This window comes from Brachycentrus maculatus, unplaced genomic scaffold (assembly GCF_059751285.1).
Source record: "Brachycentrus maculatus isolate JH-2025_06_01 unplaced genomic scaffold, ASM5975128v1 h1tg000175l, whole genome shotgun sequence".
NCBI lineage: Eukaryota > Metazoa > Arthropoda > Insecta > Trichoptera > Brachycentridae > Brachycentrus > Brachycentrus maculatus.
In genome coordinates, this window is record NW_028280927.1 from 1,220,801 (window position 1) to 1,335,614 (window position 114,814).

General features: G+C 30.8%; 4 protein-coding genes across 5 annotated transcripts in view; 2 read left to right on the forward strand and 2 right to left on the reverse strand.

Annotated features, from left to right (window-relative positions):
* Positions 1-6,062, forward strand: part of LOC148308153 (acyl-CoA:lysophosphatidylglycerol acyltransferase 1-like) — a 491,071-nt gene extending 485,009 nt beyond the window's left edge. The window contains exons 5-7 of the mRNA XM_088262206.1: positions 1,629-1,780; positions 3,061-3,236; positions 4,794-6,062. Of these exons, the coding sequence (XP_088118332.1) occupies positions 1,629-1,780; positions 3,061-3,236; positions 4,794-5,069 (604 nt within the window). The 3' untranslated portion in view covers positions 5,070-6,062. The remainder of the gene's footprint in view (positions 1-1,628; positions 1,781-3,060; positions 3,237-4,793) is intronic.
* Positions 6,063-31,594: 25,532 nt separating this feature from the next.
* Positions 31,595-69,854, forward strand: LOC148308155 (uncharacterized). 2 transcript variants are annotated; one of them, XM_088262199.1, is made up of 3 exons: positions 31,595-31,722; positions 60,123-60,292; positions 66,554-69,854. In XM_088262199.1, the coding sequence occupies exons 2-3, from the start codon at positions 60,135-60,137 to the stop codon at positions 69,723-69,725; spliced, it is 3,330 nt and encodes a 1,109-aa protein (XP_088118325.1). In that variant the 5' UTR covers positions 31,595-31,722; positions 60,123-60,134; the 3' UTR covers positions 69,726-69,854. The 2 variants fall into 2 exon arrangements, with proteins under 2 accessions (XP_088118325.1, XP_088118326.1); XM_088262200.1 differs by lacking the exon at positions 31,595-31,722 and adding an exon at positions 47,661-47,808.
* Positions 69,855-73,146: 3,292 nt separating this feature from the next.
* On the reverse strand, positions 73,147-83,827 carry LOC148308156 (uncharacterized). Its single transcript, XM_088262223.1, has 2 exons — positions 83,803-83,827; positions 73,147-75,078 (listed from the first exon to the last, which is right to left on the reverse strand). Exons 1-2 carry the CDS (start codon positions 83,825-83,827, stop codon positions 73,418-73,420), a joined length of 1,686 nt encoding a protein of 561 aa, XP_088118349.1. The 3' UTR covers positions 73,147-73,417.
* A 19,316-nt stretch (positions 83,828-103,143) lies between these two features.
* On the reverse strand, positions 103,144-105,227 carry LOC148308157 (uncharacterized). The gene is made up of 2 exons (XM_088262210.1): positions 105,173-105,227; positions 103,144-104,266 (listed from the first exon to the last, which is right to left on the reverse strand). Exons 1-2 carry the CDS (start codon positions 105,182-105,184, stop codon positions 103,700-103,702), a joined length of 579 nt encoding a protein of 192 aa, XP_088118336.1. The 5' UTR covers positions 105,185-105,227; the 3' UTR covers positions 103,144-103,699.
* Positions 105,228-114,814: the final 9,587 nt, after the last annotated feature.

Sequence of the window (114,814 nt, forward strand, 5' to 3'; positions counted from 1 at the left end):
TTTCTGGGCATTCCGAAAACATCTGAAAATTGACGATTTTTGATTTATGGCGTTCTTGAAAGGAGTGAGCGATCCGTCACAATAAAATGATAAAATAAAAATGGATGGATTTTACCACAAAGTGACTGCCGAATCAATTAATAAAGTCCCAAATTATAATAAAGGTGTACTAGAATTGCAAACAAGTTTGGCCCTTAAGATTTTTTTAAATCGTTGTAGTGTCTATATTTGGCTTTTTGGCTAATATGTTTGCCGACAACTTTTCTGAGTAATAACGTAAAAATGTTGTGAAAAACCCTTTAAATCTAAAAAAAAGTGAAAAAGGTTAGCATCACTAGGCAGGCTGTTCAACGGGACTATCACCCTTCCCAGAGGCATCGTCGCAAGTAACTCGCCACGCGGGAAGCATGAATACTCTACGTGGCCTTGCTTTAAAAGTGTCTCGGGGAAAAACATGTACAAAGCTACAGGATTTTAAGCAATCTCAGGATCGAAAGTAAACCAATTTTCCTAATGGACGGGACCTTCATCTAGTCCCATAATTAACTGGCGGTTATTAGTGAGCCGCACATTAACAAAGTATTCAACCACGCCGTACGAATAATATATATTTTTAAAAAAATCATATTGCGCTATATAATAAAACTAAAACCCTTATCCGCACCCCAATGGTGCATAGGGTACTGTGTCATATAAACGCAGTGTTATCTTGATCGTTTACACATGAAGGAAAGGTGATCAGCCCTCCGCTTCAGGTACCAGTCCATGGTAATATTGAATAAATATTACAGTGAAAAAATCACTTATATTTATTTTACCCCCCTTGGGAATCGAACTCGGGACCTCCAGAACGGTAGCCGAGCGTGCTGACCATTACACTACGGAGGCGGGCAAAAAAAATAATAATAAAATAAAAAAATAAAAATAAAATTAAAATTTAAAAAAAAAAAAAATATATATATATATATATATATATATATATATATATATATATATATATATATATATATATATATATATATATTTATATATATATAAATATATATATATATATAAATATATATATATATATATATATATATATATATATATATATATATATATATATATATATATATATATATATATATATATATATATATATATATATATATATATATATATATATTATATATATATATATATATATATATATATATATATATATATATATATATATATACATATATATATATATATATATATATATATATATATATATATACATATATATATATATATATATATATATATATATATATATATATATATATATATATATATATATATATATATATATATATATATATATATATATATATATATATATATATATATATATATATATATATATATATATATATATATATATATATATATATATATATATATATATATATATATATATATATATATATATATATATATATATATATATATATAATATATATATATATATATATATATATATATATATATATATATATAAATATATATAAATATATATATTTACATTTCCTTACAGTAAACAAATTTACGTTTTCCACCAATAATATGTGGTATTTCACATTCCCGATTAAATATTTCAGATATGCATCCAAGAATGACCTACCACATCTCACCCATGTGTCACTTCCTCGTGTTGGAGCCCTGAAAGTGATCGTGGATGAGATGGGACCTTACTCCAAGGCTGTTGCGCTAAACGGTGACAACCATCTCGCAGTCTCAGACAATAATGCAGGTAAGAAGATATCGCAGTCAGACGTTCATCCATTCAGACAAATCAAAGTCAGTCTGCAGTTTTTCATACTTAAAAAAATACTTTTTATTACTTAAAAGTTAGTTGGTTAGTTTGTTAAAAGTTTAGTTTTTTAAAAGTTTAGTTAGTTAAAAGTTTAGTTTTGCGTTTTTATTATTTACAAAAATACTAACCTAACCTAACCGCAAATCTCCCATTCTGATTGTATTTCTCCTCAACGCTTGGCGCCTCTCTGAAATGTTTTATTGATAAGGAAAGGAGACAAATACTTGATTTAATGCTTGCTTGTGGTATTTTTACCAGAGGCCGACAAACTTATTAGCCAACGAGCCATGTACGCACATTGTTATTAATATTTTTTAATGAGAAATATTTGTGTTTTTATTATTTACACAAATATTTCTTCAATTTTATACTATTTCTGTAAGCCGAAGTGGCTCATTATTAGAAATAGGTATCAAATTGTGCCAGAGTGGGTTCGAACCGAGAAACTCTGACACAAGACTCTGCGACACTAACCACGGGATCACAACCCGACACAAATTGTTCCTGGTTGTCTTTATTCTACATATATAATCAACTATGAAAATAACACTGTGTCAATACGATGCAGTGCCATATGCACCATTGGGTGCGGATAAGGGTTAAAAAAAATAAGAATAATCAAAGGGATAATAAAAATTTACAAAATTGTTAAAAAAGTTTTTCACTTCGAATTGGATCTTTTGCAAACCAAATTACAATTTGATGTTTTACAAAACTAATTGGTCATTATATTCTTCTTCTTCTTCTTGGTGTTGGCCTAGTGACCGGTTTTTAAGAGGGGATAGCCTCATGCGATGTCGATTCCCAGCTGTCGATCCATCTCTTTGGTGGTCTGCCTGGGAGTCGTCTACCTTGTGCAATGCGGTAGAGTCTGGATGGTTCCATTCTCCACACATGCGCTTACCATTGTCTCCTTCGTTGCCTTCCCCACCCAACGACATCTTCGATCTCGCATATTTCCTTTATCTTGGCGTTTCTTATTCAGTCTCGTAGACTCTTGCCAGATTGCTTCTTAGAGTCTTCTTTTCTGACACTCTAGGCGCGTTTTTTTTGCCAACGGTGTCCACTCTACATTATATTGTATTTAATAAAACAGAAGGAATTTTAAAAAATACAGTGTATTCAACGTAGCATTAAGAAGATAAACTTGAACCGCTTTTGATAAATTGATGGACAATATCCAAACATTTTCATAATACATTTTCATGCATTTCCAGAAAAACTTCAGCGGTTTACGGGTTCACAGCGAATCCCCCCTGACAAGCTTCAGTGGGTTTTGGATATAACCATAGGTTACGAGAAGGCGAACCCACTCGACCTCACTAGTATAGTAACTGGTACGCGGCCTCCTTGCACCACACAACTCCACTATCGCCTATACCCAAGTACTGATGTGAGTAAACAACGTGTAAACTTTTACATTTATTACTACATTGTTTACAGGAAACGCTTAAAAGCATCTTTAACATACCGTTAGTAGGGAGCGGTAGACGCTTATATGCCTTCTATTTGCTTACTTTAGGTACAGCATGATTAGGGTTTGTGGTTACTTGTGATAAGTATACAACCCTAATAAATATACTAATGAAGGTCCGGATTGATGAAAAAACTACCCGCTGACAATGTGTTATTGTATATTTCCACACAAAATCATCTTGAGGCATTCAAAATGAAGGATGGACTATAATAACCGATTCTGAAGGACTCAAAAGGCTAGGCTGCAACTATTACCATTGTGCCATTTCCCTCATAGGGTAGGCAGAGAAAATGGAACACCACACTCTTCTTTCCTAATATACACTCCTAGCTTCCTTCATAGTCATACATCTAGTTGTACATACCCTCCAATTATGTGGACTTTTAACCCCACTAGGTTCTGATTGGTCTAGCCTGGCCAAGTCTTTTTTGACCGTCTACATTCTGTTCTCCCATTTACATTTACCAAATAGCCAAGGAACTAAAGCAAAAAACAAATGTGACATCTTTTTGGCACTATGTGGTGGTAAGTATGTACTTAGTGTCTCAACTGATCCTTGGGAGCAAGATAGAAGGAATATGTAGCATTTGGGAGAAGGTAATAGTCTTATAGTATAGTCTCAAAATCTACACAAATGGACTGGAATCGGAAGAGTCCAGAAGTTGTTCCGGATAGCTCGGGACAAGGAAGACCTCACTAAGTTATCTTTGACATAATGATAAGCAGACAGGGTACTTAAAGAGGAATAGTAGAACACTACAATTAATACAAAATTCATTCCAGTTCAATTTTTGAAGTATTAGCAGGTATTTCATAATGACAAGTGAAATTTTTAATAATTGAGAAGAAAACTGTTGGAGATTTGAGATTTTATTGCTTGAAAGATGCTTTGGATTCTTTACTTGACCTCAAAATCCATTTTGTATTAAGTGTTTTATGGATTTCTCAACAGAGGCAAAGGAGTTTTTTTGTGATGTTTTTCTGGGCCTACAATCTGTTATTGGGTGGTTTTAAATAATCATTCTTACAATATCTAAAATTTAACATTACATACCAAGATTTTTTTTCTGCACCCAATAGTGCATTAAGCTCAGGGTAAAAGATATCACTCCTACACGAGAAAAGGAATAAAGGATGAATGGAAGATGAGAAAAGAAGTATAGCTATGATGGCTAAGGCACTCGGCATAGCATACTCGTATCTGTAAAAGCAAATCAGCCCCTGCATATTAAGCTCCATCCATAATTTTAACAACTGTTTTACTTTGTTAAATCTTCATAGTTTCATTTTGTGGTGTTGAATGGAAGGTAACCCTCAAAATATTGCTGAAAATCTGTTGTTCATTTTTAATTCTACAATTTTCTCTTTAAACTATTAAACAACATTATCATTGCAAAAATAATAACGCACTCAATCTCTATTATCTGTCATATGATTAAAGACCATTAATATATAAATTTGTTATCATTTCAGATTCCAAAGGACCACGAAGGAATGACAAATTGGCTTTTCAAGCGCTTCGAGGAGAAAGAAAAGCTGTTAGAACATTTCTATAAAACGGGACAATTTCCCTCGGCTTGTCCCGATAGCGTAACTCGTAGAAATAAACCTGTATTAGTCAAACAAGATTGTGTACGCTTTGTATATCTGAGCTTATTCTTCATAATATCAACCTTTTTACAAATACGTTTTTTCTACGTCATCTATCAGATGGTGAACAACTGCCTATACGGACATTCAGTCAAGTAATTATAAGATTATGGTTTGAAGAGCGGTTTTCACGAAACATATTTTGCAAAGTTTGTTTGCTGCTGCTTTTCGTGCTAACAAACTCACCCATACTTTGTAATATAAACCACCCTCAGTGTGTCACAATGGATATACAATGAGTGAAATTGAAAAAGCCAGTCTCACAATCACCTTTTTTTATAAGGTACCCACTTTTTTGCATTGTATATATGTATAGCTATATTTTGCACTATTTGATTTACTAATTACAAATATTACATTTCTAAAAAGCATACATAGCTATCCACTTTTCACCGTGAATTTAGAATTCTGGCAAGCATTTAGAATGCAAAATTTCGGACTCTTTAAGTAATTATATTATAGAGATGTGACTCAATATGAATTAACCATCTAAATAAAATGGTTTTAAGCTCAAGAGGGTAGTAAACATAGGCGATCGAATAAAAAAAACCTTAATTAATACCGACTGCATTAAAATAATTCATTATTTTATTATATATTACGTTATTTGTCATTATAGAATCTTGCTAGATGACGTTTCAAACTTAAACAGGTATAGGGGTTTAGATATTGTATTTCAACATCCAAAAAAACAAATGGTGCGAATGTAGACATGGGGGATAGTTTTTTTTAAACTGTTCAATTCGACATTTTTTAAAAGGAATCGATCATTTAAGCTAATCTCGCCAAACCATGCACAAGTTTGGTTGGTTATTTGATGTTTCTAGCTCCTAATATTTTTCACAATTGGACATCAATTATCAAGCTAGAAATAAATCGAATAAACCGAGACAAAGTTACGAATTTAATCCCAATCGGTTAATGAAAAAAGTAACAGTTACTTATAAGTTCAATTCTACAATAAGTCTGGAAGCCATGAGCGCTAAAAAATAGACATCTGTGAATGACCAGTGTCACATCTAAGTATAATATATCATTGAGTACCCGAATTTTTATTGTTGTAAATAATTGAAATGAAAATAAAGAGAAAAATAATCATTTAATTGTATCAAATAACCGCTGACTGCATTTATTAAATGAATTTCATTTTGTTTGCATTTCTTTGTGTTTTTTTTTTCAAACACAAAACTTGATTTTTCTAATGCTATGTAATATCTATTACTTTAATCTGGATCTTCGAATATATAAAAATACTTAAACCAAAGGCCGCATTTGATAACTAATATTTTCTTTTACGTCTTACAATTACATTAGGCCAGTCGCTAGGTAATTTGAAATTGCATAATTGCATATGGCAGTTTTTACTCCTGATTTTTCTCTATGATCAATATTTTTCGACTTAGCCTTAACGAATAGCAGTGAAATTTACAGTGCTACAATGAGTGAATTTATCTGACGTCTAAGTCGAAAATTTAAAGTTGTAGGGAATTTAATTGCTTACAAGTATAGTTATCACTATTTTCAGTGTAATTATAAAAACAGACATAATTTTGTATGGGGGCTAATGCACCAGTCCTAAAAATATGAATTTACACTACTAATTATCCCTCAAATCGCTGCAGTAGTTAAATCTTGTGTTTATTTTGCAATTTTACCAATTTTCATTTGGTTATAGCGACTGGAGTAAATCTAAACAATTATAATTTTAATTTACCTTTTATTTTGTAATGTTGATTAATTTCTACGGTTTTATAACTAGTTAAATGTGGAGTCTTGCACATTTGATGTGATTGATTTATTAACTATTTTTGTTACCATTTTTGTGTTGTGTGTGAATTTATAAATTTAAGGTCTTATTTTATTAAACAATTTTGTGCTATTTACTTATGATACGAGTGACAACTATCACTGTATATTATTTTATAGGATTCTTGGGTACAGAGACAAAAATGTTGTAAATAAGGTTGGATATAGGTGGATGGTTAAATTATAAAGGGATAAGATGTTTTTAACATTGAATTTACCGAGTTTTGGTTTTTGGTATAATCATCAATGGGTGATGAGATCAATATTGACATATAATTCCTTTTTTTCTGTTTTTTTTGGCCAAGCACCCACAATTAAATAATGCATCATTACTAACTATTATTAATTACCATATCTTTATTTAAATAAGATCATTTACAGTTGATTGAGCAAATAAACTGCCAGGAAAATCTTTTATTCAACTTTTTTTAAATAGTTAAATACTACGAGTATAATATTATTTTTAAAAAATCATTAATAATAATCTTATAATAATATCAGGAAAACACAAAGTAAGAAATAAATATGAGGGTATAGAAAGCAAAATTCATTATTTTCATTTAAAAACTTATTTTCATGGTTACACAGACATTTTTTTTTCAAACCCTTATCCGCACCTGAATGGTGCATAGGGCACTGTGTCATATAAACGCAGTGTTATCTTGATCGTTTTTACACATGAAGGAAAGGTGATCAGCCCTCCGCTTCAGGTACCAGTCCATGGTAATATTGAATAAATATTACAGTGAGAAAATCACTTATATTTATTTTACCCCCCTTGGGAATCGAACCCGGGACCTCCAGAACGGTAGCCGAGCGTGCTGACCATTACACTACGGAGGCGGACAAAACATTACACAGACATACTAAATTTTAACTTTTGTAGAGAGTTATTTGAATAATTAATACTTTAAAGAAAAAAAAACAATATAAAGTCATATTGTTTATCTTTCGATTATTAAATAAGTTTCTTAATTAATAATGTTAAAATAATTAATATGTTACCAACAAAAAACAGATGATACCTTATGATTAATGAAAAAAACAGGACAGAAAATTTACACAAAGAATGAGACATGATTTGAAATGTTGAGGTTTATATGTATATACATATTGCTCACTCCTTTCAAGAACGTCATAAATCAAAAATCGAAAATTTTACGTTGTGCATGTTTTCGGAATGTCCAGAAAATGAACTATATCCCAGCAAAAGAGGCATATTTTTAACTTAATATTTACCCGTTACAGGGCAGAAAGTGTTGTTTTTGCATTTTGAAGAAAAGGTTTTGTTAATTTTAAAAAATATATATATTTAATATTTTTCAAATGGAGAATAAACCTTCAGGTTTTACCTTAAAAGATCTGTTGCACAGTAAAAAGTTCAATAAGTGGATTGATATTTATTTTCAATACATTGTGTTATATTTTTAAACTTTAAAAACGTTCTCCTGAAAAATCAATTTTTTTGATTTATGACGTTCTTGAAAAGAGTGAGCGATATATGAAAAATATTTTACAAAGGCTTGCTTTTCTTTTCAGTTAAAATTAATATGACTTCCTAGTACATACTATGAATTTCTGTATCATATGCCTTATCATTTTCTCTACATATATTCGTGTTTGTAATGAAAATTATTCATTGGAATTTTTAAGATAAGAAATTGTACATAACTGCAGACTTGTAATCTTAATTTGCTAAGTTTCCAGTTTTCAAGTGATACGATGTTATAATTAAAGTAATGTAACACACATCACTATCGTAAAATCAATCATTATGCTTTTACCATTGTGTCTTTTACAATATGGAAAAATGATCTAACATAACTCATAACATATTGTTTCCATAACACTTACAATATAAAAAATAATAATTCAGAAGAAAATTGATCAAAAACCATATAAAACTTTAAAATAAACCTGCAATATAAGTCACAGTGAGATTAGTTTAAGTGACAAAAAATTAGAAAATTATCTTGCATCTCATGTTCAAGAGTTACAGAATTTATCAGTGTCCTTTTATATAAAATGATGTTTCCAGAATAAGTCTAAACAAAAAAACTTTAGTATATTAATATGCAAAACAGAGCGGACAACTGTTTTATAGCTTTTGACTGACATCTATGGATTAAGAAATTAACTAATGTTCTCGGCTAGCTTCGTTTTTAAATTTGAAATTAACCACCAAATAATTAACCACGCAATATAATAAACCAGAAATGTTCAGAGTTATAGAATAATTTTACTATGGAGATTACACCTTATATAAAATCATTTAAAATAGTCAATTCAAAATGATTTACAGAAACGGGTAGTTTTAGAGGGAGCAGGTTGTGTCCTTTTTAAATCAGTCTCAGTAATAGTTCCGGAGTCAGGGAGTCCCAGGTCATGTTTTTTTTAACGGAACAACCCGCAAGTATTTGCAAATACTTACCAATGCCTACACTGGTTGACATTTAGTGGGAAGACTATCCGCTTGATGGTGGTCTACATCACTATGCACTTTCATTCAAAAATGGATATGTTTATTGTATTAACATATCAAAGGATTTGTTAAAACTATTGTAGTTTTCCAGGTATTTAATTTGAAATAAAATACACACAAAAGTCACTTTTTATTTCTAAGAATCTTTCTATATTAGACATTTTGTGAGTACTTTACCAAACAATTTGAGATAATCCTAGATATAAACAAGTGGTAGAGAATATGAATTTGAAAGTGAAAACACATTATGATTGCAAACTAGTCATTTCACAATAATTAGTTGACGAAATTATTGATAGATATTATATTCTTACACTGTATATCATCATTTAGCTTTGTAATACTTTTATACAATTGTGAATGAACTGTAATTTACAACATGGAATCGATTGAGTTAATCTCTAACTGATATTTATATGTAGTACCTTTATTAATGGAAGTCCTGTATTGATGATTTTGGAAGACCACTTTTTCAGAACAATTTATATATTCTCAGATGTTTATTCTTTAATAATTGAAAACGACAGTTAGTTGACTTACTCCGGAAGGTTATTCAAGCAAATGGGAATCTACGAATCAAAGTCAATTTAAACTATTCACTTCCTGTTTATTTCGGCCAGAGATTAACAAGAAAAAGAGTAGAGAACTTATATAGATTCTCAGTGTAGGTACTTTCTTGTTTATTCTAAATTAACCAGTCATCAATGTTAAGGAACTTCCCCGCAGTGAATAATTCTAACTATAAAACAGGTCAACCAGATGCGAATATTACCATATGACCAAGACATTAAATTTAAGTAGCTAGAACCTTTTTCAAGTCAAAATAAGCCATGAAGAGAGGATACATCAGGATTTGAAATCGTTTTAGCTTAGCTTAGAAAAGGTTAGGTTTTGATATGAATCCCTGGTTTGAACATCACCAGGCAAATTTCATCCAGGCTTTCTCAGAAAATCTCTTGCCGGGTAATAATTAAACAAAGACTCGATGACACCTGATCATTGGTCAACTGTTTACTGAAGCTACCCAGTGTCAAACAAAGACAGCTCGGTTTAATTCCATACTTACACTGTTTCATCAGTTTTGATGCTGTCCTGATTTGAAACAGGGCAGAGTAGGGTGCACATTTATAGAAATGACATTCATACTCCTTGTTTTGCGATACTATGCACCATACTTTTTTAATAAGTTAAATTTGAATCAATTCAAGCCTCACTTACCGCGTATGATAACGCTTCCGTTTAAAGCCCGCAGTCAGTTGATTCCATGTTGTTCTTCACCTTTATTATGTAAATATTGTGATGGGATCAACCAAACTAAAACAATATCTAGAATAACTGCTCTTCATTAAATATGGTGGTTATAAAAGTGTGATAACTAAGATATATCAACGGTGTAAAGGTAAAACGCTTATAAAAGTGGGTTTTTATATCAATTTATCTATCTTCTATCAAATGAGTGCTGTGTTTGGCTGATTTGTTCCCAAACTATTGTATAATACTTACATAATATGAAAATAAGCTAATGTTAATCATAAGTATCATAGTAAAATAGATATTTTAAACAAGTATAGTGTAATTTTGATGGTCATCTGCCACTCACAAATGAATATCTTCATTTTAAGTAAATAAATCAAATAACATTCAGATATTAATGTAAATTTTAGTTGTAAACTGTGCAGCTCCGTTATTCAATGATTAAGAAGAAAAGAATTTTGATTGTATAAATACAAAATAACGTTGAACACTTTTTATTTTGATATTTTATAATTCATTGGATTGTTTGGATGTGTATGATTTATTTTTTTCTATTTAAATTTACTTTCATTAACCTAGGTAAACTATGAACTTTTCAATATTTTATTACGATTTCACAATTGAAGCTTATAATGACAATAAAATTATCAATGAGCTTACTCTTTTGCTAAATTATGTGCGTATGATATTCAAATTAAACCTACAAAGTATAAACATTTAAAAAAAAATACTTTTTCTAACTTTTTAACTAAATCTGCTATATAATGGTTTGAATCTTTGCTAAACTACATTTTTAAACGCAAAATAAGAAATGTAGTTAATTTTTTATGGTTTTAATATTATTTCTTATAAGCCACTGTTTTTAATGGATACCTTAATTGAAATTCAATCGTATATTCTCAGTTCAGATCATGTGTATTGAGCAACTTATGCATATATAGCTCACTCCTTTCAAGAACGTCATAAATAAAAAAAAACTAGAATTTTCAGGAGAACGATTTTAAAGTTTAAAAATATAATGCAAAGTTTTAAAAATAAATATCAAGCCACTTATTAAACTTTTTACTGTGCAACAGATCTTTTGAGATGAAACCTGAAGGTTTTTTCTCCATTTGAAAAATATTTATTTTATTTAAAAAAAAAAATTAAACAATACCTTTTCTTCAAAATGCAAAAACAACACTTTCTGCCCTGTAGCGGGTAAAAATTATGTTTAAAATATGCCGCTTTTGCTGGGATATAGTACATTTTCTGGGCATTCCGAAAACATGCACAACTGAAAATTTACAAATTTTGATTTATGACGTTCTTGAAAGGAGTGAGCGATATGAAATATAGTAAGTCTCCGCTTAATGTGGCGATATATTCAAATAAGTTCCACATTTAAACGAGGACATGTATTAACATGTGAACACTTATATGTTGCTGTAGCATACGTAATGATATCAAATGCCCTAAAATTTTAGTATCAAAGGAACCAAAATTGTGTGCGATTTTGAAGAAAACCAATATCGCATGTGATCGGAATTTCAATACCACGGCATAATACTAAAACAGTATTAAGTGGGGTCCTAATATATCATGGGTATACTGGCAAAAAACGTCAACTCTAAAATCACTGTTCTTTAAAGCTTTTAGCCTGCATAAAATACCCCCTATTAAACTTACTTTTAAAACCATATAAATATGACATTTCAAACTACTTAGTGTATTTTGCCAATTTATAGAACGATGAAACTTTATGATATGCATCATTAAGTCAAAATTTCATATTTTTGAGTTAACGTTTTTTGCCAATATACCCATGATATTAAAGTGTTTGCAAGCATTGTATTAAACTTGAGATTAAATCAATTCTAAATTAATATGAGATTTATGTAACAAATTCGTCCATTTTTATTTCTTAGGTAATTTACAATAATATGCATACTATATCAAGTCTTTATTAATTAAAATCAGGAAATTACTAAATATTTTTGAAAAAAAAAAATAATAATAATAAAACCCTTACCGCACGCCAATGGTGCATAGGGCACTACTTCATATAACTCAGTGTTATCTCGATCGTTTACACATGAAGGAAAGGTCATCAGCCCTCCACTTCAGGTACCAGTCCAGTGTAATGTTGAATAAATATTAGAGTGAAAAAATCACTTATATTTATTAAACCCCCCTGGGAATCGAACCCGGGACCTCCAGAACGGTAGCCGAGCATGCTGACCATTACACTACGGAGGCGGACAATTTTTGAAATACTACTATTAATTATTTATCAATATTAGTTTATATTCCTTTTGATTTTTTTTCTAAAATAGTATCTCCAATGTACATATTTTACATTTTTTCAATTTACTTTTTTATTTCGCTTTCTGCCTTGTGAACGGTGACTATGAGCTATTATAAGTTGTAAGGATGTCGAACATATAAAACGAAATGTTTTAATTCATTATGTTTCTTATTATAATGACATGTGGAGAATTTGTGACGCCTTACTTACCTTACTGCTAAAAAAATATCTAAAATCTGTTTTAAATGAAAAGGGTCTAATGGAGTACTTTTTTACATTTTTTTATAAGCATGGAAAATTCAGATAATTACAGAATGCAATAAATTTAGCACTAAAATATTCATATCTACTTACAAACTTTATATTGGTAATAAAATAATATATATCATAACCCACCACACATATAGAACATTTTTTTATTGCAAATTCAAGCAAAAATAGAATATAGTGTTTCACTCTCTCTAGCACCTGTATTTCTTCTAAATCTTATATGCACTCAATAGTACATAGGGTAACACACCGTATTGACACAGTGCTATTGTGATTGTTAATTACATGAAGTCAAGGTGATCAGTTTTAAGCTTCAGGCACCAGTCCAGGATGTTATTCAACAAATGTATTTATTTTACACTTGTATTTATTTTCACCCCTTGGAAATCAAACCCAGGACCTTCACCGCGGTAGTCAAACGCGCTATCCACTATACTATGTAGTCGGACTGTATCTATGCTTAGTTTAAACTATGTGGGTTTTTTCTTTCCAAAGCCCATTGAGAAGGTGAATTTTTCACATATTCTGCAGTGATATTTCTTATATTTATGAAGTTATTTATAACAACCTACTTCTCACGTGATTTAGATAAATATTTATGAATTATCTCCGCAATTTGAATAATTGATGCTTACAAAGCAAAACTATGATATCTGTAATGGCGTTTAGGCCACTGGTTAAGGGTAATGTTATTGTGACACAAGATGGTGACTATCTATTGACCTTGTATGTGAATTTTAGCAAACATTGGAATACAATGAGCATAATTAAGTTCAACTTTCCCAACAACAGCGATGAAGAGCAGCAAACACTCTCATTGATGAATTCATCACACGATTTTCAGTGAATTAGCGTAACTCATTGCACTCACTTTATTGTATCGCAAAACTGACTCGACAGTCAAACATTTGGAAGTGTTTGCCTATATTGCTCACAGAGTAATATAGTTAATATCTTTGAATATATTTGTTGAAGCGATTTTTTTTTATTGAATTTGGTCAACGAGAGTGTTGCCATTTACCATTGGCACTGTTAGGAAATTGAACCTTTGTCGTGGAAATACTAAATAAGATGGGCTGTAAATATTATATTGTAGATATAAGTTAATCTATGCAAACTGCTGTAATGCAAACATACATGGAATGTTGACTTTTGAAAAAATTTGTTTGAGGGGTGAGTTTATCGAATAAGGCCTTAGAAAGGTGCATGGTTTAAATCCTTACAATGCACTATTCACTACATATGAAATTTTAAAAAAATATTTGAAGATTAATGTTTTTCTTTCATTATCAATGGTTTTGTATGAAAAATCTTTGAAATTACCGGATTTGCGATTTTGGCAAAATTCGAAATATGTTTCTAGAATTTTCAGCTTTTTACAGTAAAAACATTAGTTAATGAGGTGCATAAAAGGGTTAATGTTCCATAAATTGCAAAAGTGAATTAAATATATAACCATAATTTATAAGTTTCTGGGTGTGATTCATTCAATATACTATGTTAAGCGCCCATCACACGGATGATGGATCTCAGCAATCTTTAGCAAAATCTGACGATAGCGTAAGATATACCATATATCGTAGTCATACAGGAGAAAGTGACCAAGTGCATTGTTTTACAAAAACATGATCATTGACTATTTGATATCTTAATAGCTTAAAATTGCCCTGAAAAAATTCCAAAGGATTTTAAACTTGGAAGTATAATATATTGACTTGTTAAAAATGACTAACTGCATTGATGTTTATTGTCTTGCCAAGCAAAAGTGACTTAAATGGCCCTCCTGAACATTTTACGTTTTGTTAGTTGGTCACTTTCTCCTGTACGACTACGATATGTAAATGAAAATCTTTAATCGCAATGTATCGACGTATCGTGACAAGTTTATGGTCGCTCAAAATAATTTACTGATATGATTAATTTCAATCGAGCAGCCGAGCGGTGCACACATGTTTTGTGTTTCTTCTCAGCAATATGACTTATAGAATATAAACGAAACAATTGTATATATTAAGTATGACATGTAAAAAAACTAAAATTAATACAATTAAATTAGACAGATACAGTTTCTCATTAAATTTCATTAATTGATTTGTCTGTCATTTTGTGGTAATATTTATTAATTTTTATTTTTATTTTTCTTGGAAAATACCACTTTTTATTTTTCATTTGTTGAATCCATCAAAAATCAATGGATTTTAAGCTGTAGTAGTATTTATAAAGTAAAACATAAAAACATATTCTTTTAAGTAGATATATCCACTGAATGAAAAACTCTTCATTATTTTATATTTATACAGTATATATTTTTTTTATAAATGAAGACCATTAGCGAAACACAAAATATGTAAATCTCAATTCCCAGTTTTGAACATAACAGATTGAATAATGAATTGAATTGATAAATTGCAGTTATCTGTTGTCTGTGTGAAGGGCGCTCATATCTACATGTATTTTCTAACACAGCATATATTGATAATGTATAATTATAAGTTTTTTTTAATAATAATTGTGCTTATTTTACCAATGCGTTATGTAATAAATACCTCAAGCTTTGAATTTGCATAAACTTGTTCCTAGACATGTCTGAGTTATTATTATAGTCTGTTCGATTTAGGAAAGTAATATTAGAGAGTGTCAAAGAACTTGAAATTTTAGTTGCATAACACATTGTGACTATATCAATGTTAGCCGATGCATTCACATAATAACTTACATTTGTTTGAATAGGTAATCCTTAATCATTTGTTAATTAACTAATAAATATTACACTTTCTAAATATTTTGACTGTCTTAATTTTTGTTGACAAATTTATTATGAATTTTGAATAAAAACCGGTCTTAATAAAATTCATTCAAACCCTTATCCGCACCCCAATGGTGCATAGGGCACTGCATCATATAAACGCAGTGTTATCTTGATCATTAAAATGAAGGAAAGGTGATCAGCCCTCCGCTTCAGATACCAGTCCAGGGTAATATTGAATAAATATTAGAGTGAAAAAATCACTTATATTTATTTGACCCTCCCTGGGAATCGAACCCGGGACCTCCAGCACGGTAGCCGAGCGTGCTGACCATTACACTACGGAGGCGGACAAAAAATAGCGTAATAAAATTGCAAAATATGTTTTCAAGCATCTCTTAGCATGCAAAATAATTTGGGAAAGAATCTTTCACAAAGGTACAAACTTTCTAGCAGAAGCTAAGAATAAAAAATAAAACTTACTTATTTTAACTTTACATAGATGTCGTAGACAACGTTTTACTCGAAAAATGCAGTTGATCTTTCAACCATATATGTATACAACTTTCCGAAATTTTAGTTATGTGGTTTGTTGTTAAGCATGCACTGTATATGAACTAATCGCTTAAACTAGCCAATTAAAGGTGTAAATACACTAACTTCCATATTTCCATCTCAGTAGATTTCATCATCTACTTATATTGAATGCAAAAAATGTTACTGAATACAAAAATCCTTTAAAGGCAAAATTAAATAAAAAAATAATGGGAGTTCTGTACAACTACTTAGTATACTTAATTTTACAACATTTTGAGTGTGTCCAAATACTTGTCCACAAAATCTGGATTATCTCCAGTTATATGAGTTATTTTCATATTATTTTTTGACATCTCATCAAAGATGAAGAAGACAATAAAAGAGTTTCTGCTCCATAAAAAAGCTTATTTTCATCTCACCAATAGATGTCTCTAGTGAAGTTCTAATGATTCAAGAACAAGGTTTCGAAATTGGTTCATATATAAAGAACTTCCAAGAATTTGAGTAGTGGTTGTCAATAATGGGTAGAATTGGTGAACGTTACACGTGTGTAAAGTGATGTCTTAAACCAGCCTATGACGGTCGTCAGCCCCGTAAATGCCCAGACTTCCATGTTCTTCTTCATCTTTGATGAGATGTCAAAAAATAATACTTAATTTTACACTATTGTGATGGTGTTGCTATGTGTCTTGATTATAATTAGTGTGACTGACCATCATAGTCATTTTTACCATACTCCTATTCCTAAATCGAACAGATTGTACATCTTAAGATAAATATTAAAAATCAAATACTTTCATTATAATCCATACCATATTTGATTTAAAGTATTTTCTACAGAGTTGGCATGGCCATGAACGAACGCTTGTAACTTTGTAAGGTTTTTACGATAATGATGTGAATTTTCAAAGTCATAATTATTAATTTTTAGTCTTTAGAGTTCGCTATTTTATTATTTCAAGTGATTTGATTTGTTCCATTTTATAGATATAATTTGTAGAATTATTCGATCAGTCATATCTTAGGATTTTTCTAGATTCACCATATTTTTTCTCAGTAGGTACGTTTTTATGATCTCTGTGCCTAAGAAAATCATAGGAATACATTGTATTTTTGTGTAAAAATAGGTGTATATTAGTTTTAATTTTGTTTGTGTTTTTAATATTTTTTGTTTGGAAACAAATGAATTATCAATGGTTAATTTAATTATTCAGAATGAGGTATTTGGGAAATAATTTTGAATTTACTAAATATGTTTGAGGTTTACCATAATGTAAATAAAATAAACTGAGATTTGCAGCCAATAATAACTGCTATAGCGTTTTTGAATATGTAGTTTTTTTAACCCTTTGTTGGGCGCAGTATAATAAATTCATATTTTTTGTTGCTTATTTGTTATTTATGTAACATTATATATTACTAATGGGATTTTTTGGGTTAATAATTTATAATTTATAAATCTCGAGGATATCTTGATCATTTTCTAAGCAAATTAAATTTTCAAACTATTTTTCTTTTATTCCCAGATTTTTCGCCAAATCATTAAAAAAAAATACCATTTATTGTAATTTACCAAGAATAAAATGCAGCAATTCTGGATAATTGACTTATCTCCTTATTTAAGTATAGTTTGAGTAAGCCAATAATTATATAGTAATATTGTATTATATATTCAACGCGTTCGTGAAGATGAAATAAATCATGTATTCATTACAAAAGAGGTGTTTTAAAACACGTGTTTCTTGGGTTAACTCGAATATTATCTCTTGACCTTTTGACTACCATTGCAGCAGCCATCTTTAAGCTTCATGGCGTGTTGGGCTAAATTAAACTAATTTTTGTAATAAAGCAATGATTTAGACATCTCCAACACGGTATAATTTCGGAATAGATCATCAGACTTCACTTTTTTACGTACACTGACGCAGTTTCAATACAATAACACCCTGGACAAGCTTCCCGAATGTACATCCTTGATATATTTCGTTTTCACTCAAAGCGATGAATGTAATATGATATGTAACATGGTTCTTTTCACAATGTAAATGATAGAAAAGCTTTGTGTCAATGTTTGTGACACACACGAAGCAAATTTGTAAATTTAAATATTACCTTATTGAATTCAGTAATAAATAAATAGTTATCAATCTCACAATCAGCACAATGATAATCAAAATTTTGTCATTTTGATTCACTTCACTTCACCTAAATTTAATGTTAGACCCTTTCCCGCCAAAGTACCGTTAATACTAGTTAAATATCCGATAACACCAAAGTCAACAAATTGGATAAATATCGTTTTAGTTTAGTATATCGGGTTAAAATAAAAATGACGTGGATGAAATAATAAATTAAAACTTTTAGAGCGATTTAAGGTCACTCTTATGATCGCTCTAAAGCAGTGGTCTTCAAAAAGGGTACGACGAAAATTATAATCGGTACCTAATTTTTTTTTTTTAATCGGTTTAATTAATTTTTCCGACTACTTCCTATAAAAATTGATACGACACAATTTATATATGTATATACATAGTATAAAATTAGGGGGTTTAATATACGAATATTTTCATCACAAGGGTATGCGATAAAAAAAGTTTAAAATGTTGGGAGATCACTGCCTTAAAATGTACCCTCATTTTTTTTTACTTATTCTGAAGACCGTGTACATATTTTGTATCGTGTTAATTTACGATCTTAAAACGATCTTTTACCAACGGGTTAGCGATGCTTGGTGGGAAAGAGAGTCAATGTGTATCGTTATTTTTTATTATTAATAATGATAGTATCTTTATTTTATTGATTTAAGTACTTACCACTAGCAAAGATTTAATTTAATGATGTAAATTTTGCATATTATTTTAAAATCTTATTTGACATCACTTTTCACATTTTTTATGTGTGCGTGATTGTTTTTTTTCTGAAAAATACATTTATATCTAGCTAATTTATATCTCTGATAATTGGGTATATGGAGATCTATGATTCTTTCCTGTTTTCTGCCCTCATTTTATTTAAATATTATTCTTAATATTTAAATATTCTTGTGTAAAATATCTTATTTCTTATACAGGATGGCGCAAAATTAGTCACCCTATCGGAAGATGTTATAATTTTTGCAAATGGCGTGGTACGTAAATGTTATTTGACACTTGTAAACTTGACAGCTACAGTATACAAACAGATTGATAAAACTCCTAACCTGACCACTTTCAACTATTTGGCATACCTGATTGTACCAAGTCATTCTCGGTCTTCCTCTGCTCCTTTTTCCAACTACATTCGCCCCTTATTTTTTTTATTAAAAAGTTATTTTAAAAAATATTATTAATTTTGCACCATATTGAATCTGCTTGTATGCTGCATCTGTCTAGTGCACAAATGCCAAATATTATTGATGTGCCACGCCATTTACAAGAATTAAAACATTTTCCGATACGATGATTAATTTTGCGCCATTCTGTATCTTTATCTTGTCGCTGATGAATATATGATATTATTTTCTTACAATCAAGGAATAAGTGTTAGGTTTTATTTGTTTATAACCCACAAGAGGTAGTTCTTATCGCATCTTTATGTTTTGACTTTCATTGCTTTCTTAGGTTAAAACACTCTTTCTTTTCATTTGTACCAACATTTAATTGAAAATAAAGTGATTGTTAATTAAGTCATAATGGTTTTCTTATTTACTTTCCCACCCTTAAACTACCGACTCTTATCCGCACCCGATGGTGCATAGGGCACTTCATCAAATTGATGCAATGTTAAGTTGGCAAGGTTATAAGTCCTACGCTACAGATACTAGTCCAGGGCAGTATTTAATGAATATAAGAGTGAAAAAACATTTTTATTTATTTTAACCCCCCCTGGGAATCGAATGCGGGATCTTCAGGACGGTAGCCAAACGCACTTACCACTACATGGATACAGGAGAATAATACATATTTAATGAGATGCAATTGGCGTGAGTGAAGGAGCTCAGGGTGCCAGATATTATAGTACTACTTTATTGGAAAGGAAAGGTAGCTACTGTAAAAGAAGAAATAGAGAATTGAAAATCTTTAAATCTATATATTTCATGAAGTTTTCTACTAATAAATACTTACTAAATTCAGCTATAGATGTCGCCGAAAAAAAGCACATAAAAGACCCTTTCAATTGATCGCCGTTAATCATGGGCTTAATAGCGAATGTTAGAATAAAGTGATCACATAAACCAGCCCTTGACAGTGCGTAAGCCGTGAGAATCGCCAGATATCAATAAAATTTCTTAAAAGCAAAACTGGCTAGGACACTCGAGGTTACATACCCGTTCTCATTTCTAGCTTACGTGAGTTGTATACTGTTATATTTCATAAAATAATAATTTCTCGAAGACGCAAAGTCTATGAATTTTATGTGAAATGTCACCGTTACAATAATATGCCAATAAACTGAAAAATTACAGAGAAGAAATCACATTTCTAAAAATTTATTCACTAAAGCTTTTTATAAACATTAAATATCCACTTTTACATTTTACACAGGGATTAAAGTCTGTAATTTATAAAATTTATGTTTCAGATTCGAATAATATTTTTACAGTTCTGACTTTCTTAAAATCCGTTAATTTTATATTATATATGAAAAAAGTATTTTTCATTTACTGTGATTTTTTAAATGTGAAGTAAATCCATAAATACTTTAAAATGTCCTCAAGTAAGATTGCATTATTGATACAATATAACAAGTCACTTTTTTTCAAAAATATAAATCTACATAAATATTTTACATGTCCACAAATTTTGTCGGACATTAATTATAGTAAACAGATTGTTTGGTGACTAAATATGTGAACATTGTACCAATTCCATGGACCGATATGGTCAGCAAAGTGATTGTGTTCTAAAGAGCAATAGTAGGAAGGCAGATGCTGACTGATATCAAAGTCCGGAAGGTGTTCTATCTGGGGCACATGCCCTATGTGCTTCGAGCTATTGCACCCATTCATAAAATGCAAAATAGAAGGTTAACGTGTTGTGGGCAGAAGGCAGTTCTCCTGTCTCCAGAATATACGAGATTCAGGGATCAGAACCGCTGAGGCGCTGTTTAGAGCTGCCCAAGGCAAGGATAATTACTCTCAAGTGGTAATCGACGTCGGAGGGACCTGACATGACACAAAGAAGAAGAAAGAAAGAGAAGGTGAGCATCTCAAATGCTGTTCATATTAAAAACAACCTCAATTGGATAAATAATGCCATAGGTCTTCTAGCTGAAGAAGTAGGTGAACAATTAAGGTATGAAACCTGAAAAATTAAAAGGTTTTTACGATGAAGATTTTAAGTTAAAACCTTTACCATAACTTACATGTAATTATTATTATAATACAATACTAAACTCATTGAATTTAAATTCATTTTATCAGAAAAAAATATATAAATCATGGTTTTCAATCCCTGACTTGTTGTGTATAATATATAACGTATAATTTTGTTTGGCCTCACATCAGTCTTATGATGTCGGTTACGATGAAACTCGGTCACTGGTCAAATAAAATTAGTGTGGAAAAAACTACATAGTTCTTATTTTATTATATAAAATGCAGTTCTACCAAAAAATGTCCGTACAAAACTTAAATTTAACAAATTATAACATAGAAGGCGATAAAATCTTTTCCGTTTCGATTCTTAGAAAGCGACAATGTCATGAACATGGTCAAAGTGGGTTCACTATTTGATACAGCATGATTCGGCAATTTATTTACTGTCTAAATGATGGTGGCATCAGTTTTTATACGGTAGTTAAATATACCAAGTCCTCTTTTTTATTCGATTTCTTCAGTCGTTGTACCGATCCAAAGCTCGCTCGCATTTTTTGTTTATGTTTTAAATAAGACGGAAACTTTCAATTAACTTACAAATTTAAATTATCCCATAAAATGTAATTATTGGTTTAGTATTCCCATTAATTAAAGTATTTATTTAGTTTTAATATTTTTATTGCATTCGAAATCTGAATTGCCTGAGGTTCACTTAAGCAAAGAGCCGTTAAATAAGTACTTTTGCGAAGTCAATGACAAAAAAATAAGTTTCAGAAAATTTTTCATGACTGATATTTTTTTTAGAGGGAGAAGGGGAAGATTTTTATCGCGAGGCCTTGTACAGCCATATACTATATATTGTGCACCCCTATGGAAAGCCCTGTATTGAAATATAGGTACCATCACATAAAGGATTTTACTTTTCTTGATTTGGAAACTATGACTTTTTGGAAATTATGATTTGGAATCTAAGGGTGAAGACTGATTGGAGCATTTCGTCGTAACGTAACGTCGTAACATTGCTCGCGGCGAGCATGTTACGTTATGACGTTACGTCATTGCTGACTGACCGCGATCAGTGCTCGTTTCTGGCCTTGTGCTCAGTGCTGCCATATGTCACACCAAAAAATCTGAATTACAGTCTAGAAATCTGTATTAAATTTGTAAAGAATCAATAACCCAAAATCTGTATGAATCTTTCCAACTTTGCATTCGTAGTTAAAATGTCGGACGACGAAGACGTGATTCTTGGTTCTGTGATTTTAATAAATTACAGCTTACTCCAGATGAAGAAAAAAAAGATTCCCCGCAGTTTGGGGAATTTCCCACAGATTGGCAACCCTGGTTCTGACTAAAAATTGCATACAACTTCGGATGGAGCATTCGGAACGAGCGGCGAACAGCTCGGCTCGCTGTACTGACTATATTGAATGCTCGCATCGTAACATGTTACGTTACGACGAAATGCTCCGATCACTCTTTACCCTAAGAGAAGCAGTTTGATCGTTACTCACATGAAGGCAAGGTGATCAATTCTGCATCTTAGGTACCAACCTAAATAAACATTCGAATATAAATCATTAGTTTTTTTTGACCCACTTAGAAAACGAACCCGGAACCTCCAGCTTAGTAGCTAAATGCACCCGCCATTATTATACCACGAAGGTGGACAAATTTTTTAAATTAATATCTAAATTTAAATTTGAATTTAATTAAGATCAAATGATAAATAAATATCAATGATATTCAGGCCCAACATACGTTAAATCGCAGCTTAATTTTTACTTTCCTTTTTAAAATATCTTGATTTAAATAAATCCAAAAAAAGTGTAGCATATCCAAAATTTGTGAACAAACGAAATTTAAACATTTTTTTATGTTTTTCGCACATTTTATAAACTTTATAAAATTAAACAACTTTGTTTTAACTACTTTTTTTATTATTAGTACACTTTAACCTACCGGTTTCGACAAGAACGTTGTCATCATCAGGGTTTATTTAATTTCTAAAACATTGAAAACATTAAAATACTCATAATTAATTATATTCCCTTACCAAAAACTTCCACACACTCCGTAAAAAATCTAAATGCTATTTTTATTGTGCATTACTTAGCAACTCCAAATAACTACAAAACATTTGGAAAACTTCAAAAAATTATGAATATTTCATGTTTTTAAATATTTGGATACAAATATTGATAAGGGTTCGTGATAATCGTACATTAATCGATAAAAGTCTTGATAACTAATAAAGTGTACATTTATAACTCTGTGTACATAAATTACCCGGATAAATTATGGTGGTACTTTTCTTCATGGAGCGGTCTAGAAAAAGTCCGTTGCATTAGTTCTCGCAAACATTCAACGTTTAGCCTTCGAGCAGTCGACACTATCATTCCGTTCAAGTAAAAGTTCACGAGTGCTTTTAGAAAAATAAACATTACTTCAATTAAGAAGAAAAACGTTTCTGTTATTATTAACAAAAGGTTAATCGAAGCCTTATATGTTTTATATTTTTCTCGGTAAGTTTATTAAATTTTCTGTTAAAAAAGTGTTAAATGTTACGTTTGGAGGGAAATTAAACGCATGTGTTTATCTTCGTAATTAATTAACAATTGTTTATATATTCGACTGAAAAACTGACGTTATTTTATAATGTATAGTTTTAATAAGAGTAAATATGTATGTATGTATGTGTGTAGGTATGTTTATATGTATATATATTTATATATATATATATATATATATATATATATATATATATATATATATATATATATATATATATATATATATATATATATATATATAAATATATATTTGGTAAATATATGGGTAGCTTAAAATTAAATTAAATTAAAGGTCTTAATCAAGTACTTGAAAGTAGTCAGGTCAAGAGTCGGAATAATCAGAGGGTATGTATAAAGAGATGCATAAATAAGGAAGAGGCGAAGATTGTTTACAGTCATATAGGTGTGGCATTCTATTCTCAGTGCCTACCCCTGAGGGGACATATAGGGGGGAGAGATTGACCATTTTTAATTTGTTTTATTGTTCTCTATTCACTTTTTCGATTAACATGATCAAAAACCATCACAATACACCTTTCTTAACTGTTATCGATAGTACTTATTTCAGCCTTTCATTATTTTCTTATATCACTAATCGAACTATCATACATCGTTTTGCAGCAGGTTCGTCTGAGAGATCGCATTTCCACTGCATCAGTCCACAATTTCACACTCGTGTTTAATAACTTTTTTATCGAAGCGTTCATAATACATACATACATATGTTGTGTATATTTTGCGAATAATTAACGAAAGGCTCTTGCTTAAATTTACGGTCTGCGATTTTATATCGTGGTATGAAGTCTAGGTACAGCTAGGCGATTACATTGCTTTTAATTTGTGTGGAAGAATTCTACATTTCCACTAGAGCTTGCCCATTTTTGTATTTATTGTTAAAGTAACACCACAAAATACCGCTAAATATTTCTAATTTATGATTTTGCGAATTTGAATAAAACAGTTATACCAATGTGTTATCTGTGGAATTTTTTGAATATTTTAAGCTTTTACTCTTTATTACATACAATAGTTGTTTACAACATTTTGAGTGTGTCCAAATACTTGTTCACAAAATCTGGATTATCTCCAATTACAGGAGTTATTTTCATATTATTTTTTTTTATTAAAAAAATAATATGAAAATAAGTAATTGGAGATAATCCAGATTTTGTGAACAAGTATTTGGACACACTCGAAATGTTGTAAATAAATTATCTGGTCAAATTATAAGCTTAATAATAAAAATGAAAATGGTATTTTCTGGCGTTTCTCATGTGTGTGATTATAATCCAGGATTCGGATCTCACATACTAATATAAGAGTTTCTGCTTAATAAAAAGCTTCTTTACATCTCACCAATAGATGTCTCTAGTGAAGTTCTAGTGATTAATGAACAAGGTTTCTAAATTGGTTCATATATATAGAACTTCCAAGAATTTGAGTAGTGTGGTTGTCAATAATGGGTAGAATTGGTGAATGTTACACGTGTGTAAAGTGATCACTTAAACCAGCCTATGACGGTCGTAAGCCCCGTAAATGCCCAGACTTCCATATTCTTCTTCATCTTTGATGAGATGTCAAAAAATAATACAATAGTTGTTCATTATCTACTTACATATAAATTAAAATTAAAATATTGTTCGAAATCTAAAAACTTCTAATGTAATTGTCAAATTTCTTTGAGTTTTTGACACAACGTTGCATTTGAATATGCGTATCTTTTCATTGAAACAGCAGTCACTTTATAGTAAAATTCATCAATTTTTAAATTAAGTTTTACTTGATTAATACCACTATTTTTCAAAATATATTGTGACACGTGTTTGAATGCATTCCGTATACGGTGTTTGAATGTGATGCGGAATGAATAAAAAAACAAGTGTCTAAATAAATTTTAAGAAATAGTGGTATTCACCAAGTAAAACTTAAATTAAAAACACATATCTTTATTTACATACCTATAAACCTGTAACAAGTGTTTTTATCTGCGAACGGTAAAAAACATGTTTTTTGAAAGAAAAAACATTTTTCTGCAATGGCAGCGCCATCTGTTGAACGTAATAGCAAAACACACACACACACAAATAAAATTTTCTAATGGTGGACTGCGTGCTTCATGACAGCTGCTGTCAGTAAAGATTTATTATGTTTTCGATTGCATTGTTTTTCGTAGATTTTCAATATTTATATCGCTTCACATGTGATTGTGAAATCAAACATATTCGAAATTTGTGCTTTCTATTTTATTTATTTTCCATATGACCAGACAGAGCCACAGTAATGCGTTGCCAGATACACAGCTAGTGTTTAAAAAAAATACAAATACAGTAGTGACGATCAATCGTGCTCACTTTTTAATTCACATTAAAACATATTATAATTACGAAGATATTATTTTCTTATCAAATGGATCAAGATGAGGTATATAAATGATTAATAAACTTTATTGCACGTTTTATTTTTAATAACTTACTTTCTCAAAATCGTGATTTACATTCGAGAAATGAACAATTTTAATTTAATAAATGAATAATTATTTTTAACGCCGCCCTCGTACGATAGATAACAATTTTGCTACTATGCGTAATGTTGGCTGGGTCATAAATATGAGAGTTTTTAGACTGTAATAAGCAAATCCCATCGACCACTTTTAAAACTGATATAGTATTAATTAATTCGTGCCAAAATTCGGGCACTTCTGCGATGGTTTTCCACATTAGTATTTATTTAGATCGGTAGTGACAGGGACATTGAAATATTTTAAATTATAGTTTTACTTAGTACATACTACTATTTCTTAAAATCTACTGTTGTGTTGCGACACGTGTTTTGATGCATTCCGCATCATTTTCAAACATAGGTTTTAAGGAATAGTGGTATTTATAAAGTAAAACTTTAATTACAAATGGATAGATTTTACCACAAAGTGACTGCCACATCAATTAATGAAAACATTGAAATATATTAAGGCCCTGTTTTCGTTAAGTCGGAACTTAATTTTCTCTAAATTCAGGTAATATTTCACAAAAATACTTTTTTTCTTAAAACACTATTTTTGCATTGAAAAAATTAGTTTTTCTTCGAAATAATTATATAATTTTGAAAAGAAAAGAGTTTTTGAAAGGGAAGGAGTTTAAAAAATTTAAAAAAAAAAATTCTACATATATTCTAAAATACAAAAAATATCCAATATACGTTCATTAATAAAATCGGATGTGAACAGATATATTGTATGACCTCTCCGGTGATCTCCGGTGAAACGAATTCTGTGCTTGCAAATATCCCCTTAACCCTTAATCACGGGACTTACTTCAATGTACCTTAATACGAGACTATCATAAGATGTACGACGATAAAAAACTCACATATTACCAAAAAAGTTTACTGAAAACGTTTAAAAATAACTGCAAAATTTTCTTTGAGAACTTTAAAGAAAATACGAACATAAGATATTTGGTACAAAATTAAGGGACATGCTAGTTGTCACACATTCTTTATATGTGTTGCCTCGGTGCTCCCCACAAATTAGATGTCTTTCGTGAATTTTACGAATGTCTTGAAATCTGGGGTTAAATGTTAATTCATAGTAAAATCGGGACAAATAGTTTTTATTTACATTTTCTTATAATTTTTGCTACTTAGGTCATAAAAAAAATAGCTTCGCAAGGGGTGATCTGCTAGGAAGCTTAAAGTTTCTGTATAAGACCAGGGAATGTGGTTGGAGCTTTCAAAATGAGTACAAATTCAGACACGTTTTTAGTTATTAATTTGTAACAACGGTGTTTGAATTTATTTTACAAACGTTTACTATGCCAACACATATGTTTTTTTACATATCTGTAAATTTATCTAACAAAATACTCATTTTATATACGTATTTCAAAAAAATATATCGACCCTTTCCATTCGCCTACATTCGCCTCATATATTTATTTAACCCTCCTTTCTTCATTCATTCGTTCCACATATACAAACTCGCATTTTGATGAATGCAGACAAAATCGCATTTTGTCTGCATTCATCTTTCTTTTGCCAACTCCATAAATCATTTCCACACATAAAGGTTCGTACCAGGACTCCGTTATGTACTGCTAGTATTATTACCTTACATGTAAAACTGCATGTAATCATTTTATGTAAAACAAAAAGGCTATAGGAATAATTTAAACTTTATGCCCGGTGGTGCATAGGGCACTGCATCAAATATCAATTTGTATCAGTAATAGTAATTTGATTGTTTATTTTATGCAAAGCAAGGTGATCAGTCCCGCGCAGTCCAGGATAATATAAAATAAACTCAAAAGTGAAAAAAAAATATTTACAACATCTTAAGTAAACTTCCATATTCCATATTCTTCTTCATCTTTGATGAGATGTCAAAAATAATATACTTTAATTCATTTCGACAGCTTGAACCCTAACATGGTATCTTTATTATGTAGGGGTAAGCAGATCTAGAATCATAAACGTGTTTTTAATTCACATTTTGAATATATATTTTCCTACTTAGTAATATGTTAGTTAAAATATATATTTTTCAATTTTAGAGTTTTTTTTGCTTAGATTCAGTTGTTTTTGTCAGATCACTTCGTTAGTAATATCAGTATTGGTGGTGAATATATTGATTACTTATATCAATCTTAAAAGTACAATATCGAAGTAAAACAATATTGTGTGCATTTAACCTTAACTAACTACGCGTAGGCTTAGTCTCAAGAGTGTTAAACGTACGTATTTCAATTTTTCGGTTGAAAAATTATGTATTCGGTCTGGTTACTGCCGAAACAATTTTGTTATTAAATTTATTTTCTCCGAAATATTTTTTTTTTTAATGTGAAAAAAGAGTAATGATCCGAGAGAACAATATCTACCAAGATGCTTCAAATTGTGCAACATTTTGAGTGTATCCAAATACTTGTTCACAAAATCTGGATTATCTCCAATTACAGGAGTTATTTTCATATTATTTTTGACATCTCATCAAAGATGAGATGTCAAAAATAATATGAAAATAACTCCTGTAATTGGAGATAATCCAGAATTTGTGAACAAGTATTTGGATACACTCAAAATGTTGTAAATAAATTATCTGGTCAAATTATAAGCTTAATAATAAAAATGAAAATGGTATTTTCTGGCGTTTCTCATGTGTGTGATTATAATCCAGGGTTTGGACCTCACATACTAATATAAGAGTTTCTGCTTAGTAAAAAACTTCTTTACATATCACCAATAGATGTCTGTAGTGATGTTCTAGTGATTGAAGAACAAGGTTTCTAAATTGGTTCATATATATGGAACTTCCAAGAATTTGAGTAGTGTGGTTGACAATAATGGGTAGAATTTGTGAATGTTACACATGTGTAAAGTGATCACTTAAACCAGCCTATGACGGTCGTCAGCCCCGTAAATGCCCAAACTTCCATATTCTTCTTCATCTTTGATGAGATGTCAAAAATAATATCAAATTGTGCACATTAAAAAAACACCTTTTTTGACATATCAACATAGATGGAGAAGAATGTGGGGTATTTACATGGCTTATGGCCCGTCATAAGCTGGTTAAGTATTCACTTTTCATATATATTCATTATTATACTCATAATTGAAAACGAGGTGGTCAATCATGGGTACAATAGTGAATAAAACACTATTTACATTTCATTAAATAAATTATAAGCCCTGTATGTACTCTTTTTCTTCCTTACATGTTCTTCTTCATCTACGTTAAGATATCAAATTTGAAATAATCGATGTTCTACATAGTTTTTTACTAATTATTAAAATTTATATGTGCAAACGTTGATCACATATATCAGACTGCTTTTGATGGTTGGAATATATCGCTTTGCAGCAATAAGCCTGCCAATATACAAGAAGTTCAAAAATGAATCAATTTCATATTTTCTGATTTAATTTGGATGTTCAGTAGATAAAGTTAATATAAAAACTGAATATTTTTTAAATTTGTTAATTTATTTGTAATATACGTATAATGGTGCAAAGGGTACTGAAATAATTGTATTTGATGTTCCTTAAGCTCTACATATTTAATTAATATCTCTAAAACTTTATATGATATTTACATAAGTAGATTTTATCTCTTGCATCTATTGATTTTATCTCTTACATCTATGTAAAGCTAGGCAGTCTAATGGCTTTACTAAATGCATACAAAATTAATTAAGGTATTTTTTGTACTTTCAGATGATCGAGTGAAATAATTTTGAAGACTAAATCCTTTCAGCATTGAATTTTTCCAACAACTGACTTTTAATCCGTTTTGTAATCATATTACTGTAACTGTAATTAAACTGATTGCTCACATTTCAAACAGAACTATAATTAAACGTCAGGAAAAAAATGCGCTTGTCGCATGGTCTGTGATTTTGTATTCATACTGCATAGCTTCAATAATGCAACAGTGATGGGTGTCTGGATGCAACGCTACTGAATTAATCTCAAAGAAGAAAGAACGATGCAAATAGAAGATTAAAAAAACGTCTGTAGCAGTAAAATAATTACAATTATTGAGAACTATTACACAAAGAATCTTAACATCAGTTGTGACCAACTTGGAATATATGAAGAAAGGGGGAAATTAAGTGACTTTACGTATAAAGATATTCAACTGAAAAAATAGCTTCGAGGTTATATTTTTGGCTAGTTACGATAATGTATCAAAGCAAAAAACCAGTATTTTGTTTGCTTTTGTTTTAATTGGGAGAAACTATTTTATGGAATGGAATAAACTTATTTTATGACAGTAAACATCGATCAGAACCAACGTAAAGTACGATAATATGTAGCAGAAGATGCGATAAAATATGTGATATTCGAACATTGTGAAGTTAATCGATTATATTGGCAAAAAGTAAAAGATCGTTAAACTCTATCTGATTGGTGATGAAATAGTTTCAAGAATCTATGCTTTGAAAAGATTAAGTGGATATCTTTGAGACAGGAATTATAATTGGAGGAAATTTCAAAAGAAATTTAGGTCAATTTTTTTATGATTTGAATAATATGGTAAATTTTGAGAGGTTTATTTCCACAATGAGAATGATACACTAAAAGACGTGTATATCGTTTATAATGGTTATAAACGGAGGCAGAAAATACTAGATCACGATAGATATGCAATATAATACAGATTCGAAAGAAGTCGTGACAAGCAATGTAATAGTTACAAGGGCGTAAGGAAGGAATGGATGAAACAGAAATGAGAAGAGAAAATTGGAACATAAATCAAAGAGAAAGGCTTGAGACAATGCAGCGGCGAATTTGAAGCAGCGCGAGATTAGGGGAAATTTGCAAGAAGTGTTTTGTTATTATTATTATTGAATTTGTCTCCGGATGCTGTGTGAGAGATTCTGAACAATATGAAAATATGAATGGCGGTACATGACGCGGTGTCGGAGATATCGGATGCTGCAAAAACTCTCACGCTGATGTCAAATATCCAAAATTTACTGCCCAAACATTCGCCGAATGACGCTAGGTTAGTATCGCCAATTTTCCTTATTAATAATGGTTTTTCTAACCTTAAAAATGCACACTAGGTAAGTATCACAGACTTTCCTTATCAATAATGTTACAACTAACCTTATAAAAATAATCCACTAGGTCAGTCAAAAAGCTATCATCATTTTCGCTTATTTTTAATGTTGTCTCTAACCTTAAAAATAAACTGTTATTGCATGGCAAAGCATTTAAAATTTATATTTATATTGCAATTTAATAGTCAAATATTTTTATATTGCTTGTTAATTTTGGGTACGTTTTTCTAGTATTCAGTATAGTGTTTCAGAATTAAAACTGATTATTAAAAAAAATGTAAGCTGGAATGTATTTTTTGTGTACTTGAATAATTTTCTCAAAGTCGATGTTTAAAACAGTCTGTTTTTTCGAGAAGAACAAAGTAGACAATAGAAAATTTAATATATTTACCATTCCTAATGATACATCACCTTTCGATTTTCTTATAGACGCATACTTTTGTATATATTCAACAAAATTTAATTTAATATTTTAATAACCATTATTATTAAAACGAAAATAATGTTTGTTTCCTCAATATTTAAAATCTTCTAAAGTAACTCACCGATTGCAAATAAATTTTAATACGACGTTGCATTTGAATACGTGCGTATTGTACGTACATCTTTGATAGTTTTTTTTAAAACTACTTTTCATTTTCAATGTTTTCGATTGTATTGTTGTTTCATAGATAATAAATATTTTCATTGTTTCCCAAGCACTGTGAAATTAACGTATTAGAAATTTGCTTTCTATTTTATTTATTTTTCAATAAACCAGGCACTTCTACAATCAAAATAGAAAAATCGTCTCTCATAAGGCAAACATTCATGGATGACATTGCCGAATGATACGATCTATTTTAAATCTACTCACCTCTTTTTCTTATAGACGCATACTTTTGTTGAATACTTATATCGCTCACTCCTTTCAAGAACGTCATAAATCAAAAATCGTTAATTTTCAGTTGTCCATATTTTCGGAATGTTCAGAAAATGTACTATATCCCAGAAAAAGTGGCATATTTTTAACTTAATATTTACCCGCTACAGGGCAGAAAGTGTTGTTTTTGCATTTTGAAGAAAAGGTATTGTTTAATTACTTTTTTAAATATACAAAATATTTTTCAAATGTAGAAAAAACCTTCAGGTTTTACCTAAAAAGATCTGTTGCACAGTAAAAAGTTTAACAAGTGGCTTGACATTTATTTTTAATACATTGTATTATATTTTAAACTTTAAAAACGTTCTCCTGAAAAATCAAGTTTTTTTATTTATGACGTTCTTGAAAAGAGCGAGCGATGTGTATTCAACAAAATTTCAATTAATATCTTTATAACCAACATCATAAAATAATGTTTGTTTCCTCAATATTTTAAATCTACTTAACTAACTCACTAATTGCTTTGATATTTTGATACGACATTGCATTTGAATACGTGCGTATTGTTATGTACATCTTAGGCAGTTTTTTTTTTGAAAAATTACTTTTCATTTTCAATGTTTTCGATTGTATTGTTGTTTCATAGATAATTAATATTTTCATTGTTTCCCAAGCACTGAGAAATTAACGTATTAGAAATTTGCTTTCTATTTTATTTATTTTTCAATAAGCCAGAATCATCAACAATAATTAATTAAACTTATATCAACTCTATATTTATTGTAACTTATACTTATAACAACTCTTTTTTTTTGTAACTTGATTTTTTACTTGTAAAAACCCTCTTGGCGTTTGTGTGAATAAATAAATAAACAAATAAACAATCAAAACAGAAAAATCGTCTCTCATAAGGTAAACATTCATGGATGACATGGCCGAATGATACGATCTATTTTAAATCTACCCACCCCCATTATCCAATCATTGACAGTTTCATTAATTAATGACTTTATGGATAATGACTTCACCAAACGTGGTATATGTTTGATTTTGTTAGATGTGTTTCTGTGATTTTAATCTTGTGGTTCAATATATGTTTTCATAAAGTGTGCTATTAGTGATTTGTGTGCTGTTTTGCAGGGACATACTTTCTTGTGATATGTGAGAGAAATTCTCGAATGCATGTGTAAGGATAATTTTAGCGTATAGTTGTTTGACTGTCATGGGTTGTAATTTGCTAAATATACCTTTATTATTATAATATTGGTTAACAACATTTTGAGTGTGTCCAAATACTTGTTCACAAATCTGGATTATCAATTTTTCATATTATGCCTATGACGATCGTAAACCCCGTAAATGCCCAGACTTCCATATTCTTCTATATATATGTTGAGATGTCAAAAAATAATATGAATATTATTGGCTTTCTTATATTTTAATTATATTTCCTTATCTCTTATGGTGCATTATAAAACTACTCCCCTTTGACTTAGTATAAAAAAAAAATTCAGTTCGGACAAAAAAAAGACAGGATTCGGACCTCACATACTGATAAAAGAGTTTCTGCTCAATAAAAAGCTTATTTTCATCTCACCAATAGATGTCTCTAGTGAAGTTCTAGTGATTCAATAACAATGTTTCTGAATTGGTTCATACATGTAGAACTTCCAAGAATTTGAGTAGTGTGGTTGTCAATAATGGGTAGAATTGGTGAACGTTACACGTGTGTAAAGTGATGCTTTAAACCAGCCTATGACGGTCGTCAGCCCCGTAAATGCTCAGACTTCCATATTTTTCTTCATCTTTGATGAGATGTAAAAAAAAATATTAAAAAAGCTTTTACTATTATTAAATGACGATGAAATTAAAAAAAGGTAAAAAAGAATAGCTTTTGAATTTTAATTTTAATTTCAACACATGAACACGTTAAAGAATCTTCAAAGAAAATAGCTAGATAAATATTGTCGATAAACATTTTATTGCAAACTAAATGAATAGCACTTCCTAGAAAGCATTTTATAAACAAATCATTAATTTTGTTAGGAGAAAATGCGTTTCTTATTTACCTACAGTAAAATTCGCGGTTTCGATTGAAGCGAATAGCACTTAGATTGACGACTTCTGTTCATGTTTAAGTTAATTAACACCTTTTAATGTATTTTTGCAGCAATTTGCGGTCAATCTTGAATTAGCGCTATCGCATAAAAATATCTAGACTTTTTTTCTTGTAAAAATGTGTTTTGTTCCAAATGGACCCAGATTACGAGGAAATAGTCATTTATTACCATTTACCGATCTATTTTATGATAAGAATTGGTACAATTCATTATTTTCTCGAGCAATTTATTCTAATTCTTGTGGTGTCTTCGATCCGAGATTGACTTTCATTATTAACGGAATGAGACTGTTGGAGCTGCTTGTTTGGTGCTGCCATTTAGGTGCAGGGCCAGATTTGAATATGTCGCTTTGACGCAGGCGGTTTTGACGCAAGGCCCTTTTGGCGCAGGCCGTTTGGACGCAAGGCCCTTTTGGCGCAGACCATTTGGACGCAAGGCCCTTCTGGCGCAGGCCGTTTTGACGCAAGACCCTTTTGGCGCAGGCCGTTTTGACGCAAAGCCCTTTAAGCGCAGGCCGTTTTGACGCAAGATCTTTTTGGAGCAGGCCATTTTGACGCAAAGCCTTTTTGTTGCTGGCCATTTTAACACAAGGCACTTTTGAGCAAAGTCCTGTTCAAATTAAGTCTTTTGCGCAAAGCGCAAAGGATTTTGAGAAACAGTGGTGGTTACCAAGTAAAATTTAAATCAATTTTTTTCTTACATATAAAATCAATACCCTCAAATGTTAAAACCGTAGGAAGAACGAATGTTTAAGGAACGGTGCAACGATAAAAAGCTGAGAAAGGTCACGAAATGTTTTGCACGTTTCAGTGCTCACACTTTTTAAAAATTATCACATATACCATATTTCAAAAGTCAAAGAAATAGTCGTAAATGTAATCGTATATGAGCTGATTTTGTAGTAAGGTCCAAAAGTTTTCAGCCTGAAAAGACCTTGACTTTTTATAACATAGCATAAAAATCGCATTTCAATTACTTATTATTTTATAAACGTGTAAATATTGTACATCTCTCTGCGTAGTATAGTAGTCAACTCTTTTGGCTACTGCGCTGGAGGTTTCGGACTCGATTCCCTGGGGGATCGAAATAAATTCACGTAATTTTTCACGAACATATATATTTTATTACCCTGAACCTTAAGCGTAAGATGGTCAACTTTCCTTCATGTTTAATGATATATGAAGGTCACACTGCTTCTATACGATACAGTCCCTTATGCACCATTAGATAAAGATAGTATAAAGTTTAGAAAGAGAAATATTGTAAACAAAGTACAATATTATTGTTATTATTTTTTTTTCTCTTCTCCAAAACGACGCCATGATTAGCGGTGATGATTTTTATAAATTTAAAAATGAAAAGTAATATAATTGATGTGAGTATGCATAAACTCAATATATGACAGCTAATTAAATTTCTTAACTTTTAAGGTCAAAACCATGGACTTGTATACGTTGTGTATATGTATTAAAGTGACAATTTAGAAAATATGACGTGCGTTTTTAATTTGCCTGTAAAATTGATCTGAGGAGAAAGTAGATTAAACTGTATTATTTTTTAGGTTAATATTTATGTTTTTTTCCGTAGGATATGGTTTTTTTGTTCAACTCAGTTTTAGGTGAATTAAAACTCCATCAACTCGATAAAAAAAACCTGTTCGATAACTGTGAACTTTAAGAATAATTTGTCGCGAAAATAACTGTTGAATTTAATGGATTTAATTACACACAATTAAAAGGTTATAAGCAGCTGATTTATTTCGGTGGGACCATTTTTTATGGTGTCAAGTTTAAAAAAATACCGCTTTTTCGTTTACTTAAAGGCAATAAAAATGCACATTTTCCATTGTTAGCCTGCGAGTACCTTCGAAAATTGGTGAAAAAGTATCCCATCACAACAATGCATTGTATTTTCACGCAACGCGAGCCGTAAATACAACACATTATACAAGTACCGAGCACTGAGATTCGTGATCCAAATTAAACCAAAGTCGCGGTTGAATCATGTTCACGAAATTGTAAATCTCTTTTATCGTCATTCTCCGAAATGTTAGCGGAGTCCCATTAAGGTCATGTAAAAACTTATCCATTTAGTGAAAACATAATAAACTTTAAGATTTTTTCAAGTTAATGGCCTTCAAGAAATGTCCGGACGAATGCGGTAAGCATCGGAAACGAAGTCGGAAACCCAGCGCCGAAAGAAAGTGGAACAGGGAACGAAATTAAGATTCGCGAATAATCAGTTTGTCTATCTGATTGCATTCAAAAATCTGCTCTTTGTTTAAGAACATGTGGCAGATGGATGTTGATGTCCGGAGATGTTCAGAACCTAATTAATACTGATTTTCGTTTATGAAAAGTAATCACTTTCAGCCGGCGAACAACCAATATTTAAATATCTTCACAGCTGATAACGACCGCTTAGTTCTATAGAAAAATTAATCTCATCGTTGTATATTTATACACAATGCAATTGTACGAAACGCACATGACTTCCAAAAACACCGACAAACTCAGAGCGGTGAAAATTAGTTTCTCATGGTGTATTAATAAAATTAATAGGGTATAAAAGCTCTTGATTAGAAAATGAATACAGATGTAGAATTACGAGATCATAGACATTATTCTTCGAATAATTAAGCGAGATATGACGGATTTAACAATGGTTAATTGAGCGATCGTTGAAATGGTAATTTCATCAAAATTGATGTAGATGGAAACGTTACGCAACGTTTTTTTTTTAATTAATAAAAAGCACTACTATAAAGTTCGAAATTGTACAAAAATTATCATTTAAAAATGATGAATGTAGAGTACCTTACCTACGAGTAATTTAAATATTTTTTAGAGTTATACAATACCCGCTTGAATTAATATAATGAATACGTATTAACATTTATGAATATTTATCATATGCGTATGTGAGGCAAAACGTTATATGAGAGATGTCGAACTGTGAAATGGAACTGCTGAATGAATACAAGATAAAAGGGGTGTTAACACGTTGTCGTCGGGACACGGCATTTGCCGTTTTTCGCGGACTGTCGGTCAACTGCGGGACACGGCAAATGCCGTTTTTGTCGACTGTCGGTTATCGGCAGGAAACGGCAATATACGGGTTTGTTATCAGCGTGAAATAAAACGCGTTGAAGGGTAATCTGCTACCTGGGTGCTAGGCGATAGTCTGTTGACGTTATTTGAGATGTCTTGTCCGGATTGTTTTGTTAACTGTTTTGTTAACTGTTTGGTATGTTATTATTTGAATATACATATTAGCATTGTATAGGGAATGATACCTCGGAGGGGAAGACTATTTTTTATAGTTTACAATGCTTCTAAAATTGTGAAATACGGAATACTTTATTAAAAATTATTATTATAATTTATTTTGATGATCAAATGTCATTTATGATTTCTTTGAAAATTTCAATCGAAAATATTATTTGGTTTAGAAATTGTGTCAATTTTAAGAAAGCGATATATTTTTGCGCTAATCGCGAAAAACACCCGCTATAGGCTAGAGTCTATTGTTCGAAGCGCCCGACTACAATGTGTTAAGATGGTTTTGGCATGTGGAGTAAATAAATGAAGAACAAACGGTAATATGGATTTACGAAACAAATGTAAATAGAAGTGTAGTAGGTACCTAAGTTGAAAGAGGTCGAAGAAGACATACTATGATCAATTATTCAAATTCCTTGATAGTGGATATTAGAAGTCAAAAGCTATCACATTGTACAGATATTTAGCGATCTGTCCTCCCTGGGTTTTGCAAATTTTAAAAAGGTTTTTTTAATTGTATTAATATATAGATAGTGTACGATCCCTCAGATGAATGTGTGGCAAAACGATGTTTGATAGATGTTCGAATGATGAAATAAGGAAAGAATGCAAGGCTGAGATAAGCATTATCGATAGAATTAAGAAAGGCGTGTTGAGATGGTTTGGACATGTGGAACGTATGAGTGAGGAAAGAACGGTTGAACAAATTTATAAGGTGAAAGTAGTTAGAAAAAGAAGCAGAGGAAGACCGAGGAAAATCTGGCACAATCAGGTATGTCAAATACTTGAAAGCGGCCAGGTCTGGAGCCGTAATAATCGTCGGGTATGTATGAGGAGATGCATGAATGTAGAAGAGGCGAAGAATGTTTGATCCGATTCTCTCTGCCTACCCCTGCGGGGAAGAGGCGTGATGGTTAGTTAGTTAGTTTAGTATATTATTAAATTATATATTATTATTAATATTATTTAACTTTGATTTATAACCAAGGCGTTTTCTACTATTAAACAGAAAGACGTAGACTAAATATTTATATATTTTATTGTACTTAAATGATGATATAATACAATTTTTGAAATATTTTTTACTTTTAAAACAGTTATTTTGTATTTTGGGCATTTATTTTATTAATATCAACAGGGGAGATATTAAAAATATTTAATTCCCAAATATACATAATTTTGTTGCGATTGCTTGGTGTTCAATTTTGGTATTCCAAAATCATTTGATTCTAGATTTTGTTGGGCATTTCAAACGTTTATTTTAAATTTAAGCAAATATTTGATGACTGACGTTTTTAAACAAAAGTACTTTCCTGAATAACTCTGGAAAAAGGGTCATTTTCGGCACGACTTAGGCATATTTCGTAGCGTGATAAATTTTAACAATAAATATTACCATGAAATAAATGCATTCGGTATGGAATTTCTTTGAGAATCTTCTATTTTATTTCTAAAACTCATTTTACTTTCTCCGTTACATTTGTAGAAAAATTTACAAACTTTTATTATAAATTCCTCTTTATTTCGCGGACTCATTCACATTACACGAGCATGTACAATTATGGGTATGCAACCCCTAGTTTCTTAATTATTGGTGTAATTTTCTTATCCTATTATTATTTTGTCCGCCTCGGTTGTGTCGGCTCGCGCTCGGCTACCGTTCTGGAGGTCCCGGATTCAATTCCCAGAGGGGGTCTAATAAATATAAATGATATTTTCACAATTAAATTTATTCAATATTACCCTGGACTGGTACCTGAAGCGGAGGGCTGATCACCTTCCCTTCGTGTGTAAACGATCAAGATAACACTGCGTTTATAAGATGCAGTGCCCTATGCACCATTGGGGTGCGGATAAGGGTTCGAATGAATATTATTATATTATTATGTTTCCATTCCCTTCCCATACAACAGTAATACAACCTCACACTGAGCTCCTTCACATCCTTTATCTGTGCTCTATCGAATATATTCCACACCTAGATCCAGACTGATCACCTAGATAATATCTTGATTGCGGAATGATCACATCCGCCTTCTTGATCCTATACAGATCAAAACAAACTTCGAAAGCTTAAAATGGAAATTTAAATGATTTTTGACGTGTTAAATCAGATTCCAAGCATAAGAACAAAAAACAAACAAAATTGTTGAATTGTGTAATTAATTGAACTAATGATTTTTATGTTAAAAGAATTTTTATTGAAATGGATCAGTATTCATCTAATGCAACGGTGCTTAAAATATAATACAACACAAATATTATATCATAAAACTGACTGTTAACCATATCCCGCTCTATAGTATCATGACAGGCGCCATGGCATAGTTGGGTAGACGCTCGACTGCGAAACTGGCGTCGCGGGTTCGATTCCCGCCAATTGCAAAATGAATTCGAGAAATATTTTCCTTTTCAATTGGTCTGGGCGTTTGCGATGTACTTTTCACATTTACCTTCTCTATCGTTACTATCCTACCTGCAGACAAGCATCCAAAATAGATGCTTTGCGGATTAATCCTTTTAAAAAAAACGTTTGTAGCAAATGTGTCGATTCTAGTTTCTAGATGTACGTAAATATCAACGCATTAAAAATGTTGGTAAATTGTACCAACGTATTGTTCGTCTCAATTCAAACAGCAAAATGTTACCTGGCTTTGATGAAGATTTAGTTCCGGGCTATTAATTAGACATTAATGATTATTTCCTGTAGTAGGTTAAGGTAAAACAACACATTCTCTTCGATTTGTAATTTGGTTGAAAATGCATCCAATTCCTTGTAGCGATCATTAACTTCATATACGCTTCAAAAGTAATCTAAGTTATTGCAAGAAATGCAACCATTATGGCTAATTTAGGTACATACTCTAGTAATATACTAGACCTATCTAAATTGTGCTACTTTCCTTCCATCCGACCAATTATTTCCTACAACAACACTTGCTTCAAATTTCAAGGAACTTGTTGAAACTTGGATGCTTGCAACTTCGGTTGGCTAGTATCAAGCAAAGCAATTTAATCGAGCTTGTATATGCATTGGTATTTTTAACCCTTTCCGGTCCATACAAAAAAATTTAAAAATTTCACCAGGTCCACAATAGATTAACAGCATTACAGGGTTAAACAATACATCCAAGTTTTTTTTTAAATAAAACTACACTTGTGTTTTAAAAATTCATTTTTATTTTGAATGTATACAATCTTATCTCTTATTATTACATTTAACACTAAATACGAGTGAGAAAAAAATATGTTTGCTTGTATTTCAACACTAAACTGATGAAGGAAAAAAATGTCGAATGACATTCGACATAGGATCGGAAAAGGTTAATCCTGTAATAAAAATAATAAAAGCGTAACTAAAAATTTAACTTGATACTATAAGTTTATCATTCTATGTATATGACGGTTTATTTTTTTATCTTTAGATTAAGTGAAAACCTGTAAATGGATTTTTTTTTAATTTTATTATATTACGTTATATTTGTTAATATTCTGTTGGTTTTCCAATAAATAAAAACTAAATAAAATAAAATAAAATAAAATAAACAAAAGACTAAAAATACACTTTGACATCTTAACATAAATGAAGAAGTCTGGGTATTTGCAGTTATATTGCAAGTAAGGCGTCATGAGATTAACAATACATGTAGTTCTTGTAATCTGGCGGTGTCTAAAGTCTGCGTAATCGGAGGGCATGTATGACTAGATTTATGGATGTGAAGGAGGCGAGCAGTGTATGTCAGGACAGAAGAGAGTGGTGTTTCATCCTCCCTGCCTACCCCTACGGAGAAACGGCGTGGTGATGGTAGTAGTAGTAGTAGTAGTAGTAGTAGTAGTACTTGTAAAAAAATAGTAGTATGGTTGTCAATCATGGTTAGAATAAGTGAGTGTTTCACGTGTGTAAACTGATCACTTAACAAGTATATGACCGGTAATAAGCCCTGTAAATACTCAGACTTCCATATTCCTTTCCATCAATGTCGAGATGACAAAATGTTAGAATAACTTCTTTATTGAGAAAACCCAGATTTGTGAACAAGTATTTAGACACACTCAAAAAAATTATGTTAAAAATGTAAATATTTGTTCATTATAAATCTTTAATCTCCTAAATCTATTCACAAAAAGCTTCAAAACGTTGATACATTGTTCCATTTGAATATGAACGTGCTTTATTATAAACTTTTACTTATAAAAAAATATTTTTTGACCGCAATGGTACCGTCATCTGTTGAACGTAAGAGCAAAAATAATCTTCCCCCATGGTGGTCAGCATGCTTCATGACAGCTGCTAAAATATTGCATACCCACAACCATTCGGAAAATAAACATACTATAAATGTGTGCATACTCTTTTCTTTCTTTATGATTAAACCAGATTGAGCCACAGCAACGCGTGGCTGGGTATAAGCAAAAAAAATGTCGATTCTGGAACAAATATAATGATTTTATTCTTATGATAAGTCATTTAAGTATTTTTTTGTCATATTTTTCTTGTACCTAAAAACCTCAATGTCCAAGTTAATTTTTATGAAATTTAACATTTTTAACAAAGTACACAATTTTGTACAGGTTCGAACTTTTCACTGCACAATTTGTGTAAATGTTTTTTTTTTAAAAAGCACTCAATAATCTTTCATAACTTGCGAACCTAGCGGTAAAATCTTTCATGTTAGCAAAGACGCAAACCACTCCGGAAAGCCTTATTTCGAAATCAGCATAGTTTAAAGTTTTCCATTTCATTTTTACTTTGGGGACTTTTTGATAGATGTCGCATGGAGTAATTGATATTTTTAATGCAGAAACCTTTTTATAATGATAAGATAAATAAGTCGCATATATTCGTTGATTTGACAAAAATGTTAATATGACTCTTATTAATATGCCTCTTTTCAATTGTGTATTATAATATGAAATAAGTACATTTGAATCAGTCATAGCATATAAAGGCCTAACAACGAAATCTAAACTGGTAATTCTCAATGGAATCCTGGTACCAGTTATTATGTATGAAGGTGGAGCATGTAGTTTAAATAAGGATGAAAGTAGACTGAAAATCTCTCATAATTATGTATGAAAGATGTTTGAATAGTGAAATAAGTATATAATGCAAGACTGAGATAAGCTTTATCGATAAAATTAAGAAAAGAGCGTTGAGTTAGTTAGGACGTGTCAAATGAATGAGAGAGGAAATAACGGTAAAAATAAATTTATGAGGCGAATGTAATTGGAAATAGGAGCAAAAGAAGGCCAAGGGAAATTTGGCTTGATTGTTTGCCAATGACCTGAAAGCGGCCAGATCAGGGGTTGGAATAATCAATAGATATGTATGAGGAGCTGCATGAAACTAGAAGAGGCGAAGAATGTTCACAAAGACGGAGTAGTGTGGTATCCCATTCTCTCTGCCTACCCCTGCGGGAAAATAGCCTGATGGTGAGTTAGCTAGTAAAGTAATATATGTATTTGATAGCTTTAAAAAAGGTGAGGCTTTGTACGTACATATTATTTTAATTGTATTATAAATCAATACACATAGGTTTTTCAAAAATTGATTACTACAAAATGAACACAAAAAATATAAATGAAACGTCATTCATACGATCAAACTATTTATAATTTGAAATATACGTAGTTATAACCATGTTATATGAAAAATTTGACAGTGGTTCAATCCAAAGCTTCATAATTCAGGGGACAGTACATACAGGTTTTTTTTTTTTTTTATACAGAATAAAAAGTAATTAAGTTTTTTGTAAAGAGTAACAGCTTGCAATTTAGTGAACATCCATTTTATTTTATTATCCGGACCTATTTATTTTACTAGTGAAATCCGGCACTACCTACATTATGTTTGAACGTATACGAAACATCATAGTTATATACTTGTATATCACCCTTCTCCATTCGTTCCTTTCTTCCCATTTCTAGAACCTACCTCCAGATTCTTCCATACTTTTCTCGAAACTGTAATAGAAACTTGTAGAGAAAGTGTAATCGTAAAGTTTTGTGATCTATCTATAAAATGCATCCGGTTCATTGCCACACTTCTTTGTCGTTTCCTTTATTTAAGTATGAACTAGAAATTTTAAAAAATAAAAATTGAAAAACACGTGTGAGTAGATACAATCGTATTTTTGTGGCTACGAATACGGATCACATTATGTACTACGTGCCAACGTTTTATATAAATATTTTAGATGGCAAATCGTATGATGGATTGTTTTTTTTTTCAATTTTTATGTCCATTTTGTCTGTTATTAACTTTTAAAATAAGCTCATTTAAATTTCGTTACAAATCGTCCCAAATTTTAAAAGTTTATTGAGTTATAAATTATGCTTGATGTAAAAGTAGAAAGGTGCTTAGTAATGGTTCTGTTTCTAAACAATTCCACGTGATACAAATAGTCTTTTAGTGTGTTGACATAATGAACTTTTATTACATGGTGTATTAGAATAATTTTCTACCTTTTGAATAGGCTTCGCTCATTTGCGTTATTATTTTATTATTTAAAGGCACTACCTTACAATTTTTATTTTTACAAAAGTGACCCTTTATATTTTTTGAAAAATAATGACGTCAATGCAAAACAAAAACAAATATGAAATTATTATATTTTTAAAACATATGATTTTTACTATTTCCGTGTTTCAATAATATTTCCTTTACTATTTTACTTAAAGTTATATGAAATAAGCATTTGTCATATGAATCGCAGAAAATTTTAATGCCTCCATTTACTGTTTTTTTTATTGATTAAAAAAAATACAAAAATGGAATCAAGAGTTTGTTTTCTATTTTATGTAATTTTAGAACAGAAAGTATTTTATTTTCGTATCAGTAGCTATTGATGTATCAGTAAATATATGTAATTTAAAAACATATGTACATACCTTCATAAACGCATAGAATTTTATGCGTAGATATGTATAATAAATTTGAATTAAATAATGTTAAAATTGTGTCGGGCTGTGGTCCCGTGGCTAGTGTTACGGGCTCTTAAGTAAGAATTTCTCAGTTCGAACCCGCTCTTCCACAATTCAGCAATCTAGTTTTCTCCACATTTATTTTTTACCGGTGAGCTGGTTTTCAGGTTGATTCATCATCACCAGTCAGTCCAATAAACGACGAAACCCAGTCACTGGTGAAATAAAATAAAAATGGAAAAAATATATGGTTGTTTTATCAAACAAATTGATTTGTTATTGATTTAGTTTTTTTTTAATGAAAAAAAATAATATAATTGTATCTTAAAAAAAACACATTCTGTGTGTGACCATTTTGTTCACGTTAATCAGACAGGCCAAACGCAATTATCAGCTAAGAACACATTGAAAAGTTTTCTTCGAAGAAAAAATATCAACGCAGGGACAAACAGAAAACCCTAACATTATTTTTAAATATAAAATAAAAATACGTTCTTAACAAATTAGCGGAATATTTATCTTAACATTATTTTCAAAAAAATATATTGTTTTTAATAGCTATAGACGTATAACAATCTGAGAGGTTTTATTATTATATTATAATATACATACTTCATGACTTGTCGCTAGAATCTCAAACCTTTGTTTGCTCGTCCTTTTTGATATATTTTTTTTATTATTCAATATTACGTATATTTTATTTACGTAATATTATATTGTATGATTTTATTTCAAACAAACATTATTGAATGCAACGGAAATACTATGAAATATACTGAACTAAAAACGCGGTCATAATAATTGTCATTAAAATGTAACTAGACGTATAGAAATAACATATGTATTTATGTACAATATGTATTAAATAAAATACATATCATTTTCAATATCGAGAAATCGAACATTTTGTCGTATATTACGTAAGTCATTTTTTTCCTTTCCATTTTCCTTAGCCCTTTATTATATTTTGTCGTATTTTTAAGAATTGCTTCTTATAACATGTTTTTTTTCCAATAATATGATAATGTTTTTGACTTTAATATGTTTGACTCCTGATAGTTTAAACCAGCCAAACTCAACCTGCGGCCCGCGGGCCGCATGCGGCCCCCCAAGTTTTTTTGTGCGGCCCCCAACACGTTTATTATCAGGAACATGATTTACAAAATCTGGCATTCTATAAATATAGAATCGTATATCTTGAGATTTATTTCGACTTTGACGCACAGACATGGAAACCCGAAGAGGATGGTCGTTGTCGTGTCAACATCAGATCTGGTATAAGAGTGTTGCTACTGCACACGCTAGATTTATTCCCAAAAAACAACATTTGACAGACAAATATGCGCGCTACTATTATTCTGTTTTGGTCATATTTTTATAAATCTCAAATGGTTTTCCAAAAAAACGGGGGTGGTCGGTTACATGATATTTTTTGTCATACCAGTATAGTGTTGCGGCCCGCGTAGCTTTACAAATATATGTATGCGGCCCGAAGAAAAAAAAGGTTGAGCATCATTGGTTTAAACCAATATCATCGAAAAAAAAATTGACAAATATAAGCGTCTGACTTTTATTAAACGTACAAAGTGACTTTTAAAGTCACCTACCCTATAGTTGGCAGAGAAACTGATAAACAATAATAGTATTTGTAATTTTATTGAATTTACAAAAAATTGTTTCTTGGGAACGGAATTCGATTTTTCTAAATAAACTTCGTTATTTTAATATCAATAATTTTTTGAGACTTTCTTTTTTCCATCAATATTAATAAATAATTGTACTTATTTAATAATAATTAAAATATTTTTTGTTGTTGCAATCAATCATTTTCTTTTATGCACATTACAATTCTCATCATATAGAACATAAAAATATAAATATAGCATAATTCCATATACACACAAACATACACATACATACACACATATGTATGCATACATACATGCTTGTGTATGGACAGGTAGATAAGATAGAAAATAATAATAATAATAAAAACATATATAATTTTTTAAACTCAAATTCCAATATATGTATTTTTGATGTACCTACGCGGAAAGTCGTCTAACCCTAGCGCGGTCGGTCACGTTCTGAATTTGAACGTTCAAGAACTCAGCCTTAAAGATCATATGTCGTTCACTCCTTTCAACAACGTCATATATAAAAAAACTTCATTTTTCAAAAGATCGTTTTTAAAGTTTAAAAATATAACGAAATGTATCAAAAATAAATATGAAGCCACTTTTCGAACTATTTACTGTGCAACAGATTTTTTTAGGTAAAACCTGAAGGTTTTATCTCCATTTTAAAAATATTTATATATTTAAAAAAAAATTTAACAATACCGTTTCTTCAAAATGCAAAAACAACACTTTCTGCCCTGTAGCGGGTAAATATTTATTTAAAAATATGCCGCTTTTGCTGGGATGTAGTACATTTTCTGGGCACTCCGAAAATTGTCGATTTTTTATATATGACGTTGTTGAAAGGAGTGAGCAATGTATAATAGAACGATATAGGATAACGTACAATCCTAATCCTATAATCAGAAAAGGTTTCTTCACCTTAGCGATGTGTGCGTGTGTTACGTCACACATTATAACAGTTTATAGTGACCGTAGTAGCATAAGACAGTATCGAAGTGAGCTGCTCCAACCGGTAGTAGGCATATATAGCACTCGACCATCTTCATACGAGGGCAGTTACGATTGGTCTTTCGTCTGGACAACTTAGATTTTAACTTCAATTGAAAGTTTTATAGTGTTTTCATTTTATTTATTTCTAAATTTCTTTAGTAAAAGTGAGTGTAGTGATAGTGAAAACTCAGTGAACTTATTATACGAGGTGAGGTTATTTTTCTCATGTTTTTCTTTCCTATAAAAATAGGGGTGAATCGGCTTAAAATACCCAGCAAGTGTTTTTGCTTAGAATTTTCACTCATGAATTACATGATATTTTAGTATCTTTAAACATAAAGAGTAAATCCACTCACGAGTAGGCACAGGATATGAAACATAAAAAGTTGAATCCTGAGTAGGGTCATGATAAGCGGTATTGTATAAGCCAGAGTTATTAGAGATGTTAGATAAAAAATAAAAAAATAAAAAAAAAGGTACCCATTTTTTGTAATTTATTTAAAGCTTTAAAATAAAAATATCCAAATCATATCCAACACTTAGAAAATATAGTAGTTTTTTTTCAAGTGCTTCCTAGTTTATTAATGTACTCAATTTAAATCAAATATTAAGGGGTGAATTCTTTTAAAATTATCACCATGCCCATAAGTAAATAATGCTTAAAAAAAAAAATTACGATTCATTTTGTTTATTTTTTAAAGTTCTTGTATATTACAAATGTGGATTGACGAGCTCGATCCTAAGAAACAACATCTTCTAACCAACTAAAAACGGCCAAGTAATACAGGTCAAAGTTTGTATTTTTTACGGCTGTCAATAAGTGCTTGTACATAAGTGCAAAAATAAATAAAACTCCTTATTATTCATAGTAAGAACGATGAAAGATAAAAAGAGTGGTATATTACCATTCTACAATGTTAAAAATACAAGTTTAACAAATTTACAATAAAAAAGTGTTATAGTGGGTGTAGGAAGAGAGAATAGAATACCGCCACACTTTGTCTTTAGAAACAATCGTCGCCTCGTCCACATTCGTGCTTCTCCTCATATATACCTGCCGATTATTTCGACTCCCGACCTGACCACATTCAAGTTTTTTAAATACTTGATAATGCCAAGTATAAAAAACCTGGTGCCTTCACCTTGTTTAAATAACGATCAAGATAACACCACGACAATATGATGCATTACCTCACTACCATTGAGTGTGGGTAAAGACTAGAAGAAGAGGATTATAAAAAAAGTCCCGATTAACTATGTACTTATGAAGCAGTTTGTCATTGACTTCTAAAAGTATAAATAACGAAAATACTTATATATATATATATATATATATATATATATATATATATATATATATATATATATATATATATATATATATATATATATATACATATATTTATATATATATATATACAAATTCATAAACATACCTACAATCATTTACAAAATTGTCGAAATAAAAATCGTGTAATAAAAAATATTAATAAAAATAAATTTTATATGCTTTAAAAAAGTAACAAAAATATTAATAAAAGGAAATATTTTATGCTTTAAAAAAATGCGAAGGAAATATTCTATGCTTTAAAAAAATGCGTTTAATTCTGTGAATGAAAACGTGCCCTTATCTTAAAATCTGTGTGAATTAATCACATTCTCACTGGTACTTTTTTGTATACCAGCGGAAATAACCTTGACCGACAGCTCCTTGCTCTTGAATGATTAGCTCTCTCGGTTCACGTCATAATACGTACAACTGTTATGGTTAATTTATTCGTTACATAAAAACCTGCACCTTCCAACGGTTCGTTTTACAGTTAGTTATTCGAAAATTGCCCGTCACCGCAATCCGCGCTCGCGCACGATTAACCACTAACCTATGGGCTCCAGCCAACATTCTCCACGCTACTAACCGCCGGTTACAGGTAACGAGATACTTGACAAAACCGATAGGCGAACGATTAACTGTTGACTCGGAGCGGGTATTATATAAATTATCTAATACCAACTGCCGGTTGGATTTAACTAGCGATTGTACCACGCTTCTATTTGGGTTAATGGGGAAAAAAGCGACAAGTATCAAAACAGAATGAAAACGGTACAAGTGGCCACGTTAGTATTCTTTATAGATGTTTAATTATTCTTTTATTCTGATATCATGATCATACACGAATTCCGCAGTATGTCAGTAAACCTGCCTATGAAAAATGAGTGTCCCCGTTTGGGATCTTAGAGTCGTTTTAAAAACGTACATTTTAAGGAGAATTTGAATATTTTACATATCATTAACCCCAAATTTGTATTTCGAATAATTTGATGACTTATCTGAGGGGTCAAAGAATGTGACCTGTATTTCAAATACAAATTCGGGGTTGCATATCGCTCACTCCTTTCAAGAACGTCATAAATCAAAAAACTTGATTTTTCAGGAGAAAGTTTTTAAAGTTTAAAAATATAATGCAATGTATTAAAAATATATATCAAGCCACTTATTGAACTTTTTATTGTGTAACAGATCTTTTTAGGTAAAACCTGAAGGTTTGTTCTTCATTTGAAAAATATTTAGTATATTTTAAAAAATAATTAAAAAATACCTTTTCTTTAAAATGTAAAAACAACACTATCTGCCCTGTAGCAGGTAAATATTAAGTTGAAAATATGCCGCTTTTGCTGGGATATAGTACATTTTCTGGACATTCTGAAAACATGCACAACTGAAAATTGTCGGTTTTTTATTTATGACGTTCTTGAAAGGAGTGAGCGATATGTGTACACCATACAGCTTCCTTAATTTGAACACAGTAATATGTTGGAATTTTTCGTTACATTTCAAATTGTATTCTTATAATTATTAAACGATATAAGGTAGCGTATTGTACCTAGTATGTATCAATTATTAACTATTCAATATTTATTGATATTTTTAACATTTAATTTGTATGTGTATTTTTAATAAATTTCATAAAAATGAACACATTGAACAATTAATACAGCTTTTTATTTATATATGAAATATGAAAATCAAACACTGACTTTTAGAGTCTACTTAATTGTATATTATAATTAAAAACACACAAAAATAAAATTTGTGATAATTGTTTTGCCTTGTTGTTCAAACTAAAATAAAGTTTTATTTTTATTTTAATTCAGTAGTCTCTAAAAATCAGAGTTTGATTTAAATATTTCATATATAAATTAAAATGGTGTTCTACAAATTAAACGCCAAATATATAAATAAATAAAAAGTATCTTTATGTTCGCAAAGACTTTATAAATAAATGAATTAATATTGTGCCATTTTCGTAATATACCAGCTCGATTGGTCTTCGTGGTGATTAAATTGGAGAAAAATATAAAAAATATAAATTATATTACTTTATCGGATACAGGATTATTCACCCTACGGATGAGATCAATTTTAAAGGTGTTCCTACTTGAGAAACATGTACTTTGCTTCCCTTTTCTATGAAAGAAGATGCAAATCTGAGCATCTCAGGGCTTATGACCTGTCATTTGCTGGCTTAAGCGATCACTTAATACATTTGTATACTTGGACTTCTATTTTCTTTCATAAAAAAGGAAAAAAACGATACATGTTTTATATCAGGTTGAGACACCTTTAAAAAAACACACATAATTATTTACTATTTTTTTGTATTGTAAACTTGTATTTTTTACTAGCATACATTAAACCGCATGGGTAGGCAGAGAGAATAGAAACCTACACCACTCTGTTGAAAACATTATTCACCTCTTCCAAATTCAGGCATCTTCTCACATATACACGCCGATTATTTTGACTCCTGACCTATCTACTATAAATTATCTTCAAAAGTACTTGATTATGCCAAATTTTTCTCGGTTTTCATTTGATTTTATTTTTCATTGTAAATTGATGATATTTTATTATAATAGAAATGTGCATATGTTTTTTTTATCATGCATACGATTTAATCGAGTTTAAGCTGCAGTCACAGTTTCATATTGTTGGTTACGAGATATCCACACAACGTATTAAATACATGTAGGTCAAAGCCCTCTCTCCGTGACCTCAATACCTCGGTCCCTTTTAAGGAATGCCGCTTTTGTCGTAAACAAAAACTCGACTGGCGCGATCCGTATCCTCAATACAACGCATTTCCTAGCCGCCTTCGGCAAAATTAATGACTCACAAAAATGCCCGCCTCTCGACGTGTGTTATATCAGTTTCCCTGCGAGGTATACTACATATCGCTCACTCCTTTCAAGAACGTCATAAATCAAAAAACTTGATTTTTCAGGAGAACGGTTTTAAAGTTTAAAAAATATAATATAATGTATTAAAAATAAATATCAAGCCACTTATTGAACTTTTTACTGTGCAACAGGTCTTTTTAGGTAAAACCTGAAGGTTTTTACTCCATTTAAAAATATTCAGCATATTTAAAAATAATAATTAAACACTACCCTTTCTTCAAAATGCAAAAACAACACATTCTGCCCTGTAGCGGTTAAATATTAAGTTAAAAATATGCCGCTTTTGCCGGGATATAGTACATTTTCTGGGCATTCCGAAAACATGCAAAACTGAAAATTGACGATTTTTTATTTATGACGTTCTTGAAAGGAGTGAGCGATATCGCAATGAATATAGGCACAAGAAGGTGTAAACAAGCACGTGTCGATGACCTGGAATTTTCGCGCACTCAGAAATTAGCGAATCGTCAATCTGAGTTATTTAGTACAGCGACAGTTATGCATACATAACATACTTACATACTATTATAGGTTTTTTACTTCAAATCGGACGTATAACAAATCAAATTAGACGCGAGAAAAAATAGGATAGCAGTAATGAATAATTCTAAGCTATTCAGGGTTGCTTACCCGTACTCGTACTAGCTTGCCTGAGTTGAACACTTCTTCTTCTTCTTCATGTAGGCCTTGTGGCCTGTTGTTTAAGAGGGATTAGTCTTCTGCATTGTGGATTCTCTAAAATATAATATAAAATGGTCAAAACATTTATATTTTGTACATTATTTTATCAACACTCTATTATTGCCCATTTCACTCCTCACATCGTCATTCCTTTATCGCCCACATGTGAGCAATATTGCTCAGTTTGAGAACCTATGGTATAGAGCCTAACTCCTAACTCTTTTAGAATTGACAGTTTTGTTCAGAATCATTACATCTGAAATTAAAAACTTGGTCGTGTAGGAAAATGAATTCCTTATCAACATCATCATGGAATTTTGGAATCAGAATGTAAAAACTTAATCAGCTAGGAAAATAAAATCCGTATCAACATTATCATAGAATCATGGAATCATAATGTATAAAGTGATTCAATTTCAATTTCAATTTATTCAATTTATTCAACAAAAAAATAATATATACATAACAAACAATATTCAAGGCGTATATATTAAAAGTAAGCAAGAAGACTTAAAGGTGTAAACTTGGTCAGCTAGGAAAAGGAATCCTTACCAACATTTTCACGGAATCATGGAATCAGAATGTAAAAACTTGATCAGTCAACATTATCATGGAATCATGGAATCATAATGTTTAAACTTGGTCAGCTAGGAAAAGGAATCCTTACCAACATTTTCACGGAATCATGGAATCAGAATGTAAAAACTTGATCAGTCAACATTATCATGGAATCATAATGTTTAAACTTGGTCAGCTAGGAAAAGGAATCCTTACCAACATTTTCACGGAATCATGGAATCGGAATGCAAAAACTTAAGAGGAAAATAAATTCCATATCATGGTATCATGGAATCAGAATGTAAAACTTGATCAGTCAACATTATCATGGAATCATGGAATCATAATGTTTAAACTTGGTCAGCTAGGAAAAGGAATCCTTATCAACATTTTCACGGAATCATGGAATCGGAATGCAAAAACTTAATAGGAAAATAAATTCCTTATCTTGGTATCATGGAATCAGAATGTAAAAACTTGATCAGTCAACATTATCATGGAATCATGGAATCATAATGTTTAAACTTGGAAAGCTAGGGAAATGAATACCTTATCAACATTATCATAATATTTGGTCAGCTAGGAAAATGAACTCCTTATCAACATCGCCATGGAATCATGAAATCACAATCTAAAAACTTGGTCAGCTAGGAAAATGAATTCATTATCAACATTGCCATGGAGTCATGAAGTCAGAATGTAAAAACTTTGCCAACAAAGAAAAAGCATTCCTTATCCACATTATCATGGAATCACGGATTCATTAAACATCGATCTTTATATTAGGTATTTGTTTTTAAAAAATCAGTAATACGATGAATACATCTTATTTTATTTTTTTGTAGCAGCTATTGGCCTATTTTATACGTGCATATAATGTTGTTGCGGTAGAAATTTAACGGGAATTTAATTAATATAGACATATGAACTTGTGGCTGTAACCCGAAGAAATATTAAAATATTATTCTGAGATTTTTTTTAGAATATTTTGTTTTGATACAGTATTTAGGTCGTTACATTGATTGCGCAACTGTAAATTGAACGGAACGAGTACCGTATAAGTGTTCTAAAGAATCCAATAATATAATTTGACATCCTGTGCCTTCTACAGCTACAACGATGTATAAATTACACAGCTAGTTTTATATATACATCGCTTAATTTATTTGTCCGCCTCCGTAGTGTAATGGTTAGCGCGCTCGGCTACCGTTCTGGAGGTCCCGGGTTCGATTCCCAGGGGGGTTTAATAAATATAAGTGATTTTTTCACTATAATATTTATTCAATATTACACTGGACTGGTACCTGAAGTGGAGGGCTGATCACCTTTCCTTCATGTGTAATCGATCGAGATAACACTGCGTTTATATGATGCAGTGCCCTATACACCATTGGGGTGCGGATAAGGGTTCGAATGAATAATTTATTAAATAAAATACAGAACTATAGCCCAGACTTTCATATTTTTATTAATCAATGAAGAGATTTTTATTATTATTAATTGATTAAAACCCTTATCCGCACCACAATGGTGCATAGGGCACTGTGTCTTATAAACGCAGTGTTATCATGATCGTTTTACACATGAAGGAAAGGTGATCAGCCCTCCGCTTCAGGTACCAGTCCATGGTAATATTGAATAAATATTACAGTGAAAAATTACTTATATTTATTTTACCCCCCTTGGGAATTGAACCCGGGACCTCCAGAACGGTAGCCGAGCGTGCTGACCATTACACTACGGAGGCGAACGAGATTTTTACAAACAAAAAACCTTGACAACAATATTTGTATGAATATCTCAACAGAGGATGTGAATAAATTGAGATAATCGAAGTCTGGGCATTTACTTACGTACTTATATTGCTCACGAAATGTCATTAGCTGGTTTAAGTGACCATTTTGATTATTGAGAAACATTCACTGTTCTACCTAATTTCTATATAATTTTTCGCGAATCTCAATAACTTCATCGTTGATATCATTAAAAAAATAAATTTAAACCAGAAAATACCAATAAAAATATCGGCAAATGAATCGGGTCCTGAAAAGACAATTTGACCTTATAGCAGTGTTATCTTGATCACTAACACATATCGGAAAGGTGATCAGCCCTTTGCTCCAGGTACCAGTCCGAGGTAATATTGAACAAATATTAGAGTGAAAACTCATTTATATTTATTTCACCCTCCCCCCTTCGGGAATCGAACCTGGGACCTCCAGAACGGTAGCCGACCGTCCTGACCATTACACTACGGAGCCGTACAAAAGAGATGCGTTTACGTAAGACAGCGTCGGCATAGATTGTTTTACATTCCTATACACAGGACCAACCTGCCGATGGTTATGCCTGTAGGAAGAACTACCGCTATGTTGAACAATATCACACTGGATATCGATCTGTTCCATGTGTCTGAAGGAGTATTCTGACTCGGGATTCTTCTACATCTTTAACAAGAGTCTTTTTGCTTACTTTTTAATTTATGTTTTTAATATGTACGCCTTAAATATTGGTTTGTAATGTATATATTAATTTTTCAATAAATTTAATTGAATTATGTTTAATTGTTGGGTAATATATCATAAATTAAACAAGGTTTATTTGATTGAATTCTACATTTATTTATGTATATGTTAATACGTGACGCGTTTCGTCTTATTAAGACATTATCAAACACATGCGTGAATTCAATCCAATAAACCTTGTTTAATTTTGGATATATTACCCAACAATTCAATATGGAATTCTACCAACTGTCTGCAGTTACAATAAATGAATTACGTTTTTTTATCTTTTTTGTCCGCCTCCGTAGTGTAATGGTCAGCATGCTCGCCTACCGTTCTGGAGGTCCCGGGTTCGATTCCCAGGGGGGTTTAATAAATATAAGTGATTTTTTCACTCTAATATTTATTCAATATTACACTGGACTGGTACCTGAAGTGGAGGGCTGATCACGTTTCCTTCATGTGTAATCGATCGAGATAACACTGCGTTTATATGAAGCAGTGCCCTATGCACCATTGGGGTGCGGTAAGGGATTTATATATATATATATATATATATATATATATATATATATATATATATATATATATATATATATATATATATATATATATATATATATATAATTTAGTTAGGTCAACCATCCATCAAGTAAACCGTCGCGGTATTTGAGGTTCAGATTTGATTAATATTTTCTTCTCAACGCTGATCCGCGGTTCAAATCGAACTCTGCCGCGTATTATTGATTACGGTTAGTTACGTCAAATAAATGGTTTGTTATTGTTCGAGTTACTGCACGCCCAGTGTGTGTATGACGGCGCGGAAAACAAGAATTCCGTTACGAGTAATGGGATTTCCTTTTATCTCGGCATAGACAAGTTTAACTGGGTTATTCGAGATTAAATAATATCATATTACGGGATATTTTACATCACATAACTTGTAGAACCATCACACGTACTCTTACACATACTAGAACATTTGAATTTCAATCAGGTTTATTTATTAATTCACCCTTATGCATAGGAGTGAAGCTTATAATCGGCGAAAGAAGGTCGAAAGTCGACAAGAATGCAGTCGAAATGCAATCTCTCAGACAAATGTGCGGGAAAATGATGTGTGATAGTATGAACAACATTTTGAGTGTGTCCAAATACTTGTTCACAAAATCTGGATTATCTCCAATTACAGGAGTTATTTCCATATTATTATTATTATGTTGTAAATAAATTATCTGGTCAAATTATAAGCTTAAATAATAAAAATGAAAATGGTATTTTCTGGCGTTTCTCATGTGTGTGATTATAATCCAGGATTCGGACCTCACATACTAATATAAGAGTTTCTGCTTAGTAAAAAGCTTCTTTACACTCACCAATAGATGTCTCTAGTGAAGTTCTAGTGATTCAAGAACAAGGTTTCTAAATTGGTTCATATATATATAGAACTTCCAATGATTTGAGTAGTGTGGTTATCAATAATGGGTAGAATTGGTGAATGTTACACGTGTGTAAAGTGATCACTTAAACCAGCCTATGACGGTCGTCAGCCCCGTAAATGCCCAGACTTCCATATTCTTCTTCATCTTTGATGAGATGTCAAAAAATAATATGATAGTATGAACATACATTCGAAAATAATGTACGTTTGATTTGGTGTTTCTTGGGAAAACAAGGCTGAAAAGAAAGCAAGGCTGAGATCAGCAATCTCGAAAAATTAGGAAATGTGTGTTGAGATGCTGTGGGAGTATGAATCGAATGAGTAATGAAAGAACGAATTTATTACGCGAATGTAATAAATAGGTATAGAAGTTTCTAGCATATTTATAATATTTTTTTCATATACCTACCATAAATATTTTTATAATATGACGAAACCTACTCATAAAAAAAAATAATGCATATTTATGTTTGTTGTATTTTTACTTTTAAAGGATGATAGGTAGTGCTTCTCGATAAAAAATATATCGTAGTGACTTACATTGTCACAGTATCAGTTTCTACTCCTTTCATCAATGAAAATAATACTAGAAATTGTCGCCATAGAATGTTCGAGAATGAATGAATGTAGGTTTGTTCCTCACAATGTAACACTTTATAGGCATACGAGTATATACTATAAGAATATGTGTCACCTACTTTCAAAATCAGCCAGATCCATGTAAATCGAATTTCTGTTTAAAAGATTTGTCTATCATTAAATAAAATATTAGAAAATGGAGAATTTTCCCTTTTTTTTAATTATTCAGTATCTAAAAAAAACACGAGACACAAACCGATAATGACGTCATCTCAATTTTTGACCTATCCCCGCTCTCTGATTGGCCGATATGGGTCAGAAGGCCATGAATATAGCGGAATTTGAAATACAACGCTGTTTTTTAGGAGGGTTTTCAAGTATATTAATAATTTGAACCATAAAACTCACAATTGGCATTCCGATGGAGTATTTATTTTTAAATTTTATAAAATTGGATCTGGAGTATTTTGAAAGTAGGCGACACATATAGAAACACATTCATGAAAGTTAGAGGAGCGAATCGAAATATTGTATATACTATTTTAGATCTCTTTCCGTAGGATAGTACATTTAAAATTACGCACAAAAAGATATTTCTTTATATATATTTTTTAACAATATTAAAAAAAAAAACAAAAATGCAAACATTGTATGATTATCTTTTTATGTCCACATGTATTGTAATCTTTATATTTGATTTTAACTGTATTTTAGCAAAAATCATATTGGGACATTATTTCAAGTTTAAAGCTAAAAACTATTACATTTCGGTTATACTGTTCAATTTCGATGTTTGTTTAAGTATAAAATAAACTGCACACGCATTATGAGATGTTACATTTCTACAACTTTTTTTATTAACTTAACCATTTATATAACTAAATGTATTTATGTTTATATATATATATATATATATATATATATATATATATATATATATATATATATATATATATATATATATATATATATATATATATATATATATATATATATATATATATATATATATATATATATATATATATATATATATATATATATATATATATATATATATATATATATATATATATATATATATATATATATATATATGTATTGAATTCATTTAGTATACTTATATGAATTTTTCAAGAATGATTAACTCTAATACATGTATTTATCAATCTTCAAATGGGTTATTAGTTTCATAGTGATAGATATCCGTCTCCAGAGTGTGGTTAGGGCGTTAGTACGCCGTGTATGAGGTTTCGGGTTCAAATCCCTAGAGGTAATAATAATCATTGCGATTTTATTTAATTATACAGTGCCTAGAACTGATACCTGAAGGGTGCGACCAATAACCGTATCTTCATGTAGATAGTTAACTATGCACCAGTGCGTGCTAATAATGGTTAAAAAAAGTAAATAATAATTGAATATTGTTTTTTGCCAATAAAGTGCTAGTGCATATGTTTCTTATTTTAAAAAAAAAACGGAAAAGGTTGGTTCATAAAAACGAGTTTTTTTGTTTCATGCATTCATTGATTATCGCTCTATCTTAATGTGCATATAGAACATCTGATCGGTCACGGTCAAAAAGGTTGTTGGCCGTATATACTCGTAGATGCCAGAGAGGTATTTTCACCTTTACTCATGGCACTAGTTGCATACTATTTATTTATTCATATACTTCTATCGTACACAATAATTACAAATTACAATAATATGCCTTCACTGAGTTTTCCGTGCCGAGGTAACATGGAATACTAGTAATGGGAATGAATTTTTAAAATAATTTTACCGACCCGCTTTTTCAATATTTATACATTATTTTATTTAAATCTAATGAGAGTACTAAAATTATACGCGTAAGAAAAAAAACAGAATGCTTTGTAAAGCTTTTTTAATTTTAGTTTTTAATAAATATGAATCATGTTAATCGTAAATCTCGTATTAGCTAAAAATATATTATTAGGTAGAGATTAAGATAATGTTTAAAAGTTAATATGAATTATTATTCTACTTGAAGGCAGAAACAAGACATCAAAAAAATAAAGCGATGTTCTCAAAAAAAAGAGGCTCAAAAGCATAAAAGCGTAGTTAAACATAAACTACATTGAAAAAATATGCACAATTTCTTTTATTTGGCATTTAATATGACTTTTTAAATATATCAAATAAATAATGTAATTAAAATGTAACTTTGTTTTAAAATTACTGTAAATATTTTATTATAACTTAATTATAATGTCTACCGGTTTCGAAGCTAACCGCTTCTTTATCAAGACTGATTAATACTAATCAGTCTTGATAAAGAAGCGGCTAGCTTCGAAACCGGTAGACATTATAATTAAGTTAAAATAAATTATTTATAGTGATTTTAAAACAAACTTACATTTTAGTTATAAAATGGAAAATCACAAAGTTAGTGCATCAAATATAAATTATAAATAAATAATAGTTATAAAATATACATGACGTTCTATAAACTGTTAAAATATTGTTATTTCAATTTGATTCTTCCCTAAATTTCAGGCGGGCAAGAAGATGAAGGCGCTTATAGCAGGAGGCGCATTATGCATACTGAGTTTAGGGGTAGTCTGGGTGTCGGGTGCCGCCCTCCCCCAAGTCTCCACTTCCTCCAGCCGACCGACTGCGACCCCTGACGTCACATCACCCAAACCTCTAGATCTTAACAACAACAGGTACTATGATTATCAAAATAATCATCTGTATCCTTCTGATCAAAGCTATCAAAGGGCTTTTAAGTATGGCCTTAGAGATAGGTTTTATCCTCGTTTGCATAGTGATACTGCGAGGGATATGTATATGGTTAAATTAAATTATATATCACTAAATAAAAAAGGCGAGCAAAGTCCTAAAATGAATGGTAAGTATAAGTATTTATCTAGGTCTAATAAATTTCTCGATGGAGTGAATGGTGATGGTTTGAAAAGTAAAATACAAATATTTAAATCTGGATTCAATTTAAAAAACAATCGTCTTAATAATCATTCTAAAAAGTTAGAAAAATCAAAGGAAAGGATGAAAAGGAAACTGCTTTTTGTTGGTAGTCACAACAATGAAACTTCTAAGTTACGTAATGTTACCCCGGTAGTCTTCAATGGTCAACCAATCGTTAAAGACGATGACACATACAAATTATTGAACGCAGTGATTGATCAAGCAAATTATAGTACGTCAATGGCCAGTGAACCGTTGAATGCCGGAAAGAAAGCGAATAAGTATACGGACGAATATACTAGAATGAATCCGGTTGAAAATATTAAGGACGAGAACCAACGCATGCAAAATGTAGAATATGACAATAAAAATAAGAAGTCATTTAAAGATGGTTTATACATATTTCAAAATCATAAAAATAAGCCACGACCAAAACGATCAGTTAGTTCGAAACATTGGCCTAACTCTGATGTAGCCACAGCAGAAGACCTGAAAAATTATATAAAGTATACAACTTTACCAGTAGACTCAATCCATGATACTTCGATTATCAAATGGAATGTTTCAAGTAGTAAAGACGAGCAAAATAATACGCCGGGCGTTAATAACATTATAAATCCCAACACAAACAAGCCAGTTATTCACAAAATTTTAACAAAATGGTCAGAAAAACATAACTTCGATTATTTAAAAAAGGATACGATAAAAAATGATATATACAACAATTCCCGTGTGACACAAAATATACCAGATTCGAAAATTATGGTGGACCACAAAAAAGATTCGTTTGGTTTCAATGATAAACATATGAAGAAGAACGAAAGTTCGATTATATTTATTCGTCCTTATACCCCTTCTTATGACACATATGGAAATGATGACAACGAAAAAAATACATCAAATGAACCAAGCTCTACCGATGAACATTTTTCAGAGGTTCCACTTTATAATACATTAAATTTTTCAATCTTCAATGTGAATGTTTCTAAAAGTACTGAAAATACTTATTTAAATCAAGATGAACAAGAATTTGAAGATCCGATCATGATTGTTCCCCCAAATTCGGATGATTCTGATCAAGATATTCTTGATGACGAAAAAATTCACGAAGGTGAAGACGTTAAGAGTGATTACCTCATTCCCACTGGTGAACATGTGAACGACGACTGTCCAACTGTATATGTATCCCTTAAAAATGGAATACAACCTCAATCTAAAAACGCTTGCCCTGATATACATTTGCTTATCAATACTGAAGTCGATAATAAAAATATTTTGGTTTTGAAAGGCAACGAAACAAAAAATGAAGATGTAAACAATAACAGTAGCCCTCAAGGAGACAGTATCGATACGTTGATGGACCCAGAGAGTGTTTCTGGTAATAGTATTCCTTTAGCAGCAATTCCTGTACCCATCGCTCCTGGGGGTGGAGGAATTGGTGGTCCAATTTTGGCACCACCTCCAGCTGGAATATTGGCAGCACCTGCAAGTGGAATATTGGCATCACCTGCTGGTGGAATATTGGCAGCACCCGCAGGTGGAATATTGGCAGGACCCGCAGGTGGAAGTTCGTTTTTAGCAGGACCCATAGGTGCGATAGGGGGTGCCGGTGGAAGTTTGAGTCCCATTTTAGGAGTTGGTGCAATTGGAGGTGCCGGGGGTAGTGGAGGTTCTGTCGGAGGTAGCTCACAGTTCAGCCTGGTCAATTGGCTCCAATCAGTACCAGGGATGATCGGGATGTTTGCATTATTCAAATCCATGAATTTTGCGGCTTTTTCCTTTCTTCTCACCCCTCTGACGCTTATGACGGTTGGGGGAATAGGTCTCATTGTCCTCATGACTCCTTTCTTATGGCCTGGTTTCTTTGAACGAACGTCTAAAACAGTAGTTGTGATCGACTACGAACCTGAGATGACTTGGGATAAAAATGACCGATTCAAAACATTGAGCTGGATCAATCACCCACAGGAGAAATACCAAGTGTCTCATCGATTAGTAGTACCAAAAAATAATAACAAAAGTTTTATGGAGATTGTGAAAAACACAATTTCAGATGGTCTGAAAAACCTTTGGAGGAAAATTAACGAATGGAACGCACTCACGGCGCTTACAGATTCTATAAATGTTACTAAGAGATATATAAAAGGAAGTCAAATTCGGGAAAATTGGAAAAAAAGACGTAAATAAAATACAGAAAACCAAAAATACTGATATATTATTATTTGAAGAAAAAAATCTTTTCTTTTTGGCATGGTTTTGATTGAACGTATTTTGTAAATATCGATAAATATGAAAATTGACGTGAGGTTCAATCCAGGTTTTGTGAACTGAAGTACAATACAAAGGTATTAATAGTTTAATAAAATAAGTTTTCACGTGCATACATGTGAATTTCATTGTTGATTATAGTACGTATGAGACGATTTTATTTTATTTCGTAAATATTTAAATAAAAAAAACTTATTTATATGTAAATAAAAGTCTTATTTAAAGAAATTTATTATTAAAAAAAAAATTCAATGCATATTTTAATTCTTTTTTATCCATTTTGGTATGCTTGTTTTGGTGTGACTGTTTTACTTAATGCATTATTTACTTATTTATTATGTCGATACAGCAGTATCGAAAATATTTATATGGTTAAATAAATTATTTGTTTTCAACTGGCATTTTTATTTATTTTTAAGGACTACAAATATATGATATTACTATAACAGTTTTCGAACGATTTTCTAAACGCATCCTCGTCCTGTTACGACCTTAGCTGGTGGTCAGCTGTCACTAATTTATTTTTTGCGTGTTGGGTTATGAACGCTATTTGATGTATAGAAATAATAAAATAACTCTTGTCATCGTGTATTGATAAAGAATAAAAATATGTGAATAATAAGTAGTAATAAATTAATGATTGAACTGTGTTCAAAATAATCATTAGGGTTTTATGGTATTTTTTTACTATATATTAGCGCCATAACTATTAATTTTGATTAAATAAAACTTCCAACTAACTGAAGATCTGGTTGTACAGCAACCTTTACTGAGACGCCATCTTACAAAATAACAGTTGACATCTGGATCACAGTACATGGGGTAAAGATCGACGGTAGTTGACTGGAAAATGGTATTTTAAATGAATGAGGATAATACTCTCTTTTTCAAGGTCAAACTTTTGACAGGATCACAGAATACCGACATATTTCACCTTAAAATACCTGCTTGTTCAAAAATTTAACACGTTACATCCTTGTTACGTTCCGATGATGTGATCCAGGGGCGTGCGTTCCATATAGGCAAATGACTAGTACCTACCTCACATGCTTGCTATATAGCAACACGTCCAGTGCCTCCCCGATATTATAAACCAATACATACTTTATCTAACTACCCATCTCAACTGCCATTCTTTATTAAAAACTCCGTGCAGGCCACTAAGGTGATCTTTGAATTACATAGTTACTCCGTCTAGATAAAAAGAGACTTTGTTCGAATCTTCATCAATATATTCACCCCTTCTTGACAAACTGTTAGGGAAAAAAATGGCAAATAAGCGCAATGTACAATTTTTTTGCAGATATTTACCTGCTTATTTTGAGAAAATAACAAGAAACTTTTGCTGGGAATGTGTCGATACATTGATGTAGATTTAAATAAAATCTCCCATCCAGTCCGAGTATACTTTTAATGACATCATTTAAGCTTAATTAGAATCCAGGTTCAAATGTGAGGTAGGCAGATAATTTTAAATCATATACGACCTTAAGAAAGTATTACTTTTAACTGCACAATTTTTGCCAGGAAATACTGTCATCATAAAAAACCTGCTTGAGTACCTAAATGCTCGTTATACTTGGTAGTTATTCGTCAATAATAATTCATGTATTCAAATATTCATCAATAATTTATTCAATTAATGAGGAGAAATTAATGAAATAGGTGAAAACTTCTTGTTTGTAAAAATATGAAAAGTTTATCAGAACATTTAAGACATAATTTTCATCTGAATCCCACAGATGGCGTTGCTGTCGTAAAAAATGCAAAAGACGTCTCAAGATCGCACTAAGCATAAAATGATGGCTTACTTTCTTTTACTAAAAAATAATAATCTAATTATTGGGGTTTTCAATCCTCACAAGAATTCCATTCAACGTCGACTCATTATTTATTATCAATGTACTTAAATTTCCTTTCAAGATATGAAATACAGTGGCGAGCGGCCAAATCTTCCAGTCAGAAATTATCAGTTTTTTTTACAAAATATTTTTTATGTTGTGATTTCTTAATAGCTTTTTAGTTCAAATTATTGTGCAACACTGTTTTAAGATGATATAACAAAGTAGGTGCCAATTTAGTGAGCAATATTTTTTTTCTCCATAATTTTATGCTTTATTTGTAGATTTTCAATTTTTTTCGCACAAAAATGAAAAATGCTTTTATAATTAAAAAAAACCACATACTTATTTTGAAATAAAATTACATAGGTACATAACACTGACAATTCTCAAAAAGTGACAAAATCAGTAACTACTTTGTTGTTTCTTTTTTATTACTGCTTTCATTATTCATTTTTGTGCGAAAAAATTGAAAATCTACAAATAAACTTTAAAATTATGAACAATCTTTTGGCCATTAAATTGGCACATTCTTTAATTAGTGTTACATAATAATTTGGACTAAAAAGCTATCAAGAAATCACAACATACAAAATATTTTGGAAATAAAACTGATAATTTCTGACCGGAAAGATTTGGCTGCTCGCTACTGTATTTCTTATCTTGAAAGGAAATTTAAGCACCCTGATAATAAATAATAACTAGACGTTGAATGGAATCCTTGAAAGATATCTTTGAGTATGTAGGTGATACCAAATAATTACACGTTTTACAGAGAGGGGGAGAAAATGACTATGGCAATATTGATTCAATATTTTTTTTTAACTAGTCGCTACAGGATGCGTACCCAAGTTCTTTGATGTTCAGTTAGTTGCTTTATATTCACACACAAGTCACAGACACTTAGTAAGATTAACACTGACTTTGTGCAGTCTTTGTGTATTTTGTGTTTTAAGCGTTATTTAAAATGTACTAATCAACACAAATTCTTTTACATTCAATAAATTTGTGTGTCTTGTAGAAAATACCCGATATAAAACTATCCAGAAACCTTTTTTTTTCAATTTAGGTACCGCACTCATGCATTTAGATGCGGTGCTAAATTCGATACCCAGGGGAATTGAAATATCTCTCACTCCTTTCAAGAACGTCATAAATCAAAAAACTCGATTTTTCAGGAGAACGTTTTTAAAGTTTAAAAATATAACACAATGTATTAAAAATAAATATCAAGCCACTTTTTGAACTTTTTACTGTGCAACACATCTTTTTAGGTAAAACCTGAACGTTTTTTTCTCCATTTGCAAAATATTTCATATATTTATAAAAATAATTCAACAATACCTTTTCTTCAAAATGCAAAAACAACACTGTAGCGGATAAATATTAAGTTAAAAAGATGCCTCTTTTGCTGGGATATAGTACATTATGTGGGCATTTCGAAAGCATGCACAACTGAAAATTTACGATTTTCGATTTATGACGTTATTGAAAGGAGTGAGCGATATGTATAAATGGTTTTTCGGTCTTATTTTTTAACATCACTTTAAACGAGTACCTAAAGCTCAAAATTGATAATCTTTACTTTATGTAATTAACGATCAAGATAATTCCCCTTCCATACAACGCAGTTCTCCTAAGCACTTAATGGGATAGATAAGCGTTAAAAGAAATGAACTACGAAATATGAACTACTTTTCGTTAATTATAATAAAAACACTTTTTGTTGAATTCTTTAAACCAATATGTATACCTTCAGGGTAAAAACAGGGGCGGTTTATTTAAAAAGACTCCTAAACATCATTTTTGAATATATAATATATGTTATCAAAACTATGCAGATTATATAATATTATTTTTGCTGATTTTAATGTCGTCTTTTATCCTTTTCAGATCAACTACAGTCAAACCTGTGAATGAGAAGGAAATTGTCTCTGAAAAGATGATAGAACGCAGTGATAAGACGTCAAACTCTTCAGCTATTGGAGAATCCATCAAAATGGTAGCCAGTCAACTCTTGCAAGGAAGTAAAACGCCTCCACCCGCGACTGGACAAGGTGGAGTTGTCACAGATGTTCGAACCCCTCCTCGAATGAAGAACCAGCAAACGAAAAACAAAGTATCAAAACCTGTCGAAGATGCTGCGAAACCAGGTGTTATAGAAAATTCAAATGCAGGAATTGCTGTTCCTGTGAATATGGATGATATGGACCATTCTTTATTGCATAGTAACAAACCTTTCAATAGTAATATGAAAGAGACCTCAACACCTGATGAAGGACTGTCTACGTGGATTTTGTTGAGTGGAAATCCAACTACAGCTAGTTCTAATACAGTAAAACAGCAGGACAAAATCGATGACAGCAAAAAATCAGTAATAACATCAAACAATACCGAAGACAAAAAACCGATACAAGTGAATAACAAACCTAACCCGTCTAAACCTACAAGATCTCCGTCTATAATAACAATGAAACCCGCTTTTATAAGAAAACCGGTGGCTATTGGGAGCTCCAACAAATCTGATTTAATTGCTAGTGGTTCTGCTGTAAACGAAAATGTAATGAATAAAATCAAAGCTTCGGTGCTAGCTAGCGTTCAAAAAAATAAAAACGCTGCTTTAAATAAAACATCAACCACATCCACGTCCACTACGAAACCAATTTTAGTGAGGGCTTCGTCAACTACAGCTAAAGTCAATAAAGTGGAAACTACCACGAAAGCATACATCGAACCAACGTTACAAACAAAAATAGTACCAATGGTAAAAATAGAAAAAGTTGAAAATAAACCTAAGGTAACTGAAATAAAACAAAAAGTTAACCAATCTAATAAACTCTCGAATGCTTTGAAATCGAAAAATGATGAAAATAATGACATAAGCATGGAAGCCAAACATGTTGAAATTGAGCTCGAAGTTAGCACACCACCTCCTTCGACTACTAAAAAACCAAAAAGGTCCTCCAGCAAACGAAAGAAGAATAAAAATAAAACTCGTAAAACTGCATCCACAACATCCAAACCTGTCGAAGCAGTGGCTGAATCTAAAGTTGAGTTAAATACTACTAAACTGACTTCTAAAAATCCTCCAAAAGAAAAACCAATAACGACGCAAATTTATAATTATCTTTCTAGAGAAGTGATGCCATCTGTGGGGGTAGGTTTGGTCAGTTTAGCGGGGATTGTCGGATTAGCCAGTTATCTCTTCTATCCATTTGGTGGTGTAGTTCGAAGAGCCTATGATAGAAAAGATGATCTGTATCAACAAAATGACGAACAATATGCGGGTGATGGTGGTCAAAGAGAAGAAGAGATGTTAGGTTCACTTTTTCCAGAAAATTCACCTGAAATGCACAATAAGATTCAACCAATTAATCCTTATGCAGGACAAACGCAGTTCACCTACCCTCAAGCAAAACCACCACAAGAACAAAATATTCGTCTCAGAAATGTCGGTTATGGATCAGATCCGAGCTCATTTGTCTCGAGTGATCGCGTTGGCCAACACAATAAAGATGCTTTTCATGGATCAGCTTACTCGGAACGTATTCATTATGATACACATTCCACTGAAAATGACCGATTTTCTCCATACCAACAACCTCAACCAGTATATAAATCTCTGGATAGACAAACAGAAAATCCAGGATATTTGTCCGAGTCTCTTCATCAGTCTTATAGTAACCAGGATGGTATATCAGAACCTGTCTACGAATATGGTCAAGCCTTAAGATACAGTCAAGAACTTGCTACTGATACCACTAAATCTCCTTTGCAAGAAACTTTACATCTAGGAACGGAAGATGTGATTGAACAGCAAAAAGAAACAGGTTATACGGTTGATGCAATGGGTTTAGATGAAAATAAACAACCACAATTTGTTGTTGGAAATATACCAAAAGAGCTTATTCAAGCAGTTACTCCTGTCTCTGTTCCTGAACATGGTCCTAGAAGTTTAAATAGGCGAAGAAGAAGCGTTGCTCTAGTGGAAGACGATTTTCCCACAAATATTCAAAGTGCCGCAGAATCTCTAAAAGAAATTTTAAGATCAGATAATGGGCAATATACTTCCCCAGATAAAGTAATTAATGCGTATAATACACTTATACGTGAAAAAGCGGCTTTATGGAAAAATAAACACTTTCCAAAGAAGGTGCCTACAGAATATTTAAAAGCTAAACATGCTTCAGAACATTCATTGACATATATTGAAGGATCAGAAAATAAACATGACATGGTAAAAAGAGACACCTCTGAAATCGATTATTCAGAAAAAGAATCAAATATCGCCAAATCTTCTCGAGATAAAATGGAAGAAATGATGAGGAAAAATGTATATTATGTTCATGCATTAAGTACCAATACTTTAGATAAAAAACCGTCAAGCATTAATGTCATATCTGGTCTCCCATTACAAATCTCACAGAAAAATATGGCACATAAGTCAAAGGATGCTGAGGGCACCAAAGGCAAAAGGGAATCTGAAGAAGATTTAATTGAAAAATTAAAATCAAAATCTGATAGCGAAAATGAAATAAATAATAATGAGGCAATTACAATTACCGAAAATTTAGAAAAACGCGTTAAAAACAAAAATCAATTATCGTCTGTTAAAATTGAAATAGTTACTGAAAAGCCTTCCGTGGATTCAGATGATAATACCGGAATTGTATTTATCGAAGTAACTACCCCAGGAAAGAAAGTGAATGATGAAACCACTGTATCCGTAGTGACTCCAAAAGCTGAAGAACCTTCTTCAACTCCTAGATTTCAAGAACCATCGACGACTCCACCGACGCCTCCACCGACGACTCCACCGACAACTCACAGCCAAAAGCCAGTCACAACTGTACCACCGGAACCGTTCTCATTCATCGATTTCTTTAAAACATTGATTGATTTCAAGTTAAAACTTGGCTTGGGCATCTTGAAGACCACGACAGATACATTGGGAAAATATTTGTCAAACATTGAAATGGCTTTGCAACCAACTACAACAGTACAACCACCAAAATTACGTTTTATATCTGCAAGGTTAGTAAATTCTACAAAATCATTCGCGTGAAGATTTTTTCTTAAATAAAACGTATGTGAACATACTCAAAGATTATTTGATAATAAGTTATTTTAGGAACGTTTTGTAAGATATTTTCAATATTTTTATCTTCCTTAGAAGAAACTCATTTACTGAGAATTTGATTAGTACAACTTATTCAAACATATAGGGCGTTTGTCCACTACACGGCATTTCACCGTCCGGCGGTCCGGTTTTAAAAATGAAAACGACTACGACAGTTTAGCGTGATCGAATTTACGCGCAACGTGTTCACCCACCGATCAAGAGCACCGATCCTAAGAAATATGAACAAAAGCACAAGCCAATCCAAGCCAACCGTCGTTTTGAAACGCTAACGGACGTGCCGGACGGTAAAATTACACGGTATTCCGGGTAGTGGACAAGCGCCCTGAAAGTCCGTGAGTTTGAGTTTAATTATCGACATTTTTTGTGAAAAAATATGTTATTTATAAGATATGTACTATAACTTTGCATTAAGTGACTTGTTGTTTGCCTCAAAATAATATATGGCGTATAACTTCGTGCATTATTTATTTAACTTTTTTATTTACCAATTTTAGTGCAAAGTATAATTTTTTAATACATACGTAGTTCGTTTTATTATTTGTATAATAAATATATACAAAATTGAAGACAGAAAAAAAACAGGAATGAAAAAATTAAAAACACTTATTTTCAAATGTTTTCGGTGAAAACCTAAGGGAATGCATAGATCTTGTATCTAATTATTAAAATACATCGTAACGTACATTCGAAGATATTTCTTTTACCATAAATTATTTAATTACCAATGACATATTTCAGAAATTCGATCATTAAATACATATGTCTTGAATATGTAATATAAACTCCATGAATTCCATGTATAACTACGAAAATTCTTTTATTTTATGTTTTTAAATTGTTAATATGAATTACCTACTATGATCGGTTTTTAAAAGTTGTACGTTATTGAAATGAAATGTGACTTTTTCTGCAAATTTAATATCATAGATATTAAATTTGAATTATTCATAAGTAAAGTAATTTAAATAATTCATAGTATAATTCATAAGCAAAGAGGTAATGGAAGAAGAAATACAAAGAAAAATACTGATTTGTGATCGTCCTTAATCAATGTTGATTAAACAATTACACACGCAAAAGATCTTCTGTTGTCATAAAAATATATATTTATTGTTACTTTAAAATCGTAATTATAAATATAATTTTGTTACTTGGCTTGTGGTCCCGCAGTTAGTGTCGAGGATTCTGAAGCAATTTATATATTTGAGCTCCACTTTATCACAAATTGATTGCTATTTTCAAACACAAAGCTTACCTGAAAAAAATGTTGAAAAACTTGAAACACTTGTGCATATCACCAGAATAATTCCAAACAAAGAAATTCCCCACTTATTTTTTTTATTGTACCTTTTAATATTTAGTAAGTTAATTATGTACCTTCTAACATTTTATTCTAGATTTAGAAAGAAACAACTTATTTTTAACCATGGTAATTTTGTGAACAATATTTGTAAATTTTTACTTAAAAAATATTTTCTGATTTTTATTTGTTTAAAAAAATTCATGATATTTTTAAGATAAATTATACGTTTATCTGCGATATATTTTCAGGACGATTTTCTCAAAACTTTTAGAGAAAAACCTGCTGACTTTGTATTAGGTGTTTACATGTTATGGAATATTAAAATTTTATAAATAAATTTAATTTTAATTGTCGATTTATGTAAAATAGTTTTTAGTTTGGTGTGTAAATATTGAGTGGATTAAATGTGTTTTAAAATTAAATTAAAGTGTATTTTTACTCCATAATATACCTAATCCTTTATAAACCTAGAGATTATTTCTTACCACTATACTAAGAAAAATCCACACAAAACCTAAATTTTTATATAAACAAAATTCTATATATTCACAATATTTTGTGTGTCAAAATACTTGTTCACAAATTTGGGATTCCCCTCTTATGAATTATTTTTACATTTTGTAACATAGAAACAAAAAATTAACAAAAATAAAACTAAGTATCCCTTTGTTCAAAATCTTAAATATCCTCAAATTGTTCATTAATTGCTTTGAAATTTTAACACAGCCTTTATGTACCGTACCAATGACAGCATGTTTTTACAATATGTAATACAAATATGATAAGTAAAAACAAGTTTTTTAAAACAGATTTATTGACCGCAATGGCAGAGCCATCTGATGAACTTACTTCTTGACATTTGCTTAAATATATTGTTTACCCACAAGAATTGTGAAACTAAACATGTGAGAAATTTTTGCTTTCTCTTTTCTTTCTTTTCCATTTAACCAGACTGAGCGCAGTAACATGTGGCTTGATACAGTTTTACATAATATTATTTTACACCAGTTGCTAAAAACAAAAAACAAAAAAAAAACAAAAATGAAAAATGAACATAGCTGAAATTTCCGTAATTTCACACAGCTTTTTTTCTTGTATAATTTTTCTTTTACTATCGTAAGGGAGTCTAAATTAACATTTTATCTACTCCATTTAATATTTTGATAAAAATAATAGCAAAGAATTGTTTTTATATCAATAAAAAAAATATGGTCAAAATCTTACAATTTCATTTTTTTATTGTTTTTTTTTAATTATATTTCCGTAAATTTGCATTCCATGAGAATATATTTGTCAGAGATACTCAATACGAAACAATCTAAATAGGGGGCAATAAAAAACGTAATGATTATTATGAAAACGTACTTATCATATAAAACGTAATTAAAAAAGGTTCACATATTTTTGTTTCCTATTCTACTGCACGGAAATGTAGAAATTAACATAAAATAAATCAGTTCTCTAGATTAATATTGATTCGCTTATAAAATAACAAATATTTTAGATTAAAAAAGAATAAAAATAAAAACGCATGTCAAGACCCCTTTTTGAGTTTATCAATGTAAACACGACTAGTTTCGAGAACTTCTGATGTTCTCACCAACGGGTGAAAATATAAACATATTGAATTTTCATTCATAGTTCTCAAAACCAGTCGTTTTTACACTAATGAAATTATAAATAAAACGCTTGTTTTTTTACCACTTGAATATTATATTAGTACGACTTATTTCGGAACCTACAGACGCTTCCATCTACGGGTTTAAATATAAACTATTATTACATTTATATTTTAACCCGTAGATTGAAGCATCTGCAGCTTCCGAAACAAGTGGTAACAATATAAAATCCTAACGTGATAAAAAACAAGCGTGTTATTTATAATTTTATCATAAATTACCTTAAAGTGAATGCTGAAACAATAAATTTACATTAATTAACTCTTTTATGTTTTTTACTGACATTTCTTTGTGAAACTGCATTTTATAAATTAAAATCATCAGAGATAAATAAAAACATCAGAGACTAACGATGTAACGATAAAACCCGGTTGCTGGTCGAATAAAATTGATGTAGAAAAAACAACAAAATTGTTACTTTATTCTATTAATTAACTCAAAAAATGGTCTAATACAAGTGTTTTGTTTTTATACTTAAATCAGCTTGTTGTTCCAAAAAGTCAATGCCAAATAAATAAATAATAAAATTTCTTAAAAATGTATCGATCTTAAAATTAGCAATAAATATTTTACACTTAATCTTAAAATAATAATTTAATATTTATAATATTTTCAATTAAAAAAATATGAGATTAAAGAGTTCTTTGGAGGGTTGATTCAAAATCAAAATTTGGATGCTGCGTCACATTCTGCAAGGTGGGTGAAATCTGATAATATGGTTCCATGTAACTACGTTTTTTTCTTCCTAAAACCATCGGCATGATCATAGCCACTGTAGCTGGAACTAGTCCAGCTCCAACTGCAGCCATTACAGCGGAACTATCAGGGGTGGCGTTCGTGGCCACAACCCTCTTGAGCTTTTTCGTCTTCGCAGCTGTCGAGTTGATTCTTTGTGATCTTTCAAATATCCTTCTCGATTCATCCACTGTGTGGAAAGAAGGTTCTACTTCAAGCATCCCTCCGTGAGAGAGAGTCATATTCTCTTTAGAGCCATTCACAGCTGGCAATACAGTCAACCTTACCGATCTATGGGAAGTGACGGCATTAGGGTTAATAGACAGAGAACGCTGGCGGTTTTTTGGGAATTTGTAACCCTTAGTGGTCGACAATAGTACCCATTCTCCATTTCCATTCGAAGGGTGAGATGCTGGGTGTCCTGATCTTGGATATTCAGGATAATCCACTTCAGGTCTTTGCATATCTTTTTTTCTATACGAATATTCACTTGTCGGAAAGTCGTTTGGGCGTCCATCAGTTATGATTCCTCCGTTGTCCGTGTAGTGGCTCGATCCCCTCTGATTGTGGTCATCTGAAACGCTTTGGTGGTGATTATGATCGCAATTTGGACGATGCTGCTGTCGTTCTGGTTCTAGGTCATATTGATAAGGGCGATTTTGTGAAGGCTTATCCCACGAAGGCCTGGATGGCAGTTCTTGTGGCCAGTCATTTCCGTTTTGAGCTGACTCGTAAAACGGTCTATGACTGCTGGATCCTGGTCTAGAAAATTTGTGAAAGGAGGTTTGTGAATCCTCATCGCTGTTTTCGTCTGAGTTTCCGTAATTTGTATTAAATTTATCGGAATAGTGGGTATCTTTATCGGTGTTAAATGAGTTGTAGTTACTGGCTGGTTTGTTAACTTTGTACGTATTAGCTTGCCATTTAGAAATTTTGCTTCTGGTCCATGGTACAGCTTCTAATGCGACCCACCCTTCCTTGTCATCATAGGGATGTTTGTGTTTTTTTGTGTCAACATCATCCCACGATGAATATCTTCGATTCGCACTGGGTTGTATTTTTAGATCAATCTTTTGGGGTAATTTATTTCTTTCATAAACGGATTCCGGAAATCCAGTGTTTGGATTTTGCGCCGTTATTTCCATTTGTTTTAACCTATCTTTAATTTTCGGGTCTGCGTTTTTTATTTTATCCGCGTATTCTTTAAGGAATTTGCTTAAAAGGTCAGGAGAGTAAACAGTCTTCTTGTTGTCTTCTATGTCATCGCAAAACAATCCGGAACATTTGGCTGGTGAATTTTTGTGAGATGAATAGTTTTCATGCGTTGAACCTGGAACGAGATAGTCCTTGGTTCTCCTGTCGCTGTAATTTCTCGCGGAGTCATCTCTAGACGCGGACTTTCCACTTCTGGAGTCCTGCGGGTTCCAAGGATTGGCTTCGATGATGGTTATGGGACTGGAACCAGGAACGTCCAGCTGGTAAGTCTTCACATCATCACCGTAACTGCTGCTGAGCGATCGTTCTAATTGTGACTGGGAATTGGTGAAATGAACAGTTTCTGCGAACACCACAACACCCGTGAACAAAAACACGAAAATAAACATATTAAAACACGGATCCTCGCGTATTCACTTTTCCATTTGGTCACGATCAGTTATTTTAAAAAAATTAATGTTTTTTAGTTCATTGGGATTATAAACACTTTGTTGACATTCTTCGGAAATGATTGAATTTACGATAGTTTTGTTCCAGTGACGGATTCGGTAACGTTTCCGCTTATCTCGGTCAAGTGTTGAGGAACAACTGAGCCGCGTCTCCCGCGTTCCACTGATATACTCCAGTTTGGAGGGCTATGAGAAAGCACAGATAATACAATAATTATAACAAACCCCCCTCCCCGCCACCTTTCTCGCACTTTCCGCTCTTCCTCCGTCTCCAAGATGCGCGACTAATGTTTTACCTTCTAATACTCGCAGACAGAGCTCGCGACGGTATGCCTACCATATATACCTTATAATATGACTACAATACGTTGTGAATGCAGCTCTATAAAAAAATAATGACACACTGCGTTTTTATGGAAATAAAAAAAAAACGGATGTAATTTTGAACAACATTGAACCTGTAATCTTAGTAATGGTAGTGATCTCACGTGGAGATTTTCATTTTATACAAATAAAAAAAACATGAAATTATTTATAAATTATCGGACCGGAACATTTTCTCAAGTAAATTTGTAAAACATTTTTTCAAATCTGGTTTTAAAAATATAAATATATTTTATAAATATCCATTAAATATGAATATATTTTTTTTAGTTTTTAGTTAAACTAAATTGCTTAATCGGATTATTCCGATATTCCTATGGAAAAAAAACTAAAAGTTGTAATAGCTGGGTATTTGGGGTTGCGTACCTGTACTTTTACAAGCTTATGTAATTTGGACACAGGAATGTATATAAGTCACTTGGAGACAAATAGTCTACAAAATTCTTATTTCTTTATGTTAATTAAACAACATAATCTATCTTTATAAATAAAAATGTAATTGTTCGTTTGTTCAAAATCATAAATCTTCTTACAAGAGTTATTTACAGATTGCTTTGAAATTTTGAAACCAATAATTAAAAGTACGACAGGATGACTGGTAACAATTTTTTTTATGTATTTAAAAACTCAATATTATTAGTATTTTACACTATTTTTTATCGTTCACATATTTACATTTACAAATTTACAAGAATGTAAACCCTAACTGGGTTTAGCGTGCCGAGGGCACATATTGAATTATTTTTTCATTTAAAAAATGAAAAGTAATTTGACAAGGTCAAAAAAAAACTATAATAATTTTTTTTTAAATGATTTTTTATAAAATAAAATTTAACGTCCAATTCGATTTGTAAAGCTTCTAATTTGGTTTATTCAGCGTCCTATTTGAAGTAAAAAAAAAACTGTATATTACAATTATTAAAAATAAATAATTATGAAAGGTATCATGAAAATTTCTCCTAGGTTTGACAGATAAAATGCTTTTTAACATAAGTGTTTGTACATGAAAATATTCTAGATCATTTCCAAATGACAAACGATCATTTAAAGAAAATGGTAATAACTTGAAAGAAACCAAAGACACGATTAAATAAACAATGACATGTTAACTAGGAAAGAATCCTATTGTTGTATTGTGTTTATCAAGCTCATTAGAGATGAATATCGCCATTTAAATGTCACACGACACAACACCAAGTTTTTCACGCAGTGCAGCTCATACCGGCTTGAATAAAAAGAAAAAAATATGTGTAATATACTAATATATAAAAAAGAAGAAAACATAATATTCATTTGTATATTCAAATCAAACACCGATTTTTTTAATCTACTTAGTTGTATTTTATTGTTAAAAAGCAAATAAACCATCTAAGTAGACTTTAAACGTCAGTTTTTGATTTTAACATTTAATATATAAATTAAAATGGAGTTGGAACAATTAATCTATAAATAACTAGATAGGTTAAATATTGTATTTAAGTATGTATGAATACAGAGTTTCTCCAAGTAATGAAAAATGTAAAAAGGTTGTGTATCAAAATGCCAATATATCTTTAAACCCTTATATCGCACGCTTTTCTTTTTAAAGTCTATCCTTTTTTCCCGCTTTTGTTCCGGAACTTAAACTAAAATAAACGAAGCGATTAATTTATTTTAGGTTAATAAATCGAAAAAGTGGAGAATATATTTTGTAAACATAGTGCTTGAATCGCTAGAATTTTACTTTAATTTCATTTTATTATTTTAGCTTATAGTTTAAATTAACTGGTAAAATTATAAGCAAAAATAATAATATGAAAATCATATTTTCTAGCGTTTCTCATGTAGTGCTTATAATTCAGGATTCGGACCTTAAATGCAAATGAAAGAGTTTCTTTACAACATTTTGAGTGTGTCCAAATACTTGTTCACAAAATCTGGATTATCTCCAATTACAGGAGTTATTTTCATATTATTTTTTGACATCTCATCAAAGATGAAGAAGAATATGGAAGTCTGGGCATTTACGGGGCTGACGACCGTCATCAGTTGCTGGTTTACCCATGATTGACAACCACACTACCAAAATGTTAGTAGCTCCTACGTATATCATTAATCTCATGACACAGTACATATCGCTCACTCCTTTCAAGAACGTCAAAAATCAAAAAACTTGATTATTCAGGAGAACGTTTTTAAAGTTAAAAAATATAATAAAATATATTCAAAATAAATATCAAGCCACTTTTTGAACTTTTTACTGTGCAACAGATCTTTTTAGGTAATACGTGAAGGTTTTTCACCATTTGCAAAATATTTTGTATACTTTAAAAAAATAATAAAACAATACATTTTCTTTAAAATGCAAAAACAACACTTTCTGTCCTGTAGCGGGTAAATATTGAGTTAAAAATATGCCTCTTTTGCTGGGATATAGTACATTTTCTGGACATTCCGAAAACATGCACAACTGAAAATTGACGATTTTTGATTTATGACGTTCTTGAAAGGAGTGAGCGATATGAGTTCACAACAGCCATCTACGTTGCATTGAGAAAGCTTTTATTTAGAAGCGACCCTTTGATTTATATGCAAGATTTAAACCCTTAGAAAAACCTCTCAAGTGGAGAAAACCCAGATTTTTATCTAGTAAATTACATTCGCTCTGTATCCTAAATGCTTAAAATCATTTTTAAACGCATCCTAGTATCGTTGAAATTTCTTCTATGATATTTCCATCTCACTATGTAAAAAAAAGGCAAGGGTACACGTGAGCAAATCTTGAACATAAGACAAATAATCGAGAAAAGTCGGGAGTTCAAGGTTCCGGTCGTACTTTGCTTTATTGATTATACAAAGGCTTTTGACTGCGTGAATTGGAATTGCCTGTGGAAGGTTTTGGAAGCAATGGGTGTACCGAGACAGTTGATAGTTCTTATTCACAACTTATACGTACAAAATTTGGCATCGGTAAGAGTTGATAATTTCCTCTCAGAGTCATTTCAAGTACAAAAAGGCGTGAGACAAGGGTGTATACTGTCTCCTGATCTCTTTAATATATATGGAGAATATATAATGAGGAAAGTACTAGACGGGTGGGAAGGTGGCGTATCAGTAGGGGGCAAAAGGATCTCCAATATAAGGTTTGCAGACGACACAACGCTAATAGCCAACAATGAGGACGAAATGGCTGAACTCCTCCATAGAGTCGAAATAGAAAGCCAGCATTTAGGACTTCAAATAAACAAAAGTAAAACCAAGGTTCTTGTCATCGACCGATTCGGCACCCTGATAAGGAACAATTCTTTAAGGGATTATGAAGAAGTCGACGACTTTATCTATTTAGGTGCACTCATTTCTAAAGACGGAGGCTGTGAAGCAGAAATCCGGAGAAGAATTGGAATGGCAAAATCAGCAATGTCTAGTCTGGCGAAGATATGGAAAAATCGGTCCATACTGAGGAGAACGAAAACCCGTCTAGTGAAATCTCTTGTATTCTCCATTGCGCTGTATGGAGTGGAAACATGGACACTGAGGAAAAAGGAAAGACATATGCTGGATGTGTTTGAAATGTGGTGCTGGAGGAGGATGCTGCGCATTCCTTGGACTGCAAGACGCACAAACGTCTCCATTCTCCGCGAACTGTCAGTGACAGAAAGACTCTCCACTACTTGCAGGAAAAGGATTCTGTCTTACTTTGGGCATATCGCCAGAAAGAACGAGAAGAGTCTTGAAAAACTGGTAGTAACAGGTACAGTTGAAGGCAAGCGGGCAAGAGGACGGTCTCCAACAAGATGGACAGACCAAATAAAGGAATTAACCGGATCCTCGCTAAACGCTGCCATCAAGTTGGCCCAGGACCGGGAAGAATGGAGAGGACTTGTGCACCAAGTGCCTGACATTCCAGAAGACCACGACGCTCAGCATTGAGCAAGAAGATGAAGAAAGAATAAAACCCTTATCCGCACCCCAATGGTGCATAGGGCACTGTGTCATATAAACGCAATGTTATCTTGATCGTTTGCACATGAAGGAAAGGTGATCAGCCCTCCGCTTCAGGTACCAGTCCATGGTAATATTGAATAAATATTACAGTGAAAAAATCACTTATATTTATTTTACCCACCTTGGGAATCGAACACGGGACCTCCAGAACGGTAGCCGAGCGTGCTGACCATTACACTAAGGAGGCGGACTCATCAAATAACTACTAACACATTAATGAATTCCAACAACATTACAATCTGTCACACTCAGTTTTACTGAAGGGACAATTTTAAAGTGAAAAAATTAAAACGAATACATTTCTCTTCATCTATTGCAAATAAAACAATCGTTAAAATATTAATCTAATTCACACGCATATACTAAATTTCGACGGTTTAACGAACTACTGTCATTAATGCGAATGAAATGCACATTATTTAATTACCTACTTAAAGCAAGAGATTCAGTAAGATGTCTCCTCGAATCTGTGTAACTGTGCCAAAATATAAGCTATTCTAATTCATGAAATGGTCTCGCCTATCTCTTTATAATATATTCAAAATATTATTCATCTCTTACGACTGCATTTTCGGTAAACTATAAGTCAATTATCGTTTTACAATTTTTAACCATTTTTATTTTAAAATAAACTTAAGTAAAAAGAAATATTTGTGTCTTTTATTATTTACAAAAACACTTCAATTTCATACTTTTTCGGTGAGCCTAAGCGGTTCATTATTAAAATAGGTTAAAATTGTGGTAGAGTCGGTGCGAACCGAGAAACTCTGATTCAAGTGTCCGCGACACTGGCCACGGGATCACATCCCGACATTAAATAGGCATTATAGGCAGGCAGCCTTGGATGTGTGCCCTATATCTCGTATACCACATTTATCTGAAAAAAACATGTAAATGCTTTGCAAATAATTTCAATCTGAAACTTCAGTGCTAGATAAAAAAAGTCCACTTATTTTATGATATTCTAAAAACAGTATAATATGATTAAACTGTTTTTAGTTCAATCATTTTATGGTGTTAGGAACTATAAAGGATATTTAAAATTCAACATTTTGAGTGTGTTCAAATACTCGTTCACAAATCTGGATAGTCTCCAATTATCTGTTTAATAAAAAGCTTGCCTCATCCTACCATACACGTCTCTCGTAAGGTCTATCCAATTCAAGAGTTGTGTTTCTAGTTTAATTAATATATCCAGAAGTTCCAAGAATTACAATAATGTGGTTGTCTATCATGGGTAGAATTAGTGAATGCTAGACCTATGTAAAGTGATCACTTTAAACAGTCTGTGACGGTCGTAAACCCTGTTAATGCACAGACTTCCATATTTCTCTTCATCTATCTTTAAATCTCAAAAAATAATACACTTTTTATTACAATATAAACAATAATTTACAGTGTTATAAAAAAACTTTAAAAAATTAAAAATTAAAAAATTTGTCCGCCTCCGTAGTGTGGTCAGCATGCTCGGCCACCGTTCTGGAGGTCCCGGGTTCGAATCCCAGGGGGGTTTAATAAATATAAGTGATTTTTTTCACTCTAATATTTATTCAATATTACACTGGACTGGTACCTGAAGTGGAGGGCTAATCACCTTTCCTTCATGTGTAAACGATCGAGATAAAAGTGCGTTTATATGAAGCAGTGCCCTATGCACCATTAGGGTGCGGTAAGGGTTTTTTTTTATTTTAAAAAAGTTTTAACTACATCTTCTACTTTTATATTGCAAAATTTGAACACATCTGACTAACTTTGGATAAATACTATAAGGATAATAAATAGCAATTGATTTTAATATGTACATTGTCATGTGGGATTTCTACATAAGGTATAATAAATCTTAACTATCTCATTTGCGTACTAACTTCATATTTCGAGTGTATGTCAATGTGTCATTGTGCTTTCGTGAACTGCCAAATGAGCCTCTTTTTTAATTAAGTTAAATATCACATTGTGCTCGTTTTAAATTAAGTATCAAAATTATTTGCATAAAATTATTGTTTAAGAATGTAAACCCCTCAGACGACAAATATTAAATATCAGAAATATCAAATATATTAAATATCGTGGAGGTTGGCTACATAATTTGAATTTAAAAAAAAAACAGGATTTTCTTCGAAATAAATATATGGTTTTGAAAATAAAAAAGCTGTTGAAAGATAAGGAATTAAATTTTAAAATTATTCATTCAATAATAATAAGAATGAAAATAAATATTGCTGATTTTACGTTCTAATATTTATTTAATATTACCCTGGACTGGTCCCTGAAGCGTAGGAATGATCACCTTGCCTTCATGTAAGTAACGATCAAGATAACACTGCGTTAATACGATGCAGTGCCCTATGCACCATTGGGCTCGAATAAGGGTTAGAATAAGGAGAAGATATTTACAAATTCAATACAAATGAAAATACAAACAAACAAGGTAAAAAATTGCTACAAAAAATAAACGAATAACGGGTTTTTGTTTATATTGACAGAAAATAATAATTGGACATATTTACCATTTACCAACAATTTTTATATAATAAACAGTTATTCTGAAGGGTACGATGGTAATGAGCCTGTACACAATATTTTTCAATATAATTATTATAAAATATAAGATGTAAAATTGTCCGCCACCGTAGTGTAATGGTCAGCACGCTCGGCTACCGTTCTGGAGGTCCCGGGTTCGATTCCCAAGGGGGGTAAAATAAATATAAGTGATTTTTTCACTGTAATGTTTATTCAAAATTACCATGGACTGGTACCTGAAGCGGAGGGCTGATCACCTTTCCTTCATGTATCAACGATCAAGATAACACTGCGTTTATATGACACAGTGCCCTATGCACCATTGGGGTGCGGATAAGGGTTTCATTATTATTATTTATTTAAAATATAAAATAAAACTGAAATACCGAACCATTTTTCATAATTCTACTTAAATAAAATTCAATGGAAAAAACTACCTGTCGTGTTACAATTTCTCTATTAATTAAAAAGATAATAGATAAAAGATAATATACATATCTATTTTCAACACATTACAAAATATTTTCTCGCTATGTTAAAATGTCACTTAAAGGTGAATAATAGAAAATCATGCGTGCGACAAGGAACAATTATTACACCAAATGGCATACGAGGAGCGCTCAAAAAATATGGTGAAATTTTTTCATGAAAAATGTTTATTTCTTCTTCTTAAAACCCTCATCCGCACCCGATGGTGCACAGGGCACTGCATCATATAAACGCAGTGTATCTTGATTGTTAACAGACTCAGGAAAGGTGATCACACCCTTCGCTTCAGGTACCACCATTCCAGGGTTAAATTGAATAAATATCAAAGTGGAAAAATCGCTTATATTTATTTGACCCCCCTGGGAACCGAACCCGAGTCCTCTAGCGTAGTAACCGAACGTGTTTACCATTACACTACGCAAACTTAAAAGCCAAAATGGCTGATAATGTCAACATATATTGGGAACATTTGTACCTGCATAAAAATCATAACTCTAAATTCGAATGTATGACAGGCGCCGTGGCGTAGCTGGGTAGACGCTCGACTACGAAATTGGCGTCGCGAGTTCGATACCCGCAAATTGCAAAGTAAATTCAAGAAAGATTTATTTTCAATTGGACTGGGTGGTTGTGATGTATTTTTCACATTTACCTTCCCTATCCTTACTATCCTACCTGCAGGCAAGCCTCTAAATCAGCGGTCTCCAAACTCAATAAGGATGTTAGCTACTTTCAGAAATAAAACTTGTCTTGCGAGCTACCTATACAAATTCCCTTTTTATATTTTTTTATCATCGGCCCTTATCGCATCATAAATAATGTATTTATATTAGTTTAAACAAAGTAGGACTTCAGGATTACAATAAAACATTAAATGCGTAATTTAAAATTTTATTTGTAACAAAATAATCATTGAAAATATATGTGTTTAAAAATAAAGAAAATAATAAAATTTAGTGGGAAAATTTAATGACCTACGCGAGCCACCGAAAAGCCTCGACGAGCTACCGACCGGCGATCACTGCTCTAAATGAAGAGACCTTACGGGTTATTAATATTTTTTTTTTTAATTTCACTTTATTATTTGAACACACCTCGTATATTTCTAGTCGAGTTCCTCACGCGCTTGATACTATTGTCTAGTTTTATTGTAATGTATGATCATGCATGCACATCTATAGGTATTCTCATTGTCACCAAGTGCCATGATGCACGCCTCGATATTGCACTTCATAACGTACCTGCATTATCTCTTTGCAAATCCATTGTTCCTTGCTCTCTCCCAGCTGTATGTCACGAAAGCATGACTAGAAACGCACATGGCTTTGAGAGTAGTATTTAAACAAAGCAAGATGTGAAACAGTCTTATGATATATGTACTAGAAACGACACCAAGCGGTCGCTAATGTCTCTATTCTTTATTTGTGACAAAAAATATCGACAACAAAAACAAAAGAGTATAAATTATATTAAAAGCAATAACTTTGGGGTTTTTTATTTTATTATTAAAATATTCCTCTGTTTTAAAATCAGATTTTTTTATTAAAACAGCTTTTTTGCATTGAAAAAATAAGTTTTTCCTCGAAATAATTATATGGTTTTGAAAAGATTTATTAAAAGCAAAGGACGAGAAGGAAAAATATATAAAAATATTTTTACATATTTCAAAACTCCAATATATATTCGTCGAAAAAATCGTGAACATACGAACGACCTCTTGTGTGGTCGTCCGCGTTCTGAAATTGGATTCTGAGAATTTCCTCTTAAGATTATTTTTTTATTTTGTCTTTTTTTAATGAATAAATGGAGGAAAGTAAGGATGGGGGAGGTAGATGTAAAATATACATCACCAACACCCAAACAACTTGAAAATAAATATGTTTTGAATGAAACTCTGGGTTTTTTCACTTAAGAGTTATATTTACATTTTATCATCTCAACATAGATGAAGAAGTTGAAGAGTTTAAAGAATATAGGTCTAGGTATGTTTTTACACGGCGTACGACTCGTCATACTTGTAGACTGGTTTGAGTAGTGTGGTTGTCAATCATGGGTATTATAGTGAATTTTACACGAGTGTAAAGCGATCACTTAAACCAGCCTATGACTGGTGGTAAGCCCTGTAAATACCCATACCATATTCTTCTTCATCTATGTTGATATGTCAAAATCCTAGAAATCATAACTACAAAAGTATTATTTATTATTTATTTTTTTTTGACATCTCATCAAAGATGAAGAAGAATATGGAAGTCTGGGCATTTACGGGGCTTACGACCGTCATAGGCTGGTTTAAGTGATCACTTTACACACGTGTAACATTCACCAATTCTACCCATTATTGACAACCACACTACTCAAATTCTTGGAAGTTCTATATATATGAACCAATTTAGAAACCTTGTTCACGAATCACTAAAACTTCACTAGAGACATCTATTGGTGAGATGTAAAGAAGCTTTTTATTAAGCAGAAACTCTTATATTAATTAAATAAAAAGCTTCTTTACATCTCACCAATAGATGTCTCTAGTGAAGTTTTAGTGATTCATGAACAAGGTTTCTAAATTGGTTCATATATATAGAACTTCCAAGAATTTGAGTAGTGTGGTTGTCAATAATGGGTAGAATTGGTGAATGTTACACGTGTGTAAAGTGATCACTTAAACCAGCCTATGACGGTCGTAAGCCCCGTAAATGCCCAGACTTCCATATTCTTCTTCATCTTTGATGAGATGTCAAAAAATAATATGAAAATAACTCCTGTAATTGGAGATAATCCAGATTTTGTGAACAAGTATTTGGACACACTCGAAATGTTGTACTACAAAAGTAGATGCGAGTGCTTGCATTTTCGTATTACAGACTGTTTGTACTTGTTCTTAGATCAATAAAACATGGACTAAATTTCTCCATCCTTTCTCCGAGATTGAATCTGTATTTAAGTTTGTTTCTGCAGGAATAAGAAAGGGTCAGAATGGGTCATATCTAAGTGCTGTAGCTCAGTAATTACAAAGTATACATTGTAAGAGTATAAATTTAGCGCATGGATACTATTGCACTCATTCATGATTATATTAGATGAGAAAATGAATAAACCCCATGATTCCGTGAGAGAAATTATGGTTCAAAACTGGCGTCTTTGTATCCATAAAGATAATTTTTTTTACAACATTTTCAGTATGTCTAAATACTTGTTCACAAAGGTTCATATATCGCTTACTTCTTTCAAAAACGTCATTTATCAAAAATCGTCAATTTTCAGCTGTGCATGTTTTCGGAATGTCCCAGAAAATGTACTATATCCCAGCGAAAGCGGCATATTTTTAACTCAATATTTACCCGCTACAGGGCAGAAAGTGTTGTTTTTGCATTTTGAAGATAAGGTATTGTTTAATAATTTTTAAATATTAAATATTTTTCAAATGGAGAAAAAAAATCAGGTTTTACCTAAAAAGATCTGTTGCACAGTAAAAAGTGCAAAAAATGGCTTGATATTTATTATTAATACATTTGATTATATTTTTAAACTTTACAAACGATCTCCTACAAAATCAATTTTTTTGATTTATTACGTTGTTGAAAGGAGTGAACGATATATAGAACTTCCAAATTGAGTAGTGTGGTTGTCAATAATGGGTAGAATTGGTGAATGTTACAGGTGTGTAAAGTGAGCACTTAAACCAGACTATGACGCTCGTCAGCCGAAAATTCCCAGACTTCCATATTCTTCTTCATCTTTGATGTCAAAAAATAATAACTTTTTTATTTATAGATTTGGCGTTAAATTTGTAGAACTCCATTTTTATTTATATATTAAATGTTAAATCAAACACCGATTTTTTGAGTCTACTAAATTGTATTTTACTTTCAAAAAAACATATAAGTAAATTTTGTGACAATTATTTCGCCTAATTATGGCATTTTCAAACGAATGTTTGAGACATTCACACATTATCATATTATGTTTTTTAACAAGTGTTTGATTTGACATTTAATATAAGTATAAGTTTTTTATTCGCCTATTAGCATATTCGCCTCATAAATTTGTTTTACCATTTTTCCCTCAATTATTCGTTCCACATGTCCAAACTATCTTAACACACCTTTCTTAATTATATACGGTAATGCTTACCTCAGCTTTGCATTCTTCCCTTATTTTACCATTCGAACATCTATCATACATCGTTTTGCCGCACATTTCGAGGGATCGCATTTTGACTGCATTCAGTCTGCTTTCATCCTTCTTTTGCCAAATCCATGCTTCACTTCCATAATTCAGGGTTATAATAAGATTTGTAATTTGGCCTGTCCTTCTGCCTAAATCTGCCTAAAAATTTCTTTGTCGACTAATGAGTTTGCCGACCACAGATTAAGCTTATTGACGTTAAGACTAATCTGTTAACGAGATGTCGGTAGGTACTGGAATTGACAATTTTAAATGATTACATTTGTCATGGTTAGCACGCGATACTAGACTACGTCACACTTCCCCGACTTTCATTCTACTTGACCCGTTTTCTCTAATTGGGCATAATATCGGTTATTGTCACACGAAATCTAAAAACGTCTTTTGTGTGTCCGAAAATACTAAACAGAAAATACACACGATTATTACTCTACAATACTAACAACGTATTGCAGAGGTACTAATCTAAAACACCATATTATTTGCTACATAGATACTAGAGACTAGAACACATATTGCTCAAGAACGTGTTTTATTCAAACATTGTCATGCTATAAAATCACAGTATTTTTTTTTTTTTGCAGAGACCCACCAAGCCACCTTGTGTGTCTTGTCGGTGGAGTTCTTTTTTAATACATTTTTTATTGTTTTTAACGATTTTAATATAGACACAAAAAAGAGAAAAAATTAAGAACATAAACATTTTACAATTTTCATAAAATTAACTCTTGATCATTTACCCATTCCTTTATTTTGCCTTTGTTCCATATTTTATTTTGACCTCTAACATCCGTCGGCAACAAATTAAAAATGTTCGGCACGATATATTGCAGTGTTCGACTCCCTAAATATATTGTTAATAGACTATATTAGACTATAAATATATTGTTAATTCTTGGGACTATCAAACCTTCGCTGTGAATAATATTGCATAAATTGCAATTAAATATATTCATTTTTAATTGACGTTTTACTTGGTAAATACTACTATTTATTTTGGTATTTACTAAGTACTTAAATTTAAAATGGAGCCAATTTGTTCATAATATATTACATGATATATATTTTATGATAACATAAATATGTTTTCTCTTTTTAAGTAGTCCGAAAAGTACTTATCTAAACAAGGATGAACATAAATAACGAGGAATTATGCATTACTGTACTGAAATATTGTAATTATTATTGCTTTATAGTTAGGAAGTGACATATTCATTGCCAAGGATTTGAATTCGGTGTATAGGAGCATTGAATCCAGACACTGTCCGGCTGTTATTGCAATAAAATATTTGACAGTTTTTCGTGTTTCTGGTTGGGGCATAAATATTTATCATTTGCAATGGACAGACAAGGGACAGTTTAAAATATTACAAGATATTGCCACAAAGTGACTGCCGAATCAATTAATGAAATAAAATAAATATCGTAGCCGTACAGGACAAAGTAACCAACTAATAATACGTAAAATGTTCAGGAGGGTCATATAATAAATCACTTTTGCTTGGCAAGAAAATAAACATCAATGCAGTTAGTCATTTTTAACAAGTCAATATATTATACTTCCAAGTTTAATATCGCTTTGGGATGTTTTCAGTGTAATATTAAGCTAGTAATATATCAAATAGGCAATAATCACGTTTTTGTAAAAAAAGTGCACTTGGTTACATTCTCCTTTATGACTACGATATGTGTATTTTTTATTATTAGTTAAATTACGTTTGACATGATTAACACCATTTATAATTATACTTTATTTTGACATGCGTTTCGATGCATTCAACATCTCTCTTTCTCGAATAAGAATAAGAAGAATAATTTTTGTTTTATATAGATAGGAGACCGTAGCAATTTCACTTTTTTGTCTGTAATTTTCACTCATGAATTACATGGAATTATAGCAACTTTAAACATAAAGAGTTAATCCACTCACGAGTTTGTTTAGGCTTTAAATCCTTTTAAAAGCCTCTGAAGCCTAAGTAGGGCTATGATAAGCGATGTTGAATACATTCAACATCATCATTAAATATCGTTTGTTTGATTGAGATTTGAAAATGATTTGTAGATTTGGCGTTTAATTTGTAGAACTCCATTTTCATTTATACACATTTTTAAACTTATGTCATAACAAGGTGAAACAATTGTGACATATTTTATTTTTATGTGTTTTAAACAATAAAATCAGTGTTTGATTTTAACATTTAATACGTAAATTTTAAAATGATATTGAGTGCATCGAAAGACGTGTCACAATACATTGCATAACAATAAATGGTGTTTACTAAGGCAAAGATACAACATAAAATGGATATCTGATGAAAGTGACAAATTTACATTAAATCAATTAACAGATAAATCGAATCAATTAACAAAATATATTGTACATACCTTTGCACTCTGAAAATAGTTTATTTTTCCAATTCCTCCAGCACGTTTCTTGTTATTCCTTCACAGAACTGGCCATCTGACATATTATGGTGCAATACCTTTAATGGCCTAATCGTAAACAGTATAATGTTAAAACTAGAAAAATATTATTTAATTTAAATGGATTTTCAGGAAAAAACACGTTTATTTAAAATATTAAAATATAAAAAATATAAAATATTAAAATATAAAAATATAAAAAATATAAAAAACACGTATATTTAAAATCATATTATTAGCTTATATCGGATGATTTTATTGAATACTTTTATTAAATATACTTACTCGGATTGGATAAAGTAACATGATGATTTTCTTTTTGTCTTGTGATTTTTTTCGGTACGTATTATTATTTATGTTTTCTGTAAAACATCTTGTTACTTTTTTGTATTTTTATTTAATATGTAAATATGAATGTGTGTGCATTATAATTATCTTTTTTGTTATATACATCTGGATTTAAATAAATTTGGATTAAAAGTAGAAATGTCTAGCAAATTATTCAGATCATAATATTCTTTATAACTATATTAAATAAATGAATTTAAAATCAAATTTAAAAAAAATATGGTATAATATTTTAGGCAAATATAGTGGAAAATAGCAACAGAGAAAGACCGAGAAAAACTTGGCATGATTGAGTATTTCAAAAACTTGAAAGTGGTCAGGTCAGAAGTCGGAATAATTGGCAGGTTCGTATGAGGAAATGCATGAATATGGAACAAGAAATGGCAGAGTGGTGTGGCATTCTATTCTCTCTGCCTACCGCTCCAGAAGGTGGCGAGATGGTTAGTTAATTAGTAAATATTTCATTAAAAAATATTTACCCGTATTATACCTTATACCTACACTGATATTGTAGTGTGAATATTTCATGAAAAAAATATATACCCACATTATACCTGAAAACTTGTTGCAATTTTACTTTTCAAAATAATTTCATCAAATACCCAAATTATGTTGTAGAGTTCTGGTTTTTGCATCTAATTTTACGTTAATCGATCAATTTAACAAATATTTATAAAATCAATTAATCGTGTAATTTTGAACAGCAATTAAGACTTTAATGAAAAGTTCCGTTCGTACTTTGAAGAAGCGTGAATATCGAATCTTCAATAAAATAATAAATTCTCCGGTCATTCGAGTGTAACTGATAACTTCACGAAATGCACTGATAATTCCAGCCGAAATAAACAATATTGACTCAGTTCACCGCATACTTAAACATAAAATGGAAAGTGAGGGAAAATTTACGTTTGAGAGGTTAGTCTGGCTGACTCGAGTAAATCTACCAGCAAGGCGATAATTCATCGACTCTCAAATGCGTAATTAAGATCACAGAAAAAAGGGGGTAAGTCAGAAAAAATAAGATAAAAAATATTTGAGAAAAATAATGAGCTAAAATATATTTTGATTGCATTTGTTTCAGTTTAATTGATTCCTTTTTTTGCATTTAAAAACTACACAATGTTTAACAACCTATAACTCCTTCAACCCCCTGTGCTTACTTTTGCACCTTTTGATATGATATGACATTAATTTTCTCTTTTTTGGAACAGCTTCATTTTGGCATATCTCAGCACCCATTTCTGTTTTTTTTTCTTGAAAAATATACATATTTTTAATGGCGGACACCATTTTTGTTCAAATTTTAAATGTTAATATTTTTTGTTATACTGCATTGTAACTAAACAATCAATATTTTTCTCAATAAAATTTACATAATAAATTATTTACAAGTTATAAATAGTTAATTCATCGTCAAATCATCAAACTCCGCCCTCCATTATGTTAACGAAATAAATTTATTACAATGTATGAATGTAAGACCATTTTTTAGCTTAACGTTTGCTATAAGGCATTGAATGCATCACTCTTCTTATCATTCATCGTTCGCTTTATGAAATACCACTTAAAAACTACTTTATGGCTGTCTGCTTCATCATAAGGTCAACAATACACAAAGTAAACAATGAATGATAAAGACCACAACAGAGACCACAACATTTTTTGAGAACCTATATCTAAATACTCGTTCACAAATCTGGGTTTCTCCGTTTGGGATTTATTTTCAGTATTTTGACATATCAACATAGATGAAGAAGATATGGAAGAATGTATCACTTAACCAGCCTATGACAGATCGTAGGTCAGGTTTTCATATTCTTCTTCATCTACAATATATACACTGAGGTGTCAAAAATTTGAAGATAAGTATTATTACCATACTGTTAAAAATGCTTTTAATGTACAAGTATATGTATTAATCGCTCACTCCTTTCATGAACGTCATTAATCAAAAATCGTCAATTTTCAGTTGTGCCTGTCTTCGGAATGTCCAGAAAATGTACTATATCCCAGCAAAAGAGGCATATTTTTAACTTAATATTTACCCGCTACAGGGCAGAAAGTGTTGTTTTTGCATTTTGAAGAAAAGGTATTGTTTAATTATTATTTTAAATTTACTTAATATTTTTCAAATGGAGAAAAAAACCTTCAGGTTTTAGCTAAAACGATATGTTGCTTAGTAAAAAATTCAATAAGTGGCTTGATATTTATTTTTAATACGTTGTATAATATTTTTAAACTTTAAAAACGTTCTCCTGAAAAATCAAGTTTTTTTTCTTTATGACGTTCTTGAAAGAAGTGAGCGATATATAACATGCATCTTTATGAAGTAACTTTATTTCACTGATTAGTTACCACAGTATGAGGATATAGGAAATAAATAATAATAAATAAATTCAAATGGTTAAGGGCCCTCGAGACGATTTTGTTAATACACAAATATACATGTAGAAGGTTTTTCGTAAGAATTTGTCATAGTTTCAGTTTTTAATTTTATAACTTGACTCGGTTTTCTTTGTGAACAAGTAGCTTTGTTTACCTTTCTTTGATCTTGACCATGCTCGAAATATAGGGCGTCATGCGCCACTAAGAAATGTAGCTACTAGTAAAACATAAAGCAGTAAGTAGGGAAGGGGGGTAATTTAGGCACGTTGGTAAATATAGGTTTTTCACTTTAATTTGAACGTTTAACAAACCAAATTGGACGTTTAACAAACCAAATTGGACGTTTTTTTTTTTTTTCCATATGTAAAAAAGATTAAATTTTCCATATGTAGATTTGTAGAAAATATTAAATCCAAATAATCAACAGTAAGTACGGCATTATGTAAGATTCAAATCTAAGATGAGATTATCGTCATACTTATCAGCCCCCAATAGTGCCCTATGCACCATGCACTGCATCGTACCGATGCAGTGTTATCTTGATTGTCATTTTATAGTATATGAAGCACTTGATTATGCCAAGTTTTCCCCGCTCTTCGTCTGCTCTTTTTCCGACTGCATTCGCCCCACAAGTATTTGTTAATATTATATATTAAGATGTAGTTGTAGTAGTAGTTTTTTTTCGCATTTTAAACATAATTATGGAGCTATTAAATTACAAAAAGATAAACAATCTTCTCACATGTCATTTAAGAAGGTAGTCGAAAATGCATTGAAATTTCCTATTTTCTTTCTCTAAAATACCCGTTATGAGAACAGTTTTCTCCGAATTTTAGATGGTGACATAGTTCGTGTGAACTCGCAATAACCGTACAAAACAGATTAAAGATAACTTTTCTTTACTTTCTCCATTTTTTTTATTAAATGTGAAAAATCTAACTTGTAAAACACTTTCCCTCAGAATTAGATCATTTAACAACAATGGTATGTAAATCAGATTTGTTTCGAGTCAAACCCAATTGCCAGTTGAGTAATTTGTATCTTTATTTTATGCTTTACTAGTATTACTACGTGTACTTTGACACGCGTTGCTGTGGCTCAGTCTGATTGTGGAAAAGAAATAATAAAAATAATAATAAATTTTTATTCCAGCTTGACTAAGTGGTTGGTGCTATACTTAGTCAGCCATACATCGTTCACTCCTTTCAACAACGTCATATCGTAGTCGTACAGGAGAAAGTGACCAACTAACAAAACGTAAAATGATCAGGAGGGCCATTTAAGTCACTTTTGCTTGGCAAGAAAATAAACATCAATGCAGTTAGTCATTTTTAACAAGTCAATATATCATACTTCCATGTTTGTAAATCGCTTTGCGATTTTTTCAGGGTAATATTAAGCGAGTAAGATATGAAAAATGCACTTGGTCACTTTCTCTTGTATGACTACGATATATCAAAAATCGACAATTTTCAGTCATGTTTTCGGAATGCTCAAAAAATGTACTATATCCCAGCAAAAGCGTCATATTTTTAACTTAATATTTACCCGCAACAGGGTAGAAAGTGTCGTTTTTGCATTTTGAAGAAAATGTATTGTTTAATAATTTTTTTAATATACCTACTAAATATTATTCAAATGGAGAAAAAAATTCAAGTTTTACCTAAATAAATCAGTTGCACAGTAAAAAGTTCAATAAGTGGCTTGATATTTATTTTTAATACATTTTACTATATTCTTCAACTTTAAAAACGATCTCCTGAAAAATCAAGTTTTTTTGATATATGACGTTGTTGAAAGGAGTGAGCGATATGTTTAACAACATTTTTTTTTTTTATAATGAAATTAAAATTTATATAATTAAATAGAAAATAAATATCACACATTTTTATATGAATAATTTCACTATGCTTGTGTCTGCTTAAATTTCGCGAACGTGCCTTTGCTGTTGCAGGCCCCATGGCATGGAATGCTCTTCCATCAGCAGTTAGAAACAGTGAGATCTTTTAGAAAAAAATGTATTTGTTTTCCAAATCATTTTCATAATTTTCTGTTTCCAAAATTAGTTAATATTTTAGTAAAATGAGGCTTTATAAATAATCTAAAATTATTATTATTCTTTTTATAAGAATTTATTAACGCTTACATTTTTTCTTTTTTTATCTTTTACAAATTCAAAAATATATTGAAATACATGTATTGAGAAAAAAATATTTAATGAAAAATTCATTTTTTTTCGTTTGTTTGTTTTTATTTTATTCTTAAGATTGGTTTCTAATCAATTAATAAATAAGATGAAATTTAATGAAAATTCTTAGTAGAACTATATAATTTTTTCCACGTGTATTTTATTTAACCAGTCACCGGGTTTCGTCGTTATCGACATCAACACTCTAATGATGTCAGGATTTTCCTTTTTTCAAGCCAAAGGTTTAACAAAAAAAAACTTAGTAGGTTTTATTGTCCGGAATTCAAAAAAAAAATACCGTAAAAATCGTATTAACGTACCTACGTTTCCAAATAATGGTGAATTTGTGCGCCATCTGACGCTAAAGATACACAACATTTTCTATTGTATTTTTAGGTTCATTTATACGAGTATCTTTGGCAGTATATAAACAAGAATAGGTCAAATATCCCATAGATATTAGAAGAGCGTTGATTTTATAATGCATCATTGTTCATAATTATTAAGCTTCAACAATAGATGGCGTTAGTTCAATTGGTGAATTAAGCGAAAATTATATTGACCGGATATGTTTATTTATACTAAAATTCAAAACGGTACGCGGTAAATAAATAAAAATAAACGCATGCTTGTACCCTCTGAGCTTAATTAAAAACACCCCCAAAACAGTACATGTAATTTCCGCCATTCTTTTATTTAAATCATAGAGAAAATATTGAATAAATCACAGCATGATAGTCAAACAACTATTTGCTAAACCAATCCTTACATATTCATTTAAGAATTACTCTCACATAACACAATAAAGCACCTCCCAGCAAAACAATGTTTCAGCAAAATGTCTTGACATTAGTTTGCATGTCTTGAGATGATTTAAATATGGATATCTTATAAAAAATTGTTTATAACATAAGTGTTTTACAAAATTGATTTAAAAAAATAATTTTAAAACTGACAAACTGTATGAATCTGAAAAAAATCTCTCAAAATTACAGAATCTAGCGAAATAATGTATGATGTATCAAATTTCATAGAAGAACTTTTTTTATTATGGAAACGATTTTTTTAAAACTTTATAAAATAAAACAACTTTGTTTTAACGACTTAAAAAAGTGGTTAAGACAAAGTTGCTTTATTTTATAAAGTTTATAAAATGTGCCACAAAGTATCCGCGAAAATTATTTTTTTATTAAGAAAAATGCTATTTTTTATCTTTTTTATGAAAAACTTTAAATTCAATCAATAAAATTTACCATATTAAGCAATATTCAGTTTTTGTTCAATATCCCGATTATGTGTATTTAATATTATCGAATTATATTATAAAATTTCTAACCTCATCCGCACCCAACGGTACATAGGGTACTGCATCTAATTGATGCAATGTTAATTTGATCCTTAATTATATGAAGGCAATGTGATCAGTCTAACGCATCAGAACCATTCCAGGGTGATATAAAATAAATATTAGAGTGATAGAAACACATATATTTATTTTGAGCCCCTCTGGGAATAGAGGTCAGAGCCTCCAGCATGGTAGTTAAACGTGATAACCACTAACCTATAGAGGAGAGCTAATATAATACAATAAAATATGAAGCCGATGGTACACTATTGAATAACGTTTTTCCTGACAAAGCATTTAAGGTCTCATAAACGTTATGTATTCGGAGCTAATGGTTGCTGGGTTAATGATATATTCCAGTAGTCCCCAACCTTTTTATCACCGCAGACCAACCAACGTTTAATTATATTTATGTTTATGCTTTAAATTATTTTAATTTAATAATTTTAATTTAATTGAACTGAAACATGACCTATAATAAAATACAGTTACACAGAAAAATAATTATGTGATTTGACATTTTGACTCACTAGAACGCTTAATGAATGAAAAATCTGAGCCCGTTTCTATGCAACAGGGTGATTCCATCTTTGGATAATGGGAGTAATATGAGATAACGAAACCCAGTATGTCCAGTTTATTCCGTTGTTTTGTTTTGATTACTGTAACTGCCAAAAACTCTGCTGCATATAGATAGGATGTCAGAAATGGCGATATGGGATGTCAGAATGGGATTTAAGTGCTGCGGTAACAATTTCTAATCCAAAACACACGTAGAATTGATGTCTAGAACCATGGGCGCCCCCTGGATTGATTGAAAATAGTCAAATAATGTTACTTTTATTTTTTACCACTTTGTGTTAGCATAAATACAGTGTGGAGAGACAGAACTATAATGTCCTGTCCGTTCGTTCACCATACAAATATGCTACAGTAAATTAAAACTACATTAACCTTCCTCTCCCAGTAATATATATTTCTGTTAGAAGAAACAAAAAACATGTTTTAAGTTAGGCGAAACAAAAAATCACTAATTGATCTATAAACCTTGTACACAATAAGCAAGATAATTAATAAATGCAACTTCCATTTTATAAAAAAGTGTTATGGTGGCAATCTCATGGTATTCTACCATGACTTTATTTAGAACACTGACAGAATTGTTGTCTTGAATGTAGTTTTCAGGTCACCATCATTTGCAATCTCCAACAGTTGATCTTCGTCTTCTACAAACATCCTAGATTCGTATTTATTGTTTCGGCATTTACTTTGTGGTAAGACATGATGAAATTATTGAAGAAAACTACTGTTTTTTACCACTTGAGTTTATTTTATGTAAACATTACATTTAGACCGGAAGATGGAAGCTTAAGTCATAAAAAGGCTGTCATAAAATAAACTCAAGTGGCAAAAAAAGTGTTTTCTTTAATAATTTCGTCCTAGATTTGCATTCGATTTTTATTTTACGTCTATATTTTTTTTATCATTTTCATTAAGTTTTTTACGTAGTTTAGATTTTTAATCAGAGCGTTAGATGGCCCGGTACCATTTGATTCACGGACTGGTACCAGTTCGCTTCCCAGAGGTTGGAGACCACTGATGTCTTTCAATCTCGACGTATCGGTGCGTTGCAAACAACTCGGCGAACACTGCCCACAGCTTGCAGAAAATGAGAAGGTAGTGAGAATGGAAATGGATGAAGCGAAAGTTACTATTTGGTATGTTGGTAACAGCATGCGGAAACATATTATCAGCGTATAAAGTGCACTGTACCATTATTCTTTATATGCTACATCAATATGCTAATACATTTTTAAACCCTCATCCATATCGCACGCTTTTACTTTTTATGGTCTATCCTTTTCCCGCTCTTGTGACGTAAGTCAGAAATAAACGAAGCGATTAATTAATTTTAGGTTAATAGTTCGAAAAAGTGGAGAGTATATTTTGTAAACATAGTGCTTGAATCACTAGAATTTCATTTTCATTTCTTTTTTTTGTTTTAGCTTATAGTTTGAATTAACCGGTCAAATTATAAGCTTAAATAATAAAATGAAAATTATGTTTTCTTGCGTTTCTCATGTCGCTCACTCCTTTCAAGAACGTCATAAATCAAAATATAACACAATGTATTGAAAATAAATATCAAGCTACTTATTGAACTTTTTACTGTACAACAGATCTTTTTAGGTAAAACCTGAAGGTTTTTTCTCCATTCGAAAAATATTTAGTTTATTTAAAAAATTTATTAAACAAACTTTTTCTTCAAAATGCACAAACAACACTTTTTGCCCTGTACCGGGTAAATATTAAGTTAAAAATATGACTCTTTTGATGGGATATAGTTCATTTTCTGGGCATTCCGATAACATGCACAACTAAAAATTGACGATTTTCGATTTATGACGTTCTTGAAAGGAGTGAGCGATGTGTGTGATTATAACCCAAAATTTAAGTAAATTTCCATTGAAATTTCATGTATAAGAGTAGACAACTTAAGAAAAGATAAGAAATATTCCATACAAATAAAGTGATAGGCCTTATCCTTTATAAAATCGAGTCTAAATCACCATATTATTATTTTATTTTAAAATCTCACCGTAGATTAAGAAAAATATAGATATCTAGGTATTTACAGGGCTTACGTGGGTTACCTGTCCTAGGCCGGTTTCAGTGACGGTTTTACACACGTGTAATATACACCATTCTACCCATGATTGACAACACATTACTTTATATAATATCACTGAAAAAAAACACTACTTCATGACTGCCGGTTACGGAATAACCATTTCATCATCAGGTCAAATGTAGTCTATATTTAACCTGATGGTTATTCCGAATCCGGCAGTCGTAAAGTAGTGTTTTTAAGTGCTTTTTACACAAAGTGAACGATGAATGAAGGAAAGTGTTATAGTACAACAAAGTTAAGAATGCTTTTAATATATTAATTTAGTCTATGGTTGATTTGAGTAAGCTTTTTATTAAGCAGAGATCCTTTTGTTTTTAAATGTATGCAACATACTGAGTGACGCCTGAACATGTGATTTTAAATTTTTATAAAGCTTATTATTTGACCAGTTATTTTATGATTGATTGTTTAATTTATAGAACTCTTAATTTTTGTATTAATTTTAAATCAAACACAGATTTTTTGAGTCTACTAGTTGTATTTTATTAACAAAAACACATAAAAAAATAATATTGTGACAATTGTTTCGCCTTGTTAGGGAATTATTGATAATGTGTTTTTGTTAGTAAAATACAACTTAGTACCTTAGTAGACTCAAAAAATCTGTGTTTGAATCAAAATTAATACATAAGATATTTTATTCACAACATTTTGGGTGGGGACCCAGACCTGTTCACGGTATACGATATGATACTAATATTAATATTGTCGAGGAATGCCTATTGTAAATATATCGCTCACTCCTTTCAAGAACGTTATAAATCAAAAATCATCAATTTTCAGTTGTGCATGTTTTCGGAATGTTTAGCAAATGTACTGTATCCCAGTAAAAGCGGCATATTTTTAACATAATATTTACCCGCTACAGGGCAGAAAGTGTTGTTTTTGCATTTTGAAGAAAAGGTATTGTTTAATTATTTTTTTAAATAAATTAAATGTTTTTCAAATTGTGAAATAACCTTCAGGTTTTACCTAAAAAGATGTGTTGCATAGTAAAAAGTTCAACAAGTGGCTTGATAGTTATTTTTAATAAAATGTGTAATATTTTTAAACTTTAAAAACGTTCTCCTGAAATATCGAGTTTTTTGATTTATGACGTTCTTGAAAGGAGTGAGCGATATGTAAACTGAGTTTAGCCCAACAATTAATTGGTTTTAGTGGAAAGTGGTCCATATATGACCTTTGGCTCAAAGTAACCGTTCTCTAAGGTAAGCAGATTGCGAACATTAAACTTTCTTCTGTCTTGAAATTTTACAAGCACGACTTTCAAGATGTATATCAAGTACAGAACACAAGGAAACGGCGTACTGATCCATGATCTCAATATATCGTAACTGGTTATACTAACTAATTTTTGTTTTTAATGAACCAAACTACAGCTCTCTTGCCACTTATTTTCAAATGCCCTTTTCAAGCGCAATAGCTGTGACTAATAGATATGATGATATATTGAACCATTGGCATTATAAATTTCCTCTTTTTTTTCAATAAAAACGGTATGTTACGGATTTTTAAAAGGAATAACCCACAAAGCTTCTATTAGAGGCTTGTCTGCGTGTAGGATAGTAAGGATAGGGAAGGTAAATGTGAAAAATATATCATAAATACTTAGACCCATCGAAAATAAATATTTCTTGAATTCATTTTGTATTTGGCGGGATTACATAAAATTACGATTTATCGTGTATTGGGCCTTAACATTTTTTTCCCGTCTTCATAGTCTATTTGTAATGAGGCGCATTAGGCTACCGTTCTTGAAGTCCCGGGTTCGATTCCTAGGGGGGTCAAAACTATTATGAATAATTTTACACTCTAATATTGATTAAGTCTCTCCTGAAGCGTCGGACTGGCCACCTTGACTTCGTTTAATCAAATATCAAGTTAAACAGTGTTTCGTCTGATGCAGTGCCCTATGCACCATTGGATTCGTATAACGTTTAGAAGAAGAAGAAAAAAATTGACTAAGCGATAACAAATCATTAATCGTCACAAGTATTTTAAATGTAATGTTACATTATTAATTTAAATTATGCAATCGGTAATTATTGGTCAGAAAAATTAATGGACCAAATTAAAGAAGCATGTCATGTTGTACAATGATTACATTAATTTAACACTCAGTGAATCTACAACGTTTGTGATTAAATAATATTCAACGATTCAAACACATAAATAATTTTAAAACATTAAATTATAGTGTTGCCATAAATACATAAATTAATTGTGATTTACAGATCCATTATATAAGCAAATTAAAAAAAATAACTTGGGTATCTTGTCAATTTATTTGGCATTAAATTTATGAAATTGACTAATGATTTTAATATAAAAATATAATACATGCGTAAGACCGCTTTTGAGATTATTTATGTAAACACGACTGGTTTCGAGAACTATATATATATATATATATATATATATATATATATATATATATATATATATATATATATATATATATATATATATATATATATATATAATATATATATATATATATATATATATATATATATATATATATATATATATATATATATATATATATATATATATATATATATATATATATATATATATATATATATATATATATATATATATATAATATATATATATATATATATATATATATATATATATATATATATATATATATATATATATATATATATATATATATACATATATATATATATATTTATATATATATATATATATATATATATATATATATATATATATATATATATATATATATATATATATATATATAATATATATATATATATATATATATATATAAATACAACATTTTGAGTGTGTCCAAATACTTGTTCACAAAATCTGGATTATCTCTAATTACAGGAGTCATTTTCATATTATTTTTTGACATCTCATCAAAGATGAAGTAATATAGAAGTCTGGGCATTTACGGGGCTGACGACCGTCATAGGCTGGTTTAAGTGATCACTTTACACACGTGTAACATTAACATTAACATTGTTTCTGCTTAATAAAAAGCTTCTTTACATCTCACCAATAGATGTCTCTAGTGAAGTTCTAGTGATTCAAGAACAAGGTTTCAAAATTGGTTCATATATATAGAACAACCTATGACGGTCGTCAGCTCCGTAAATGCCCAGACTTCCATATTCTTCTTCATCTTTGATGAGATGCCAAAAATAACTATATATATTCTCAAAGACAAGTCAAAATATAAACTGTCAACTATCACAATATCATTAGTTCATAATTAATATATAATAAGGTTACTGAACATGAGTTAAGAAAATATAATATTCCCTACGTTAACTTCCTAATATGTAAAGGCAACTAGCCGTAACTCGTTAAGGCTGTTTGTCTTAACGCGGCTCAAAGCATTCTTATAACTGGCCTCTATCATGTACAATCATAGATTTTACTCTATCTCTTTCATTAATGAAATGTTTAAATATATATATATATATATATATATATATATATATATATGTATATATATATATATATATATATATATATATATATATATATATATATATATATATTTGCGGCTGTTTGTATAATGAATATCCTTCTCTTTCCCGCTAAATCTATTATTTTATACCATACCCTTCTTTATTTTTTTTTAATGTCTGAATGTTTTTTAATAGTTTTATAACACAAATATGGAGTTGTTTAATTAGATTTTTTTAACGTAACCTTTTTTGTTCATGTAATGTAATGTTTATTAGTGTTTATGTCACTATTGTTTATTATAATTTTTTTTATATGTAAAGCTGTACAATTCCTGAACAAATAATATATATATATATATATATATATATTTATATATTATTTGTTCAGGAATTGTACAGCTTTACATATAAAAAAAATTATAATAAACAACAGTGACATAAACACTAATAAACATTACATTACATTAACAAAAAAGGTTACGTTAAAAAAATCTAATTAAACAACTCCATATTTGTGTTATAAAACTATTAAAAAACATTCAGACATTAAAAAAAAATAAAGAAGGGTATGGTATAAAATAATAGATTTAGCGGGAAAGAGAAGGATATTCATTATACAAACAGCCGCAAAATTGTATTTGATACATGTTTAGGCAAAAAGCATCATTTTCAAACTCGTTTATCTCAAAACTACTGTTTTTAACTTAAGGCTATTTGCCTTTGCACATTAGTTGTATAGATTATAGAATTCAAACCATGGGATTACTGGTCAAACGAGAAATTCTCGATGGTTAAAATGCAATGTTTTTTTTTCAATAAAAGAAACTCAAAGTTTATTTATCCACTTTTGTTTTTGGTACTACTATTTCAACCGGTTTTGTCCAGCAACTCTTCTTCAGAGATAGATATGCACTTCATATCCATCTATAGTATCATCCATGAGTATCAAAAATAAAAGTGGTTAAAAACAGTGTTTGTGTTTTAATTGTTTTATAAAATGTGCCACAAACTTTCACCAAAAACATTTTTTTTTAAATATGTTTTTTTGTTTCTCAATTTTGAAAAATACTCTTTGTTTTAGTAAGAATTTCTTGTTTTTTTCAAAGGGTGTTTTTTTTTATTAAACTAAAAGAGAAGTACCTACCTACTTTTGTTTTTGTTATTTACAAAAATACTTCAATTTCATACTATTTCTGTGAGCCTAAGCGGCTTATTATTAGAAATAGGTATCAAATTGTCGTAGAGTGGGTTTGAACCGAGAAACTCTGACTTAAGAGTCCGCGACATTAACCACGGGACTACAACCCGAAACAAACTTTTTGGAACTGATAAATTCCATATTATAGCTAAATTATAGTGTTTTTCTATCCTGTATAGTAAGTCAGATGGAGTTAGACACTTCACGTACTAAGCCGTCTATACTTTAGCCAGAAAAAAATAAAGTTTCGTATAATTCAAAACTAAAACAATGGTATATATCTTAATTGGATGAAAAAATAAATAATTAAGAAATCTTTTTAATTATATATTTTTATTATAAAGAGATCAAGAGATCATTTTACGGGTACATACGAAATTGTTTCCGCAATAATAACAAATGATATAAAAATAAAATAATACAAATATAACAGTCTAGTTTATGTAGCACTGAAAAAAATAGTTTTGAAAAATATGCAAATACTAGAAAGAAATGATATCAATAATAAATAAAATATAGCTCAAACAAAATCATTTGGGAAAATTTGTACTGTCCCTTAAAATATCAACATCAACAAAAAAAAACTGGTGGCATTATGCAATTTTTAGAAATAAAAGAACACTATCTTTTGTTGCTTTGAATCAATTGAATAATGCGTAAGAAAATTATTTTATCGAGTTTTAAAATAAATATTAATAATGATAAATATTATACTACTATTTGCTTACATATTATAAGTACATATATGGAAAAAGTTACACAAGAAATCGCGTAGTTTCTTTTTTATATAAAAATTGTGAAAATTTGTAGCATATTTTTTCTACTATTTCTTTCAGTGAACAATGAAAACAGTAGGTACTTAAAATTAAAATAATAGTATTGGTTGGCAGCTATTGGACGTATATTTGTTACTTAGTATCCTTCTCCTTCCGCTTCGTAACCGCTGTAGTGTTGGTATTGCTCTGGCTGATAGTGATGCTCATCTTCCTGGAGACTCTTCGTTTCATACTCTGATCCTCCTTCAGCACCTTGGCTTTCACCCCACCCATGGCCCTCGGACTCTCCGGCTCCTTGACCATCATCAGCAGCGCGTTCCAGGCCGGCAGAGTGCTCTTCGAGACCGAGTTCGTCTGATCGTCCGTGGATCCCGTGATCATATCCGTGGTTTTCGAGAACCAATCCGTAAGAATGATGAGGCTCCACTTTAGGGTGAATTTGCTTCAGTTTATGGGAAGATCCTCCCTTCTCTAGCGGTTCCTTCAGGAGGTGGGCGTGTTCCTTCTTTACATAAACCGGAACTGGATGGAAGTGATGGAATTTGATAGATTGGTGAGATTTTGCGTGTTCGTGTTCGATTTCGTGGTGGTAACCGGAAGAGCCCTCTTCCGAATGCTTTTCTTGCGCTTCCTCTTCGTGGCCATAACCTCTCCTATACCTCGCTGGTGATGCCGTCACCACAGCCAACGTCAACAAACATATCTGAAAACGTAAACGAAATTAACATACTGTCGAAAAATAATTCTGATTAAGATACATTCGTCCTCTAATTGTGGGCATAGGTTTTCATTAATGTAAAGTTTTTAAATTTGTAAAAATAAAACATAAAAAGATTTTTCAATATATAAAGCAGTTTTGTAAGACCACTTTTTTATATTATCAGTATTAACACGACTAGTTTTATGAACTATGTTGATATCAGACGTTCTCAAAACTAGTATTCAAAAAAGTGATATTATGCAAGTGTTTTTTTTATATATATTTTAATCATCATGTTACTGTATTCCACAAAGTTCATGCCAAATTAATAAATAATGTAAAAAAAACTTTCACTTTATAATGTTTTTTTTATCTGATAAAAGTATACTAACGGCTACGTTAGTTAACGCTTGACTAATAACTATTCTAAGCAACAGATTATAACAATCATTTAATACAATACGGAACAAAACAAAAATGTTTGCAAACGGAATTGAAAGTGTTTTATTCAATCATTTAAATCCACACAAAGCAAGTGAAAAATCTCCACGACCATCGCAAGTTTGAATTCGTATGCAGAAAAACACAATGAAACACTTTCTTTCAACCGGATTAATATGCACAATAAACGAGATGAAAACTAATTCACATGCAAGATTAAAACTATCATTTTCACTAATGTAATCCTACCCTGACCGTATCGAGATAAACTAGATAGAAAGTGAACGACATGCAGCTATCAGAAATGGAAATCACAGCATCACTTTTTCTATTCAATAATAATTATAATAATAATAATCATACACAACGAAATATATTTAAAAATAAAACAAAATAAATCACTCGTATTTCGGGAATCCACAAATAAAAAGGTAATTATAACCCATAGTATGAAATTGATTGACTTACGAATATTTTCATGTTTGATTTGCTTGAGGTTAGTAATCGCGTGTGATCTGATGGAAAGCCGAATGCCTTATGGTAAGTTTGTATACAAGTGTGAGAATTTATACCTGGATTTCACTCCGCTTGACTGCATTTTATGAAGTTCGTTCTCATCGAAGAAAATACGAGTAGCGAGAAATATATCAGTGGGGGTGCGTTTTCTTTTAATATATTTTATGTGCGCTGATACAAATATAAAACAATTACTACAAAATATTCAAAATTTTCAATATTTGAACAAAAATCTATGACATATATTTGATATTTATATATAAATATATTTTAAACTATCTATAGAGAGATATAGGCAGATAAAATAAAACGCCACACCAATATATCTTTGCAAACAATCTTCACATCTTCTACAATTACGCATCTCATCATATCTAGTCATGATCAAATATTTGAAATTCTTGATCATGCAACTTTTCCTCGTTCTTACTCTGCTTCTATTTCTAACTACATTGCCTTATAAAATTGTGAAACTCTTCATTCTTCACTCATTCGATTCACGTGCCTAAACCGTCTTAATACACCTTTCCATAATTTTATTTATTCAGAAATTTAATAGAACATAAATACATTTACAATAATGAATAAGAAATAAAACAGATAATTGTAATATTTTAATTACAAAATTTCACAAATGTTAAATTAGTTAAATGTAAATAGCAAGAATAAAATAAAGCAAAAGTTAAGAAGATTAATAGGCAGACTTAATTTAGAGCTAAAGTAAAAATAATAATAAAAAAAACAGTTATAAGATGTACAAGAGCAATAAATTTAAAAATAGTACTTTATTTTATCGATAATGCTTACTCAGCCTTGCACTTTTTTCAATCAGCTCGCTATAATTATTATAATCATATTGAAATATTCATTATTGTCGTTTTTTTACCCCTTATGGAATGGCTATAGCCATGTTCTTCCCTACCATTAAAAATCTTTGGAATTGTATGAAATAAATACTGCAGTTTTTCATACATATATGTACATAGAATAATTCATATAAATAATCAAAAAAATGGGTAGTTTCTGTGGCGCCATTTTAATTATCTTAAAAGATTTATTTAGCAAATTATTTCTGAGGATTCCAAGAGTCACGGGCAATATTCAGATTTTCGGAGCTTCGGAGATTTTCGGAGCTTCGGAGATTTTCGGAGCGGGTTTCACCAAGCCTGTTTGCGTGAAACCACCTCTCGAGTTTTGTCTGTTTTTAACTTTATGCTATGAATTCAATACTGCAGTGTTTCCTACCGATAGGCTGAATCATAATAATTTTGAATAATTTATGTGGCACCATTTGCATAGAATACTACCTTTAAGGTACAAGAGTCATAGGTAGTCTCCAAGTTGTCTAGAAACTAACTCTGTTGCGTTAGGTCACCTATTTACTTCGGTCTGTTTTTAACATTATGCTATGAATTCAATACCGCAGTTTTTTATCGATAGATTGAACCATAATAATTTTACATAGTTTATAAAGCACCATTTTCGTAAAATGTTACCTTTAGGGTGTAGGTACTTTAGAGTCATAGGTATTATACATATTTTCGGGACACGAACCCTGTTGTGTTGGACCATCTCTTGAGTTTGGTCTGTTTCTAACTTTAGACAGAAAACGGTAATTATCAAGGATGTTGACTTTCAACAGGATTATTTATTACCATTTTTTAAATTGATATTTTTCGTCTTAAACCTAAAAATGGAGGTGTATTATATTTTCATTTTATTTTTACTTTAGTGAAAATGTGGTATATTTTTTTTTAAATACGCTCTCCGGCGCACTGTTTTCTAAATCACTAAAATACATGGTACCAGTCCATAAAGATAGTGCACATTTTATGAGTTTAGTGCTATAATACTGTTAATCGTTACGTCAGATAACTATCTCCCTGATTTGCATGGAAAATTCTCCCATTAATATACAGACGAGTAAATCACAGACAAGTGCTATACTTATACAAATCTTGACGTGCGAGTTTGTAAACACTGGCGAAATGTATAAATTAATTTAATTTGTTAACGTTTTCACTATTCTATGTGCCATTTATCATGTTAATTGAATTAAAGCTTGCAGACTGAGCTAAACTAAAAAAAAACTAATTTAAGAGATTAGAAAAAAAACAATAAAATATATACATATGTTGTTTTGAATATTTTTTCAATGTTTTTTTTTAAGTTTTTGCATGTGCATGGGCAGATACGGACAGGCACCGTGGCGTAGTCGGGTAGATGATCGATTGCGAAACTGGCGTCACAAATTCGATACCCGATAATTACAAAATCAATTCAAGAACTTTGTCTGGGTGTTTGTGATGTGTTTTTCACATTTATCATCCCTATCCTTAATATCCTACCTGCAGACAAGCCGCTTAACGTAAAAGCTTTGCGGGTTATTCCTTAAAAACAAATGTATAACTGGATATATGATTATGACAGTATATATGTTGAGAAAACTGGAAGTGTATATCAGGACAGACAAGTATGGTGTTTCATCCTTTTTGCCTACCTCTACAGAGAAACAGAATGATGGTTGTAGTAGAAGTAAAAATGAAGGTCTTATGCACGGAGAGGGACTTACTTGTTTATTGTTTATAACTATGAATGATATAATAGTATTTTTTTACATATATAAATATATATATATATATATACATATATTTATATATATATATATATATATATATATATATATATATATATATATATATATATATATATATATATATATATATATATATATATATATATATATATATATATACACATATATATATATATATATATATAATATATATATATATATATATATATATATATATATATATATATATATATATATATATATATTTCAATTAACATGCATAAAAGGCATTTAAATCATTTTTTAGAATTTCACTTTCTTAAAATGTTCTGTTGGAAGGTTGTTGAAATATTTAGTTTCCCAATATTTTAAGTTCTATTTAGTTATAATTATTTTTTCCTCTCTTATGACGTACAAGGTTTATTGTATTGTATTGTATTCAGCAAAAGGATTTTTATAATATCTTAGCAACATTGTGTGAGGATCTAGTTAGAAAATTGGGTGTGGGTGGCCTACTCATGAGAACTTCTTCGTATCTGCTTGGTAATGAGAAAACAACTGAAAAGTCAACAGGAAAAGACTGACTGTCACTTACTACGAAACTTCGTTTTTAAAGTATTCGACTTTTTGATCCTATGTTGATTCAATTATACGGCTTTTATTAATGTAGATATCTGTGTGTTTTGAAAAAAAAACATTTTGATAAAGTCACGACTTGTCAACAGATTATTTTGTCAAATCTATGTCGCCATTGCAGTCATTTCACAAGTAAATATAAATAATAACACTTACAATAAGATTTCAAACGATAATGTTTTCTTGATTCTCGAAACATCGATATATGAATTTTTCCACAATATCTTACATAACCTAATACTTCCGGATTAAAACAATGGCTAGAAAGTTTCATTGCTATTTCATACCGCAAGTAGATTAAATAATAATATATTATAACGACATAATAAACGTTATAACTTACTACATTTAGGTTTGTCAATCAAAATGACAGTACAAATGTTCCTACATAGCAGCAATTTGTCATCTCGTATTTAGGTAATATCTAAAAATATACCAACTTTCCAACATCACTGTTTAAACAAAAAGGCCTGAAAAAGTTAAGATTTTTTTTAAACAATATAATTTAAGAATTTCATTAATTGATTCGGCAGTCACCTTGTAGTAAAATCAACCGATTTAAATTTAAGTTTTACTTAGTAAGTACCACTTTTTCTTAAAATCTATTGTGACACGTGTGTCGATGCATTCCGCATCATTTTCAAACACCGTGTGTGAAAAATAGATTTTAAGAAAAAGTGGTATTTACCAAGTAAAACTTAATTTTTTTTTTTTTAAATTGTGTAATTTGAGAATATAACACTCGCCTTATCATTCATCATTTACTTTGTGTAATACCACTTAAAAACACTACTTCATGACAACCCGTTTTGGAATAATTATTTTACCACCAGGTCAAATGTAGACTACATACTGTTAGATAACCACACCACAAAGTTAATAATGCTTTTAATACACAAAATATTTAAGGATATGATTAAAAATAGAAACTCTAAAACCTCATATTCTTACTTTGATTCTAATTATCTATACTAAAACTTACGTAAAACTTGAAACTTACTACATTAACAAAAATCCCACATCAGTTTAGTATGTGCGTCGATAAACACTATAATTATCTCAACTTATATGATCTTGATTCTTTTATCTTCCTTGTTTTATCAAAAAATGGTCGAAAAAACACTAAACAAATGATATTTTATTTATTGTTTCGGCATTAACTTTGTGGTAAGACATGTTACAATGATTAAAGAAAACACTTGTTTTTTACCACTTGAGTTTTATTATAGACTACATGTTTCAGAAGTTAAACTTCCATCATTCAGGTCTGTATAATAACTATACAGACTATGTAGTTATTATACAGACCTGAATGATGGAAGTTTAACTTCTGAAACATGTAGTCTATAATAGTGGTAAAAAACAAGTGTTTTCTTTAATCATTCTAATTAAATGAAATCAAAATTGTGGAAAATAACTTAAAGATCAAAATATTTTTTTTAATTTGCCAAAAAGATAAAAAAATGTTATGTAAGAAAATTACCATGATTGTAAAATCACCAATTAATATGAATTTCAAAGCAGTTTCTCAGCAGGTTCCGAATGATATATCATTCCAGCGTATGTATGTACTTCGATAGTAATTCTTAACGACAAGATAATAGAAAATTATTATTGGCGCATTTCCAAAGTAAAAGACATTTTACATATTAAATGCAATAGTAAATGGAAATCAATCACCGCGTTTATACGGGATGACTGGAATGTTAATATATATGGTACATATGTGTCCGCCTGCGTAGTGTAATGGTCCGCACGCTTGGCTACCGTTCTGGAGGTCCCAGGTTCGATTCCCAGGGGGGGTCAATAAATATTAGTGATTTGTTTCACTGTAATATTTATTCAATATTACCCTGGACTGGTACCTGAAGCGGAAGGCTGATCATCTTTCCTTCATGTGTAAACGATCAAGATAACACTGCGTTTATATGAAGCAGTGCCTTATGCACCATTGGGGTGCGGATAAAGGTTTTATTATTATTATTATGTATCTATTGTATATGAATAAAAATGTAATTTTGTTCAAAATCTTTGAAAATTTCGTCTTTTTTGTTAATTTTGACAAAATAGTGTATATAAATACGCGTGTTTTTATATACACCTGTGATAGGTACAAACATTTTTTAATTTACCTAAATGGCAGCACCATCTGTTGAATGTAACAGCCACACACGCAAAACTAAACATTGCTCATGGCGGAAAGCATGCTTCTTAATAGCTGCTGTCACTTATAAATTTCAATCTTTTCGATTCCTTTGTTGTTTCAAAGACTTTCAATATTTCACTTGCTTCACAAGCATTGTGAAATAAAGCATATTATATAAACTTGCTTTCTATTTTCTTTCTTTTCCATTTAACTAGACTGAGTCACAGTAAAGCGTGGTCGAATACAGCTAGGATACCAACAACAACAAAAATGTAAATTGGAGTACCGCTTTCATTATCTTTGGGGCCATATCTATGTATAAGATGTAAAGTGAACTTAACTTATTTGAGAAAAATAAATATCCGTTTTTATTGGTGGCTTTAAAATTCTGCCCATAAAAATCGATAATCGATTTCAAAATGCTAAATCTTAAGAAATAAAGATCCTAGTAATTTCCAAAAAATTCTGTTCATTTTAACCCTTTAAGAATGCTATATCCCAAAATCATAGCAAATCACTCCCATAGAACATTAACCCTTAATCGCCCTAAATGGTTTTCAATAACCTACTGATGACACTTAGTGCAATTACACGTTGTAAAATCATTGCATCAAGTTGTAATTGCGTGCATACAACTGACCACAATGTACATATAACATATTATATGTTATATACGGCAACATTTATTGCTTTACTAATTTTTCAATATCAGTTTTATTTATTCATTTCCGCATACAAGTAAAAAATATTTATTGCCAGTTAATTTGTTTTATTTGAATCGTTTATACATATTACAGGCGATTCTCATAGTGTGGTCCGCGGAATTCTGGGGCACCGCAAAGACTCTGCAGAGCCCCACCGCGACAAGCAGCTTGATAAATTTACAATAACTAAAATTTAAAAAAAAGAAACAATTCTGTAAAGGTTGGTATTTTTCCAACATTAAATATGTGTGAAACGGGATTCTCAGCATAAACAGAGACAAAATACCGCAATAAATTGGTTTTTGAACCATATAAGCTTCTACAACTCTATCGATCACGCCTGAAATTATACAGTTGGTCAAAACTTAAAAAAAAATACATTTAAATATATTTATATATATATATATATATATAATATATATATATATATATATATATATATATATATATATATATATATATATATATATATATATATATATATATATATATATATATATATATATATATATATATATATATATATATATATATATAAATATATATATATATATATATATATATATATATATATATATATATATATATATATATATATATATATATATATATATATATATATATATATATATATATATATATATATATATATATATATATTGTAACAGCCGTCGCCGTTTGTTATTAAAAATACTTAAGGTTTGTAACACAAGATTTATTGCACAACACCAGCGCAATACAACTTTATGTATGATCTTCATTGGTCTCGATCCAGGGAAGAAGTGCGGGTTGCCAACGGTTGTTTTCTAGTACACGTGATCCAGGCAACCTGGCGGGCATCCATTGGCTGACATCATTCCCCACTCCTTGACATCAATATTGAAATGTTACATTATATATATATATATATATATAAATATATATATGTACATATATATGTATACATACACATATATATATATATATATATATATATATATATATATATATATATATATATATATATAATATTTATATATATATATATATATATATATATATATATATAGGGTCCGCCATCTAAAGTTTTTTTTTTCAACTAGTGCTTATTTCGTGAATGGTAACACTTAACTCATGTCTGATTTGACAGATAATTAGTTTTATCCTTCCGCTAAGCGAATATGGTTGTGTATACGCTTGAACAACGCTGGGAAATATTGCGACATTCGACTTACAGAAGATGCCGATTTTGCCAAAAAAATCATCTTTTCGGATGAAGCTCATTTTGATCTTGGCGGGTATGTAAACAAGCAAAATTGTCGTATTTGGGGCACAAAAAACCCGCACGCATACATTGAAAAGCCGGTACACCCAAAACGAGTCACTGTTTGGTGCGGATTTTGGTCCAGAGGCATAATTGGGCCATTTTTCTTTGAAAATGAGCAAGGAGTGGCCGTTAGTCAATGGCGATCGTTATCGGGCCATGTTGAACGGATTTTTGTTCACAAAAATTGAAGAAGAGGATATTGGCAACATTTGTTTTCAACAGGACGGCGCTACGTGCCACACAGCCGAAGCTACACTCGATGTTTTGCACCCCATTTTCAAAAAAAAAATGTTATTTGGCGGACCCTTTATATATTTTTTACGATACATTTTGTTTATTTTTTAAAGTTCTTGTACATTACAAATGTGGATTGACGAGCTCGTTCCTAAGAAACAACATCTTCTAACTAACCAAAAACGGCCAAGTGATACAGGTCAAAGTTTGTATTTTTTTACGGCTGTCAATTAGTGCTTGTACATTAGTGCAAAAATAAATACAAACAAATAACACTCTCCTTATCATTCATAGTAAGAAAGATGAAAGATAAAAAGAGTGATATATTACCATTCTACAATGTTAAAAATACAAGTTTAACAAATTTACAATAAAAAAGTGTCAAAGTGGGCGTAGGAAGAGAGAATAGAATGCCATCACACTTTGTCTTTAGAAACAATCGTCGCTTCGTCCACATTCGTGCTTCTCCACATATATACCTGCCGATTATTTCGACTCCCGACCTGACCACATTCAAGTTTTTTAAATACTTGATAATACCAAGCATATAAAACCTGGTGCCTGAAACGCAGGATCGATCACATTGTGTAAATAACGACAAAGATAACACCACGTCAATATGATGCATTACCTCACTACCATTGGGTGTGGGTAAAGACTAGAAGAAGAAGAATATAAAAAAAAAGTTCCGATAAACTATGTACTTCTGAAGCAGTTTGTCATTGACTTCTCAAAGTATAAATAACGAAAACTAAAAAATACTTATATGTTTAAATATATATATATATATATATATATATATTTATAAATATATATATATATATATATATATATATATATATATATATATATATATATATATATATATATATATATATATATATATATAAAATTAAAAAAAAACAGATTGAGAATCGCTGTTACATAAATACCTGTATACATGTATGCGTATAATCAATATCCCATGTTATCACTTAACCAAGCCTATGACGGTCGTAACCCCTGTAAATGCCCAGACTTCCATGTTATTCTTCATCTATGTATGTTGAGATTTCAATAATGTAACTGTTAATCATAATATTTACTTTTTTTCGTGCATCCTAGTCTGTTTATTTAAAATAAAGGAATAGGAATTGTATCCCATGAATTGAAGGGGAAAATGTATGCGTTTATAGCCAGACAACATTACATGAGCGCAATTATTACTGTCTGGAATTGCATTTGAATAAAAATAAATGTTTTTGTTGTTTCTTCCGTGAAACACGCGATAACAGCTTCAACGCGCATTGTAATGTAATTGTAATTACTTCCATATGAACCATATCGAAATGTATATTTAAAATATCGCTGTTCTTTACCAAATATTATATAGGATACGCCTGTCATTTGTATTGTCGTTCAATTGGCATGGGTGTTTGTGATGTGTTTTTCACATTGACCTTCTTTACTCTTACTATCCTACCTGCAGACAAGCATATAAATGTAGAGGCTTTGCCGGTTATTCCTTTAAAAAAAAATTAAATTATCTAAGTTTTACTTAGTAAATACCACTATTTCTTTAAATCTATTGTGACACGTGTTTCGATGCATTATATACCATTTTCAAACACCGTATAGTTAAACTTATATGAAATTAAAATGGATAGGTATTACTACAAAGTAACTGCCAAATCAATTATTAAAATCAAAATACTTTTGCTGTGTTTTAGATTTTGTCTTTTTGCTTTTGTTGAGTTGACCGTGTCTGAAAATGGAGCTGCGATTAGTAGAATTTTTAAATGGTATTGCATACAATGAAAGATGAATGAATGATAAAGAGAGTGTTGCATTTAATGTCTAAAAGTAAGTGTTAAAAATGGTCTTCACGTTTGAACATTGAAATAAATTTAAAATATTTCTCTTTTTTCTTCTTCTTTTTCAAGGACTGAGTCCTGTCATTCTCCAGTCCGCTCCTGGGATGTGGAAGACCAGCTTTCTTTCCATCGTTTAGGTG

What these genes read in the sequence shown, in the direction of transcription:
- LOC148308155 (XM_088262199.1), top strand. Translation starts at nt 60,135, where the DNA reads ATGAAGGCGCTTATAGCAGGAGGCGCATTATGCATACTGAGTTTAGGG. An exon ending in CTAGATCTTAACAACAACAG is followed by an intron (nt 60,293 to 66,553) that starts GTACTATGATTA and finishes TATCCTTTTCAG; the next exon opens with ATCAACTACAGTCAAACCTG.
- LOC148308156 (XM_088262223.1), bottom strand. Translation starts at nt 83,827, where the DNA reads ATGGATTTGCAAAGAGATAATGCAG. An exon ending in TTTGCAAAGAGATAATGCAG is followed by an intron (nt 75,079 to 83,802) that starts GTACGTTATGAA and finishes TGGTGTTCGCAG; the next exon opens with AAACTGTTCATTTCACCAAT.